Below are 123,829 nucleotides of genomic sequence, written 5' to 3'. Positions count from 1 at the left end.
GAATTGTTTTAAATATAACTGCATAAATATTGTACAATCCTGTACTAATTATAGTTGTCTGGTTCAACAGATTACTACAGAAACTAACTACTGCCTACGTCTTTTAAACTTGGGCAGTAGTAGTATCTGCAGAAACTGCCATGGTTGTTGGGGTTATTATCTAATTTCTTCACGGGAACACGCACAAGCGTCAGTCCCAATTCGACAGTTGCACGAGCAACATTCGACCGAGCTAGACAGTTGTACAAAGCTCTTGCGCATGCACCGGGAGTTCTGTGACCCCACGCTCTCACCACACGGGGTCTCTGGCGCCTCCACCGGGGGTTCCATGACCCCACGTTCTCACCACATAAGGTCCCTGGCGCCACCTCTGGGGGTTCTATGAACCCACGTTCCACTACACAGTAGAGATGGCGTGCAAAATCACTAACGGTGATTTATCACAGTGATCGCCGAATCACGATCACGGTACAAAAGTTACTATGAACTAGTCTTGTCGAACGTTACTTGTCGAATGATCGAACGCGTGTTGTCGGTACGAGAGTTTAAAGTACAAAGGAAGTAAAGTAATAAAAGTTACCGGTGTCGTTTGATTTTATAGCTATCGTCCCTAGTCTACGACGAAACACAATGCTATCACTTCAATGTGGTATTCAAGCGAGATGAATGCAACACAATCTGTTCGTAGAATATTTTTATTGGCTCAGTTCCTGTTTTATACAAAACATCTAACAAACATAGATGCGTACCGCTGACATTTTTAAAACCTCGCCTTACGAAAAGCGACTAAACTATCGACTTCGCGGATTCTAGTCTCGCGGTTCCCAAAGGGCACGCTAAAGTACGATGCGAAATACTGATTTTCTTCTTTTTTTAAATTCTGTTTTGCTTGAACAGTGCTCGAACGTCGTCGCGGCAATCTAATCGCTAGCTAGTCACGGTGGTGGTTGTCGAAAAGTAAGAAAGTGCCACGATAAACGAAACCATAATCCTAATTCAGCTTGTGGACGTGGGGGGCGTTAGTAGCTAGGCCATAGAACCCATATCTATCGCGTGGATGGCTCGTAAACAATAACGCTATATACAAAAGAAAACGTTCACTAACACGTGTCGCTTATTAACCGAGCCATACTTTCCCCAACAATTTTCAATCTGTTTCTCCATTTCTCTCGATTCAGCCGCAAAGAAACAAGATTATCGTTACTCCCTTTTGGTTTTCAGTGCACGGTGTTCGTTCGTTGAACGGAAAACTCGGTGACAACTCGTTAACAGTAGGCGTATGCGTGAATTTGCGTGCATCTGTATATGTTTACATTCGTAGAGATTTCCGTAGAGATCTATTTAGCAAAAGTTCGTTAACCGATAAACATCTAGGTAACATTAAGTAACAACTTATGCTGCAGCAACAACAACGGGATCTTTTCTCTCGTCCCCTGTCCTCGTCTGTATGGCTGCTCCCGTTACGAGCACCAGCCGTTTATAATACTTTACAAACGTGTTGTACACAGTGTTGCGTTCTTCGATGAAGTCTCGGGGACTTTGGGAGATCACGCGCGACTTCCTTTGTTGCGTTTAACGCGCATTTCTTCTGCGTCTTTTTGTTCATTTTTTTTTATCTGTTCGTCTTTGTTTTTCGTTAACCCTTGCACTATCAATGTTCCACTTCCGGTTGCATTTTATCCGACAAATTTCGCATCGTGCTGAACATTCTCGCGCACGCATTTTGATAACCGTACATAACCTCTTGATAGTGCAACGGTTAACGCTCTACTTGGCTAATTGTACATTTCATCCTTACAAAAAACGTGTAGATAAAAAACATTTGTGGTTAACGGATAGCGTTGAACAGGACGGTAGAGAAAAATCGTAAAATAGGCTTCGATAAAAAGATAAAACATGATGTCAAAAACACGGGGGAAATGTAATTTTCGTAGGAGATAATAAACCGATCGAATTTAAAACTGCAAATCCAGTGCGTCGTGCAAAACCATCGAATTATTTCGGTTCGGGTTTTCTGTCCCACGTTTCACAAATTCCAAGGAAGTCGAAAACAATCGATCGTGTAACACCGATGACAACGAATCGTTTTCTCGGAGGTTTTACGGACTACACGATACCCCAAGGTATCGACTAATCTACCAAAATTGTGACCTTTAAGGATGATACGTTAAACTGGTTTTCTATAAGAACGTCGTCTAAAATTTATAGACTCAAATTTACTTTTTGTGCGCCGTTTCATTGTTCCTCCTTCCATTCGGTGTTCTTTGCGTCGCCGTAAGAAAACCGTTCGATCATAGCCAACGTGTTCTTCGGTGCCTTCGTGGGGGTTCTCTCGCGAGCCGTCTGTTGCGCGCGATTCGCGTACGCGAGTGATACTCACTCGAAATATCTCTGTACAAATTCGTAGAAAAGAATTCCGTTCGAACGAAACATTTTTCGTTTCGTCGCTCGTCTATTTATCTCACGATGCTCACGATGTTCATGCTGATCGCACCGTATAGAATTTAATACCCGTGGTTTGGTAGAATTTTGTATCGAACATCATTTATTTCCGGTTTAGTTGTAGATTTAATAGTGGTGCAACTTTAACGACTGAGCTGTTTGGCACTGTCGGTAAACTTTCCACCGTTTGAGCAAGTTTCTCGTTACATCTGACGTTTAAATTCCAATTGAAAATTTTGTTTCGTCCGCAAGTGGATCGGTGAATAGTCTGATAATAAGGAGACTGGTATTCAAGCATGGAGTACCACGTCAGATTTGTGCGGATGTTACAACTTCATGTTTGAAATTAAGAATATATCAAATAGAATATCGTCAAATTTTGGCTACTACAAACTTTTTGTACCGTAGTTTCACCGGATCCTTTTTGCAAAATTAATTGAATTTCGGCGAATGTTTGGAAATAATTTAGAACTAAAGAAGACTATTTCATATTTCGTAGCACGAATTCTCAGTAATAACGGGTGAATGAAGTATAGGTTAGAATGTTAAACAAAGCAAAAAAGACTTACGAAGACGAGTTGATGCGTCAACGTGGGATACTGAATACAGTTCTGATACATGGACGGCCGATAGGAGTCAAGAAATAATCCTAGAAAATTAAGAATTTTTACGAGATAACGGACCCCGGCAGGCAACATGTTAAAAAACTGCCTGTTACATTTCGTACCCATTTCGACTGCAATTTGATCGTCAACAACTGGTTCGTATGATTTCATTTTATGGTCTGCGTCGTTTGTTTTCTCCTGAGATCCAAGAGCTGAGCGACGAAAGAGCAACCATTCGTTCCGTAGCGAGTATCACCGGCGTAGACGAATGTTTCTACGTAGCGTGTGAAACGAAACTGAAACGACAAGCGGCTAATGGTTAAGTCTGCGTAGTTCCATGGCTGCGATGTCATCCACGGATATAAGCTTCTCTATGGGTATGCAGGAGAGCTCGCCGCCGACGCAGGACTGGGGCTGCTGCCATCTGGCCTCCTTTTCCGCCTCCTTGGCCTTCAGTTCCGCTTCCCTCGCTCTTCGTTCCTTGAGCTTCAACGAGAAAATGGCGACGGATCTGGCCCTCTTCATTAGACTCTGCTTCACCCGTGTCTTCTTCGCCTCCCGGTCCTCTTTGTTCGGCTTCTCCTCGTCCTGGCTCGTCTTACTCGAGTCGGATAGGCCACTCGAATCTTTGTCCTTCTCCGAATAATGGGACGACTGCTGCTGTCTGTGATCGTGACTCTCCCGATGATGATGATGATGATGTTGGTGTTGTTGTTTCTCCGCTTTTTCGCGTTCTTTCTCCCTCTCCGGGGAGAAACGGAACTTCTGATTTCTGTGCACCATCGCCGACGGCGGGGCCGATCTGTAGAAGATATTTGCATTTTCTATTCTTCTGATCGTTAACGCTCTAATTTCGACTACCATGACATAGATGACTTAACGCGTTGACTATCACAGTGAAAAGGGCCATAGATGGTCAGGCATATTTTATTTCATAAATCGTCGAGAATATACGCGTTTAGTTAATAGAGGGTGTTGGTCTTGTTTGAAATTATACGGTTATATTAATTTTACTGAAAATTTTGCAACGGTATTTAACATAATCCAGCGTTTTTGCAATGCACTTGTCAGTCATAGTTGGGTAACATGGCAGTCAATGTGGTAATATACAGACCTAAGGAGGTCGCTGTCCGACGACGAAGCGAGATCCTTCGAGACGATGCAGTCGGTGGAACGGTGAAGATGCAGCAGCTCGTCACCACTTCCACTGACTGTACCGGCTTCGCTGATCTCAGAATCGCTGGACTTTCGGCCCGGATGATCGAGACCCAATCTTCGAACCCAGTCCGCGCCCCCATGAGGCCCGATTGTTAAATGATGACTGTAATGGTCCGCGCCGCCTGACGCTTCTGGCTCACCGGGCGGCCACTCTCTTGAACGTCTACCTGTGACCGTAAGACGATAACAATAATTTCCTTTATTCGTTTGATACACGTTACTTGCACCACCGTCGACAGAAAATATTCTCTAATAAAATTACACTTGAGTTCACAGACTTCCGGTCAAAGAATTTAAGGTTAGAAAATTTAATCCAACCGTTTCATATTAGTCTTAGGAAGTTCTGCAGTCAAATATGGCAACGTCGAAGCAGACATAATATGTTAAGCGGTGCGACAGTTTACGAATGTCTGGAAAATTTTGCAAGGAATTTATTGAAAATTCTGCAAGACTTAGGTCAAAAGTACTGTGTCGGTAACCAATGACCGGGGCGGTCCGAACGGAAACTTTACCGACAGCTTAGAGAAACTTAGTTTTTAAGAGAAACTTTTCTTATCGACCGAAACTCATGAACTCGAACGTGTGATGTGAACTAGGATCTCGATGGTATCACAGACCTATATAGGAGTAGACTTCATCCAATGTATTTTTTCAACGTATTTTAGTGTCGCTACCCACCGCAGACTCACCGTTCCAGTACCTTTTAAGTACCTTTTTAAGGTATCGGTACTACAGTTTAGGTGGGTGACCAATTCTCATAAGATGAAAAGTCTATTCTTATACCTCGTCGGTGATGGGATCTTTTGCGAAATTTCATAGCCATCTTTAAAAGGATGAAAAAAATACAAGGACGTAGAGTCGAACCTCGTTCACCGCCGGGAATGGAACACCTAGGTAAATTGTGAAGATCGCGAATGCTGCCCATGTTGTTCTCGGTTAGAAAAGGGGCGACCAGGTCACTGCTGCCCACGCTGCCCGGTGTCTGGGCGGCGGACGACGGTTTCGAGATCCTCGGTACAGAGGTCGCGCTCGGCGTTGGCGGGCTGCTAGGCGTCTGCGTGGTCGACGCCAGATTTGGTATCTCCGGTAGGCTGGGTGAAGTAGCGTCATCGGTTTGCTCGGACAGCAGTTGCTGTTCTTCGCTCTCACCGTCTGCTGGACTCACCACGAATCTCCCTGAGTTCGAGCGAAATTAATAGACGGTAGGAAGGGAGGAACGAGATAGTGGCGATCGGGTTCTGGAGCAGATTTCTTTTGAAGTGGAAAGAATGTTACAGAATAAATGAAAAAAAAAAAGATTATATTAACCCTCGTCTATACCGTTTAGGATAATTAATTTCTACTAAAAGTTATTCATGTTATGATCCCATTATATTGGTCTGACCAATACGTTGGTTGTATCAAGAAACGTTTTAATGAATTATGTACCATTTTAAGGGATGCATCAGGTGGATACAATTTGACAAGGTGAGTCATTTTAGTAGTAGTTCTTATTATCAGTCAGTGGATTAAAAACTACCGCGTCCCGTCTTCTGAGGACTTTGGAAGAAAAATGTGTCCACCAAGTGTGAATACCACTTACCTATTACTGTAGACGGTTGTTGTTCCGGGGACGGGGTCGACGACAAACGTCTGACCGCCTCACGTCTCAGGAACTCGACCTTGGCCATTTCGGTGGCCACCCAGTGGGGTATGTCCGGTATCGCGCAGATTATGATGAATCGTATCGCCAGCATGATATGCTCTAGCGCGACGATCAAGAGGATCGTCTGGGTTGCTGACATCTCCGGGAACATCCGTTGCACCTGTCCGCTCAGTCCGATCAACGCGCAGTTCACCAAAATGGCGACCAGTCCCATTGCTTCCATGGCGTTCTGTGGAATCGAACGAACAGAGTTCCAAGGTAGCCTCGTGAAACAAAGGCGCGTGACGAGGAGGAATTTCATATATTCGATGTGAGTGGAATGTCATATATTCTATCTACAGTGGAAGCATCCGGTCACAATATAGGTACCCTTTCCTTTTTCACTTGGTGTCCTTTTTTATGTCCGACGTTGATTCTATATTTAGAATCGATTCTCCTACTTCGTAAGCACCCGAGCTCCAGCCCCATTTTTCGGGTACTAATCAAAGTTTTACTATATTATTCGGTTACTCACTTGCCAAGTCCCGATGTTGGAGACCCTCCGTCCGAACGGCCGTTGGAGAACGAAGCAAAGCTTGAAGGCATCGCCACGAAGCTCGAGCAGATTGCCCAGCAACGCCGCCATGGCGGCCAACGGGAACGCAGAGGAGAACAGGCATACGTAACCGAGTTGCGCCAGCATTTCCAGATGCTCCGAGAATGCTCCATCGTACTGCGAGATACAGAAAGGATTACTCGTGAATTTCTTCGAATTATTCCGTCGTACAGTAAGTCATCGATGAGTGTTCGAAGGTTCCTCGGCATCTGACAAAGGAGAAGTCCCCCGGTATAACGATGACTTTTTAATGAGGTTTAGCAGAGTGATAGAGCTTGAAATTTTGAAGTCAATGATATATGTTTCAACCGCATATGGTCATTAGTTTATGAAATATTTAATGTTCAGTGCCCAAGGAGCCTTCGGACACTAACCGATGATTTACTGGATTATCGTCAGAAGTATATTCTTCCTTAAAAGAGAATGTTAGAATACAATATATTTATTGTACGAAACAGTATATATTGAGAGTATCGTTGCTGGTTCATTATTTTCGAAAGAGATAGAAAGAGTATGGTTTCGATGATGAATTGTAGAACAGATCCAGTAAGTCTGGGTTACATCAGAAATTGGATAACAAAACGGCAACGGTAAATATTATAAATATTGAGGGGTTATATTCAGCGATACATTGTCTATCATGTGTGTATATATAGTGTATCTAGCGCAGGTGGTGCAAGGGTTACTATGCTCGTCAAACAAAACAAAAGAAGCTAGAGCGCTTAACATGGAATCAGTGTGACAAGCTGTGATTTTCGAATTCAACCCTTTCAGTTACTCGGTCGTGATATCTTTGCTGGTATTATACGGAATTCATAGAATTCAAGGAATCCAAAGGATCCAAACAATCCAAAGGACCCAAAGAACCCAAAGAACCCAAAGAACCCAAGGATCCAAAGTATTCTAAGAACCTATAGAATCCAAAGATTCGTTCACTAGAACGAGTCATGAAAATTTCATATACAGCCTGCAGGTAGTCCACCGTATGCTAAACACTAAGACCATTGACAAAACAGTCAGTGAGTCATTAATTGAAAGGGTTAAGGTAGTTAATGATAGGATGAGCGGTGACATTACCTTTTTGGTGGATATCTGCGCATCGTCGACGGAATCGGTGGAAAACGGGAAAAGAAATCATTAAAATTCTGCAAACAGAACCGATCAGACAACACTGGACAAACATTCAATTGGCTGGTACATGTCCGCGTACAGGGTCCGTTCTCCTCGACGTGCGTGTGTGTCGCTTTGGGAACGGATTCGCGAGGGATCGTGGAGTTACTCGGACGGAACGAAAGAAAAAGAACATATTATATACGCAAGCCATGGGTTATGGAAGGAGACAACGAGGTGAGAGGATGGATGAGAATCGATGGTGTGATAATGTTCGAACGTCACGGCGTTAGTGATCTATATGAAAAATATTCGCCCGGATTTAAATTCAAACCAATTCTATCAATATTTTCTTAAAAGTTCGAAATATTAAAATGTCTTGAAATTTTAGTTAAATTAAATTCTGCATCGGGTTGGCGGGAAACAGTCGATCATTTGAATTTGTTAAAGGGTATTTCTAGCCCCATGTAGTTATTGAAAATATTGAATGTATAGAAATCATTTCCCATCAATTTTAATACGTTCGTTAATTTCTTGTAGAATATTTTCCATTTTCTTTGATTATCAGACTCTGTCCCATATTTTTGGCCGTTAGTGTAATATCGATCTTCCGATGAATCGAAATCGTAATCGAACATCCCACAATTTATTTATAAAATTATTTAAAAAAAATAAAACCAGTTCTGTCCCGATAAACTTTTGCACCCCACCAACCCGGAGTGTCGACGCAGCATAACAGCCCTCTCGATTACTTTCCGTTTTGCCCGACAGATTCGCCAGCGCCGTCCCGTTCGCGGCGTGGATCTCGCGGCGACGTGCGTCAGAAATGAAAGAAAAATTAGCTAAATCTAGACCAAACCTTGAACGTAACGTCACTAAGTAGAGAATTAGTGGGATGCCCTACTCTGTAGAGGGAACTTTCCAGCTCAGCTTGGCTGACGTTTCTCGGTTGCTTCGTTTTCCCGGTCTCGGCGGCACGCTCGCTCTTTTCCTCGGTCTCCTTCCCGGGCTTGTTCTCAGTTTCTTCGCCAGGTGGTGGTCGTGTCGCATCGCTTGGGCTCAGCGCACCGAACAGCTCGAAGCTCAAACGCGCCAGTCGTAACTGTTCGATCACATATGGGACCGCGGACTCCTTCAAGTTGCCGATCACCTGACGGGCGATCAACAGAGCGGCCAATTGCTGAAACGATATAGGAGGAAACACATCGGTACTACGCAAGTCCGGATTAAGGATCCTTGGGGCCCGGGCAGTGGTGCGATTCAGCCGGTTCGGTAGAATCGTTTACTAAAAATTTTGTAATTTCGCCAAACTGGCTGTCAAAATGATATTTGTAATCATATTTACGTGGTTATTTCATCAAATTTCAGAAATTTTCATTATAAATTTGCTGTTTTCATTTTTGCAGTTGACGCTGATGTTGCGAACCGGTTGTTGAGTTATTTGAATCCCACCTCTGGGCCCGAGGTTATCACACCTTCGAGGGCCCCCTTGGTTGAGGGAGAGGAGCAAACACTTTTTTTGTAATAAAATATACAATCAAGTGTCTAAATATATGGAATGCTCGGACTGGGGATCCTCTGCAAGGGGTAATATTTTGCACTAAATATGAATTTACACCGAAAATTAATGCACCACAGTTAATAACTCGAGACTCCCTACTCGTCTGCAAAGTTACAAGAAAATCGGGTTCTGACACCAACTTAACCACTCTTGTCAGTGTCAGTTGCCGTCAGGGAGAATCGGGAAATTAGGAAAAAACGATAGGGTATTATTTGTATCAGTTAAATATGAAATTTACATAATACTTTCCTTTCGTATCGTTTGATCACGTTGTTAAGAACATTTCTTTCACTTAATAGGATACGTTTTCTTTCTACGTTTACTTAACCTATAGACCGCGTGGGAAGATAAGAAAGTGTACCCTGGAAGGCGGCCATCTTGGAATATATGTGTTCGACAGGGATTCAGTTCGTTCACAGTACACTTACTATTAATTATAATTGATATTTGTTTATGCAAATAAGGCCTTGTTCGCATTGTTTTCTCATTAAAAGGCTACTAACCGTAGATCTAGCTACTAAAAAGAAAATAGAGACAGACAGATAAGATTTCTCAAGAATTCAAAATCGACAAACACTCGATCTATCAAGTAGTAAAGTCTAATATCGATAAACGTGTGTGTCTACGGTCGTTCTTGAGGGGCCAACGCAACGTTTTCTCAACGAAATAACAAGTACACAACTAAAAATGACTTTCCTTCCTGTATTTCGTAATCCCAGATAGCACATGACTCCTTGAAAACGCCCATTTTACGGCTATTTTACGCCTGAGGCGCCTTTAAGCCATCTGCAAGGCGTCATGTGCCAATTTGGATCTGATTTTTATTATTTTCAACGATACTTCCATGAGACGAAAAAGACGCCATCTTGTTAGTAATTCGATATTCAACGATAGAAAGAGAAATTCAATACAGACGAATGCAATGTCAAGAAGAACAATTTTTTAGAAGCTCGACATACGTTTTATCGTATCGTGTTGGCTGCCACGTTAGCCCATCGAAGAAGAGTTACCAGAAAGTGAAATACAATAGAAGTACAGGGAAGAAACGGGAAATAAAGGGGCCCTTACCTCTTTCAGTCTCTCTTGATCCTGTAGGTAGAAGGCGATGTAAAATAGCGATAGGAAGGAGTTTACAAACTGAAACTGAAATACATAGTTCTCTTCTGTATACTTTCTATCTGTCGTAGGTGGATTAACACACATAACACTAACGAACGAGCGCGCGTGCAGGACGCGCATAAGCGAGAAACACACGGAAAACACGTTTTACGGACATACGTCGAATCCGACGAAAGCGCAAGCAGAAAGTATTCTCGAGAAAGAGAATAGAATTTCCATGCAGCGACAGAGACAGCCAGAGCAGACACTTTCACTTTCAAAATACTGACACGAAAAAGCGTCTGAGCTCTAATTTTTACTACTAACACATAAGGGTCCACCTCTAAATGTACGATCGAATTCATTATTTTCTAACGTTTCCTGCGACTCTACCGTGAAATACCTTAATGGGGGTATTCCCATTCAGAGCCGGCAATCTTAAGGCGCGTATCCATTTGTTGCGTATCGTCGTGTCGTATCACCGTTGCGTATCATAGTATCGTATCACCATACGATACATTTTCATACGCAACGATGCAGCGCTTGTCCGTCCACAGTGATACAGAACGATGATACGCAACAAGTGGATACGCACCTTAAGAGGATTTATGAAACGAAACATGGTTAGGTTATTATAGGGAGCTTTAAAATTTTGTAAACATGTTTGGTTATGTTTTAAGATAACACAGTATAATGTTTATGGAATTATCTTTATTGTTATTTTAATTAGATAGTTGCAACATAAGCAAGACAAGATAGTTGTCAAGATAATTGCATACAAATTATACTGTGTTATCTTGAAACATAATCAAACATGTACGGACAAATTTTGAAACCTTCTAACGGTCACAAAACTCCGAAAGAAGGCAGACGCGGCAGATCGGTTAGAGGAGGACAGCTGCGAAAACGATAGCTAGCACAACAGAAACACACACACGCACGCACGCACGCACACATACAGACAGACAGACACAGAGACACACAATCTAATCGTGGTAAATGGAGTGTTCTCTTATTACCAGTGCCACTTTGTAGATCAGATGATTCTCGTACTCGGTGTCTAGCCGATAGTTTTCTGCGTCCAACACACAAAAATCACAAATACTATCTACTTGTAAACGTGACTGGTCTCCGATATGTAAGAATACTTAAAACAGAATGTAAAGAGGGGAAGAACGAAATGAGACTTAAACGGAAAATAATAGTCGAAGACGAAGAGAACAGAATGTGGAGAGTGCAGTGGTACGTGTGAGAAGTCTCTGGGATGATTTGTATCCTTTAACCACAACTTGCTGGTGGAAGGGTTAATAAAGGTTAGGATATGGAACAGAAAATCGTTCGCCGTGTCGATCGACACCTGCCAATGTTAATATCGGGGACGAGTAGAGTTCGGGGTAATAGTTATTACTCTCTAGAAGAAAGCTAAGCCGTGAAAAGATTCGAAGATAGAGTAAGTATATGCTAGGCACTTGGAAACTAAATTATACGTGCACAGTGTCTCGGTGATATAATATTATATATAAATATATATAACAACAAGAGTCGATGCGGGGGAGGAGAGAATTGGTAAACGTATGTCCCTCGATTCGCATCGAGAACGATCATCGGGTGTCAAAGACAAAGTAGACAGGGACTACAGGTGAATCAGTGGGACCGTTCCCCTATCCGTCTATACGTACCTATGTCGTTCAACCATACGGCGACCTTAAAGTAAGCCTCGTCCATTAAAGCTATCACCACGGCGAGTAAAACTTTTGGCACGTAGCTCAGCCAGAACCCGTATCCCCCGGATTCCAGTCGAGCGTCCCACCAGTCCTGCGAACATTCGAAAATACAAGTAAAGTCTCGATAACTGCGCGAATGGGTTGCGCAACTCTTTTTTTACTTTTATCACAGTTCCGTATAATAATTCCCATTATAGTGCTATTATACATAATAAAATCTAATTTTTTTTTAACTCTGATGAATAATAAACCCTCTAGAAATATTTGATAGAATTAGGAGTAAAAAAACCTTTTTACAAACGATTACTTATTGTCGTTCGCGTATTTGAAATTTGCTATCGACGGACCTGATTTCGTGTCGGTGAAGTTAATAATTTCCATTGACGAACGTGATGAAAATCACGAGATCCAATCGATCAGCTGTCTTGTTCGTTGCGTATTCTATCGCGGAATTAAATTATCGGGAAATTGAATTAAAGTGTCTATCAGAGTGATACGGATCGATTGACATAATAAAATGATGGAACGTATGCATTGAGTCACAGAATACGCAAACGAATATGTACGCCAACGAACAAACTCAGATTCTGTTGGGGGAAAAAGTAGCATAGGGATAAGGACTAGTATTGTAAGTGTTTGGTTATTCGGACTATTCGAATAATTTATTCGAGGTATTCGAATACTTCAAGTAATTCAAATAGTATTTGAGTAACAGAAACTTTCTGACGTAGATTCAGATTTAAAATATAGTGTGAAAAAATATATAAAAAAAAATTCGAACACACCGAATACTTGAATACTCATACGCGTTGCTCTCGAAGTTATTCCGGAGTGAAACTCGATGTTATTACTTCCGCCGTTGTCGTAATGATAAATCGATCTCGGGGGCCAACTGGCCTCCATTCAACCGACACTGCAATTGCCAAAAAGTTCGACACCTTTTTGCGCGAGATTTCTTCGGTGTCGCTTGTTCTCTGTCGACAATGCAAAAACGTGTGCTTCGGGGTTCTGTGCTAAATTTTAGGGCTTTTTTCGTTGCCGCCGCGACTTACCGGGAAAATCGGGCACCGTGCCCAGACATCAAAATTAGTAGAAATATCCCTGCTGCTTTTTTATTCACGACCAAACGAGTTGAATATTCAACACTACGATTTGATATTCCGACGCTTCAGTTGTCATAAATTACAATCAGACTATTTCTTTAACTGTTTATGGCCCGAATCACGATATCATAATTTTTATTCCAAATACTTGAAAGCTGTTGAAACAAGGAATTCGACCAGCTCAATATTCAATCATTTGCTTATTTTAATAACTTAATTTACTCGTTTTTATATATAATGTTCATTTACTGGTGCAACCACCTCTTAGTTTTCTTTAACCTTAGGCGAGCGCTCGTGAATGTTAAATTATTTTATTCAATATTTTACCATGGAGGTAGCTTTTCATCGAGCAATATGGCGGTCGATACGCGAAACGATAAATCACAACGGTGCGCGAGACATTTATTAAATTACGGGATCAAACTCGACGGTACAGGCTGTAACTAATAGGTCCATAGGGGGGCGTGTCCGTACCTGTATCTGGAAGCTCAGGATCATCACGATGAAAACAAAGAATAAGCACGCCGCGATGATCGGTACGCTGACGAAGTACCGGAATATGTTTCTCTTCCATCTCGGGTAAGTTGGCTCCAGTCGTCCTGTCACAGGTGAGATCTCCAAGGTGCCCTGGTCACGGTGTGAACAACAGACAGAGGATGGAACAAAGGAATAAAGAGAAGAAAATGTGATCGATTCGTTACAGCTTACCGTGAATAAAGGTCTGGGCTCGACAAGTAGGTCATCTCTCTGATCCAAGGTGCCCCACCTGTAGGCCAATTCGGCGCCTCGTCGCTTCCAGGTCTCCAGATAAACGGTGGCCCAGATCACGTTGAAGACGGAAAACAGAACGTAGGCCACGTCTTCCACCGCTTGATTCCTGCCGATGATGCCGACCTGTTGACGAATTTTTTCATACTGTCAGTCCCCGATGTATTTGCCAATTTCTTCGTGATTCCCTTCACAGGATACGCTGAGATATTCGTATCAGACACTGATTACGTACATTTCGGAGCTGAATTTTATTTAGAACTATCCGAAATTTTGCTCAAGCATCGAGATACCGTAAAGTCGCGTTAACTGCGCGCAACTCGGTACCGTCTCGATTGAGCGTGAACAATTAAATTTTGCATGGTTTACAACTGGTAACCACAGACCGTGAATTTGCGAATGATGAATTGAGAAACTTTGCATGAAACATTTTTGAATGTCTACGTACGACAAAGAGGTCTAGCCTAAAAATAAAAAATAATTAGATCCAGTTACCCAATATATGGCACCCACTGCAGCTGGAACGATCAAAGCGGTGGTGTAATGGCCGAGCCACGCGAAATACATTGTAATCTTTACTCCGAAGTATTTACAAATATCGTCCAATGGTTGAGGGCTGAGAAACGCACGGACCCATGTCCGTTGCAGCTTCTCCAACGCAGGCAATTCGTGAAGAGGGAAGACCTGTTATTTAACGGAAGGAAACCAATTCTTCTATTAAGAACGAAAAATTATCTTAATCACGTGAACAAACCGACTTAAGGCCCCTTTCCTCTATAGCGGCCCGAAAAAAGGTGATACAAATTTAGACATTTTTTTAAGAGAAAGCAAAAAAGATATGGCAAACAAACTTCCTAGCTTTTATTTATTATACATTCAAGTAAATAAGAAAATTTTTTGGTTTAATATTCGTACAACGTGGCATATTTAGCCTCACCTACAATGCAGGAATATTGAAACAAAATTTTTCTTTTTATTTACTTCAATGTATAATAAATAAAGGTCATCAAATTTTGTTACCATATCGGTATTGTTTCCTTTTAAAAGAAAATTCCTAATCGCGAAACTGTGTGTATAAATGCGATAAATGGCCTCAAAGATTTGTCTTCTGAAACGAAACCGATTCAGAAGCACTTAAAAATCGCACTGGAGCGTCAAAAAGATCACCGAAAAGATTCAAGATTCACGGCTACCTGGGAAATGATCCCAGAAGAAATGCACTTTGGAATAATTGCTTGTCCTTCCACCATCTTAAGACCGGACAGACTGTGAAGGTCCTGAGGCCCCGCTCTGAGCGTGTGCAGGAGGTGCAGGACCAGGGATTGCCTTTCCTGAGTGGTGAAGAATTGAGCTTCGTCGTCGCTTCCCTCGAAGCAACTCGCCTCGGAACCAACGAACTCTTTCAGACCACCGCCGAATTCCTGACGCAGCGTCTTTGGCAAATGTACCTCCTCGGCGGCCTTTAACGATCTATAGAAATCACACGAAATTCGTATCTTTGTATGTAAATCTTTTATTGTTAATGTCTTTTCTTTTTCACTCGTTTTTTTCTATGTTCGTCGTTTATTCTACATTTGGAATCGACACTGCTACTTTGTAAGCAGCCGGTAGCTTCAGTCCCAATTTTCGGGTATTATTCCAAGTTAATACTGTATATAAACGGTGTACTTACACGCTAAATGGGGCTGTTAAGTAAAATCCGTAACTATCCGACGAGGCGTGGTGTCGGACGTGTACAACTAGGCCCGGGGTTCCAGCCCGTAGGCGACCTAGAAGCCACATCAAAGTCTCGTCGCTCGCTCCACTCGGGAACATCATTACGACGTCGCATTCCTGTAGCACACGGTAACGGGGTCGTTCAATGGGCGTCGTTATTGGTATCGGTACACAATAAAATGGCGGATATCCCTAATGGCAGTGCTCGATGCTGATAGCACCACCATCGTTCAACCCCTAACGATGTTTATGTCGAGTATAATCGTCATGAAAAGATGGCATTTTCGGTTTTTGTTTGACGACGAGTATACTCGTCTACTTAATTTATAATTACAAACTTTTTACTGTCAGGTGGAACGGGGCTTTATTATTGTACAGATTATTACTGAGTTCATTTTATTCGTACAAGGTGGGTATATACAGGGTGAGTAAATAAGATTTATATACTATCTAAAATAACTCGTTACCTATTGATTGTATCAAAAAACGTTTTAATGAATTATGTAGCATTTTGTACGCGTTTTGTTTGTAAACATTTCGTTCTGTACATTGGAACACATTTAATGATATCTACTGATCACGATTCGTGGTTCACTCTGTATACATCGAGTGGGATAAATTCAGGCCACGGTGTTGTTTTTCACAGTCGTCGGCCTGATAAAGGAAAATTATTTCGCCGCGCAACCGTGGAGCCGTAGACACCGACGGGGGACCGGCCGGAATTCTGGCACGACCAGGGAAACATCGTTCCCGTCTGGCCCTCGTCCAAACAGCGGGTACAGACTGCATGGTATTGCCAATCCACGTGCAACGATATCCCGATGGCATGCCTGACCTAGTAGCCGACAACGAAATTCACCGAAAACCGGACCCCACTTTACGAATCAGGATTAAGGAAAGTACCTGTGCACCTGGTCTGTTGCGAACGTTTGTGGCGTGACGTAACAGAGTTCGCGACCTCCATTAGGTTCCTATCAGGATCACATTAACCCTATTTAATATTTTTTGCTCTGATCTCATTTTATAAACAGGATAAATTGTACAGTAAATCCTCGATGAGTGTTCGAAGGCTTCTCAGCACTGAACATTAAATATTAGATAAACTAATGGCTATGTGCGGTTTTAACAAATATCGTTGACTTCAGAATTCCAAGATCTGTCCATGTGCTAAGCTTTATTAAAAAGTCAAGGTTACACCTGGGGATCTCTCATGGTCAGTGCCGGGGAGCCTTGGAACAGTTACCGAGGATTTACTGTAGATACAAAAAAAAAAACAAGCACTCCCTTTTATAAGTGAAATATGTCTGTTTGAATTTCTATGGTTAAGAACATACAGGGTGTACGATTTAAGGGGGCTTAAGCTGCGTCTACACTGCATGTAACATAACACATTATATAGCAATGTTATGACTTCTAAGAAAAACAAGAAATAAGTTGTTATACCTTTAACACGATGTTACATAACATTTTTCGTGTTATATACCCGTCGGATAGAGTAAAGAATTTTAGTCCCGAATCACTCGATTGGTCATTAACTTTTTATATTTAAAATAAATTTCTTTGATCATTTTTGTGGATTTAATCATTTTGGCAAATGAACGGCTCTTACATTTGATATGCATAAAAAAAAAATGTTCCGATTTGTTGAATCTGTTACACGAGGTTCGCCCCTTAGGGGAAAACGAAACGAAGGACAGGTGAAAAACCGGACAGACCGTACTTTAAATGTCGAACGATATCCGTTTTGTACGACACCTGTTGCACATCTTGTGTGTTGCGTTTAATGTCGCGGATAGCCTGGTGTTGTGAACGGAAAATAAACGTGTGTTTTCTGTGGCTGGACGTCAGTTACTCGTGAGTGAAAAGGTCGCGTCACGGGTAGAGTTCTCGATGGCCAACGCAATCGAACGGGAATAAGTCGATCGCCGGAACATTATACAGGCTAACAATTTATAGACACGATATACTATCACGCGATAAATGAAAAATATGGTGAAAACATTGAAGATAATGTACAGGCAATCCCCGTATAATACACGGTTTCGCTTTAACATAATCGAAAAATTGTATAGAATAGTGTGGTTTTTCGTCAGTTATTGGAAATTAACCCTGTTTTTTCGTATGTATACAGGGTGTATCAAAATTAATAGTCGTGGCTTCAGGGGGTGAATCTACACCATTTTTAGTAACAATGTACTATTTCTGAATGGAACTACATATTCTGATTAAAACAAAAACGAACACGATATAATTTGAATTACTGATATTAAGTGCCATAAATGATCAGTAAGTAAATACGATTCAAATTATACCGTGTTTGGTGTGATTTTAATCAGAAAAATCTCACAAATACGTTAGTAAAAATTGTATTAAAAACAAAGCAAAAAAAAATAAAAAAATTTAATTCTTGTAATAGTGTTGAATAATACTGTACAGGTAACCCCTGTACAACAATGAAAGAGCTTGGAATTCGGAAGCCAATGATATTTGTTTTGACCGCATATGGCCATTAGTTCATGAAATATTTGATGTCCAGTGCCGAGTAGCCTTCGAACACACACCGATGATTTAGTGTGGTTCTTAGTTTCGTATATACCACAAACTCGTGTAATATAGACATTTTTAGGAACCCAATCACCGCGTTATACGAGAGTTATAACGTATACAAAACTCAGATATACGGGAAATCTTTTGTACGCAATTCGGTCCAGTAAATATATGATAATAATACTGACTATAAATGTAATAATGTTAAAAAGGCATCCTCAGATCAGTTAGACCGATGGAAAAAAAGAAAGAAACGAAGAATTGATAAGTTTCAATAGATATCGACAATCTGTACCTCCATTTGAAGTCGAGTGTGTACCAAACGTGCACGCGACACGTCGTTTAACGATCTTACGACGGGCGAAGCATATCGTGCACCCCAGATGCATTATGTATTCCACGATTTCGAATAACGTCGTCGGATATCGAAGATGCCGTATTCCACCTATAAATACAACCAAGGCTCGAAACGGAACGAACCGCGATGTATTTCGATTCGCTTTGTATTTTGAATAGATTTTTCGGACTTGACACTTTTCTACCAAATTTCTCTGAGAAAGAAATGTAGCTTTTCTTCACGTGCTTATCATTTCCACAAAATTAAATATTCCCAAAAATCCGTATGTATTTCTTTAGTTTTTCGCGTGTAGAACATAAAAATCTTTAGTTTTCTGCCCCAGATCAAACGGTGTAACCGTGAGGTTGAACACTGTGGAGGACGTCGCTCGAAAAGATGTTTGCGTGCTCGGTTCTAGCGCCGCCATTTTACAAGGAAACAAAAACATACGACTCTTTCCGTCGATAGTTGTACAATAAAATACTTTACAATGAATTTTCCAGTTATTTCATTATCCCCCTCCCCCAAAAAAAAAGTTGCCGAAAAACGACTATAACTGTGACTCGTCCAAAGTGGCCTAACCCCCTTAAGCTCGAACATGAATCTATGAAGGTTAGTCGTTACACATGTCCGGTCGATGCACACAGTTCGCGGGCAAGAGCGACGTGGGAATCGATAGAGAGCGTTGGGGGGAGGGGGGGGGCACTTAATAATAGAAACAAATCGGTAGGTCCTGTGCAAAAAGTGGAACCGCGGTCCCATCTGGCAGCCGCTGATAAAGTCTCCCCACCCCTGCGTAATCGCGTTTCTGCGACTCGACTCGGTCCGTACCATCGGAAGACTAATTAAGGGATAGGCTCTATGTCATAAGACGTATTAATTAGCCCATGCATTATACCCGCGGACAAAGGCGCCCGCCTCCACTTTTCCCGATTCACACGCGCCTACGTCGTACGATCGCATCGTCCTATTGATCTGTGGATATTAATTTTCCCTTTCTCGATGCTCCACTTCTATCTACTTTCACCATCTGATTTTTCACCATCTCTCGATGAAATGGTCCGCCCGGAGACTTGTGTATTACATACTGGACTGCTAACTCGCCAAATTTCGCTTGTACGGAATGTCCTCTAACAGCGTGAACGGTAAAGTCGCGTTAACTGCGCGAAACTCGGGACCGCGTGCGCGCAGTAAGCGTCAGCGGTACTCAATTCAGGAATAGTGGAAGGTTCTAGCTCAGCTTACTATTCTACTGATTTCAATGGGCGAATCCCCTGATCCCTCAACAGTAAAAGTTCGACCTTCCCGCCTTCCGTCGATCCTCCCCCCCCCCCATCCCACACTATTCTTCCGGGTTCTTGTGTTTATTTTCACTTTACGCTCGCGGTTTCTTTATAGATTCCTGCATTTCGATGCACCTTCACGCTCCCGTCCAGTTATGGTTTAACGGTGGTTCTTTACCTCCACAGACAAACAAGGAAAATCAATATTAACGAAGTCAATTTCAATGCGTTCGTACCGGTTCGACGCTATTTGTTCGAAGATCGAAATTACCGCCATCAACGGCGGAAAATCGAAGCTTCGATCTGCCCGTTCGGGGTCAACTACCGTAATTTCGGGACAACGGTCAGCCGCACCCCCCTCTGACACCAATTTCGACCGATGTTGCTCAGTAAACAAGCCACGCTGATTTAATTCTGATTATTATCCGGGAACGCGGCCACATAGAACAAATAAGAATCCCAGTTTCGCGTGGTGCCGACGTCCGTGCGCCGCGAGGTTAGCCGGCTGGCGTCGTATCGATTCACGGTTGCCTAGGAATTTCCGCGGTGGACCGACCATTCGAATGCATGTACCTATATCTGTGACTGTGGAAAAACGCATGTCACAATTTCAAAAAATGTAAGTTTACTGATTAACGGAGCTGTAGAAGTTCAGAGATTTTGTAACCAGTCAAACTTTAAATGACAATAATATGAATAAATATTTAACATCTGAAAATTAGATTTTTTTCAATATCTATATCGTTTTGTAACGTATGGGACTTCAATTTAAAAAAAAAAAAAAAAAAAAAAAAAAAAAAAAAAAATACAGATTTCACCGGTGAATGAACGTTTCTATCAATAGCGCGAAAATCGTTTGAATATGAAACTAGTTTTTCGTGGTTTTTCTACGGTGTACGGTCTCGAGAAAGGGAACACTAAAGGACACTCCGCCCTTTGACTCTCCTCGTCCGTTGACGACCGGTATTGTGCGGTCGTAACGAGCTCTCGACGGTGGGTGATCACCAACTGTGAAGAAGCATCGTCGTCGTGACCTTTTAAGGCTCGCGAGGCAAACGTGAATAAATATCAAGCCCAAAGAGACTTGCGCGTCGGACGATTTAATCGCTGGGAACATTATGCATGCAATAAGAGAGATATCTTGAAGGAGCTGGTTGGATATGGAGCACGCGGGTGGTATAACAGGGTCTTGGGTCAATTACGATCGTAATAACAATCGTATACATTTGTATCGGACGCAATCGTTTTCGAGAAGTTACACGCGGTAATACGGTCGCGAAGAATATCTTACGTACACTGGTTCCGAAATAGGCCACGTTATTGTACCTATTACGTTATATAAATTATATAGTTCCATTATACAGGGTGTCCCAAAAAGATGGAACAATCCACAAGATGCATATTACTCGTGCAAATACAAATCGAAAAGTCCTTTACCGTATTGTAATCTGAAGCTCCATTTCCGAGATATTAGCAGTTGAACGAACCCCAATAGGCTGAACAGGGGGCGTACATGTAGCTCACTAATTGGAGTTCGATTTATTAGTAATATATCGAAAATGGCACTTCAGATTACAAAATGGTAAAGGACTTTTCGATTTGTATTTGGACGAGGAACATGTATGTTGCGGATTGTCCGGTGTTTTTGGGACACCCTGTATATAAGGTGTCGATCTGTAACAGGGCCTAAAGCTCGCAACCAATGTCTTTCCTTAGATCGTGCACAACAAAGGCGAAATGAACGAGAAGTCCACTTCGTGGTTAATTAAAAAGCACGGGCTTACATTTGACATTGACGGTATTGTCTCTACACACCTGAGTTGGAACCTTTTGTATCCATAGGCGGCGGGGGGTCATCAAGTGGCCGGTGCATGGTATCTTCCGTCTAAGAAGACGGGATGCTGCAAAAAGAAAGAAAAAAAGAAAGCTGTGTTATTGTTATTCAAAGCATCCATCCGTGTTGTCGTGTCTCATAAACCGCGTCGTTAACGCCTGCAAATTTTTACAGGGAAGGATATCAATTTTCCCGCCGTGGTGACGGTAGCAGGGAATCTCGACGTCGCTAATAAACCGTTAAATCGGCCCGTTAATAGCTTGCATAATCGATGGACACGCGACGATCTTCTCGTTAACGAGATGCATGTCGCCATGCTAATTCGTCGTAAACACGACCCGACGGGGCTTTGATTCGATTAGCATGAAACGGGCACGAGTCGGTGTTCGGCGGCCATTTTTGGTCACCTCATTAGACGGAGGTAATTTTTCCGGTTTTGCTAATATTCGGCCCTTCAGGATGAAAGGTTTTTTCTATCTACTGTAGTTTTCAAGATATACAGTATACGATAAATCCTCGACGAGTATTCGAAGGCTCCTCGGCACTGAATGTTAAATATTTCATAAACTAATGGCCATATGCTAAACAAATATCATTGACTTCAGAATTCCAAGCTCTATCACTGTGCTGAATCTCATTAAAAAGTTGGCGTTACACCTGGGAACCTCTTGTTAATGCCGAGGAGCCAACACTCATCGAGGATTTACTGTAACAAGAAAGAACACAGTAACCTTTTGGAGACAGTTTCGTTTTTGTCCAGGGTAAGGGACCAAGGCAGGGAGATACACAAAAAGCGTGGCTAAGGTCCTAGTGTATAAAAGTGTGTGTATATATTAATTGATATCCGGTAATTTTGGTGTTCGTTTCATAAATAATCAATGACCTGGAACCCGATAAAGTCACTGGAGCGTCCAGAGGGGCCTCCATTTCGTCTATTGACGGCTCGATCTCGTTTCTGAAATGCTAACACGCCTCATTTTCGGAAGGGTGGCAACAGAACGGGTTGGAGGAGCCTCTTACGTCATAGCGAGGAGTATTCAGAGCAGCCGTGGGGCGGAGAAGCACACCAAGCCTCAACCCCAGAGACTTGTACCACCGATAGATAAACGTCGATTGAGGCCTGGAATTTCGTGACCTTGCCCCCTTTCGCGTGTAACCGTTGCGACCAGTCTGAATTCTCGAGTATTCGACTTATTCACGATCATTCTATCCAACTGACTCCACTTCGTCTTCCATTAATTGTTTCTCAACTCATACTTGGTATATGATATTCAACAGTTATTCGAAGAGTAAATCGTGAATTTTTTATTTCAGTTACTTCACTCGAATAAAATAAGAAATAATTCGACATAAGAGATTATTGAATTGAATTAATCATTAAACTTAGAACATGGAAATTGTTATAGTTTAAAAAAAATATAAATTATTTCATTCGAAATCCAAATAACGAAATGATCTGAAGATACATAAGTCGTTTGTCTGTTCGAATAAACTAACACATGATTATTTCAAAAAACATTTAGCCAGATAAGGTAATATATTATCTTGAAGATTGTTTTTCAAATAGTTAATTTCGATAATGCCCAAGTCTAGTAAATACAACTTATGTAAAAAAATTGAATAACTCTGAATATCTATAAAGTAACAATTAACTCTCGCGTGACGGTTCCAGTGTGGCGTCGTATCAGTGGTCACGCTGTTAAATGAAAATATAACTTCGATACCAGCGACTCTTTGTCAGGTAGAACAAGCCACATTGTATTTTTTTACCAATATTGTGGCTCGACAGTCCACGGTTTTTTTTTTTTTCATCCCATGGTCATCAGTTCTCGTCACGGTTCGTTACGCCCCTCTTAGGGGTCACTGTACTAAAATCGTTTCCCTTTGTTTACGGCTTTCCTCATAAGCCTCCCTCATCTCTCGGGCGTTATAATTAACTTTCACGGTTAAATCTACAACCCTGTGCGACAAGGTCCGTGTTTTCCGGCCTGGCTGCGGTAACAATACAGTTACTTCAACAATAATCTACAAACAACGACTACTATTTTGTACGCGTATACATTTTATCTCCCACGGAAATCTTCATGTCGTCATTAACCATTCTCCTAACAGTGCAAGACTTTATCGTAATATACAAGATCATTTACGAAGTCAGGCGGCCATCTTGAAATGGGTGATTTTGCGCGCGAAAGCCTACCACTATTAGAAAACGAAAGAGTAACAGAAACATAAAAGGTTCCATTTCGAACATTCGTAATCAGTCTGTTGACTTTAAGTGGAAGCCATTTGACACGAAGCATCGACCTGAAACGGGGTTAGGTCAGCCGGAAGTTATGTATATTTCATCGATATCGAATCGTTCGAAAACGTAGACCGTGAGACGATACACAGCCGGTGGTACCATATTTTCTCCCATTACCGAGAAAAAGAAGAACCGCCCTGAAATCTGCAGTATGACCGGAATAAATCCGTCGAATCCCATCGCCCCTCCACGTAATCCTGGAGTATCGGAGTCCAACTTTCGCTCGATATTAATACCGTCTGCCGCAATAGACTCGATATGGTAATAATAATAATAACGCCCCGTGGTACACTAAGATAGGCCCCGCGCATCCGAAACGGGTCACCGGATTCGCGGATTATCCGGGGGCGATATACAGTGTGTCCCATCTAACGAGAAAACCTTAAATATCTCACTTACTTCTGATTGTCCAGAAAAATTATTTTCACATGTTACTATCACAGTGTTTGTCCCTTTCAACTAAATAACAAATATTCGAAAACAAGTGTACAAAGTAGTTCACTCTGTAAATGCCAGTTGTAAAAGTATAGTGACCATTAGCTCGATGTTAATATAGATAAGTAGAATACGGCGGTTGGTATCGAACAAGTGGAACAGAATATTATTGTCAGACACGTAGAAGCAGACTGCACTGGTCACACAAGTGGAATAGGTCGTCCGTGGTCAAACGAGTAGAACACGTGTGTCATATCCAGACAGATCGAATTAGATTGAAACGTTTTTTTTTTATCTGAACTACAAAAAAAAAATTACATACACTCGTCTTTTAGGTGGGAGAACTAAATAACAGGGTGCACCGATATAATTTTAAGATTTCGTATTTTAAGAACCACCCTGATGAACAAACCGGAAACCACCGTTCAATTCGCGGGAGCAACAATTTCCCCGTTAGAAATGACAAACGACCGATTCCTCGATCCCGTTGTCACGATAAGAGGACGATTTACCACAAAATCGTGATAGCCGTAAGCGACAACGCGTGTCACGCGATTTACCCACCAGCGTTTACACCCCCCACCCCCATGGGACTTTACGCCAGGCATCTGGACAGGACGGTTGATTTTCGCGATAAAAGAACGAAATTGCGGAACCTGGACAAAAAATAGGATTTTTTTACCGTTAAAACGTTAACCACTTAGCAAGGTGTCATGGCGGCGATACGTCTTTTCAAAATTTTATCGGCGGAAGTCGAGGTTCCTGCTGGATAAAACGAAGCAAAACCATGATACGAATTTAAATTTGGCGGCCATTATTTTTGGACGCATGTAAGGAGTTCGAAATTCGAAATGTTCGGTCCAGTGAAAAGTAACGTACTGCACTAATACCTAGTAACTTTTGTAACAACTTTTGGTACTGTGCCTAGTAACTTTTGCGATAATTTTCAATTATCGATAAGTTTTTTGAAGTATGTGAGTCCGCCAGGTAATTAAAATCTTGATTTCTGAGATTGTTTCGCGAATATTGTGGCTACTACAATGTTCCTAGACTCTAGACACACTATATGTATGCTCACGTCACTTGTCTCGCTACTTTCACCGCCCTCTTCTCACGTCCACACCCTCCTCTGCCTTTGGAAAACACTCATCCCCTGAAACACTCATCCCCTGAAACACTCATCCCCTGAAACACTCGCGGGCACCCTCGTGCAACTTCTAATGCAAACATTCCTCAGATTCTTCATTCGTAAACGTCTCGATCGCCCCTTCGTATGAAAGAAGCTCAGAACAGTCACGTCCACGAGGAGTACCGCCAGCGATTCGTAAAATGACGCCCAATACCATACAACAGTAAACGAAATCATATTTTTCAGTATTTTTTACTTGAAAAATTGCCTTTTTTTTTAAAAAAAAAATGACATGTTTTCAATTCTGTATTTTTTCATTTCAAAATAGGTTCATGCTATGAAGAAGATATTAAAGAATATACACGGTGTCCCAAAATACGTGTAAGTGTTTGAAAAGGGCGATTCCTGGGGTGATTTGAAACAACTTTTTCCTAAGTAAAAAGGTTCTCCGAAGCTTTGTTAACAAGATATTAACGAAAAACCCCGACCATTCAGAAGATGAGTCTGCTGGCCGTGCATCACTCCAAACAATTTGATTAGTTCTAATGAAAGTTTTTTCCATCTTTTATCGTTTTAACGCTATGGCTCGTTCAAGTCGAGTGGACACCCTCTACATTGAGGCTGGAATGGGATACAGACGAACTCGTGAGAGCAGCCAGACGTGAACGCGATGCCACGATTAATACAGGGTGGTCACACTTTGTCGATGGTACTACCGGCGAAGGGGCGATTACTTCGTGAAGTATTAAGTCGAAAGTGTATGCACAGAGTAGAAATTTTGAGTCGATGTTTAATTAAAAATTCTCTATTACGATCAATTCCTTAGTGTATACTACAGTGACTCACAAATTTGTTCACAAACTTCTGAAATAGCAATTACATGTCAACGCTTAATACGCAATTTCTAAATCAAATTCGCATTTTGGTAAATACATACTCTGGTCAAATAAAAGTGATAGCTTTTCGTGACGAAACTTGTGAATCACTGTATATGCTGTAACTGTTTCTATTTTGATTTTGATTTAATTCTCTCGTACGCAGTGTTAGATTTATACTATTATAATAACTAACTAAATAAATAATTAAATTAGTGGAAATTGATTCAAGTCATTGACATTTCTAGTTTTAAGTACAATTTTTCTCGAAACAATCAAATCTCCAGCAGAGTGTATGATCGAAATTTTGCGGTCCACAATTCACATACGGTTTGCGTCGGTTTATGGTACAAATGGTATTTCAGTTACGTCCCGAGTTCTGAATAGAGGACAACGTCCAGTAAACGGTAACTTCGACGGTTGCCAAAGTGCTAAGTGGATATTCGCCGCTGGATGGCCGGAATGTATACAACATCGTAAAAGGAATGTGTGTACATATAGCTTCGACGTTTTTGCGAGGGTAAGTTTCGCGTGAAGAATGGTCAAAAGTACCCCACTTCACTCTGCAGTCGTAGACGTTTTTTTTCCATGTAATGGCGCACACATAAATTGTTTGGACGTGAATGTGTGCATTTTAAGGACGGCCTAACGGAAGACGATCATATTTCGTTTCAGCCACGTTAACTATTAAGTATGAACTCTGCCACACAGAGTACTGAAAATGAACCGCAATTGCTCTAATTAAAAGGCACTTTGTGCTAACGACAAGATCTTCAGTCTTAAGATTTCAAGGATATAACCGAAATAACTCAAATGAAATTAATTAGTGGCTGTTCAGATTATACAGGGTGTTTGAGAAATTGGCGGATAATATTATAAAAAAGCAAAAAAACATAGTATTGTGTATGAAATTATCGAAGAATATTCATAAGATGCCTAATCATTTCGCGCACTGTGCAATATAACCACGATTTTAGTATAATACCCGGAAGAAACTAGTTTATTAACTGATACATCAAAAATTTTTTTAAATCCCCGGAAATTATGAAGAAAATTGAAGACCTTGGGAACTATTGCAACGATTTTGACCAGACATTGCTATTACCCTTAATATACACTTTAAAATTTAAAAAAAACGCACCAAATCGGATCACTCGTTGATGAGCTACGGAGCCATAGAGGAACACATACACACATACAAACATAGGTGTCAAATGTATTAACACCCCTCCTATTTGCGTCGGGGGAGGGAGGGTCTAAAAATGAACACAAGAAACACCCGTGTATCATTTACAATTTCAGTAATCGTAGAAAAAAATCAGAAATCTGAAATCTATCATATTTTGACGGTTACGTGGAGAGTTTCTAGCGTTAATCCAAGAAACACTGCCGTGTATCTCGGCCACAGAAAGAAAAGGGGGGGGGGGTGATGGCCAATGCACGGGCGCAGCCAAATCACACACACGCACACAAAAGGGACCGATATCCTGGTCGGTCGGTTCAATGTTTATCACTGAAAACCCTTTATGACTTCGTCGATCTACCTCTGTCCGGATTACATAATAAAAGACCCGAGGAAACCCAACGTAACATCCCACCTAGAGAGAGAAAGGTAACAAAAAGACTCGTCGAACCATTCGGTTACGAAATAAACCGCACAGAACTCGTGTCAAAATCTATAACCTGCGAACTCATAAAGCAAATATACTATTTCACTGGAATATACAGGAAATCATCGATCAATGTCCAGGGAACATTAAAATATTTCACAAACTATTGGCCATACGCGGTTGAAACAAATATCATTGGCTTCAGAATATCCAAGCTAAATCTCATGTAAACTGTTACCATTACACCTGGGGACCTCTCCTCGAAGAGCCTTCGAACACTCATCGATGATTTACAGGACATCTTTCGATCGCCAAAAGCACCAAATGAAAATTGCCTATTGGCCAGTCTAACACACATTCCCATTTCCTTCGCGACCGACAGGGACCACATTCACGTCACACAATTACTAAATTCATTTGTCACGCACGCAATAGGATCGTCGTTGAACGTAAAAGTCACTCGAAATTCATATCCCACTACAAGAAAAATTTCGCAAGTCGATAACATGCGATTCCGTCAGTTAACCCCAAAATACACTGATACATTCACGTAGCACTTGGTATATTAAACAAAGCAGACACTAGGCACAATGTCGCTTGAAGTACCCCAACTTTAGTTTGTGTCATTTTTCTGGACGGTGATACTACGTATGGGAGCGATATTTTATGCGATCGAATGGAAACTGACAATTTCGTGACACCTTTCTGTGATATATGTATGGGTTCTTCACGATGAACGGGTTAATGGCAGAATATGTAGTCTGTTCGATGTGTGTATAGTGTATGCTATGTGGGGCGGTGAAAGGGGAAGGGGAGGGACGAGCTGCAGACTCACCCTTGTCGAAGGTTTCTTTGGCCGCGTGTATGACCTTCCTCCGTCTGAGACCGTCGCCCGCGAGTACGTTCGTCATCGTGCTCGGTACGGTGCCCGTCGTCGTCGTCGTCGTCGTCGTCGTTTTATCGTCATCCTCGTCACCACTGTTCGTCGCGCACTCGCCAGACGTGGTCGATGCACGGTGCCCGAGGAGATTGATCGGGGACCCCTCGCCGCCTGGCATCGTGTCCCGTGTCGCAGGACCGTCTCCGCGTCCTTAACCGAGAACCCTTGCGCCTGAACTGAACTCCGCTCCCTCTATGCTACTCGTCCGCGTTCGCCCTTCCCTCTCCCCTTGCCAGCCAACCCCAACGACTACTGGTCAGGTTAGGGTCTGCAGGCATCGTGGCGCCACCGTCGCAAATCGTAATCAATTTTTAGGCGGTTCTCTCGATATTCAATGCGTGTTTCTGTTTTTTTTCTTTTTTCATTTCATTTCATTTTGTTTTTATCGTTGAATTTGGAATTTCGATACTGGGGATCTGTTTGTCGCCGTGATTACGGTTGTTAATGACGGTAACTATTTTAGTTTAGCGACAATATTTGGCATCATTCTTGACGATACTTCTTTACGATGACGTCCAAACGGTAGGGAAACTGTGTTTACCGTGACTACTAATTCGTTGTTTATCGTGAGCGAAGAGATTGTTTATGAAGGAAAATATTGAAGGATTTGGAATAGTCTTAACCCTTTCGTTCCCGAATTATTTGAATTACGAAACAAATATTTTTCATTACAAAACACCAAAAAGATGCAGTGAGAGGATTAACCGTATGAAAATTTTGGATGATGGTAGCATGATTATATTATGAATATTAATGTTACAGTTTAGTTATGTATTATTAGGAGGGTTATTAATATTCAACGGAGATTGTATAGGACCAGCTTGATGTTAAATTGGATGTTAAGCTTGTGATTACCGTGATACAATCAATATTAATGCGATATTGTAATATTAATCGGTTCAGTTGTACGGATCGATCTCGGATCGAATTGCAATCGCATAACGTACACTCCTGCGAGTAAATATTAGAACACTTAGAAAGTTTAAAATAAATGGTATTTAGGGGGTGTTAGAAGGTCGACGAGTGACAGGATGTTAAAAAAAAGTTTACAATTTGTAAAATTTTTCGAGGTCACTTTAGACCTGGTGATTTTTCTTATAAGTTTCGAATACAAAATAAAGTAAAGTAAAGGTAAACTCATTTAACAATTCTATGATTATATTTCTCTTTCATTACATTAACATACTGTCATCGACAATACACCTACTGTGACACTTACGAATGGTAGTGTACCAACAGAAGAGGTGTACGTAGAAAAAGTGTTGCAAGTGTGTCCCAAAATGAAACCGAGAACAAAAAATCATGCTGAACTAACTCATGTTGATGCATGAAATAAACGCGAAAAATAAGAAATTCCAGGAATTTTCCCTGCATTTATACGGATTCTAGCGACATTGGAACTAAACCCAGAACTTCTTGGTTTAGTTTGCAAGGTCGCCATCAGATGGCGCCACTTAGAAAGTTTTAGGATTAGTTCCAATTTCCGCTACCACTACTTTTGTTGGCGACACGAATTCTAACAAATTAATCGAAGATTTACTTGTATATGACTTCGTCCGTTTTAATTAATGAAATTTCTGTCCGGATGGCCCATTTCAGTTGCTCTAAAGTGTTTATTTTAATGCGAAAGATACGATCTTTCGAATAACCTAAAAAAAAACCGAGAAAACATATTTCAGTAGAAAAATCCGATAATTCGAAAGCACTGGTACTGTAACAGAATCGTGATCACAAGTAATCCGGGACCAGGAGCAGTGAACGAATAAGAAAATCAGGTCTCTCTAACTGCGCAGCATCTGACTAATCGCGGTTTAACGTTCGGGAGGTGAAAGGACCAACAAAAGGGGAGTTGCTTTCTTCTTTATTTTTATTAAAATATACTTAAACGCTTAACTTACACGTATACCAGCCGGCGGCGGGGATGGTATGTAATTAAGTTAAATAGACTTAGCCCTCTGTGTATCGTTTAAAGCGACGCTGCCAGGACACGATTCGCGCGCGCGTTGGCTCGCGAGCCTCCTCCGGTTTCAGACCGAACGGGTGTGCTAGAAGTGTGTTCGCCCCCCTCTTTGTGTTTTTCCGTGAACAAATAAAAGAAAAGAAAAGCAACCGTCTCGCGACACATACGATCGATTTCAAGCAGGTCGAGCAGGGGGGTGCTTGACTTTTCCTTATCGAACCAGTCTACGCGTTGACTGGGGGGGGGGGAGGTGCTTTACCTGGATTACTTTTAACCCTCGCGACCCGTACGACCCCCTTAAGGGGGCAGGTTAAAAAATATTCCTGGTAACAAATTACACGAGAAACAACCCAGCTTTAGGTACACTTTTCTCCAATGTGCATACACACAGGGTGTCCCACTCAACTTGAGTACCTTCAATATCTAACTCCTTTTTGAAGATACAAAAAAAACGTGAGGGGAAATTATTATTTTGTTAGGAGCAAATATTACAATAAAAAAAATTTTTTCAAAGTTAAATTTAAAGGTCATCGATGTTTTTTTTAAACAGGACTACATATTTTTATCAAGACCTATTCAATGACCTTTAATAGTGTGATCTTCATGTAACCTTTGGTACGAAATATTGACAAACGCATGAGAGTAGAATTAAATAATAAAGTAACTACGATAGAGGGCTTAGTGCAATAATGAATCCAACTTGATGGACGTCACTATGAGCATTCATAAAAATTAAGTTTCTGCAAATCAAAAACAAGTGAGATACTAAAGGTGCTCACGTTAGGCGGGACACCCTGTATACCAGGTAACCAAGAAAGTTCGTGCTGTTTTAATCAGTTAGAGATACATGGTACACAATGTGGATCAAACAATACTTCAGAAAAAAATAGTCACCTTTGGCTTCTATTACCTGTTTCCCAACGATTTTACAACCTTTCTGTTCTGGGCAGTAAGCGGAGTCTGTTAGACAATAGTGGAGTCTCAAATCGGATCAAAATGATCTCCTAAAGAGAAGCTATCCCGGGACCAAAATTTACACGAACCTTCAGCACCCTTTCACAACACCCGTAAAATCCAGCGGCGCCAATGGAAGATCAGCTCATACACATACGGTCAATCTTAACCTAATCGAACTTGCGTCTCTCCGACCTGGTGAATAAATAATAGAGAAGAATGTTCGGTTTGCGAAGTATCGCGATCAGCCCCGTCGGATCCACATTTCCATTTTTACTTCAGGATCGAAGGACGTAACGATTAACGAGGTGTGGTTCGCCTTCTTTGCGACGCTCATCCCCCTCATCTGAAGCGATCCTCTTGGCTGGGCCTGGTCATCACGCAACGGCCTCTGTAGCAAATTTCTGTCATGTGGGAGACCTTGGTGGTGGTGGAGGTCCGTAGGACCTTTCCAAGGATCGATTCCGTCGAATTCACAGTCGTTGTGGTCGTCGGTGTGGTGGTTGGTGGATCCGTGGCCGGTGGCTCGGTCGACGAACCGGTCGTGGTCTCCTGGGTGGTTGTAACCCGTTCCAAGATGGTCACTGTCTCTGGATCGATATTCCTCGTCGTGGTCTCGATCATCACTTCCTTACCGTCTTCCGGCAGGAAAACTGACTGGGTGGTCGTTTCCACTTCAGGAACCTTGGTCGTGTCCTTTTCCTCTCCCAAATCCATCTCTGTAGGCGTCTGCAGAGTCGTCGTTAGGTCCTCTAGCCTATCAGTACTCGTGGTCTCCTCCTCGGCGCTCTTCATGGTGTCGAAGATCGCCTTGACGTAATCGGACAACGTCTTCACACTGTTCTCACCCTCGTGCTTGCTCACCAAACCTGGAATATCCGTGGTGGATTTGGGGCTGCTGGTCTTTTGGTCCGGGCTCCAGGCGGACGCTTGGGCACGATCGTAGGAGTTTAGATACCTGACCTCGCTCCACATCGTCCTATGATTCTTCGGATGATCTTGATCCTCTTCGATCACTTTCGTGGTTTCTGTTTCCTCTTCAACGGGTCTTAATTTTGTTCTATCGACCTCGTCGCTACGACTGGTCTCCCAGTCGTCGTCGTCGTCGTTCAGCTTGTTCACGTCGTTGTCCTTGATCGCGTACTTCTCGGTGAGAAATCCTAGATCCAACGCGGTTCGAGCGACTTTTTCGTCCCAGTCCTGGTGCTTTGTTGCCTCCCAGCGATCATCCACTGGTTTTTCCTCGTTGTCAGTCATCTTGGACACGGACTGTCCTTGTTCCTTGGTTTTATCCCCGGTGTTCATTGATCCTAAATACTCTGGGATCGTTGTCGGTTCTGGTTTGTCCGTGGTCGGTGTCGTCATGGTCATTAGATTCTCGGTGGTTGTTTCTGGTTCCTCGGGCACGACCGTGGTCGTTGCAGCTGGGGTCGTTGGGGTCCAGACGGTTTCTGGTGCTTCGGTGGTTGTCGATCTTACAGACGATTCCTTTTCCTTTAGGATTTCTGTCAGAAAGTCTTGTAACACTGACTTCTCCGAGAGGATCGGTTGTGGTGTCGAGAGCGTGGACTCCCGGAGGGGATTGTATTTGTATTGCTCGCGGATCAAACTGTTCAGAGCGGCGGAATTGTAGTGCTGGGACTCGGCGGTGACGAAGTCGTCCACCGCTGGTCTGACTCGTACACGGACCCTTCTCCTTCTGGCGCCCTGGAACGAATCGGTCGGTGTCTGACTGTTGTGGATTCTGATAGGTTGATCGACATCTTGTATCGGAATCGAGAGTTAGGGGTTTCATTTAGTCCGTTTGGGGAACTTGGATTGGAGTAACACGGGGGTAGAAGATTGCATCTTGGAATCAGACTAATACAAGTTTCGTAGATTCAACCATGAATTGGAGTAATAGAGGTTTCTTGAAGTTTTGACACTTGAGTAAGGCTAATAGAGGTCTTGTAGATTTAATCCTTAAATTAGACTAATGCGGAAGTTTAGTTAATTTTCATTACAACATTATACAGAACATACAAAGTAATTAAATTTTCGTTTCAACAGATTTCTGGTGTCTACCATAATTCCCAAGATACACGGGAAAATAGGAAAAGACACAATAACCTTCAAGAGGTGGTTTCACCCCACAGAACCGAATATCAGCAAAAACGAAAGATTTCCCGTTGCTTCTATCGAGGTACCCCACGAACCCACAGAGTTTTAAAAACATCGGAATACCTTTTTTTCCCTTTGCAAGTGACACTACACACTGCTCACCTTCCTAACAGCAGGAGGATCAGAGCTAGTCTTCTGGCCTCTGTCGAGATCGATACCGTGCAGTCGTTCGCCAGCGTCTTCCACCCTATCCATCAACCAGGATTCCCTGTCGTTACGGGTCGTTTCCGTCGGCCGACTCCCGTTTCTATCCCGTGTCGTCGTTATCGTCGGCGCGCTGGTGACAGCATTGGTCCCGTTCATTTTTTCCGTATGATCCGGCGCGTTCGTTTTCCTGCCGAACATCGTGGTGCCCATCAGCATCGACTCGTCATCCTCGATCCTTTTGTCGTCGGATGAAACGACCAGCGTGACGGACGACACTTCCGGCGCGGCTGTGATTATCTCGGGATCGTTCGTGTCCACGGACGATGGTTCGCGATACCACTCGCGTGTCTTCGTCTTCTCCAGCCGATTCACCGCGAAACTCGGCTGAAACGAGGTCCCCGTCAGTTTCGTGGACCACTGACTCTCCGCCCCATAAATGTCCACCGCGGTCGGATTGGACTCGTCCGATACGGGTCTGCTTTGACCGGTCTCGCTGTATTTTCGCGGCGAACTGCTAGCCAATTGCGTCTGATCGTACTCCTCCCGTTGGACTGGCTGATCCGGGTAGTTGCCGAAGTTCAGGACGAATTCCGAGGGATACTGGAATACGAACAATATTCAAATTTGGTGGATTTTGCCGTCAGCGCACAAGGGTGTCCATGAAGTGGCAGTCTGTTATTCAAAAGTGTTTTTTTGTAGTTTTTTCCGGGGACATTTCAGCCGGTGTGATTCGACGCAGCGTTAACTTCGATTAATTTTCATATGGCCAATCTTAACGTCTCCATTCTTTTGAAAATTTCTAGATAAAGAAAACAAGTAGGACTATGCTCTCATTTTATTTCAAATTTTCAAATAGTGCCCCACTATTGTAAAATTGCATTTCTTTAAAGCAATTGCAAAATCAATGGTTAAAAAAACGTTGACGCTACATTTCAAACAGCTGTAAAATCAACAATTTAAAAAATGTTCAAAAATCCTTCGAGATACATTTATATATTACTAAAGACCACAGCATATCCAAATCTGAACAAAATCCGGAATGTCACTCCAAAAAGTGTCTGCTTTCGCGTGGAATGACCCTTTGGCGGATACTTTCTACGATAGAAGCTACGAACCCTTTTTTTGGATATCACCCTGTATATCTTGTCCACACAATTGTTACAAAGTGACCACTCACGTTCTCGCTGGACGTTTCGTAGAACGGTTGACCGTTCGGGTTACGTCCGTGGTTGAATTGGGACGTTCCGTCGTAGTTGTCCTCGTAGAGACCCGCTTGGTGGTGCTCGGTGGTCGTTGTCCCTGCCTGCGATCGAATGCGCGGGTAATTTTCATCTAACGGTAGCTCATTGTGCGACTCTAGTATAGATTCCGTGGTGGTGGTAGTGGTGGTCGACACGCGTTTCTTTCCTGGTCGTCGGACTCGAGTTCTGATCCGTGTTGTTTGCTTCGTCTCGTCGGGTCGTGATTTGGGCCTGACCGTGTAGATCGAGTCGTCAGACGGCGCCACTGTCGCGATAGGTCTTTCCGTGGTGGTCGTCGCCTCTATGGTCGGTGTTGTTGTCGTTGTCAACGGTGGCAACGTTGGCAGCGTCGTTGGCCTTCCTGGCAAACGACGATTCGGAGCAGATTGATACTTGTGACGTGTTTTTAGCAGCTGCGTCTGCGGTGGACTCGACTCCACAGCGGTCTCGTCGTTGGGCAACAGGGACTGGTGTGCCACCTGTCGGACGATCGGTCAACTAATGAGCTGCATAGAGTTGTCGGGGTACTTGTATTTCTTTAAATTGAACACTGTAACTGCTGGATACGGGATTGATAAAACATTCAGTGAAACTGACAGAGAAAAAACAAAATTCTGAGAAGTTTCTTTAGGATACCTGAAATTACTACGTTACATGGCAACTAGCGGTACCATTTTCAATGGTGCTTCAAAGATATTTTACTTTGAAGTGGAAGTCTGGGTCAATTTGACCCAGCGTGACAACGGCGGATTAAGTCGAGAAAGGGAGCAAAGTCGTGACGGCGTTAAAGAGCAGAAAACGCGATTGGGTCGTAGTAGAATTAATGATCGAATATCTCGAAATGCGTGATACCTTCTAGGAACACCCCGCTAATGATACACAACCTGAAATTTGTTGCATAAAAGGCTGACGAATTGTAACAGCATTTATACTTCGTTTTTATCTGAACTCGTCTTTGTCCTAGCATAAGATGCTGATTCTGTTCCGAAATACCTTGAACAAACTTCGGACATCATCATCAGATCATCACCCACCTCTGAAATTTGGGGTCGGAACGTGATAGGCGCCTGGAACTTGTTGTCCATCGGTTGCACCGGCCGGAAGTTCGGGGGCCTTATGAATCCGTAGTCGACGTCCTCCTCCGGTGGCGGTGCTGTCGTCGTGGTTGTGGTCGGTGGCGGCGCCACCGTCGTCGTGGTGATCTGTCGTTGCTGCTGAGGCGCGTGGTACTTTATGTACTCGTTCCCGTCGGTCTGTACCTGCGTACCGTGGTTCTGTGCACGAGTTCTGGACCTGGTTCGTTGCCGACCCGGGGACGTACGAGTCGTGTCTTGACTGACGACGTTGAAACGTACGTACTCATCCTGCGTGCCGCGATTTCGCGTCTGGACCGTGGGCTCGTGGTGTTGTCGCGTACCGACACGCCCACGGACCCGTTGACGTATGACCACAGGCGTTGTGCTCGCCGTGGTTGTCGTGGACTGTGTTGTGATCTGAAACGAAATCTTTTTTTCCAGTATTCCGTCGAACGAAAATCGAGACGGTCATAATTAATACGCAATCGACAGGGTCGGATTAAGACCTTTAGTTTATGAAACATTTAATGTTCAGTGCCGAGGAGCCTTCGGACAATGATGGATGATTTACTGTATTTCGGATTCAGACGTCGACAGACGTCACTTACTTCGATCGGTGGTGGTTCTGTGGACGAGACAGGCAGGACGTAGTCTTCCTGCTTGTTCTCGGGCAACGGTACGAATATAGGCTGTTGTTCGTTCGGATCGCCACCGCCCAGGACACTTTGCTGGATCTTCTCGCTCTCCAGTCGATGAAGATTGTCCTGCCCGGTTAGACTGTACTCTGGTTGGGTCTGCGGCACTGTCACGTCGTAGATCGACGGATAACGTTGCTCGTCCGTGATCTTGTATCGGGGATCCGGTGTGGTGGCCAGCTCGAGGTCACTGTTCTCCGCTTTGCCGTCTAGCTGATAGTCTTTCGGTCTCTGGAGGATCGCTTGGTCGTGGATTTCGTCGTTCTGCGCCTGATAATTGAACCCGTTCACAGGTGTCCTTTCGAGACCGGTGTGCTCGACGGGTCGATCATAACTGTCACGGTACTGGTCGGATAGCGTTTGCGGGTAGTTCTGGCTTCTGGTGTAATCCTCGGCTACCAGAGACGATCCATGACCGCTGACGGTCGAGTCGCGAAGCGGCGGGTAGTTCTCGGTGGTGCTGATCGTTGTCGACGGATAATTCTCAGGTGAGAAGTCATTTAGGTTCGACGACATGTCCAACTGACGGATACTTGTGTCTGGACCCGTTGATTGCAAGTAACCGTTATCTGAGGATGGGGAACCGGAATCGGAGTAGGTCTGCTGCGTTTGAGAGTTCTGGTTTTGTTCCAGGACCTGTTAATGAAAAAAGTGAGTTTGTTTTATTTTACTTGTGGGATGATACTGAGATTTCACGTGAAAGTTCAAGTTGATAGACATCACTTTGAGCATTTGTTAAAATATATGTTCTGCAAATTAAAAGGAAATAAGGTACTAAAGGTGCTCACGTTAGTTAGGAACACCCTGTATATACGTAGAATCTTGTGGCTAAGTACCTCGGATTGTTGACTCGTTTTATCCCGATTCCTGTATTTCTGTGTTCTAGTGACCGGTCTCCTGTGCTCGGAATTGTATTTCAACGTTGTTTCTGGGATCTTGGATTTGGTAGGTTCGTACGAAGACTCCTGATACACCTCTGTAGTAGTGCTGAATCTCGACCTGGATCTGTTGTATGGTCTTCGGTTCCTGTCGACGGTCACTTTTGTGGACGGGGCTTGTGTGGTTGTCCTTGGTTTCGTGGACGAGACTTTGCTCCTGAAATCATCGAAATATCTCTTCCAGTACAATTTTCGTTTCTTCGTAGCATGAACGTATGATCCAAAAACGGTTGGGAATCAGCTCTACAATAATTCCCTAATGACCCAGTTCCTGATCTATTTAGTACATACAATAAATCTTCCATGAGTGTTCGAAGGCTTCTTGGCACTGAACATTAAATATTTCAATGGCTGAAACAAATATCATTGGCTTCAGAATTCCAAGCTCTATCACCGTGCTAAACGTTACACTTGGGGACTTCTTGTTGTCAGAGCAAAGGAGCCGGCGGACACTCATCGAGGATTTCCCGTAATCACCTGACACCTACCTCGGTCGTCCACGTGGCCTATACGTCGTCGTAGGTGTACGCTGCGTGCTTGTGGTCGTGACGGTGGTACCAGGAGTGGTCGTAGTTGTGCTGGCCTGCAGTTTCCCCTCGTTCTTTTCCACCAAAGAATTCACCAATCCAGGCAAATGAGGCGAAATCACTGGCAATTCAGCGGGCAGACTATACTGGGTCGGGCCAATAGGAGCCCTGACATCGTTAATATCCCCAGCGCCGATTTCCCCTTCGAAACTATTCGCCAAACCAGTCACAGAACTGTCCTGATTATATTGCCCTCCGGTATTATACCTCTGAACCTCTCTTTGCTGATCCAGTTCTTGGTTGATCAGCGCCAACTGGGCGGCCAGCTCTTGTTCCTTGGTGGTCGGGTCCTGAGGGCCTATTGGACCATCCTTGAAGCTGGGCGTGGTCGAATAGGAGACTTCGTCCGCGTGGCTAGCCGTGTTGTCCATTCTGGGGGCCTCTGTGGACCTGGTACTCTCCTCGTAGTACTTGTGCTTCCTCGTGGCAGGTCGCTGGTCCTCATAGTAAGAGGTGCTGATCACAGAGGCCGGTTTGCTGTCGCCGTAGTACTGCCTGAATCGGAACCTGGACCCGGAATATCCTGATGTCGGAGTGGTGTACGATTGCTCGTATTTCGGAGTGCTGGACACATCCTGCGTGTAGCCTGCAGTGGTCCGAGGTTCGTAGAAAGGCGTTGTCGAGTCTAACCCACCATCCAGCCCGTCGCTGTACGAGTTCGGCTCGATCAGCGGAGTCGGACTGGGGTTCTGATCATCCCCATTCTTAGGATCCGTGTTGTCCAAGGTATTCACCACGACAGAGCCTATGTGGGGCGCTGGGAACGGGATCTTCGAGTATCCTGGTGGGGGATCGAAGCTGAGAGGCGCTACGAAGAACGGTAACTTGTCCACTTTCCTCTCCACTCGATTGTGATCAATGGAGGACAGATACGGTAGGTCAAATTTCGCGTAACCAGATGGAGGGTCCAGACTGGTCGGACCAACGAACACTTGAGGTGTATCGGGGCCAACGGTGTCCAGCACCGCGATCGTCTTCGCGTCCTTCAGAAGCTTCAGAACGTCCGACACCCTTGCGTTGGTAGCTCTGGTGTTCGTGTTGCCCATGTATACAGACAGGGGAGGTTGATTGGGGGACGGAGCGGTGGTTGTGGTCTCACGGTAATTCTGTTGCTCCTGCTGATACTGATTTCGGGGGCGATGTCTTCCACGAGTCTTGCTCTTGGCAGGTCTGGACGTCTCGGGCAGGTGTTGACGATGGAAGTCCTGTTGGTCCCTGATCAACGGGAGAGCCTGTACCTCACGATGATCCGACAATCCCTGATTGGCCGTTCTGGCCTCTTCTTCTCGCTGTTGTTTCAAAGCTTCTTGGATCTCCAGCTCCTTCTGCCTCTCCAGAGCAGCCAGCCTCTCGGCTTCCCTCTGTCTGGCCGCCTCGTCCGCTTTTCGTTTCTCCTCCTTTGCCCGGATCTCCGCTAATCGTCTCCGTTCCAGCTCCTCCAGTCGCTGTTTCTCTCTAGCTTCCCGTATCCTCTCCAGCTCCCGCTGCTTGGCCATCTCCTCCAGCTTCTCTAGCTCCTTGCGTTTCTTCTCCGCCTCCCGTTGACGCTGCAGCTCCTGCTCTCTCTGAACGGCCTCCTGCTGCAGACGTGCTTTCCGCTCCAACGCTCTTTGCTCCTCGTTCAATCGGGCGATCTCCTTCATCCTCTCCTCGTTCAGAAACTGCGTCTTCTCCTCCCGTTCCATCTGGATCTGCTGCAATATCTGACGGGCGAACGCGTCCTGCTCGCCCCCGATCGAGCCTGTATCGACCGGTTGGTTCTCACGGTGATGATGATGGTGCTGGTGTTGCTGCGCCTGTTGCTGGTGATGCCTGCCCGGATATTGCTTTCTACCGCGACCCCTCTTTTGGCCACGTTGTGCAAGAGTTTCCGCTGGAACGTAGACCAGCTGTACCTGGAAGGAACGACGGGAATTGTTTTGCGTGTTAAACCGTGGATATTTTCAGCCTCTCGATGTATGGGTTGTCGCAGAGAGACAGATGCCTTAACAATAGAAGGTCAGGAGATCTTCTGGTGACTGTGACAATCTTGTATCGTTAATTTCAAAATGAAAGTTACGAAACTTCGTTGAAGATATCATGTTTGTGTCTGAGTTATTGCTTTAACGTAAGTTCTGAACCCCAAAATGAATCTTCAAGATTTTATTTTTTCTTTATAAAATATATACTTAAATCTACTGCGGAACACGGAATAATTATATTATCGGGATTTCGAAAATTATGTGAACACAGTGAGGAACACTTTGAAAAAGAAAAAAATGATTCACGGATTAAAAGTCTACCTCCTCGTCCTCGTCCTGTCCGTTTTCGAATTGCGATACCAACGACCCTTGGCTCGTCTCTTTTAAATGTTTCGCCCCTGGTCGTTGATTGTCCTGAATCCCGTCGACGTGTTGTCCACCGTCGCCGACGTTTTGTCCCTGTTGCAACAGCTGGATATTCTTATAATTCTGATTGGACAGATTTGCGAATTCCTGCGGAACGTTCACGTTCTCCGGTTTCGCTGGGTGCTGGGCCCGTACACGCTGAGCCGGAAGGAAGCTTTGCGCGGGAAACACAGGCGGCAGCGCCTCCGTGGCGGGCAACGGAGGCACGAGGTATTCCGGCGCCAGGTCCGTCTGATGACCCAGTCCGCCCTGTTGCAGCCGTTTGTCCTCCTCGACGTTACTGAACCCGCTGGGCACGAACGCCTGAGACTGAGAGAACGAGTGTTTACCTTGCGTTAACAAAATTTCGAGAAAAGTGTTTTAAAATTTTCTTTTTATGGAAAAAAAAGTTTTTCAAATATATTGCAATCATTCCACAAAAATTAAGTTACGTGTCTTATTAGTCAGTGAAATATATACAACTTATAAAGTGCCTAAATTATTTAAGATTTTTTGAAGAAAAATGAAAACAAAAAATGTATCCAACAAACAGGTTCTTCTACCTGAAGAAGTTGCTGCTGTGTTCTCAGTTGCTGTTGCAGAAGCAGCAGTTTCTGTATATTCTCTTGGGTCTTCTGCAGCTGCAGAAGCTGATCCTGGTATTGTTGTTGAAGCGCGGGCGGCAGGGACAATTGCGGGATCTGTGGTAGCGGCGCTGTGCTGCTTGCAAGCAACCCCGTCGTGCCCTGATCGTTATTCCGTTCCGTTTGGGCTTGCGGCGCCCTTGGGTTCGCCAATGGTATCCATTCGCTGTTCGAGATCTGTCGCGACCATCGTTCCGTCTGGACCCCGTTGAATTCGACCGACAGGATCAAACAGATTGGTATCACCAATGTGGACGACAGACACTTCCGCACAATCTGGAATCGAAACAAGGGATATTATTAAGAATCGCTATAATTAATATCAAAACGGAGTGTCACGAAATTCTGCATTGAAATCGGGGCGACAACGAAGTAACAATCTAGACGATTTCTATTTTAAAACGAGTTCTGGGCCCGATAACCGTTTCATGTCTTCTGTTCACCGTGTAATCGTGACTGCGAACCGACCGATAATGCATTTAATAGAAGATTGAAAGGCGTATTCAGGACGACGATTTCACGGTTGGGCGGGAAACGAGGTGGAAAAAAATCATTTACGTCGAATACCGCAATCGTGGCGTCCCGGCTACTATTGAAATACACGAAAGAAATCGAAATATTCGTTCGAGTACTTAGCCACGATTCAGTTGGCACGGTTATTAAATAAAAGCCTGGTGTGGTTTTTGTTCGGGACATCGAAACCGCGACAGGGATCCGACGATCGAGGAAGAAAATTTCACGGTGCTGGTTTTTATTTATATAAACACCAACTTTCGTAATTTTCAGGGGGTGGGAGGTGGAGGATATAAAAGGAATTTTCTAATCGAAACGAACAGATGATTGCAAATTAACCCTAGGATGCATGACGTGGATATTTTATACTCACTTAAATATTTATTCTTAAATTTCTTTCTTGATCACTTAGATCACTTTTTTCGGTGATTTTGTTATGGAAAAAGTATGATAAATTAAAGATATAAAGAGGACTGTGGTTCGACACTCGTACTAATTCAGAATATTCTTGAATTTTTCATTTCAGATGAGACACCTTTTTTCGAGATGTTAGTTTCATGGTCAAGACAAAAACTTAATGCAAAATGTAATAAAATTATTTTTGTAATTTCTTTATGGTATTTATAAGTAGTTCAAGACAGAGAGAATGGTCTCTCTCGAATTGTAAATCGCGTGTGACGCACGAGGTACGTGTACTGCCCCGTTTTATCCAGTGGTTTTCGCGTTCACCAGAAGGACGACTACATTTACCGTTCGCTGACTGTGTTAGCCAAGCCTCTGGATCGGTATACGAAACGCGAGAGCCACATAGTCAACGGCTGGAAACTTCGAAAATGTAGACACGTTTCTTGGATAATTACTAGGCGCGTTTATAGTCACGGTAGAAATTTGGATCAGAACTCGGCAACTTCGTCTAATGAAGCGTCTGTTACTTAATACATAATAATTAAACTACTACTATGTAATATATAATAATTTACACCTTATAGATTATGGAGTTACGTTTCTGGAAGTCTGTCACTTTATTTCGATCGATTCCCCATCGAAAGTACTCTTGGACAAATTGAACGTTCGAGGAATTCAAGATGGCGGCGCCCACCCTTAAAAAACTTTTTTTTCGTTCCCCAGTAATTATAGGGTTGCTTCCGGGTACAGTTAACATTCCTGTCATCTCTCAGGCCTTTCGTTCAATAGAAAAGAAATTGATGAAATTGATGAAATTGATGAAATTAATCGTCCCTGTAAGTGCAAATAACTTCGTGCAACCGGGCAGTTCTCAACGAATGATCATCGTAGGCGCGGTAACGAAAAGAAATTATCATCGTTATTACTGGTTATTGCGTGTCGTTCCTCGTGCAAGTGCCGGCGGGTATCTGGAGTGCAACGGAAGCTAACGAACTGCGAACCCACTGAAACCGCGTATGATTTCTAATAAATACCAGGACTCTGTATGGAGGTGATCGCCTGACGGTTCTTTCACTTCGAGCCACTCAGCGAACGGGAAATCGTATGGAAAATGAACGCGAGTCCAGTCGAGTGCCTTAAGTGAACTTGAATTCATACGGATTTTCTATTCACGAGAAGGAAAATAAACGGAAGTGGATAAATTGCGAGAAATCATCGTTATTCTTCATTGACCGTTCAAGATTATGCAGTTCCAAATTCATTCCATCGAGAGGAATACATTCGGCCGCCATCTTGGTGCTCCGCCATTTTTTTTTTATCTTCCGTAACCTCACTTTTTTTTTCAATCCGAGTGGAAGAAGTAGGTTAACAGAGGCCGTGGAATTCGAATGGAAAAATTGATGCTACAATGAATATTCTTTTGAATGTACGATGTAACGCTGAGAATTACATATACAGGGTGTTCCATTTTTAAATCAACCGACTTGAATATCTCTGAAACTATTGACGGTATTAAAAAATGTCTGCCACGTAACCAGGTCTGTAACGGGTCGCCAGTGACCCAGTCGTATAAACCACGATATTCAAACGACTGACCGAATTCAACGAATCAACCGTTCCGATGCGTAAAATTACATTCGTTTCTACGTAATTGGGGCTGTTCCGTATACACGTGAAAAATTCTGATTCGTGATAATTTCGACCGTTACTCTACCGTGAAACCCAAGTAAAATCATTTACCCGCCTGATTATTTAATTACCCGCTTGGTTTACATTTTAACATCAATTACCGACTTGGTTAATAGAAATACACTATAAATCGTTCCGCGAAGGAGAAATTGCTGGTAATTAAAAAAAAAAATTTACGGAATAGAAACTACTAATAGTGATCATCCTCTATTACATTATCGTTCGTTGTTGTTCGTACAATCAACCAATATTTAACCATCCATTTCTATGCAATCTGTCGTGTAATTAACTATTAAAATTCCATTGTGATTACCAAAGAACAGTAATATTAACTTCTCGGTAAACCAATACCTTTCGAAACAGCAGAACCGTAGTGGTAATTCGCTTTCGACGACTTCCTTTTTCACTTCGCGGTGACCAACTTCAATATGAATCTCCGCCGGTGAAGATATTATCATCGTTCGACTATACAGGGTGTTCACGCTATTGCTAGCTGCGCGTTTCTCTCGCAAATGGTAAGTATTAGAGAAAAATGAAAGAGGAAAAAGTTTCGCAGCTTTCTATGACCAACATAATAACGTTTATCAATGCTTTATGTTTGCAATATTGTTCGACAAACAAAGATGAAAATTCATCCACCGCCAAAACGAACCGTCGTACTACTGACATCGTTTCCGATTACGAGTGCGCGTCGGTGCACGCGATTTTCATTGCGGAAGATCGCGTGCGCGCCGGACATCGGGCGGTTCTTTTCTGCTTTCTTCGTTATTCCCCGACGGCGTCACTTTAGAAACGAGACTACCGACTGTGAAACCGACCTAGGGCACTTTTGAAATGATATTGTTTGAAATATTATTTCGAACAACATGTTATTTTATTTTCTAATCATTCGAAATAATTCTTAGAAATAATTTCGAGATTGTTCGTTGAAATTATATCAGGTAACTAGGTCTGAGTTTGATTTATTGGCATTTACCTGAAGAGTAACACCTCTCTTCTACGGTCATTTTTACTATCACGTGAAGACGTACCTTAAAGGTGTTTGTTCCAAAGAAACAATTCGAATATAGATATTTTTCTCCATGTCACAATCACTAACGAGTCCCAATTCCACGAAAAATTCTTCAAGTGGATCGATCTATAACAAGGGACAAGGACATAAGTAGCTACATAACCTACAAAAGTCTCCCTAAAATGCTAAAGATGGTAATCCACCTTGATGCGCTCTATAGATCCCATACCCAAGTCACGTTGCTAAATTTCCACACCAACCTCCGTAACGACACATACCAGAATTATTTCTCAAGTATCTCCACTTCTTTACCAATCAGAATGCCAGCTTCCATATAGTATCTGAACCAAAAGCTACCATCCAGGCCAGAAGACACTAACAAGAGACGAATCCCTTAGCATTATATATAGATTATATATCATTTTGGGCGATGCATCGGATAGACACAATTTATTTTCATTATATCTTATTTTTTTTAGATATCAAGATGACCTTGAAATGTTTAAAAGCCTATGCATCTTTTTTTTAATACCATCGTTCCATAGGTCGTTGAATTCCTTCCTTTATTGGCAACAACGTGGTATTAAAAAAAATATGCATTGACCTTGAAAAAACTCAAGGTCACCTTGATATCCCAAATCAAATTGTATCCATGTGAAGCATTCCTTAAAATGCTACATAATTCATTAAAACGTTTTCTGATACAATCAACAAACAACTATCATTTCAGATAGTAGTCCTTATTGACTTACCCTGTATATATCAGTCTCATAATTTTGAAATAACGATTTAAAAGTCTGGTTGTCTCAAAGGGTTAAAATCGAAGTCCAGCCAGTCGAGATTCTACTCCCCTTCTTGCCACATCGAATTTCTAGATAGCAGGTGACCAAATTCGTCCGCGACTGGTCTCGAACCGCATCTGTTCCCCTCGTTCAGTTTGCACCAAGCAATCTTTCCCACCGTTCTGACCTGATCTTCACCAGTTCCACGAAGAACCGTTGCAAACAATCTCGTATCTATCCTCTGTCCAACGTAAGAACCGCGTCCAGAATCGGCCGCGCCTTCTCGAAGAAGCTGTTTGCTTCTTCCACCAAGGAGAGAAAGGTGCCTTCTCGACCTCCTTTGCCGGGCCTGTCCACCTCCAACTGTGATCCGCTCGCGGGTACCGACGCGTACGTCTCGATAATTGCACTAACGACGAGATCGGGCGTGGATGCTCCGCGGAACGAGACGGCGGATACAGAGTCCGAGAACATCAATCGGCTAAACATTTCTCGGTGAAAGTTACACACGGATCCACGTCACTCTGGGAATGGATCTAGGGAAAGGATCGATGGAACACGCCCTGGGGATGAAAATACGTTTTTTTTTTTTTTTTTCGGAAACATGATTGGACACATTATTTTGAATAAAATAAACAATAATTATTTGAAGTAGTGAATTATTTTAAACAATTCCTCAAATACTGTGTCAGCATTGTTAATTCTCTTATGTCAATTATTTGTCATTTTATCTAAACGCGGTATATTCGCAGCCACGGTTTTCTTCGGTGAAAGGGAGAGTTTTATTCCTCACGATGGAGATCGAGGGGGTGTTCAGATTTCTCGTGTGTATGTACGTTTCGGCTCGAAAGCGTGGCAGCACCCGTCCACGGGAGAAATGGGCGGCGTCCTGGTCGAGCTATGTAGATCGTGAAGCTCATTGGAAACTCGTTAGAAATTAATACCTGACGCACGAGAGGATCTCGAGCAGCAATGGCTCGAGTAGGTTTTTTTTTTCTTCTTCTGCTCCCTTCCCTGCCTGAAACCGCGACTAGACTGACCCCGTTTACAAACCATGTTACGCGGAACCGATAGGACCATTTCGGGGAGCCCATTGTCTGCTTGTCATTTTCTCTTCTACGTAGATACTGTATCCATTCGAAACACGTTTGTCGATGGTGATAATTCGGGTTTGGACCGATCACTTTCTATTCCGGTGGAATTTGAACCAGTTTTTACCTAGACGGAGCATAATTAACCGTGTTCTATAATTAAATGGAAATAGGCTCGTAATATTATTATTACGCGATTCCTTATTCACTGTTTGTTTGTTTTGTATATTGTAAACCCATATTACGTATGTTTCGGTACATCAAAAATTTGACCCAACATTATTGGTAACTTGCTAGAAAAGTGAGGTTAGAATTCCTTTTTTTTAGAAGTGCAACCCGAAAGAAAGTGATTCGTCGTTTGAAAGTAAGTAGAGAAGAATGTGGAATGAAACTTTTTCCACCTCTTTTTAAAGCCTTTCGAATTTTCTTTCATGTTCCAAATATGACGAGTGATGATTCCTAATTTGCAATGGAACATATTGACCAAACTGTTCACAAAACTTCAGAAACCTCTATCGTTGTATTATGTTCGAAATAATCTAAAATAACTTTCAGAGGAATCTCGAGTTCACGATGACCGATCAACGATATCAACGTCCACTATTGCTTTTCCAGTCTCCCTATAAATAATCGATAATGTCCAACTAAATACATTTTAATCTGACCAATTAGAGTGGACTTTTGTATAAAACCACGGATTGTGCACCCTAAACGGAACAAGAAACGAAAGTTCGCCAGAGAGAGAAAGAGACTGGGCAACATTCGCAGATGTAGAGCGTGAAACCTCGAAGGCCGGCAATGTGGCATTTTCGTGTACCGTTTCCTCGATCGTGTTACAGCACGACAACCATTCGATACCGTGTCGTTTCGTGTTATCACGCCTCCGTTCATTCGAAGGGAGCCCAAAGCATCCATACACCACCCGCCATTTTCCCTCCATATACACGCCTCTACCTTCGATTTCTTTGATTCTTCCATACTGATTCAACGTTAACATATCACGCAACCACGAAACAATCGAAAAAATATAGAGCTCCATCAAGGTCTATTGCGATCTATCGATCTCCGTATGACATTAAACATGCGCCTGGAACGATTTTTATAGGTTAACCATTTGCTGCCCGAACTCGATGATAGCGCGTGTGTATGTAGTTTCGCGGTGTTCAGAATTGTTTTTCGAAAACAATTCCTTCCGATCATATTGCACTGAAAAATTTTATTCCACTTTCAAGTTACAAAATAAAAGATTCGAAGAAAAATTCTCCGAGTTAACTTGCTTCGGAAACTTTCCTTTCTTCTCCCTCCGATCTGAAACTACCATTTTGTCTCGCGCTAACTCCTCGAATTCTTCGGCCTCGTTAAGGGAAGCCATTCCGCCTGCGGAAGCGGCGCGTCTCTTCTCTATTCTTACGTCCTACCCACCCTCCTCCTTCACCCTCTTTTCCTTTTTCGTTTCGCCGTTCATTCAGATTCAAACAGAGATCTGGCTTTCGGCGATGTTCGGACAGAAGCTCCCGAGTAAGTAGCGGCTCCGTCGTGAAAAAGCTTCCACGAAAGATTCGCTCGAGAATGGCCGAGGGCGATCGCGCGGGAACCTGACGCTTGTGTACTTATACTCTTCGAGTGCGCTCGCTCCTTCGTACAGGATGTAAAGAAAAAAAAGAATTTATTTATTTAGTTATTTAACGGGTATAAACCCAGTATACATATATAACATTTAATGAAAATAAGATTAGAAATAGTTACATCAATATATTATAGAGTATGGAATTAGTCGCGATAGGAAATTTTTAATAAAATTCTTAGTACTGTGGTGTGGTTTCTGAGGGTTAATCGCTAATTTTCTATATAGAAACAGTGAACGAAATTCACTGAAAATTCTAATAAACAAATAGAAGAAAAGAATTGTGTAGAAAAAAAAGGATACCTCTACAACAGACGCTAAAAAGTAGAAAGTAGACTATATGTACTATTAAACCAAACAGACGATTTGAGGCACGATATCGGCGATCTATCGGAACGCGACCGTTCTCTATCGCTCGGAAGAATTTGCAGAAAACGAGAACGCGGTTACACGGTAATTAGAATTCTAGAGAAAGTTCATTTTCGAGCCTGAAAATTACAAGCTTGAACTGTTGCGGCGTCTCCGAGGCGCTCCTCGTTAACGATCACGTAAACCCGTTCATGTGTGCATAATCGCATGAAATTTTCATCTTTAAGGTCGTCCTCCGTCGATCGTATTTTTTTCTAGGTCGTCGAATTCGCCTTGACTCGAGGAGACTAGGCGAAGATACCCGAAAAATTGGAAAATCGCTGAATGTGGGATGAACCGTTTGAAAATTGCGACAAGAACGAAAATTTCAATTTCGAATTATCAATTTTTTAACCAACTCAATATAACCTTTGGACATTAAGAAACAAGGAATTGAGGAGAAAAAATTTGTTTGTGTAATTTAAAACCTGATTTTTCAACGATTTGTGCGTATACTTTTTGAGACACCTATTCGTCGATTAAAACATGTAATATTTTAATCCAACATTTTTTTTTCCATTTATACCATGCATATATAATAATTCCCATTGTATTACGTATAATAATACAATAATGTTATTGAATATAACAAAACATAATTGTTCGTACCTAACCCTCTTGCAACATTTGAAAAAAATTCTAATTTCCCAAGTTTCTATTGTATTTATTCTCCGAGTACTATACTTTACAAGTAAATGAAAACATCCTGATTATTCATGATTCCCGTATGTTTGTCTGGTTGTATGATCATTGTCGTCATTGTTACCCCACGTGGTAATTATTGTACACGTAACATTTGAATACTAATTAATCACGGACTTTCACGATGATCAAGGATTCATAATTCCACGCAGTACCTAATCAGGTCTGGGTATCGTTCGCATAGGCAGCGTTTTATCGGGAGAAATACAATCCGAACGATCGAACTTCCTTTCTCAGATATACAAATATATACATTTATACTCTTCGAACGAACCCGATTCCCGTGTCCTCCTCGGGAGCCCCCTACGATGTATCTGTTCGTTCCACTTACAACGCGTTCTCCGCCGAGACTGAGACTTTCTTCTCGTGGCCCCCATATCTCTCTCTAGTAACTTTCGCCTTCGTGCGTTTCTGATCCCCTCCGATCGCCGAGTGTAACCGGGATGCTAGACGTTTCCTGTTTCAGCCACCTCGAGAAGGTTCAGCCTCGTTTTATCGAATTTAATTTCTATTCGTTATCATTAATCTTTACTTCGATAATAACAATTACTATTAAATAATTGTGAATTTAAATAAATATTAAATCCAACAAAATACAGTATATTAACTTATTAATGCACCTAATGTAACCCAGTCAGCACAAGACGCCTTGAAGACGGCTTAAAAGCGCCTTAAGTCAATGAAATAATCTACGGTCGATAAAAGTAAAATGGAAATACAGTTACATACCGATTCGATAGCAACGGTTGTTACATCTTTTCGCCGTGCAACGTAATCCACGTAACCTGAACAGAATTGGATCGGAATATTGCGTCAAACCGGCCGACCATTTACGCGTCTCCGTGCCGTAATGAACGCTTTCCACGCGAACAAGTACGCGGATATTGTAATAAGAATCCAGCGTTTGCGCAATTTACGGTGAATTTCATCGGCGAACATTCAACAGAGGCGTAACTAGAGAACCGTAAATAGGGGATTCCTGCGGGCCGGGGCGGGTTCGACTTATCGCGGCCGCAAATCTTCATTGTCTATTAAAGTCGGCCTCGTGGCTACGAAACGATAGATCCAATCTATCCCTGTCGGGACGTACATTTCCACCTTTCCCATCTCCCTTTCCCTGTCCGCGGATCTCTGGAGGAACCGTAAATTATTATACCCCCACAGGTGTGTGTGTGCTTGATATCAAAATTTAATTATCAGGCCATTCCACGCGAAATCGGACACTTTTTGGAGCAACATTTCGGATTTCGTTGACACTTTAAAATGTTGTAGGCTTTAGTGATGTGTAAACGTATCTCGAAGGATTTTTCGAAATATTGAAAAGTGTTGATTTTGCAATTGTTTTAATGAAATGTAATGTTATTTCAATAATCAACTTCAATAGATTGTTGCACTAATCCCTCTATCGCAGTTATTTTATCATTTAAATCTACTCTCAAATATTACAATCATTTGGATTGATCTTGATCTCAATTATTACACCACGCTAATAAAAATATGTAGTCGCATTTAGAAAAAATATCGATGACCTTGAAATTTCGAAAAATATGACCTTCAGAACAAAGTTTTGCTTATCATAATATCTGCTCCTTCTAACTAAATAATACTTCCCCCTCAAATTTTTTTGTATCTTCAAAAGCAAATGGGATATTAAAGGTATAAAGTATATTGGCTTCTTCCACGTAATCGGTGCCCTAAAACGAAGTTTATTATAGCGCATCGAAATGACGGTCGCTGGGGACCGACAATCTATACAGACTCCTCTCGATTATTGTCCCGAAATTTGGTCCACACCAGGACAATAATCTTATAAGGAGAAATACTTTAGACCGTCGTAAATTCGATTTTTGCCCAAAGGCCGAGCCTCGACAACAAAGAATGCCTTTGACAGGTTCCACGCCCCCCCCCCCTCCGCCACCTCCAGTGGAGGGAGTAATGCCAGGACAATAATCGTGTAGAACGAGCAAGACGATAATCGATAGGAGACTGTAAACAGAATTGTCGGTCACTGGTGAAAATATGTTAAGAAAAAAATTATGAAAATCTCACCGAATCGTTTAACATAAATAACTATTCGCACTAACAGAAAGCGCTACTGTACTATGAGAACAATGCAAGAGAACCCTTGTTCTTTGCCACTTATAGTGTCGATAGCCTCGTAATAACAGCTTCTATGAATACAAATTGCAGCGTTCGCGAAGAAAAACGTTAACTTTCACAATTTTTTCATTCAATCCTCATGGAAGTGTCTATCGAACGTCCAAGAAATTCCCCGAGCTGCGACGTGTCAAATGAATTCGTATATACGGAAATAGGAAATAAGGAGATCTCAACGGTCGAGGAAGTGTTTTCCATCGACTTTATTACGATGGGCACACCATGGTGTATGTATTGTATTTCCTCCCTGCGTTTCTTTTTCATATTTCCTGCACGGGGGGTAATTAACACGCGATTTTCATCAGCGGAGCCACCAAACCGAGACTCTGTGTCCTTTGAGGATAACGTCACAAGGGAGGCCATTTCTCAGCCATGGGCCAATTAGCGAGGAATAAAGAAGTACTTCCTGTTTCGTTTTTTTTTTCTTTCCAGGTGTCCACTGGACGGAGAATATTATAGACAGAGGTGATCGAGAAGCAGAAAGTGAGGACAGAGTGTTTTATAATTTGGTTTTTCATAGTTTTCGGGTTTTGTTTTCTTTGGAGACATCGAAGCCGTCAGGGGGACCATTTTCGTTCAATTTGTTTCGTCGTTAGACGAAAATCTTACCATTTTTTCATGACGAGTATACTCGTCATTAAACGAAAAAAATTCCATCTTTTCATGAGTATGAGTATACTCGAGATTAGATGAAAAAGTGCCATTTTTTCATGACGAGTATACTCGACATAAACATCGAAATGGTTTAAAAGTGAAGAATATGCAAATGTGTTCCGGTTCCTCGACGAGAGGAACGTTCAAACGAGGGAAAAAACGCGGAAATTCGATGTTGCGATCCAGATCCTCTTTCTTTTTCGGTTAGACAAGAAAAAAAGAGAAAGAAGCGACGCGACTCAGGAGAGAAATACGGTCGGCGACCTCTTCGGTTGCGACATAAGGAGCGAACCTGTTCACACACTGACCCCCATTTCCTTCCAGCCAGGCGGCACGGTGCAACGGCTTCGATTTTACTTATTGCTCGATCCCGAGGGCTTCTTTAAACCTGGTTCTTGTTTTTTTATAAATAGAATATTTAAGATTAATCATATATTTCTGAATTCTCCCAAAGTTCTTAATTTTTTCATTCTTTTCGTTTCTCGAAGTTCCAGGACCGTTACCAAAATTCATGGTAAACATTGACAAAAGTCTCTGGTCGCAGAAAACAGGCCACCATTATTTTCCTCCATTAGCGCAGGTAAGGTCCGGCAATACAGGAAGAAACGCTAACTTTCCACCGTTCGGTTGCTTTATTCCGCCCGCGCGTGGGCGTAAGTCGGCGCACGATCTACTAATAAAGTAATAGAAAGCGTATAACCGGAATCGAATGACAATATCCGGGAAATAAATTCCTGACCGTTCGTGGAAAATTGTCTTTCGAAATACATATGTAAACCTCGACAGTTTGTCGAACTATCATGTACAATTTTTCTTCGATTGTTCAGAATGGTGTCATTGACTTATTCTATTAAAAACAATCGATCCTTAAGAAAATTATAATGGAGTGTCAATTTGAAACCTATTCCTAACACTTTAATCATCCAATTCTCGTAAATTCATAATATATATGTATGTTTTCGACTTTGTTGAAAGTAAATAAAAATTCGATACACACATACACTATTAACGAAAAATGTTGAATTCATCACAGAAAGTGAAATAATAATATTTCTTCTATGTCAGTATTAACTCTTGGAATATGGCGTACTCGAAGCCTGAACTTTTACCACGGATAGACACTCGGCCTTAATGATGACTAACTACAGACGAAGTTTCCCACGTTATCGTATACAAGTAACAATTTATACAATATTATTTAATCCAATATCAAGCATTGCATAACACACGTGTCCGTAACACTCGAGTGGTCAACGACTCTTGATCTGTTAACCAGTAAAGTCGAATTATGTATTTCGTCGTTTGAAAATACTCCTTTACTATGCAAGACGACTTAACTCGTTATTTGGAAATGCTTCTTTAGCAAGCGAGACGAGTTAACTCGTCATATATAAAAATCCTTTTCCAGTAGGCAAGACGAGTTAATTCGACATTTGGAAATGTTTCTTCATACAGATGTTGAATAATAAATATGTTGTATAAATACAGTGTTTACAAACATAGTTAACCCTCCACAATACGAACACCATCCGTAATTGGGTCCCTAACCCTATCAAAACCAAAAAAAAAATTCTACATCTATCCATTCATCCAAAACACACAAACTCATCGCTCACCATAGTGCAGAGTGATCCAAGGTACCAGGCTCGCGTCACAAAAGGTCCTCCTCCTCGATCACCGTCCAAAGAATAGAAGAAAAAAAAAACGATGACCAACCAGGAGAAGAGAAATCGAAATTTCACGTCGACTTGCGTTAATGTTCTCGGTTGCACTCTTTCACATCGCACCACGAACTATCCCATAGCACTCGAAAGTCTCTGAACGTGTGTGTGAACCGAGGGGGATGCGCGCCACTTTACGATCACCCGATATAGATCCCCGTTTTGTCGCGCACAGGCACAGGATCGCGGACAGTTTGAACGGGCTCACCTGGAATGGACAGTCTATATAGATATCCCCACCAGGCGACAAAAGGGGACCGTAGAGCGTGAAGAAGGAGCACCGGCGAACCGTGATCCAGGAGAAAGCCCACCGTCCGATTGGCCCCCTCTCCGCGGGGGGGGGGACCAACATGGCGTGGTACGCTACGAGACAATTCCAGGTGTATACATGTGTATCTTTTTGTACGTACGTTCAAAAGGATACTCAATTGATGATGTCCGTATTATGGAGGTTTAATTATATTTCTATGAATTAAAAACACTATTTATATGACATCCCAAATAATGTTTCTTTAATGAAGTTTTGTTCCGCTTTTACTTGAAGGAAGTAAAAGGTTTTTAATTTAAATTATTCATTATGTTTCGTATTTTATTATCGCATCTGACCGCATCTATCGGATCGAAAAGAATGGACGCTTGACGCTCGGCGTTCGGCGGCTCGAATAAACACGCTGCCAAGAGTTATCGATACTTTCATATAATTATCAAACAAGTGTCGAAACATTTATATATGTAAATATCACAGAAATATTGATGCTTTTTGATACCTACATCTTTGGTACGTATTAATACCAGATCGAAATTTGTAGAATGGTATCGGTAGTATCGAAACAGTATCAGTCCCATCACTACTCGTAATCGTAAAGTCATCTTTGACACGGCCGGTTTGATGAACTCGGAGCACGTTTCGCGTACAAGACACGGTGACCGTCACGTTTCCGTGCACAATGGCCATTTAATTGAAGGGGTGGGGGGGGGCAGCGCAACGTAATGCATCGATCCAACGTTACGATATCGAATGGAAATCGTCGCTGGACGATTCCTCGTAACACAATTCAGGAAAACGATGTTCAGGCCCCGAACCCGTCAATTTAACGATTCCGCCGCTACGTCGGGACGGAAACAGATGATCGTGGGTGTCCCGGTGAAAGTGTCCACAGACTGTCTCATTATGTTAATTAAATCGAGAATCGCGAGGTGACGTTAGCCACTTCTGACACTTCGGAGTCATTTTGAATAAAAACCTGTCGAAGAAAGCAGTTTACCGAAGTTACTTTCTCTAACATCCGCGGAATGAAGAATTTCTGATTTGAAGGTGAAAAAGAAATACATACGTTGTGCAGTGGGCGCAGGAAGTATTTGCAGAAATCGAAGAAGTCGATTTCTGTTGATCCTAGACCGTCATCTTTAGCTTTTTTATAAAAAAGATTATCTTTTCATAACGTATTCATATTGTATTGAATATGGAACAGGGATTGGACAGTCATTTTTTGATGAATGCGACACAAACAACAGCGTTTCAATGAAATGAAAGTTTCGTGTTTACTTTTAAAAAGGATCTTCGACGGAAAGAATAATTGACTACACATTTCGTGTAATTGGTCTGTAAAAGTAATAAAAAGGATCTATTATTAGTTTAAGTTTCAGACACCACTTCCAGTTGTAAGTTTCACGCGTAGTTAGAAATTAATAAAATCGTTACTCTGGTTTTCATTAACGGCACGTAATCGCATGCGGTCTTTAATGGTTTTCTTTTCTGCTCTAGAAGTTTAAAGATACGTTTCTATGTTTGGAATCCAATAAGCCGGACATCTCGGTGAATTTTCATCTGGACTACGTGGAATTGTCGGTCCACAGCTCTTGGTATCGCTTCTCCAGGACGTAAAAGTTTTTAAAACAACAATTTAGGTTTCTCTAAATAATAAATTTTAGGTTTCTCTTATTAGCGGTTGGACGTATGAAACTCGAGCGATGCGCGTTTTTCTCACATGCAAAAATGAAAACCCACTCTGTAGAAATGAACAGAACCAAAATGTATATCGATGTTCACCCTTTTGGCAATATCCCCACTGGGCTCCCCGAGACTCAGGCATCGGGCAAAAAACGAATTTACGTGGGTCTGAAGCATTTCTCCCTCTAAGATTATTGTCCTGGCGCAGACAAGAGTTCGGGACAATAATCGAGAGGGGTCTGTATACAAATAATTTTCCCCCTGTGTTAACCCTCGAATAGTAAGGTGGGTTTTAAGGTCGTACTTGGTAAAGTGGGGTCAGATCCGACCCGAGCTCTTTTTCGCTATTTTCAGCCAGATAAAAAAAGTTATTATCTTGAACTTGTATTTTTGTTAATTTATACTTATAATAAGAAATAACAATTGAGTTACATAACATATAATAATGTAAATATTGAACGTTAACTGAATAATAAAAAATATTTAAAAACTTGAATAATAAAAATAATAAAAACTTGAGTGAAGACAGCACAAGAGGAACTACAAATGTACTACCTTACCACCAAGGGGTTAACAACACCAGAAAATACCTGTCACTATAATTGTCAATACCATTACCATTTACTTCCATCAGTCCTAAACCGCTATAATAGACCAATATTGTACATAAATACAAAGATCATCATAGAATAGGGTCTGTAAACGCTACTCTCTCTCGACGAAATTGACGGGAATCTACAATCAATGTAATAATAGAAAGGATGGATTAGAATTGGGTCTAATGGCACAGTACTGGTCCCGGTGATATTCTACCGTTACATAATCCCATCGATTAATAGTCACGGAGGTACGACGCGGTAGTCCCATGCGGAGACTCTCTGATTCCGGCTGTCGTCGGTGCAGAAGGTGTCGCGAGACAGTTTTTTCCTTCCTGGGCCGGCTGGTAATCGCGGCGCGCGCGCGCGCGCGCGGAACCGCGACGGAGTCCACGAAGTGACTGACCCCAACCGATTCCTATCCAGAAGTTGCGTAAGACCGAGAGGCACCGTATACACACAACCGTCGACTGCCTGCCTCTCACTTCGACCGCTTCGAGCACACTAGGCGGACTTCGTGCTCTGAATATGATCTGAAAATTCGTTCGCGGATCGAGGGGGTCTGCCACGGAAAGAATTTCAATTTTCTGTGCGTATAGTATAACACCGTTCTCGACGTGACGATGATGTAAAATCGATCGTTTTTATTTTCGAACACCCGGTAGACATATAAGAAAGAATGTAAAAGGTGACAATACCAATCTAGATAACTACGCGTTGATGAAATCTTTGTAGAGGTCACGATTGACCCAGCCATCGGAAGAAGCGAATATCGTTTCACAATTGACCGATTAGTTGAATGAAGCAAATATTTTCCACATATGTCTACTTCCCATATAGCTCATAAGGTCTTGAAGACACCCAATTTTACGGCTATTTTATGTATGTGAGATGTCTTGTCTTTTGCAGCTACTATTACGATTCAGTATTTGTCTGAATGAAGGAAAATTGAAATATTCTTATCTCTGAATCGATTACACGTTCGATCGTTTCGTCGGAGATGCACGAATGTTGCGTTCCCTGTCTGCGTCGTGTCGGTTCGGGACAGTGCAGTTCGGGGCGGTACGGTTCGTCGTTGCGAAAGACAAGCCGCGTCGAGTGATGCACAATGAAGAGGATACCGTTGGAGGGAGGGGGGCGGTGGAGAATTATTCGAAATTCAATGCCCGGATACACGGCATGCTGATGATTACACGGCCCATGGACCCATCCACTCCCACGTGTATACTCGAGGCCGTATGGCTGTTAGCCACACGTTCGATATTATCCCCGAAAAGACTTCGCTGAATAACAACGCCGGGGAGATAAACACATCGTCCTCTCCCCTCATTGTTTTCTGCGTTTTGTAATCTGTAACACCTCTTGTCTGCCGCCGTATAATATATACCAGTTCGTGGAACTAATTGAATAAACAGAGACTGGTCGTCGTTTTTTTTTTTTTGTGGGGTCGAATTGTTCATGGAACATTTACATAATATTTGTAATTTATGGCGACTTCTTTTAACCCTTCAACGCCCAGTGTGACGTATACACGTCACATCTATAAAAAATCATATTTCCACCGGTAAAGGACGGAAAGCTTATTTTTGGGCTTCGGAGGATCGCCTATTTTTTCGTAATGTAACACGTATAGAAGTGGCAAAATCGGCCGATGCAACGGGCAGGGGAACAAGAACGAACGTATAGGGGCGCGCAGGTACAAAATCCGATTTTTCCGCGTCGTCGGGCTAGTGAAAGGGAAATATATATCCACCTACCAGTCCGACAGGCCTAGATACAGGAGATCTGACTATCCTGCACACCTCGTTTACATTCAGCCAACTTCTTGGCTACGATTTCGAGGCAATGTCCGTCTCACGAGATTTCCGTCTTGCAGAACCGAGTCGAGCGGGACCAAAAACATGGATATATTACAAACTGTACGAAAAAAAAAATAAGGGCCCAGATAATTTATTACAAAATCAAATACTGCAAAATTAGCCTACCAGTCCCAGTCACCCCTACTATGTGAACACATGAATCGTCGAACAAACTCACGAAACATAATCCAGTAAATCCTCGATGAGTGTTCGAGGTTCCTCGGCATAGTCAAGGACAGGTCCCCAAATGTAACACTGACTTCCTAATGAGGATAATCATAGCGATAGAGCTTGGAATTCTGAAGCCAGTAATATTTGTTTCAGTCGCATATGATCATTAGTTTACGAAATATTTAATGTTTAGTGCCTAGGAGTCTTCGGACAATGATCGAGGATTTACTGAACATAGATACGACGCCGAGTTTACTCTATTCGACAAACAAGAACGTAGAAAGTGCTGTGTATCGTTTACCAGCGACAATCGCTTTATACGACACATTCTAACCGCCTCGAGTGTTAAACGGGGATGCTTTTAAGGTAGAAAGTACATCGTTCCTATTCTTTTTTGCTGCACCTGTATGAGTAATGGGCCAACTAAAGCCAGCAACGTGGATGCGATTCACTTCACGGGTGATAAAACGAAACGGAAAATTTCTCTTACTTTCACCCCTCGATCTTTGTATTGTTCCAGAATAACGCGAAAGGTTCAGCCCCGATCGAACGAACGATCAGGTTTAACGATTAGAACGGAATCGGCGCAACAACGGTGTCCTTGTGAAACTGGACCACCACCGTTCCCCCATTTTCTTCTCTACGTTACAGACAAATTCGCTACGATCGGTGTTTTGCTTACCACGCGACGATAAATTATTATCCCTTTCAATTCACAGAACAGCGACGACAAGCCCCGTTTTCATGAACGAAAATCCAACGATACACAGGGTGAGGCAAAAAAAAATGACCACTAAAGCAGGCGCACCTGCATATATCTCGGTTGTTATTGGTGATAGAAAAAGATATAAAATTTTTGTTTTAATATCACGTTATTGTCAATAGAAGCACGATTTTAATGATATATAGCATGATGGTATTTAAAAAAAAGATGCATTGACCTTGAAGAAACTCAAGGTCACCTTGATATCTTAAAACGTTTTTTGATACAACTAATAGGTAATAAGTTACTTTAGATAGTACAGCTAGCCTCTGTTTAGCTTCTGTTTACTCTATTTTGATTGGTTCCACAGTCAATCTCTTTATTTATTTCTTTTTTTTCACTTCTGACGATCCTTTGTAGCAGTTCGCTCGAGAGTCGAGATTCAACGGGGTCCCAGAAAACGGGTTGATTACCGTCACGTGGGGCTAAACTGATCGCGTAGACAATGGATTTTCATCCGAGTGACAACATCGTCTTCGTGTCAGGACCGTGGCGCAGGTGAAAGCGTTTTATAGCCGTGAAGCGAAATGCATTCCCCTATACGACCGCCGTTTCTGTGTAATTATCTTAATAATCCACCGTCGTATCATGGGTGTTTCCAATGTCCTGAGAACACACCTTTCCCCGGCCACACCGACTAGATACGGCTTCACTGTATTACCTTTGACGTTCGACAGCGTCCACTCACGCGCGTGCGCAAACTTCTCCGCTACGTGGAAAGTATTTGTAAAATAGCACTTGTTATAACTTTGCTCAGTTCTTTATTTGACCAATCGAAGAATTTCGTCGTACTTGGTTGGTGGTACTTGTAGACTTTAAGGGAGAAACCACCCTTTTTATCCGAAACCGTCCCTTCAACTTATTCGCTTGTAAATCGTGAACTACAAAAGATATCGAAAAAACGTTCATATAAATTTTATATCGTTCCTCGTTTCCCATATATCAAAAGGAAACTAATTTTTTTGATAATGTTTTTCTATCAATATATGGAGAACTGAAAACAATACAAAATTGATCTAAACGTTCCTTTTAGATCTTTTGTAGCTTATGAGTGACAAGCGAATAAGTAAAAGGGACATTTCGAACAGACCGGATAGGTACATTGCAATGTGCACTGGGTCTGAAGAGGTTAGCTAAACCACGGGCACCGTCCCGTGGGAAACTTCGCCGAGGCAAGAAGTCGAACACACCGTGAGCTACGATAAAGGTCAGCCCGCGTAATAACGCTGAACTTCCAACGTCCGCGTGTGGAATCGATCCACCACAGTACGCTGGCGCCTTTTTTTGTCAGTGTATCGCGGGTGGCCGCACGTGGCGTTTAGCTGAAGCCCGTACTGCCGATTTTTCTGCAACTTCGCTCAATTATTTATGGGACCAATCTAAGAATTTTCCCGTACATGGTTGGTGCTACTATCACAGTTTAAGGAAGAAACCACCCTTTTGTATCTGAAACGTTTCCTTCACTTATTCGCTTGTAACACGTGACCTACAAAAGATATCGAGAAAACCTTTAGACAAATTTTATATCGTTTTGAATTGCCCATAGATTGGTAGGAGAAAATTTTCAAAAAAAATTATTTTCAAAGACAAATTTTTTAAAAAAATTATGTTATTGATAGTTTCTTGCTATCGATATGTGAACAACTGAAAAGGATATAAAATTTGTCTAAACGTTTTTTTGGTATCTTTTACAGTTCACGAGTTACAAGCGAATAAGTACAACAGACACATCAGACAATAATCGTGTAGGTACGATAATTTTAACGTTCGTTCTGAACGTGTTTTATTTTCATTGGGACCTTTAGTACATATTATAGTGTAAATTTTATTCTACTCGTCTGCTGAATAGGAAAATATTTTCTTGCCTCCCTGTTGTCCCAAATAAAAGTATTCCACAGAGAAAATTGTTTCCTCTAAAGAAGAAAAGTCCGGTCTGAAGAGGACAATCTTGACCGTTTCCGCTTGCTGATCCTACGATTTCATTTCAATTTCTACGGGGGCCCAATAGCTACGAACGATGATAAACGCGCGATACATGGAACGCCGAGGGACAGTGAAAGCTGTCCAGAAAGCCGCCCGCTGGTACAGCTAGAGAGAACGGCGGATATACCTATATATGTATCTTTAAATATACGTACAAATATTCAGTAGCTGGCCTTCTATGTAAAACAGACGCAAAGATACATAACATTTGGAAGTGGATTGAACCGAGAGTTCGTAGACATCTGTGACCTACTTTGCTCTTGAATACAGCGATGCTCGAAGGAAAGTTTAAAATAAATTTTGTTCTTATTAAATTCATACTTGTTATTAGTAGACTGTGGATGTGTATGCAAATATAAATTTGTAAATTCCTCTCATACTTTTGATCAATTTAAGCAATTTAATTTGAATGATTAATATTTTAAACTACTGCAAAATACTTAAATGGAAAAAAACAAACAAAAAATTTTGTCCTCATCGTCTCCCGGAAGATACCAGCAAACACATTGAAGACTATGTTTGCATACTCTAATATTAATTTTCAGTTTTACAAACTCTGTAAAAAAACTTTAATCACCCAATTTTTTATAAAAACAAATTTCTTCTGTAGCTTAATAAGAAATGATTAACCTATGACTATCAACTACAGTTCCATAAGGCTCGTATTAAAAAGAAATTTTTGTGGCGTTTCCTTTTCAATAATTTAATCGTTGACTTTTCAATTTTTTGGCAATAGAAAGTTGAAGCTTTTCAGAATGCTCTGTTAAACTTTCAACTAAATTTATAATTACTAAAAATTTCGTGAAAGCCACCTTAAAGGGTTAAGAGATTCCATAAACGTATAAACGCAAACGGTCTGATTATTATACCATAAATACTATGGAAATGATTGTCCCACCGATAAGATCTGTTACTCACCGTGCAATTTCGAAATCCTTATCCGACGACACGCAATACTCAATCGTAACACGTACGAAGCGTTATGTTCGGTGTAATGGGGTTTAATACCAGACACGCGTACAGAACGTTAAATGCCATCCAACGACAGAAAAGATTTTTCATTTCGAATTCTCTTCACGTCCACCAAGGATCCTACCAGACAACTGTTTCGTAACAATGAGAAATCGTTTTGTTCGGTACACTTCGATGGTTCCGTCTTTGAGATGGAAATGAGGAAGAATCATCGGTTCTGGTGCAAACTTATTAAAATTAGCTTTCCAAACCCCTTTCAAAAAGTAATTCTAATTGGCTGATATTTGTCCTTGATATGGTTTGGAAGGTCATTACAAGTGAAATAACGTTTTCTTCTGTACGCGAAAAAAATGTTTTTCACATATTTTAGAATTTTTGTTAACAGTAATTAATAAATATTTGGCACATGATAATTAAATTTTTTTATGTTTTTTATATTTGAAAAATTGAGAAAATGTAATTAATTAAATTAAAATGAAAAAATACATATTTTACCAGCGAATGAGCGATATTAATTGAAAAAAATCTATGTTTAATCATTTGCTTATTTTAATAACTTAATTTACTCGTTTTTATATATAATGTTCATTCACCGGTAGATGTTCCCAACTGTTTCGCGGAAAAAAATAGCTGATTAGAATTATTTTTCATTCAAGGTCTAATTCGACTGAGCTAGGACACTATAAAAGTCTCTTGGACTTTTCCACGGATAGTGCCGTGAAAATTCTGGTTACTTTCTATCACGTGCCGGGTCGTTATTGCACGCGATAAACCGTTTGCGTGCCGTGCACACCTCGATATAATTGTATAAGACGGTTTTTAAAAAGTGGAAGAAAGTTCTGGTATTTCGAAACTATCTCGTGTGTTACACGCCGTGGGGAAATGTCTCGAAAGTGGATCAATATCTCACCGTGTTGGATAGAAGAGCATTTGACAGTGTCGATGGATAATGTGTGGAAACCGAGGGATACGTGAAGTACCTGACATGTCAGTGTCTGTTAGGTACCTGATCTGGTTTACCTGTTGAAGATACCCGATGTGCTCAGTATGTTCGAAATACTTGAAGTACTCGATTTATTCATTAATTCGAGGTACCTGAAGTACCCGATTTGTTCGGTATATTCGAAGTACCTAAAGTACCCAATGTGGTCTACCTTGTGGAGTGTGCCAAATGTGTTCAAGGTACCTGAACCATCCAATGTGTTCAATACGATCAACATGCCTGAAATGTCCGGCATAATCCATGTATTTAAAGTATCTGACAAACCCTACGAACCCGACGTACCCGACGTACCCGAAGTACTGAGTGAATTAATAACTAAACACTGCAGATCAATCACAGTCTTCATTTCTATCCAAGCTAATAAATGAACACATTAACTAGTACGGTACATGCCTACAATACCCTTGTATTGTATTATCAATATATTTAGGGTACCAAAAATGGCTGGCTATTCAAGGTGCCTAAAATACACGCCCGACCCACTCGACACATCTGTTCGGTATATTCAATGCCTGAATGCAAATGGTAATTCTCAATGACGTTCCTGTCGTTTAATTAATCAACGAGCTTTCTCTATTTTTTCCATACTCCAGTCAATACACTGACGACACCGGTAAATCTCACCGCCGTACACGCGTTTTCTCTAATCTTAAATCCTACTTGCTCACCAATGTCCGAAATATCCGCCTGTTTCATGACGGAATCAATCATATCTGAATTTATTGCGATCAATTAGTCGGTTGCCCCCGGTCGCTCGTTCGTTAAACCACTTATCGGTCATACTCGAAGGATCACGGGCGCCGCGCACTCCGTGAAGGATGCTCATCGAGCTCGTGAAAGATTTACCCTGACCCACTTCCGGTCAAGTTCATTGCTCATCCACGGCACGTCGGCCTTAGCGCGTGCCGTCTCCCCCCGTTCATCGCGGTTCTCTTTCTCTCTGTGTACTCCAGAGATCACACCTGCATGTACAGGGTGTCCCAAGAAGATGGGAAAATTTTATATGGATGTTCCTCGTAAAAATATGAATCGAAAAGTCCTTTACCGTTTTGTAATCTGACGCACCGATTCCGAGATATCAGCAGTTAAACGAACTCCAATCAGCTGAGCGATGGACCACACGTACGCAGGACCGCTCCTAGCGGGGGTGCAAGAGGTGCCCCTTGGAGGACCAAACCCAGGGGCGGCTGCAGACCGTTTATTATATGTAAGATTTTTCACTAATTACGATAATAATGTAAACTTTCTTTATGATTATTAAAATTTTAGACAAAACAAAATTCAATCGAATTAATTTTATATATAATCTTTCTAACACTACTGGTATACAAGAATGAACTGTCTTTGTATACAGCTCACAATACTATATGATATTTAGACATGTCCACATGGTATGTAGAATTAAATAAACTGCGATTCCCACTGTTACTGTTAATATTTATACAGTAAAAGGAACGGGAAGGGACCAGGCAAGTTACGATCGAAATTACATAAAACACGTATACTTTCGTGAATGTACGTATTCATAAATTCAAAGTTACGATGTAGTTCGGATTATAATATACTTTGACGAAGCCAATTATGTTGCTAATTCGAACGACTCCCGTTTCAATTAAGCAAACATAATTATTTATTATTAGTTTTTGTAATTATTAATATCAACGATAAACTGAACAATCATGATTATCACGAAGATTAATTGAATCACGGGGCCAAAAAAAAGGACAAGTAGCATTCTCATCGAGGTGTTATAACGGCCGCGCGTTGGAAACACGCCATAATTAGTCTAATTACACGCGGCTGTTCGTTCTCGCGTTTCAATTTACGGAAATTATCCCAGGTGGGACTTAAATTTGCGGTAATCTTCATTCAACAACAATCACAGTGACGCCAGTCACGCTAGCTGACGAGCATAATCCCACGGGGACAATAATGTAATTGCACGGGGGGAGTTTCTATGTATCCTAGTGCACTGGCATTAATATCCCTATTACCTAGTAAATATTCCGCGACCGTTTAGTGTGCGTGACATAAGCCTCTTGACACAGTGTCAGTTTTATGATGTCGGTGTTATGATTATTCTGTTTGTATAAACAAAATATTGGGACATTCCACGCAAAATCGGACACTTTTTGGAGCACCATGATATGTTGTAGTCTTTAGCGATATATAAATGTTTATTGAAAGACCAAACTTTCTTTATACTGTGGTGAATTTTTATTTCTTTGGGCCAATGAAACGTAGATTGTTTAACTGAATTTATTTTGAAAAATGGAATTAGAACAATTTAGAACTCGAGTAACGAATTGAAGAGTACTCGCAGAAAACACTATAACTTTGCGAAAAATCAAAATTTCCAGAAGGAAAAAAGTAACCTGACCGTAAATTATTTACGAAAATTGATTTGTTTGTAAATGTGACCAAGAATAAAATAGTCCAAATGCGTGGAAAAAATTTCGATTTTGTAGAACATTTTTCGATTAAAAAAGAAAAGAAAAAATCTTCAATTTTGGCGCTTACGAGTGTTTTCTACACGAAATCTTCGATTGTTACGAGACGACAGAGGTCAAAGGGTTCACTTTGCAGTGAACTGATCGGTACAGAACCGTTTTCGGGCGTGGTTGATCGTCCGAGACGTCGCGAAACAATTTAGAAAATCGTGATTACGAGGTCGGATGACATCGTGGAAAGGAATGGGCACCGATTTGTCGCGACTGGTCGCACGATCCGGATCCCGACATGGAATCTCGTACAAACTGGACCGACTGGCTTTTCGAGCTGCCATTCGTTTACTTTCCAGCGTCGCGACCGAATGAAAATTATGTATCTCAGACCGGACTGGGTCACGTCCAGAAAAAAGAGAAAAAAGAAAAAAAAATCACCTGCTCCAGGTTTTGGTGTCCAAACACGAAATATTTCTTACTGCTGTGAAAGTTTCCTTTCGGTGGCCGAATCGACTCGTTCTGTCGAAGAAACGAAAAAATATAATTCGACAAAGTTTGAAGTATTAAAATATATATAAAAAGAAATAACGTACACGAATCACTGCACAGATAGCACATGACGCCCAAAGACGGCTTAAAGTCGCCTTAATTTTATCGTTAGTTTCCAGTAATTTATTCATTTGCGAAAATTTACCAAAGATTAGTGTATTCTTCAGATTATTTTAATTGATCCGTTTCAGCGACACGACCGGCTCCAATGCTTTCTCGATGAGACCCAAATCCCGAGAAGCCGATCTCTCGACCTCGACTTTCACCCTCGCGCAAGGTCTAGGACACGCTCAGCTGAGGCGGATCTTCGATTCTGTGAATGAAAAATTCCTCTGCGACATCGGAGGAACTCGTGTTGCACGATCGTTAAATGGAATCGAAAAGAAAAAAAAAAAGGGAACGCCCAGAAAAAAGTGACGTGAATGAAAATTGAAGATTAAGCTGTAGTTCCTTCGAATATGTACTTTCGTGACTGTACACCTTCTAGAACCACCGAACAGTACTAAACCCGAAAGATCGATTCGATATCTATAAAAGACGAAAGGTCAGGCACAGTAGTTCTGTCTTGAGATTTTCTGCTTTCGAGAATGGTCTAGTTTCTCGATGGAAAATCCTCGAACATTATTGGAAACCGTCGATTATTATTAGACCGACGTCAGAGTTGCAGTAAAGCTGCGTCTACACTATGAAGGAAAATAGCATTACATAACAAATTGTTACATAAAGTTGGTACAAAGCATATTTTCATAACTTGTTACAAGATTATACCTTGTGGACGAGTATATAACAAGTTTGTATAACATTTCGCATCTAATTATTTAATAATGACGTCACACTTGATGGATAACATATAACTTGTTATATAATACGAAAAATGTTAAATATAACATTTTTCTTTCTATTTTTCTAACAAGTTTTATAACTTCGCTGTATAACGTGTTATGCTATATAGTGCAGACGCAGCTTAAGAAGTTCGAAACAAAGGAAATTGCGTTACCGTGCCCGCCACGCGTGCGTCATACGTGCCCTGAAAAGATTGTTGGGAAGGTGGAGAAAAATGAAAAAAAAAAAAAAAAACAGATATGTGAGTCAGCATCCCGTGAGTCCTGAACTCCGGTATTGGTTTCACTTTCACCGATTCAGCACAGGCAACATTCTTCGGCGTCGACCCGCTGCTAGAGGTGTTCCTCTCGCCGTGGCCTGCCTCCTCCTTTACGTCGATTCCAGAGAGCCAGGTTTTAGGTATCGAGGTCACTGAAAGGATGTGAACGGACGCCTGACGTTGCGAATGAATCTTAGACGTAAAATACGAAAAAAATATATTAAAAAAAAACCAAATTAGTTAAGATAGCTCCTGCAAATTTTTAATAATTATAAATTTAGTTGAAAACTTAACAGAATCTATATATATTTAATGTTTATAACATATATCAGAATTTCTGGTGGAAGATGGATGTTCTACGGGCTTTGGACAGTAAAGGGGCGGCCATCTTGGAAGGAATCACCGAACCCCCGGTACACCGTTTGGATATTAAAAGCTTTCTTTATTAATTAATTTCATCCTTTCTTTGTTTTTATATTATTAATATAATAACGATTCGTATCACCCTTTTGTCGTAAGTACAATTTTTCGTCGGTGAATTGCCGACCAAGTCTCGGAGCTCGATCTAAAGAAAAATCAAATAACATTCAATAGTCGTGATCGTTCGGCGGTTTTCCTTTCCTTTTCCGCTTCGTGCAATATAATATAATCCGCCGATCGGATCGCGATTGGCGTTCGTTTTCGATCTATCTAAATCCTTAAGTTTAAACCGTTTCGTTCCCCCGTAACGGATCAGGAAGTAAACAGACGTGTGCGGAGCGCGTTGGCCCATCGATCAGTCGACTCTGGATCAGTCATCCTTCGATCATCGAAATTCCGATCTTTTCACTTCGAAAGGAAATTATTTCCTTCGATTCTCAGGTATTCGATGATTCTACAGAAGCTTCTTATTTATTTATTATTTATTTACAAAGGACCTGAAGCTTTGTGGAGAAGAGTCGTTAGAGATTTCTCGACAGAAAAGAAATCGAATAAAAAGGTCAAAAAATAGATGGTTCAAACTTTATTTTTCTTTTCATTTAAACAAATTTTGATGAATATTCACGGAAATTGTAGAACATTGAATTTCGACAATTTTTCACTAGTGCACAAGTGAGGCAATACAGTAAATCATAGATGTATGTTCGAAGGCTACTTGCACTGACAAGGAAAGGTTCCCAGCTTTGACTTTTTAAGAAGGTTTAGCACAGTGATAGAGCTTGGAATTCTGAAGCCAATGATATTTGTTTCAGCCGTGTATGACCATTACTTTATGAAATATTTAATGTTCAGTGCCGTGGAGTCTCCAGACAATGATCGATGATTTACTGTACGATTTGCCACTAGCGTATATTCCGCATTATAGGGGGTCCTACTTGTATATAACACACTTGCAGTGGGTCGAAGAATATACTGATCCAGACGACCGACTGGTAACAACCCGGAAAAATAGATGTGTCGTAATCTCCGTAGAAATCGAACTCGTCCTCTATCTGCTTATCACCGAAATTCCCAATTTCGTACTTCTGCTCTCGCTTTCGACTTAACGACTAAAATAGTTTCAATGGAACGATTCATATAACACGAAGAAACTGGAGCATGCAAACTCGAAGGTGCGTGTGTGTATATGAGGTTAATGCATTGTCTGTGTGTGTGTGTCCATTTGTCGTATTCTGCGTTCGCGTGCCCCCCGAAAGTAAACGTTCGACGACTAAACCTGGCGCGACTATATATATACAGGGTGAGTCAATAAGAACTATTATATAAAATAACTCGTTATCTATTGATTGTATCAGCAAACGTTTTAATGAATTACGTAGCATTTTAAGGAATGCATCGGATGGATACAATTTCATTCTTTCATCTTCTTCTTTTTTTAGATATCAAGGTGACCTTGAGTTGTTTCATGGTCAATACAACTTTTTTTAATGTCATGTTGTCATCAATAAAAGAAGGAATTCCACGACCTACAGTATGATGGTATTAAAAAAAGATGAACTAACCTTGAAAAAATTCAAGTTCACCGTGATATTTCAAAGAATGCTATATAATTCATTGAAAACGTTTTTTGCTACGAGTAATGGGTAATGAGTTATTTTAGATAGTAGTTCTTATTGACTCACCCTGTATGTAGTTAGGACTAGTGGACCCAAGAGGAAAGTAAACTGTCCGAATTTTTCCGGAGATATGAACATGTTAATGGGGAAGTACAAAACTGGGAAGAGTAGAAAAACGACAAGGTAAAAAAGTTGGAACCATTCTCGCCGGAACGTACGTCGGTCGCTCGACCAATCACGTCGGTACTTGTAATACTGATACGATCCCGTGGAGACGGTACATAAGTTACAGTTGTCGCGTGACTACTATCGTTGATTCATGTTGGAAATGAGACTCATGTTTCGCCGAGCTTGCAGTTGACTTTAACGGAGAACAATTGAATACACGTATTATTCGTAATATATGTTGACTATCGATCAATAAGGAGGCATGGTAAATGAATCAGATTTAAGTATCGCGGTGGAAGTGCTCGTAATGCTGACGAAACGTCGAGACTATTTCCCACAAGGTCGAAAAATTTATATGCTCGTAAATCTCGACGGGCTTACGACTGTGAAAGTCTTGAAGGTCCGTTCTATAAATCGAACAACCGACGCACTTACGCGAATGAACTTAGTTAAATACGTGAAGAAAGAGAACTGTGTGGGTACGACTATCAATTGTTTCGGTCGATAGTAGAAGAATGCGAATCGAACTATAAATTCATTAATTCTCGAATGTAACGATATTACAAGGGATATTAAAAAAAAACACATTACACACCGTTCCAACCTTAAAAACTTACAGTCGGTTGACGAAAATGGAGTTGACTCGATGAACCTGAAAACAGGACTAGAAGGCGTATATCAAGACGACCGAATAAAGCATCGGACATCGTACCCACACGATTTTCAGCGAAGAAAGGAATGCTGTCTCTCTGGAATGACTGTACAAAAATTCTATCGACTGGCCAGCTGCTCGACTTAAAATTCACGAATCCTCGCTCGAAACTTAATAATTGACATCGTGTCACGCGCACATCTGCTCGAGCGTTCAACAAATAAATTCCGTTGTATATATTATAATAAAGAAATTCCGTTTGATTCGCGATCGTCGAACTTTAAATCGCCACGCTGAAACCTGTACAGGGCCTCGCATCTAACAGAGAAGAAATCGATTCGAAGTATCACAAGTTTCTCACTTACTAAGAAAGTTCGTTGACTAGATGACAAAAAGAATCTGCCCCTCTTTCCCCCCTCTCTCTCGTCTCACTGCTCACGCCCGATTGTTTCACAGTGTATTCATCAGTATATCAAGTGACTCGTAAATTCGCATCAAACACCCTTTGGTCGAATCGAAAAAAAGTATCCGCAGTATTTTCTGTTGAAAATTTCGACTTCGAATTTTAAGAAATTTCGCAAACTGTGATGAACTAAAAACTTTTTCTAAGTCTTCTAGAAATCAGAAACGGTAAATTGTAATGAAAAATAAGTAATTCGAGTATCCACCATTATTTTCAATTCTCCAAGAAATGTGTGTCAAGGTCCTTGAAAGAAATTTTCAGTTTTGCGCACAATATAAAATTCCTAACAATTACAGTTCTTTCTTTGGTAACGATTTCAAAAAATTGTAAATCTACAAGAAAGTCAAGAAAATTACGATTAACCTTGTGAACAGCGGTGCCTGGGTCGAAAAAAAAAGAAAACAGTGGGTCCAAACAGACCCAGGTATTGCTCTGCATTTCCGAGAGGTTAAAGGATCAATGGTTGAAGCGTATTTACGCATCACCCGGTATATTGGCTCGCGTATTAGGCCCGGAATTGGCGACGAAAAAAATGTTCGCGACCGTATTTGACCCCTGAAGCACTACACGGTAGAGATGAACTGATCCACGTAAATACAAGTTACGAATAAAAGTGTCGATACTTTCTTTCGATACAAGTTATGAGTAAAAATATCGATACCTTGACGGTATCGGTTTATCCCTAACTACACGCGGAAGACTTCCGATGGGGGATGTGCACGCGTAAAATTATGGTAAGAGCACTTTTATGTAAGTTCTTACGATTTCGTTGCACGCACGTACGCGCAATAACGTCCCATTTCACGATTCGTCGACTTCACAGACGACCAGTTCCCATTATCTAACCAACAGACGTAAACACCGTGTAGCAAGTAAAATTGGTGTACGATGAAGAGTAATCATTTTTTAGAATTCTATTTGATATTAATTTTTTCTTCGTTTAACACGTTAAGCGTCACTGTAAAAAAAAAACAATTACGTTGCTTTTGGCCATTCTGTAGAAAAGAAAAAGCTGAATCTACATGAAGGACACACACAGCATCCAAACTTATACAGAAGCCCATTAAGGTAGAATTGTATTCATTTTGATACAAATGGTACTGTAACGCGTGGTTAAAACCAGAATTGGGCAGAATTTTATTTCAAGTGATACATAGTGCAAAGCAACAGTATCTAAGACGTCAGTATCCAGAAAATATTATCTTATTATAAAAAATGGAATTTCCACGTTTAGTCAAGAAATACTTTTTTTTTTGGATCTTATGAAAATTGATTTCTTTTCGAAACTTTTTATCTAGATAATGAATTTGCCCGTCTCTGGTTCAAACAATGGAAAAAAGACCATCTGAAAAACGAAAAATTGAGTACACGTTTTGCGTTAGGTGAAAACTTCAGAGGGTCAAATATGTAGTGTATGTATACTTCGCACAGATGAAATCCGTCTGCTCCAAAAGTTTCGATGATGACAGGAATGATGGAGATAGCGTCTGGACGCCATTTTTAATTTTTTCGAAGATCTAAAGGTCGAGTTAATACTTTCAAGAGAGAACGATAAAAACACAGTAAGTAAGCTACGGTAAAAAGTCCAAGATTTACTTCGAGGAATACGACAGTTTATCCGTACTTTCGATTTAACAAAACTTTTGGAACAGCCTCTGTACAGGCTGTCGCAATTTCAATCCGCGAGCCTGTTATACAGTTCGAAAATACGTTGAATTATCGAGAACGAGAGAATGAAATTGATTCTTTGATAACTATTTCGAACAACTACACAGATCTGCAACAGTCATGGAATCGTTTGTTAACAAGTAATACAAGTCTCTTTTAAAGCCGCCACACGATGGATTCTTATTACAAAATTCGAAAAGATTCACGCCTTGTTCTTTGCAATCCTCGAAAAAATTGTTTTAACTATATATATATATACTATTACTTCAAAAGAAATATACAGGGTGTTCCGTTTAAAACTGGCCACCGATATATCTACTGTATCTGTGATCATACATAAAAAAAAATTAAAATTTTGATTTGTACACACTGTTATAAACTTTATATACTTGCTAAGTGGACAATCTTAAGTGGACAGTATTACATTGGTGATCTATTTAGGGATATACACAACCTGTGCTTTTCATCAGTTGTATTTCTATGAACTCCGTCCATAGTCAACTAAAATGCCTGAAGTAAGAAAATAAGTGTAAGGGTTGCAAGGCCATTGTGGCAAATCCAGTAAAATAACAACAGGTAACGTCCTCTCCAATTCAATCAGTCACTAACGTTCTACCGTTAACATCCGTCACTACCTTACCGGCAATAGATGACCTAAGAGATCCAATAAAAATGGAACACGGTCAATCACACAATACTTATCGACAAATTGGAAAATTTTGGCATTTCTGCCAATTTACTTAACTGGATCTATAGTTATATCACTGGACGAGCACAACACATAAAATTTCTTAACAACCGAAACGCATAATAATGTTGGCTATAACATACAACAGGAAAAATTATGTGCATACACATAAAAGAACATGGGTGACCTTGAAAAAATCATTAAAAAAAACGACACTTATAAAAAACTTTTGCCGTCATCCGTTTCGTCTGTTAAAACCATTTAAATTACATACAAAATATTTCTCGTACGATCACAGATAGAGAAGATATTTAGGTGGGTTTAAGCGAAACACCCTGTATACCGGGTGTCGCGTAAAAAATGGTACACAAGCGACTTCAAAAGTTCGATTGAAACGTTTTGTTCAATTCCCAAAAGCAATCTCCTCCGAATCAACATATTTCTCGGAATATATATATATATATATATGTACATTCGTCGACAATAATAGGGAATAATCTGTACAAATATTCGAACGACGCCGCAAAACCGTGGACACGCGAGAATGAGAAGATCGACGGCGAGGGATTCGGAAGAAAAGAAAAAAAAGTAGGCGGCGTTCGAAGTTCTCGAGTTTTCGAAAAGCGAAGAAAACAGATCGACGATGTCTCCCCTTCCTCCCAACCTCTCCGGCTTTCTCAGCGGCCGGCACGAACCGTAAAATCGCGGTTAGGAATATAATTTATTCCGCGCGTTGATCCACCTCCCCGAGCATATGCGTGCGAGTATCCTTCATAACATTCAATTTTTTAACACTTTGATGTCGGTTGACTTGACTATACGTCTTTTCGAAAAAAAATATTTTCTCAAAAAATGTCGACAGACATCGAAATAAGGTAAAACGTGGAAAACAATTTCTATTTTGTATTATAAGTTAAGAAAACTTATTTTCTCTTATTAAGTAGTATATTAAATACATAGCAACCTTTTTTTAATCATGCCACAACTCAACGCCTCCAAGATCTCGATACTCCCCTAGCATAGTAGACAAAGTTCTTAAAAAGTTTTAACATTAATAGCTGCTTGGAATAAAAAAAAAGGCACACAGGTAAAAGTGTTATCGTGAAAATAATCAAATTGCCCCTCGGAGGGGCGTACACGCCCCACATTGGCAAACAGTAATACAAAAAATTGATGAAAAAAGTGCAAATAAAAAGTATTCCTTCTGATTCCGTGCGATGTTTGGAGGAAAAGGTTCCAAAGAGTTGTCGCGAGCCCATGACCAACCGGGAGTGGTAATAAAATATCCACTGGGGAAGTAACGTGGTGTTTTGTACGGGAACAACGGGGATTGCGCAATCGCGTAGGAAGACAAAAGAACAACCACGAGCGAAAGAAAACAAAAACATGGCGACGACGTAACGACTGGGACGATGAAAGTTCTCGGATGGTTATTCAATCAGGCTATCCGAGCCAGAACCATCGTCGCCGGAACAACAATGACTATTATTTCTTATAAAAATAGTAATGCTGCCCGATGATCGAGGAAACTTTTACTTTCTTCGAATGATCGTTTTTCCCTCTTTCTTCCGGCTGTCCGAATTTCCGTACGTTTCCGAAAAATAAAGAGATCCTACCGAGTGACCCTCAAAATAAATGTCGTAATGTAAATTTAGGGTCACCCTGTATAAATATTTCTAGTAAGTTTGTCTAACGAGTTCGGTATAGTTTGCTTCTCTGAGAGGTCTGATATGTTTCTTGTTATTCGGAAAACGACTTTGCGTTGCAGATCGGTTGGATCCGGACTATAATAAACAGACGGTACATTGAAATTATTGACAGCTATTTCATTCAACGTTTCTGAAGTTAAAAGTCTTTTTTGTCGCACACTGACGACAACGCTGTCTTAATAATTTGGTCGACCGAACACTGTTACCAGTAATTTCAATGCGATTTAATCTTAATCACTTATACGTCACACGCAAAGGACCATTCGCCTTTGATCCATGCTCGAGGAGATCATCTGACGCGCGTCTGTGTGCGTTGGAACGAAGAATTCGATAATATTAAACACTATTAAAGAGAATAAACGTCGAGACAATCCGTAATATCCCAACAGTAAGACTACAAATTTCACGTTTCAGGACCGACGAATGAATTTATCCCGCCTCGATTTCTCGTTGATCCATATCTCCCCAAGATCTTAAGATTGAAAACGAACGCGCTAATTTATTCCTCCGACCAGATTTTAGTTTCCAGAGTCAACATTTCTTCAGTTCATCACCCCAGAAATTACGGAGACAGCCTCGAGCTTAAACCAATATGTTAGAATTTTCAAAGTAATATGGCGGAGTTTTTAAAGCAACAAAAAAATGTATAAATAAATATTTGTTTAACGATCAAAACGATTATCTGTTGTTCGAGATCTTAAGATCCAAGAGAGAATAATAGCGGAGTTTTCGTTCGTCGCTTCTGAAGAACGAACAGCTCACGCTGAGCGAACCCACGTCGACGCTGTGTGCAAGACAACGCCATCTGTCTTTTACAATTGTGTTTGCTTTTCTCCCTTCACGCCACCCCATTCGCTGGTAACACGATTTGTTTTCAGCGGGTATTATCTAGTACACCGATGGACGAAACGGATCGGCGAGAATAATCCCAGCCGGGACTTATTCTCGCGCATTAAATACTCTATATGTTCACCCCTTCCCCCGACGACACTGTCAGCGGCTAACGCGCGCTGCCTATCGAAAAAAAAAAATGAAACGCGCATTCCTCGCACGTTTTCTTTTTTTTTCCTTTGATATGCTCGAAACGCGATGCTCCCGTTCCGACAGGATACTTTCAAGAGCTTTTTTTATCTAACTGCTGGCTGGTGATGGTCTTAATGACACAGTTATCGATAGCTTTATGATATTAACATCAACATACATTATCGATGTATCAGTAAAATATCAATATTATTAATCGTATCAGCAGCATTAGTAGTCCCGATAGTCACGATGGTATCGCTAATATTAATTTCATTCATGAAAATGTAATCAAACATACCATTCAGTGAAGTGATTCATCTAATAAAAACTACAATTGTATATCAGAATGAATAAAAAGATAAGATATAAATATAAGAGTTTTTTGCTGTTCACATTCTACTGATATATCGATAACTGAGTTCTTTTAAACAACTTTATCGATAAGATATCGGTAACTGATAAACCCATTTCTACGGCTGATTGGTCCAGAGGGAGGTCAAGCACACGTTCCCTGAACAAGCGAATTCTGAGCCATTTATTTACCTTTCTTGCTCGACTGACCTAAGTTTGTTCTCCTTTAACGGAAAACATTCTTTCACTTTCGAAATTCAATATCGCAGGAAATAAATATACAAAGTATCCGGAGACCTACTGGAAAAAAAAAAGTTGCATTATTCATCTGGCTGTTAAAATAAATTGAAAACTTAATTAAAATTCATTATATTAAACTTGTTTCACACTGGATCCACAGTGTGATTATAACCTTTTGTCACAGATCATTTGTCGAGCGATACTTTTTTTATTCTTTTTCTCGTACGATGTAAACGTAATTAAAGAAATAGTATATATTATTCGTTGATACACCAACAGACTTTTTCCAGAAAAGCCTATAACCATGTGTGTCATAATCGAGAGCAATGACATTTTCGAAAAGATAATAATAGTCTTGAGAATAAATATTTTCACAAAACTGACTTCCCTCTTGACTGTCCTATCCGCACATCAAGACTCATCACCGCGGCGATTCCACGCAGCTACGTTCGACACGTTTCTCTACCACAACTGTTACCAGAAAAAGACTATCTAGATTGAAAAACACCGTATTAAATTCTCGATGTACTTCCTCTGACCTATCGAACGGAATACCAGTAACAATGTGCGTGGTATGCCTCTGAGAAATCGTCAACAATATTACTTTCAGCAATGTTCGTGAAACAATAAACGGAACCCCATCAAAAGTATCACTCAGGCGGCTTTGAACCATCGGTATATAGTGACAGTCATTCAGTTACAGCCCACCTTAAGCAACGTTCGAACTTGATTATCATTAACTCTGTAGGTAATGCAAAAACTTCTATACTTTACACTAACCTCGGAAGTCCTTTAGATATTAGTAGATTGTTGCACACGAAGTTACGGATAGATTAATAAATTAAAAATTCTCGGTCGAAACAATGTCAAATTCAGTTTGTACACCAATATCTTAATGAAAAAGACAAATTCATATCGCTATATGTGACACAAAACTGAATATGAACTAAGTTTCACGACAAATCAAAAAAGCACAAAATCCAGATAGTTCAGAGTTCAGTAGTGACTGGAATACATGACATGACTTCACATCACAGAGTGCAACGATCATTTCGTGTGCAACAGCCTTAATGTCAAGAGCTTGACCGGTTTCATAGAAACCGCCCTGTAACAGTCGTTCCGAGAACATACCACGCGGGGGATGTTTCGTTTATCTCGGTCGAGGTGATTGGGAAACTACGGTTTTCTTTTTCAGGCATTCTCCCCTAGCTAGGAATCTCTACTAGTGGGAAACGAAGTGTTTCTCTCAGTCTATGTCGATCACATCTGGAGCCTCGGTCGATTCCTTACGGCCGCGCATCTTCCGGCGCAACAGAACCGTTCTCAGGATGCTCGGTGATCGTAGACCCGCGACTTCCGGCCGCGGGGCATGCTGCTACGCAGCCTTTTGTCTCTTTCTTTGCTCCCGTCGCGTCAGACTCGAGGCCCCTGGACTGCCCGATGTGCCGGCTTTCTCGCAGTCGGCTGTCGGTAAGGGTTTTAACTCCCTGTAGGAGAAAAGACAATTTCTTTACACTCGATGGACGTAGACACGTGCAGGAAGATACCACCTAAACATCAACATCGAGAGGAGGATAGGTGCAGGATAGACGTAAGATGCGCGAGGTAGATTCGTGTCACATGATCGAGGAGATTATGATTATACTGACCAAAGCATTAGTATTTTAGGGACTAATTGTGAAAAATTATTGCGGTGTACAAATCACTTTCACACACTCCGATGTTAGATCTCAAAAATTGATCTAGGATGCAAAGGAACTAAATTATGTCGAACCAAGGGGGCACAGAGACTTGGACTAGTCCGATTCATACCCCAAAACTTTGAATCAGTACCAAACTAAGACATACAATACCGATTTGGAAAAAAAAATTGTACTTAGAGAACGGAATGGGACTAATTGTAAGTGAAGACCCTGAGAATAAGGTTTGGGTACTCCTTAGACCCAAGGATTCACAGTTGAGGATTCTGGGCAGACTGAATCGAACTTAAGGACTCTGACCAGATTGAATGGAACCTAAGACTTCCCAGACTCAGAACTGAAAGCCATCCAGGGCATGGTACCCGGGCCCTAGATTCCACAGACCCAGAGATCCAAGGCAGAGACCCCCTGAACCCAAGTTTAAAAAACACCCCAGGTAAATGTTGCATGTAACTAAATCACTGTGACACAAACTTCAATAAAACGTTACCTCTATCCTACCCTTTATAACAACATATTAACATTTAAAAACAGAGAACAAACAAGTAGTGTGTTAGATTCATTGGAAGATTGGACTTATCATACCAACATCGAGATTTCATTTTAAAGATAACATCAACCAACAGGAAAGTATGTGCTGTAACGGATGTGTTTCTATAATCAGTATGTTCTCCACGTGTCAGAAGTAAGGACATTCAGACAAGAAATCAAAAGCTTGTTTCTCTTTCTGAAGGCCATCATCAAGGTCACCGTGGAGAATCTCCCTTACAATCATTCTTACCCGGACTCTAACAGGTGTTCGGATAGTGTCTTCTCAAAATTTCTCTTTACTGACCTCCAAATCACTGGATCAAATAAAATTCGGCAAATGAATACAGTTGAAAAAGCATGAGTCACAGAAGAAACGACAGAGACTCTTTTATATTTAAACGTTTCATAATAATTGTAATTTCAGTAAACGATCAGTGTGCACCGTTTTAAAAGAAGAAAAAATAGAAGAGCGTAAGAGTCTCAGCAAACATTGGATAAAATCTGTGCTCAATCGTGTACCTGTAATTAAGTAGCTCCTCGTCGTCGGGCACTCTGGATATCAGATCGAGAACCTCGTTGTTCGGAACCGAGTGAGGCCGGATGATCTTTCTGAAGAATTTATTCACGCCCCACGCCAAGATCAGATATCTGACCGGTATGAAATACAGTACAGCGGCCCCAAGGATCACCAGCACTATGGCCACGTAACTCAGATAGGGGACGGTGAAATTGAAGAGATTCTTCACCCTCTCGCAAAGGCTGGCTATGTAACCGATCGAATTCTGAACGGTCTGGGTCACCTCCTGAATCGCCTGCAGTCGTTCCTTCAGACTTTTCTTTTCTTCCTAAAATACAGACATCCACGCAACGGATCTTTATTGTGTGGGCATAGAACAGTAAATGGAAGTTATTATTTTACATAAACATAGGAGTAGAATTACTGATTACAGAAATAGTTTCTTTAAAATATTTAAAGTTATACGCTAACATGACAGAGTATATAATTTCTTTGGTATACCTTGTAGGTCTAATAGAATGTCTTCAGTGTATACACTGTGTTGGATCTTTAAGATGTACCAAAGAAATTATCTACTTTCAAGTTAGACGTCTGTCAGCAACTTTTTTTATATGATTATTAAGTGTTTTAAGGGTACTCACTTTGTCTTTGTCGTCGTCGTCGTCGTCATCGTCCCCTGGAGTGGTCGGACCATCGTCACCGTCGTCGTGGAAATGGGAACCGGAGTTGTGAGAAAGAGGCGTGCCGGTGATCACCGCGACCTGTCCGGAAATCCATTGATTCAGTCCACCCCGATCGCCGTTAAGCTGGACGAAGTAGCAAACAAGGTGGACATGCAGCGATGCAGGCAAAGGTCGTCAAGCAGTTTTACTTATAAGGGGGGCGGGTCACTTGAATGGAAGACCGAATACCGTCCGAATTTTCGGGATCACATGCACAATCATACAGGGTGTCCCACCTACTTCGATACATTTTTGTAGACGGCAAATGATTTTTTTTTTACTTAATATAGAAATAATAATAGACAATAATGGATTTTTGGTAGTCAAGGTCACATGAAGATTATACTATGTACTATAGGTCACTGGATCGGTCTTAAACTTAAGTATTACACAACGATGATCAAAATATGTTCCCATTTAAAAAAAACATCGATGACCTTGAAATTTTGAAAAATATGACCTACAAAAAATTAGTTGCACAGTACTTGCCCCTCCTAACCAAATAATGTTTTCCTCTCACATTTTTTGCTATCTTCACAAACAGGTGAGATATGAAAAGGTGGGGCACCCTGTATAATAAATTTCACCGCATGAAAATCCTGAAACGTTCGTAGAAATGCTATTACCGATCTGCAACAAAATTCCAAGCAAAGTAGTACAGATCCCAAACTTTTGGACAGTTCCGTGCACATTATGTACATGTACTTCTAGATTAAATGGTCTATAGGGTTGTGTTATCTAAGCAACGTGGGGCTATAAGCATTATAGTAAATGTAGAAAATATTTGGGAATTATATCTATTGTAAATTCATGCTATTTATATACCTCTGCTAATTTTCCAACTTTATCGATCTTAAGGGGGGATACTAATTTCTCCTAGCTAGCATTAGTTACAGGTGTAATAGATAGGGCTTTTCTACCTTGTCGACAAATGTACATAAGTTTCCTTTCTGGAAGCTGAACACTACATACAGGTAAGTGTGTACTCGAATTGTTAGGAAGTTAAATGTTGGAATTGTTATTGGAAAGAATTTACATTTGTTACAGGCACTTGGAATTAGATAAGATTAATGAAAAAAAAGAGAGTATAAAGTTAGTAGAGTTAAAGTATTCAAAGGGTTTCAATAACTCGAGTAACCATTTTGTGGAAAGCTACTAAAGACACTGATGCTCTATTCTCCTGGAAATTTAATTGGATAAGAGCCACCTCTAGTGTACATAAGAACGAACTTAGTCATTAACTGTAAACAGGAAACCGTTTGAGGTAACTAAAGAAGTTTTATTGAACCGTGTGTACATGTAACTTCTTTGATATCTTCAAGTAACTTATTAATCGGAGCATCTTTCATCCAAAGTACACTTAATACTTGAATTTTTAAACCTATAATTCAAAGCTATAGAAAAATGGATTACGTATAATTAGTGTGTTCTACTTTTATTCTAACATACGATATAACAATCTTCTGCATCAGTAAGTTTACAAGACGGTTAATAATCGATAAAATGGCTTCCAGAGGAACTAGTGAAACACTCTGTATAAAATTATCGTAAGTAAAATATGGTGTACGAATAAAAAGTTCGTTCAGTGTGTTAATAAATATTTAAAGAATAACAAAATTTGAAAATTTCATCCTGTCCACTTACCAAATAATATTTTAGAAGAATAAGTAGCGCCGCGCCAGGGATCATATATGGTTCAAAGTAGTAACAGCCAAAAATGAAGAGAACGAACGCGAAGATGCTTCTCATTTTACTTTCCCACTCCCAGCAGCTCCTGAGTGCATCATCAAACACAAAATATGTATTCTATTCGCGTCACTTTCAGTCGGGACAGAATATAAGGGTCTATTAACTTGTCTGGCAATCAGTTTCAATGGACCATTAAACAGTCTGGCTACATTAGAAATATGCACAGCGTTACCAAATTGAGGGATTTCGAGGGAAAATGGCAGACTATACTGTCATGGTAGTGAGGGAAACTAAAGTAATGACGGCACAACTGTAGCGTTGCAATTGATAACGACATTTGTCTGGGCTTGGAGTCCGCCTGGTGATAGGTTATATTATGGTTTTCATTACTTCACTTTCTCCCACTACCAAGATAGTACCATCCGCAATTTTCTCGAGTTGAGGAATTTTGCTGGCCACGATAGATATAAATAGTAAACTACATACTGTATGTATTTCCCAATGTCGATGAAGATGATGATGATCGCTTTCAGCCTAAGCACATTCCGTAAAAACACCTGTCTCTTGAACTTGATCTCCGGCTCCATGTATTTCTTCTCCCTGGGATTCAACGTTCGGACACAGGCCCTGATGAAATTCCAGACAACGGTCAGCTCCAACAGGATCTGCGGCGAATTTCCCTTGGCTCGACCTCTAAGCTTCTTGTCCTTCAACGCGTACCACCTTTTCTCGCCGTTTCTGATTCTCAACAACGGTATGGCGACTTTCCCGAGAAACTCTACTTTGTGGTCCCTGTCCTCGTCGTACACTGTCACTTCTAGCACAGCATTAATGTCCTTTACGTTGCTGAAAAACACGCGGTTACAATTGCCTTGAGTGACGATATGTGGATATTTGACACTAAATTCCTAAGAGATAGACAACATATATTCGGTACTAGATATCTAATCCTAAATTCCATATTCAAGGGAGAATTTTTTAATCGGTTCATTACACCGAATTCCAAATACTAATAATTCTTATCCCAGATTATTACAAGGTGGGGCTACGATCACTTACAAGGTGAATATCTTCTGCCAGTTTGGCGCAAGAGTCTTGTACTCCGTTTGAGTCTGTAACCTGGAGTTAACCAGCTCGAGGACGCAGAAGGGATCGCTTTTCCCTCCCAAATCGGCCGCTGCGAGGCCTTGAGCCTTGAATACCTGTACAATAATAAAAATTCCCTCAACCCTTCAATCTATCAATATTTCCCTATAACGACCATGAAATCCATTTATAATCCCTCTGAGAATAAGTGTATACCTTAAACATCAACCCATTAAGAGAATTTCAATGGAAATACCTTCACAGTCAAGTGACCAACATCTCGTATCCTCTGCAACGTGTTCACCATTGAATATCTTTGGTATAATTGCTCCCGTTCGCGAGGCGTGTCCTCGTGAGCGGCCAGATCGCTGATGGTCTCGCTGGCCGTGGTGCCGCTGATGGTTAACAGCAGAAATATGTTCCCAGACCCATCCTCCAGGTCACGCCACAGACGATGCGTGGTCTCACGTTCGAGGATCGCCAAATTGATCACCGTTCGTCCCATCATATCGTCCTGATGGCTCTTGTCCCGATCCCAAACTGTCACCTCCAACTCCTGGCCTAGGTACGGGTCTTCGTACAAATGAAGATCGAACTGCTCCAGCCATACCGGATTCAGGGTCTTGTGCACCACTTTCGACTTGTACTTCTCTGTTCCCAGTCTGAAACCAAATGGGCAGGTGGCACGTCAACAGAGTCGAAGCTTGTTCTATAGCACCAATCCAAGGTCTTTTCACGGAAACACTAAAAGGTAAGGTAATAAGTAGGCCTCTGTAGCATCAGCTGAGAGATGAAGGTAAAATATGTGACTTCGTAGAGAAATTCGTTGATCTTGAGGATTCGAAAATATTGACCTTCAGAATTGACAACTATTCACCTTGAGGAGTGAGAAATATCGATCTTCAGAACTGAGAAATATCGACCTCAAAAATACTGACTTTAAAAAAAAAACTGTTTATATAACTCATATCGTAAACTGATTACTGTACTTTTAGTAGTAAGAAAATTATTCAGGTGTTCTGTCTTACGATGGACCACCTATCGGAGCTTTTACAGTATCGATTACCGTGTCGAACAATGAAGACACTGAAACGGGTAAATGTCAAACTTCCATGACATGTCAAACGGTACATGTATATCGGACAGGTTACTGAATCGATGGATGGTTTTCACAGTACAGTTCGAACAAAGGGGTGAATTCACAGTTGATTAAAACGTCGGAAATAAGTCTACCGATTAATAATTCCGTACCGAAACTTGACATAGGGATCCGAGAGACCGTCTATATCCATCGGCAGCAGATTCTTTGCCTCTACGAGTACAATCGTCACCACGGAGCTCCATATCTGTGACTTCAATCGTCTATTTACGTCCGCCAATCGGTTGGTCCTCTGGAAATACTGCAATACAAAAATAAGACACGTTACATTTGGACGGAAATGTCCTCACCCCGTTAGAAAAGGAACGGGCATCGATTCCACAAGACACGTGAAAATCATTGTCGAAGGTTACACTTAAGCCAGTTTCCACTCGAGACTAGACTCTGAATTTTAATCGTGATGAAGTAAATTGTAGCTATTTGATGGTAACGTCTCCACATGGGAAAAACACTTGAGAATTACTCTTAGGGCGATTTCCACTTGAGGAATAGATTTTTAATTTTAGTTGTGAAAAAGCAAGTTGTATCTATCTGAAAGTAACGCTACGTCTCCACATGGGAGTAATTCTCGGGATTAACTTCCAACCTTAGACGTATCTCACCCGACACAGTGTGTTCCTTCGCAATCTATTCTACCAAAACAATTCGAATCTCTACCCTATGAATATCCTCCATTTTCTCTTTAACATTGTCCCTCAGCTTGTCGAACAGATCCGGATGCCTGGCGTCCTTCACCTCCACAAAGCCCTCCGGCCTCGTCATATTTGTATCCTCGCGGGTCGTCGAGAACTCCGATTTCTTCAATCTCGCGATCAAATGGGCAGCATCGAACACCGGCTTCGGCGAGACGGCTCTCCGTATTTTCTTCGGATTCTCCACTCTGCACTCTATTTTGGGCTCCTCGTGCTCGTTGGCGGCAGCCGTGAACTTGATCTCGAAATCGGGCGGCTCGATCCTCGACCGTTCGTTCGCCGATCCCGTGGTGGTCTCTGTAGCGGCGTTGTTTCGTCGATCATCGATCGCCATTTTCTCACCAAACGAATGTATGCGACGATCGACGATCCAGTTCTCGATCGACGACAGCCACGGATGCTTCTCGACATTTTCCTCCAGGATCTTCTCCACGTGACCTTCCAAGATCCTCTCCACAGAGCCGATTTTCTTCCCGAAAGATGACTTCAACGACTCTATCGTCCGTTTCTCTTTCACTATTGGCTTCTCTATCGACAGACCTTCGATCCTCGACCCACAAGACCCTCCAGGATCTCTTGTCCGAAGGCTCTCTAGTGAACTCCATTTTCTGGACGACGGATCCAACTCCTTCGAACGATCGATCGTCCTCTTCGCCTGACATTTCCCATCATTTTCCGAACCCACGAGGCAATTACTCTCGAAACTGTGCGAGAAACATTTCGAGACGTCCTCCACTTTCTCGCTATCATTCTGCGAACATGCCGTTTTTCCTTCATCTATCTTCATCGAGGCGTCTCGATCATCGCCCACAGTGTTTGTTATTTTCGATCTACCAGGTGTCGATTCGCTTTCAGTCGACCGAATCCCGTCTAGACGGTTATTTTCATCGTCACTTTTCCCATCGAAACCATATCGACGATCCTCCGACGAATCAAATCGCGCGTGCCATATCGCCTTACGCAAGATGGCGTCCGTCTCCTCTTCTGAACGGCCATTATCATTCGATTTCTGCGTGAACCTGTCTCGATGAGTCTCCCAGAATCTCGTCCATTTGTTCTCCACACTTTCCTCCCTGATCACTTTAAACGATCTCGATGATCTAGACGAGTGATCCTCCCCGTGGATCGAAGCCTCCCCCGCGATTATGTCACTCACCTTGTCGCGTTTCTTAAATAAACGTCTGGCTGGTCTGAGGACCACCAACTCTGGATCGATCTCACCCTCGATCTCCGTAGATCCATCGTTCACACGATCTTCCGATTCGTCTTCAGTTTCTGGTCGATCGGTATTCGATACAATCGGTACGTTATCCACGATTTTCGTGTAGACCCCGCTCGACTCTTTGAAATCGGTCCCTTTCGGGTCCGTTTGCGAATTACTCATTTTCGTATCGATTCGAACGACGATCGTGGAATACAATCGACTGTTGCTCGTTTCATGCTCGACCCATCGAGCTGCAAAAACATATGTCCACCTCCTCCTCACGGTTATTGCTGTCTTACGTAAATAAGAAGTTGTTTTCCCTCCGGAACAAACACACGAACTCGCTTGTCTAGCTCTAATTGGTCTTCACGTCACTCTTCGCGAAACGATCTATTCGCGTTACACGCTGAACACAATGGGCGGTTCGACGTCGATACTTTTACAGCGGGTAATTTGTCTCTTGAAACGTGTCTTGGTTTTATCGATGTTTCCAAATACAAACTTTCGAGTTCTCGTGAATTCTAGAGTCTTCAGTTTCTGCACATTCCTACAGTGAACGATCAAATCGCTTTCTTGGGTAAACCTTTTTTTTCTGGAAGATTTTTCACTGTAAATTTATGTCGATCCAAAGTACGTATCAAATAACATGCACAAATATCAATTTTGAGTTTAGGAATCTATTCATTGAAAAGTTATTAAGCAAAAAAGACTCGGAAATTTTCTCAAGTTAAATCAGTCTAATGCTTTGAAAACAAAAACACAAAACAACACGGGAAATAGTATTTATTATACAAGCACAGATCTATGATTCGAGTCTAACAAACTCAAACCACTGTGTTTACAAATTTAAACGTGAAAGGTGAACTCTACTCGTATCCCTCCCACAACCAATCATATGCAACAATCACCGTAACTGTCACAACAATGGTTAGAAAATATATAAAAATTTCGCAACCTTTTTTTCAAAACTCACAATTGGTATAGTTAAACTCTATACAACAACTAGTTTCCATAAATGTAAATTTCAACAAAAAAAGAAAAAAGGATTCCCAGAGGAAAAGTTCACATCCCTTCTTTACTACGCGCACAACACACGATTGGTCCTTTTAATTGAAAAATATGAATTGTATTAGTTAAAATGATAAATATAAATTGTATTAGTTGAATTAATCCCTACTGATTTAATTGAAACAAACATTTCAATTAAGAGTATTTCGTATTTCCCGCCAGAATGAATTTTCACTGAATTTAAACCTTTCACTTTCCCTCGCTGGGTGTTTAACCTCTTCCGCCTCGTTATTTAATACCACACGTCCAACCAATTCACAATATTAAAACAGGCGGTAAATTCATGAAACGTATTTTCAACGCGTCACAACACAGTTGGTGGGATCGATCGATCCACGTCGAGAGAAAGAAAGAAAAAAAAAACGAGTGTCACGTTGCCGGGAAATAGCGTGCGAGCAATATGTACACACCCGCGATTATACGCGTTGCAAGAGAACCCAGAAGCCGGAAAAAAACCAACAATCCAGCCCAGATACATACAACACACGCGAAGGAACCTTTCGAATCAGCCGCCGACATTCAAGCCGGTCTTTTGTTGGCGTCGATCCAGACCACGAGAAAAAGAAAGATTGAATATCCGTCCGCGGCCCTGCACAAATTAACTGGCCACTTAACGGCCATGAGTCATCGCAGACCGTGGTCGAATGTCACGGATCGACTAGTTTACACTTTGAACGTAGTTCCATAACTTCCTCGATCGCATCATGGTTAGCTTTATGTTTAATAAAAATTTTAAACACATTTCGTGATGTTAATCACTCTAGCAAATGAACAGTTAAATTTCTTCGTTCATTTTGTTTACTCGATTTCAGGAATTTTTACGCCGTTTCACGGCCTTTTCGTCCACTTGCAAAATCCCCTCCTTTGACCCCATATTAACACACAATTAAAAGATGATAATCAAATTTCGTAATCGCTATTTCCTTATCGCTAAACACACTGCTCGGAATAATTGACGAACAGTCAACACACGGAAGTTACGACCAAAAATTGTTCATAATTTCTAGGATAGAAAGTACGTGCCAAATAATGAAAACAAATGTTTAATAAACATGCATCGAAAAATTAATATTTTCAAAGTTATAAACAATTTTTTTTCTCGGTCAAATCGAGTAACTCACTTCGGAAGCTATCAGTTACCGTACGAAACAATGAAGAGAATTCTAAAAAAAAAAAAAGAAACAAAGATTGTAGAAAATATTCACATATTACTGCCTCCTTTCTTTCTTAACGTGCACTGTGTCCGTCAGCAACACTAGAGTTCCTTCCACCGGGTCACCGGCGACCCGTCCACGAACATAACCTCACCGACTTTTAGACGCAACGGCGAACTGATTTTTTCTAGGTAAGAATTACCACAAGCCTTCAGTTTTCACGATAAACACTTCCAGAACCACCGTTTCATAATACATCCAATAACATACTGTGTTTGTTAGATTGTCGAACTTTTCACCGGTAACCACATGTTGTAAACGACACAAAACGATCACAGTTATCAGTCAAAATTCACTCGACCTTCAACTGCCACGATTCGTAATCCAATGATAAGAATATTATTCTTTCGAAAATACGGGATATCACATTATAACCTTAATATTAGGAAGAGCTATTTACACCGTTTACGGAAACTACGTGTTCGAGGCGATCCAGGAACCAGCGTTGAACGTTGACTGTTTTCGCGCGCAGTTACGCCAACGGAATTCGCGTGAAACAGGCGAGGCACAGAGCACAGCCGGCAATTAGTGCGCGTCACCGACAAAAACGCAGGAAAAAACAACCACAGACGGTCACCACCACACAAAGAACCGCGCTTTCTCAGCGATCGTCTGTGACTGGCACACGATTTAACGAGCGGCGGTCTAGTCTCTCGGTTCCCCTCTCCACTGACCACATACGAGCAGATGTAAATATTACGATATCGCGTGTATACGTGCGTCTCTGTTATGTCGCGGTGGCGGACGGCATCTAGGCCAAACACTGAGACGCCGGAAACCGTGCCACGTTTTTGCCTGTTTTCTTGCCAGTTTCGTCACTGACAATTAATCGACATACATTACGTAGTAGGGATGTCGAGTCACTTCGAAGAATCGATTGTCGAATTGAATTATGAAAATCGATTCTACTAAAAAATCGAAACCAAAGAATCGATTTAAAAATCGTAAAAAAATCTATGCATATACACAGATTTATATACATATAAATAAAAAACAATTATTGTACTTTTATTTGTTAATGTTTTAAAAAAGATTTTTGTACGATTTTTTAATCGATTCTTGCCGAGTATAACGGTGGAAGCAATAGATAATTGCTTCGAGTTCGAATGAAAACGTTTGACGTTGAACAAACTATCAACTTCCACTAACAAAAAAATTCAACATTTCTGTCTGGAACATTCGATGGAAGATTACATCGAGCATGACCGTTGTTGCTTCCTTGGTCGAGGATAGGGAGCGGCAGTTTCAACACCTTTTATCTAATATTGATCATGACATTAACATGACACACGGAGAAACCCCTGGTGGAGGCGGCAATCGCAGACCGAGTTCATTCATCGTGTTTGCAAACCAGATCGAAGCGATGACGGGGGATCCGCACGGATTACGGAGTCATGCTTCTATGTTATGTAATGTCGTAATGGGGCTTACGTGATCATCTCTGACAAACTGAATTCACTTGGTATAAACTGTCGACGACGTGTTACCCTTTTAAATCAGGCGAATCCATAACACGCGTGCCATTATCAATACAGTAAAGACTCGATAAGAGTTGGATGAGAAGTTCCTTGTGAGAGTTTCTACTACCTGGTGAAAGTTTCGAAGCGGACTCGAGTTTCAAACTCTCATGGAGTCTTAACTTATATACACTTGCAATTTAAAAATTGATTATTTTGGAAACGAAGTATCGTCTGTGGTTTCGTTGGTTATTTCAATATCGATACGATTATAACGAGGTTTTCCCGAGGCGTGTTTATAGGGAGGGAACACTGTTAAGAACTGCAAAACTGCATCAGATACAACTAGAAACGAACTTATCGGGGCCAAGGACAAGGAATCCTGTGTTTTTAGGTAGAAACAATATCAACAAATTTGCATGCATATCGTGGACGAGTACATAGGGGTACAGTCGTATCTTTCTGGTTCGTAGTGAGTCGCCAGGAGAATTTTAATGCGGTATTGCCCGTGTCTACTGTCTCGAGGGGACGCTACTTTTGAAGGATTGATGGGCCTTCCGTTTAATTTTCGAAATTTTTTGGCTGTTCATCACGAAATGTTAAGAAAATAAAATTAAACGACAGAGTTGACAAAACCGAATTGAAAATCACATTTCAACTTGACATCCTGTTCACGATGGCGGTTCAAACGGCTACGAAGCAAGGCATTAATTTGCTCTTTGATTCATCGTCGGGAGTCGCGGTCGTTTCCATGTAACGAAATATCGAAAAACGATGAGTTCCCCCACAGACCTCGAGTGTCAAGAATCGGGGACGTATTCGAAAGTAAATTGGATGGTATGTAATATCTTACCATCGAATTGAAGTTTGATTCGTTCTTCGGTATTTCATTCAATATTTCAATTAAATTCGGGAGACGTGTTGCTGATCGACATTCGTTTGAACCCTTTCGTTGTTTATGTCGAACATATACTCGTCAGGAAAAAATGGCACTTTTTACCATATGTTTATAACTAGTATTTACAAAATTATTTATCCCTGATGCCATTATTACCACTCAATTTCTGAGTAAATTTCACCCTAAAAAACATGCTACATCGGTTCAATTTTCTTTTTTATTCTCTTCAAGTTCTTAATCATCGCAAATTCAAAATCCCAATTCGCACTATAGCGTGATGTTTGCATATGCTGAATGATGGAATGTGATTTCCGAGGCCTAATATCTAAAAAAAAGAAGGGGGGGGAACTATGAAATTCAATACCTGTTCTTTCTCCTGCTGGTTCCTCGGCCATAGGGTCGCCGTCAGATAGATCTCGCCGAGATCTTGCTTCGGCCTGGCCGGATCCTTCAGTTCCAGCACGACATCCTGTGGCTGGCCAAGATCCAGCTGCGTCAGATCCAACTGGGCGGCGCCCATGAAATCATCCTGAAGGCCCCAATCGTAGTCGAAGACCTGACGAAAACGACGAAACTCGATTTCCCGATCAGAAAGACAAAGCAACAAGAAACAGTGAGAACATCCGGTGGGGAAAATATCTTTTCAGTCAAGACACTCCAGACCTAATGATTCATTAAGACGAAAAAGCTCTAGGGGTAAAAAGAAGACTTCGACAAATCAATCGAATTCGAGGGGCTTTTCGAGGATTAACCTTGTTAAATAAATTATTCCAGGTTACTGAACAAGCGTTACCGTACGCTTACTTCGGACGGCGAACGAATACAGGTGCTCGAGATTTACCTTGATTGTGAGCAACTGAAAAGGGTCTTCGATGGGCAAGGTCACGCTCTCGTCCCAAACTGGATTCAGGTCGCGGTGAACGGTCCGCGACTTGTGCAGCAATCGACCAGAGCATTTCACTTTCACGTAAGGATCGCTGGCGCCTGGAACCAACGGAATTCGTGATTTGAGCAATTACAGACGACCCCGTGATCTATCGATATACATTGAATAACGTCCACTATATCCCTCGTCCAATAATGTTTCCTTCAACACCAATACGCCTGGGTTATGAATCTTCTATCGAATCACTTCATAAATACCAACGGAAATGCAGTTCGCCAAACGGGAACGAGCAACCTATAAATCGATTCGCGCGATCCCAAAGGTGGGACCGAATAGAGAATAAAAGGAAAAGAAGAGAATCGATATCGTGCAATGGGTTGAGTGGATTCATTCGAAAGCAGAGAATGATAGAATGGAGGGTGGGTAAAATATTCGCTCACCGCATCTATCCATGGCAACGAGGTTCGTCCCTCTTCTGATGTGCAAACGAAGCTGAAAAAAAGCATGCTGCCGCAACGCCAATTCCCTCCTACGGGAGACTTCCTCATGAAGGAACGCGTTATCATCCTGGCCGATCGATCCACGTGCCTCGTCGTTCGATGCCTGGAAGCTCAAGGATCCTTTCGAGTGAGCCTCGCTGCATTTACCAGGACTGTCCTCCAGTCTCGTCACGACGGTCTGCCGTCCGCCCCGCGCCAACGGTGACTCTGCGAATGGAACAAATCGTGTGTGTCGCTCTAGGAAATATATACCGTTCCTGACAGGGATATATTTATCAATAGGGGTACGTTGAAGCAATACAGATTCCTTCTCCTTTGGCTTCTCTATTAGAACTGTAGGTATTCGGATATTCGAACTATTCGAATAATTTATTTTTCTTCGAATACGAAAAATTCGAATACTTTAAACAGTTCGAATACTTTGAATACTTTGAATATTGGAAATATTCCTAACAGTTCCATTGCAGTGTTAATGATTTTATAATTACCAAAATCTTGAAGATTTCACGATAATCTTTACACTATTATAGATTGTATATTATACTGTATTATGTTGTATTGCCTAGATTGTGAACTATTATGAACTATTGTAAAGTATTTTGAATAATTTTGAACCACTATTGTTAACTACTGTGAATCATTATGAACAACTTCTTAAGTCTATTCAACCTAAAGATGACGGATTTCACATTGCAGATTTTACAATCACCGAGATCACGAAGATCCCACGTTTACTTTTAATCTATTACACATTTTATATTACAACATATTATGTTGCATTATCTAAAGGATCTGCATATGGAAATACAACGAGTCAGTTATTCCGTTCTGTCGTAAGTTTTTAATGAAGAAAGTTTTCAGGGTTTGTTCAACATTCTCTTCACACGTTCCTATAGATAGAACACACGCGAGGAGGAAGTTTGACTGTGTAACTTTGAAGCATCCTGTAGGAACTGTCCGCCTTTCCCGAGGGTAGAGTAACAAGTTTCAAAGTTAACGTCCATGAAACTTCGTTATCGACGACCTCGAGTAGAATATTAAGAAACATTTTGTCTTTTTTTTCTCTTTTCACGTACGATCGATTTTACAGTTAATCGATCGCGACTAATTGCAGCTTAATTACCACACGAGGAAAAACGGAGCCCATTAAGGAAAACTGAAGGTATACGATCGTTAACGACGATCTATGCATACTTCGTCGATAGTGATCTTGGCGTGGCCACCAGTTCCAACTACGTAGTAATAATTTTTATGTTCGTATAAAGGATCGTTCTCTGTAATTAATTTTTTACATTTCACGTAAAGTTATTTTTGCAATGCAAAAATATTTGAAACATTCTGGTTTTGAAGATTTGACTCCTAGGTCACAGGTTTAAAAAATGTTTAAAAATATATTTATTTACGGGTAATACGGTTTTATCATTCAAAAAGCCAATATTCTGTAAGTGGTAGCGATTCCTAAAAGGGTATAAATTTCTATAATATCGAAATCTATGAGTTTCTATAATATCGAAATTTCGAAAAAAATGTTTTTTCTTTCGGTCCATATAAGAATCACCAGGTCTAGTTAATAAAAACTGGGATAAGTATGTACCTGGATGATTGAGGCAATGCCTGGCCGGGCTCTGAGTGGCTGAGGAGCTCTTGCTGTGCTCCGACGAGTAATCCGCGGCGTAATCGGATTCGGCCCCTCCCGTTCCCTTGCAGGACGCGTCCTGGCCGTGCGTGGTACCGGCATCCTTCGATTTCTTTCGCTCCTTGCTACGGCTACGGGACCAACGGCTCTTCAAAGTGGCGAAAAATGTGTGCGTACGTTGCGCCACCGACGCGGCGTGACGATGATGCCGATGATGATGTACGACCCCGGAGTCGGGCTGTTCACCGTGTCGCGACGGCGAACTGTTGTCGTTGTTCCGGAGCTCCGTGGCGCTTTTCGAGAGCTGACGGCTCCCGTTCAGGTTCAGTCTGGATCTCTCCTCCGCACGGCTGTTGTCTGGAAATATTACATCCAGTTACGATCGATCATCGTTTTTGGGGTATATAGTTATAGGGTATGGAATAGTAGACTAGGTAGGATATTAGGGTATGGTATGGTGGATTGTGGTCCAAAGAGTATGGGTATGGTGGATTAAGTATTATTAAGTATTATATTGTCACCCAAAGTCCTTTGGAACCTTCCGAACTTCCTGTAATCTGTGGATACCTAAAGCGGTCATAACCTTCCAAGACATTCAGATTCGTCCTGATAGACTCTAATCGGATCCGATGAGATCCAATGGACGGTAATTAGATCGAGCCAATTCTCCAGGTTCCAACAAGATCTGATACCATCTATACGGTACGGTTTGACAGTCTGATTACGAACGACAGAATCTAATAACGTCCGTGTCCGTCCGATACGATCTGATTAAATCCTAAATCGGCCTAGCACGGTCAGCCAGACGTTGGATATTGGTCTACTATTTCCTAAAGGGGCAGGTCCCGATGGGAGCTAACCTAAGTCTCGTATCATTCGACGAAGGCTAATCAGGTCGATTCGGTCCGCTATTGTCCTAGGTGACAATGAAGATTAACAATTGTAAATCTAATTGATAAATCATAGAATCACTGGTGTTTAATAATGCTACGCAGAATAGGAGCAAGGTATTCTTAGATTACAAGGGCTTCGACCTCACATGGAGGAAAGTAACCAGGAACGTCTGACCCTATATATTCGCTACGTATATACATGTATAATATCGTAAGCATGCCGATCGATTTCTATGAGCGCGAGAAAGCCACCCTGAGCCTTTAATCCCTCCAATGAGGCCATTAGAATCTCGTTCACAAAGGAACGTAATTACCAGGCTGCCGGTCGCCTCCACGGAGTCTGTTGTGTCACAGAAAAACAATCGAACATTGTATCCCTTGATTTATTTTTACAAGTTTGCTGGAACAATTGACACGTGAATTGCAACAACAAAATTCAAGTTGGATTTGTTACGAGAATAAATAAAATACCGACAATTCACTATAGTTACGATACGAATGTCAATACACAATTTTAGATTCTGGAGTATCTTTCCAATCGTCTTTGTTGCGTCGAACATGAGGGAGGTCGGTGGGAACAAATAACGAATACCGTTAAGATAGGATAATATTTGAATTATTTCGAAAGAAAAAACAGTGGACCAGGTATTGGTACACCTGGTAATTGGTATTGATCACGGATAATCGAGAAAAGCGAGAGCGGGAACAATGGGTTTTCATGGAAGTAGGACGTTGAACGGAGTTATTCCGTACACGTTACGTAACTGGGAACCCCATTCTATGTATTTAGGAAATTGCTGTGTAAATGTAGGTCTTATTTCCTCCATCGATCCGACACATTTGCGGCGTTTACCATGGGGACCATTAGGAGTGGCAGAAGCGGTGCTTACAATCGTGCTTGAATTTTAAACGACAGTTATCATGTGGAAGATGCAAGATTTAATCAGTACTCTCTCTCTATTATTGCGTTCTGTCAATCTTCCTACAAGTTATAGTATATCTTCCTACCATTTAGATTTCCATAACGCGACATCGAGCTACGTGTTATGTTCCCCTCCAACCATCGTACATCGATACCCTTTTAACACGTCGACTGTCACAGTGAAAAAGGCTGTATATAGTCAGACAAACTTTACTCCGTTTTGTAAGATCCTTTGCATATTCTGGTGTTTCTTGATACCTTGATATCTTGATATTTGGAATATTTTCGAATACTTAGGATATTTTGCATACTTCGAATATTTCGGATACTCTGTATATTGTTAATACTTTGAATGACTTAGATGTTTGTACTTTGGATATTTTTTAATATTCTTGGTGGTGGTGTTCCTCAAGTAATAAACGATAAAAAAAAATTTTTTTCTGGAGAAACCCTATATAATTAGGGTGGAATGTAGGAGATAATTATAACACACGACGAAATATCCGGAAAGGACAGAACTGACCTTAGTGCGTCTAACGTCATTAGATTTCGGCCAGATTCTCCGGAAACAACCTTAATATGTACATCGATCCACGAGGGAAACCAACGTGACATGCAATCTGACCATTAAAGGATATTGCTCTAATCGAATTCATACATGCGATGGAAAACGGTGTATCTCGTGGAATAGCCATCTCACAATGGAGCAATTTTTTTATATAAAAAGAAACGTGACAACGACACAACTTACTTCAACCATAAAAATTGCCATAATTTAGAGGCAGAAAAACATCAATTATACCGACATTCCATTTACAGCAAATAAACACTAGCAGTGAGACGCAGTTGTACAAAACACTTGTGTATACACTTAACATAATCGTGAACATCATACATACAGGGTGAGTCATTAAGAATTCTATCTAAAATAACTCATTACCTAATGGCTGTATAAAATAACGTTTCAATGAAATATGTAGCACTTTAAGGGACGCATCGAATGGATACAATTTGTCTTTTTTTTTTTTAGATATCTGGGTGACCTTGAGTTTTTTCAAGGTACAATGCTTCCTTTCTTTAATATCATCATGTTATTTTAGACAGTAATTCTTATTGACTCATTCTATATGTACTACAAACATCCCTAAAAATTAATATCCCACTTTACGTCCGAAGCTACAAAATTAGTGTCTATAGCAACGTTACAGGTTCACACGATTGAAAAGAGAATACTAACATTTTTTGTGTTGTATTTCTCGAAAATTTTGTAGGTTTCGATCGACTCAAGAGCTCTTTGGAGATGCCTGTCACCCAAGCCATTAAGGGATCCACAGCCTGAGCAAATCAATTAGAGTTCCAGAGGACCACCGTAAACAGGTTAATGTCACGTTCTTAGTGCCAGAGGAGGGGAACCAATGGGGAAAGTACACCAAAAGTAGTCGGAGAACCCCAACATCAACCGTAATCCCGTGCTCGTTCTGATGAGTTACGTTTAATCTCGGCTCGGAGGGCGCTTCGACGAGCACGAATTCTGATCCAGTCGTGTCGGTTCGAGCACGACCAGAACTGAACTTTCTCGTTTCCATCGATCTTCTTAAGGGCGTATTCTCATTCGGAGGGTTGAAGAAATCGATTTTTTTTTATTGTATTTTCTTAAAATATAACACCTTGAATATGTGTTCCCAAACCATTTTTTATTTCAAATTGACTGCCACGATATCTCAATAATGAATTAGTCAATCTACATGTACTTTGACATACATATAAAACAGACGTCTCTTTATCTTGTGAACTACTATAGTTTCTTTATTGCCTGAAGAAATTGCAAATTTAATGTTTTTCTAAAATGTGTGGGACCATAGAAATTGGAACTGATTGTTTTTAAAATTCGAAAAAACAAAATTGCTCTTGGATCCATTAATTCACCGAATGGTAATTAATCTTAGGAGATCGTTAATTTGATAAGGAAAACCTTTATCGGGGCAGTTAAATCTTTTGGCGGGATTTAATTCTTAACAAAATTAAGCCTCGAAAATAGATACTAATCTTGGGACATGTGTCTCTAAATAGTGAAACAATCGAGAGAACCACGTGAACGTCTGTTGGATCGGGTACAAACAACGACCGCAATAATAAATCAGATTTAACGTTTTACGTAATCCTCGGGTGAAACCAGATTTAACACCAATCATCGTCAATACAGCCTCGTTAAGCTTCGTTGACCGTACGGTGTTGAATCCTGATTTTACCCGACACATTGTTACAACATATGACACGGAATCGAGAGAGGAGGAGGTCTATAGGTGTGCTTCCCGATTAACTTATGGCCTGACAGAAGTATATGTATACAGGGTGTGCAGCTAACTAAATTATTTAACTCTAAAATTAAGTGAATTCTAATACTAACAGGTTTGAAGGATACCAAAATCTTCAAGATATTCGAGACCTTCAAACCCATCAAGATCTTTAAGGTTTCCAAGACTTTTAAGATTACAAACACTTTTTCTAAATTTTCGAGGCATTCTAGACTTTCAGACTTTTAAGACTCTTACAACATTCAATACTTTCAAACTTTCGAGACTGTCGAGATATGCGATACCTCCAAGACTTTGAATACTTTGAAGACTTTTAAGACATTGAATACTTTGGAAACATTCAAGGCTTTCAATACTTCAATACTTTCAAGGCATTCAAGACATTCAGTACTTTGATGACTTGCACGAGTTTCAAGACATCCACTAAAAAATCTACCCAGACACCGCTGTCTACGCTCTTGCTCATCTTATCCACCGAACACGCGGATTGTTTTTCGATGCTGCAGCTCGCGGGCCTTTAATCTCTTCTTGAAGTGCGCCAGTCTGCCGCATGCCGGTAGCATGATTTCTCGTCGGTACCGAGGTGTGGGCGGGGGGCAGGATGGGATCGGGTAGGGGCGTTAGGGATTAACGAGCCCTAAGGAGCGTCGATCAGCATCGGCCGCATATTCCAAATTCCCCGTGGGTTCCAACCCGCCGGGGCTGAGAATCCGTCGTGGGCCAGTAATCCTTCCGTCAACGGTTCACCGGCTGGCCCCCATAACTGTCTGGTCGCGTCTTTTCGCGATTCGGGAACGGCCAAGCGCGAACAGAGGAAGCTGCCATGATCATAGATGAAACAATCGTGAGAATGCGTGACGATCAACATCATTTCTTTGTTTTTTTTTTCTTCTTTTTTCTTGCTTAGTACAGAGTGATTCAAGAAAGATGAGTAGATCAATTGTGCAGGTTTACCAAGCAATCTTGAGGCTGGTGGGAAGAGCCGGGAGCCATGCAGGAGGAATTAAGAGGTAAGGGGAGGAGCTAAGAGCAAAGGGGGTGAGTCAGGAGCAAAGGAGGAGGGGTTAAGAGCAAAGGGGGAGGAACCTTCGTCCTCGAAGGCGGTTTCAAGGAGATTCTCGACCGACAACCGATCATATAGCACTGACCAAATATTGATAAACTGTACGTTATAAGAAAAAGAATCACGAAAAGGAATAGCATATGAATTAAATTAACGTTTAATGAATACAAAATAAGTTCAAGGTTTCGTGAAACAAAAACTTGCTTCGAAATAAGTTCAGTTTCAACGAACTGTTAGGACACAATTCATACGATATAAATAATGAATGTCGAGAAATATTTTCGAATAAAATCATCCATGGATTGAATAAAAAAGAATCTCAAAAGTTGAAGAATTTTATAAAATGAAAGATTAGATAGTTTTAAAAATAAGTTAATCAAATATTCGCTTGTAAATTGCTCGATCGAGTTGGGTGAATCACTCTGTACCTAATTCAGGCAATTTGTGCACTCGTGTAAATACCGAATAATATGTCTAATGTTGATTATGTTGTTGTCTGAAACATGTGTGATGAATCGATTATGTTGTTGATCGTGAACATGTGACGAGTGTAAAGAGTGACAACGGTATGTAACAATGAAGAGTCAGCAAAGAGCATACGTAAAGACAGTGATTACACTTCAAATGTTATCGATTGGTAGACGTGACTATAATACGTCAACAGAGTATAAACCTAGCAAATTACAGATCTTACATTGTGTGTGTGTATGTGTTAACAGAGTCGTTTGCAATGTCACTGAAGTTTGTATTCCTATTATATTCTAAGACATAATAGTGCACAATACAGAACACACATAAAAATCGCTTATTGCTACAGACACAAAATATCACAAACATCGAGAAATGAACTACCAACAAACAAATATCACACTGTCACAAAAGCTTCGACTTGTAAAATTGTAAAATTATTCGAAAATGTTCTTTACACACTGTTTCAATTTTCAAAAACCATAATACATAATATTATCTGTCTGCTTTCATTTAAAATCACTACTGTTTTCGCCACCAACTACGAACCACAATTGAAATCTTTAGAAAATCAGACGGATCCTAAGCGAAATGGAACCTCGACACAACAGAACCAACACGACTGCGAAATGTCAGACATAAACCAGAGACAAAACCCACTAAATAAAGCGATCAGATTCGGCCAAAACAGGCCCCATAAATCACGTCACGTGCCTTCAGAAATTCTGCCAGCGAGAAAATGGTCCGACGAACTTGCACCCGCGTTTACGAGATGCACGCAAATAACGTTAGCGTGATCTTCTCCCCGGGAAACATACGGTAGTTCCTCCACGTTCCTTCGATAGTGAAGCACACCAACTCGTCTTCGACCGCTTCGAGGCGAAAACTATTTTATAAGCGAACTGTGGGATACTCGAATACAGAAATACATAAAACTACCAAGATTTTTTACTCCCCTGGAGAAAAGAAGAACACCGAAAAATTGACAGGGATCGTTTTTGTTACGAGCAATTAAAGTGCCACGCACATCAGTGAAAAACAAGGTTTTTAACCATCCGTTGTCACACTGGGTCAAATTGAATCAAAATTTAACTTCGAAGTAAAATATCTAAAATATAAGAAAAAAATAAATAATTAGATATTCATTAATTAATATTTTATTGACTTTATGATTAATATATTTATTTTAATTAAAAGTTCATTAAATCTATCTCCTATCAAACAACTTTAAAAGTTTACTAGGACCGGATTAGCACGTCTGTTCATTGCATTCCGATTCTACTTACTACTATGGTGAATACACGTATTTCAAATTAATTTTCGAAACTCTTGTAGGTACGTAATTTCGCCGAGAGACGATTCTATCGGAGCAAAAACACGTGAGGTGCAAATTAATATGGTCGCGTGAACGCCGAAGCAGATCCGAACGAAATTCGTGTCACGCGACTCTTTTCATCTGACTTTCTCTTACGAAATATACCGACTCGTGTGACTAGATTTATTTTCCTTTTAATTGCTCGATTTACTAGGCCTAGAAACAAATATAATCAGAAAGAATGATTCTTTCATATGTTAGAATTAATTATTCGAAAAATTAATCTGAAGAAACCTATTTTTGGTACTGAAATTTATAATTTTGGTACTGAAATTCGTAATTTTCAGAGTCGGAAACATAAAAAAAAAGGTAAGAAAAATTAATCCAAACTCTTGGCAATCCTAGGCCCACCCCCAAGAGTAAAGCCCTTATTATAGGGTTTCGAGTTTTGTTTGATTTTAATCTTCGGATATTAAGTATCGAATATTGTAAATTACCATAAAAAAACGTCAACAGTCTATCAATTAATTTTCGAACGTCGCAGAAAGAAATTGTCGAGAGCAATAATTGAATAATCTATAAATGAATAAGATCCAGATTTTTCTTTATTCGACTGTGGGTCGGAAACACTTCCGGAAGCGTTTGTTCTGGTCCCATTCAGCTGCCTGTCTTTGACCCCGTTACGACGACCAGCCACTTTATGTATATGTTTTCGGTCTGCTTGAAGTATTCTAACTGGCTACCAGCACTCGACGCTTACATTATACTACCGGTATTGTAATAGTACACTACAGGTCAAAAGTATGGAATTAACACTCGCATAAAGATCTTGTATTTTGTATACAGGGTGTCCCAAGACAGTTGTAAGTTCTTGAAATAGGTGATTCCTGGGGTGATTTGGAACAACGTTTTCCTTATGAAGAATGTTATCCAAGACTTTGTTAATGAGATATTAACGACTGTAAAATGCTCCTTCGACCTTCTCTCACTTACGGAACAGTCGGAAGTTTTAGGACTCGCGAATCGATACGCGATGGGCTCCAGCCACTTTTACGACCGGGACACGCATACTTAAGTACGTTCCGTCGTAACTAGACCGTGCAGATTTTCGTGGAAAATTTCGATGAAGTAACATCGAGAAACGGAAAAATTCTACGGGAAACAGAAATTTTTCGCTGGAGTAACTTTAAAAAAAAAAAACAGAAATTAAATGGAAACACGTTTTACACGTTTTCATTTGCTGGAATTAAAAAAAAAATCTAAATTTACAGGATACCAAAGTTCCGTTGTTAGTGGAAATCAAATAAAAAGAAAACAAAGACTGACACACTTAAAGGGTCCTCATAATCCACTCGATAAATTGTTTCCTTCTGACTTTCACCCGTTATTCGACATCTTTCTTCGAGTGATAAACCATTGACAAACAATTTCTGTCCTTGACCGCAGGTCGGCCGCTATCACGTCGTAGAATCGCCGTTTCGCTCATTCGCTTCGGGCCGATCCGCATGGAACCACACGCACTTCGCGCGACCCCACGTATTCACAATCGAATCGCCGGTTCCACCGACGCGTAACGATCCGGACAGACAAAAAGAACAATCGTGTTGTATTGTATTAGTTCCTCCTGTCGCATATATCCCATCCGATCGATTATTTTTCTCCTACGCTCAATTTGTTAAAGCCTCTTACCCCCATTAGTCGGAACCACGAATAGGCGAATTAAGTAAATAGAACGAAGTACATCTATATTCATTCAGGAATGTCAAATAAACCGATACGTGCACATAAGCGTTGGTATGCCTGTTTTTCTTCGAAGATAATATGGTTCGTCAGAATGCACTCTATTTCGCGTAATTTTTCGTATTTCATATTAATATTATTGAATCATGTCGTTCCTGTGGTGGGGTCACCAGCAACCCATCGATTATTAAATACCGCCTTATATGCATATGTATATACGGGTCGTGACTCATCTTTATGGATTAGATTGCTTTGATTAGGTTAACTTTGTCAAAACCGGCGCCAGAGTCAATCGTAACCCATAGTCTTTTAAGAGAAGTACAATGATTATTTGGCAAAAGTTGTGTCTAGACAAAGATATGATAAATATGTGTATGTTACAAAAACGAAGTGAATAAAAAGGTTTTTCTCATACGAAAATGGATCCCCTGAAGGTATATTCAGTTTCTTTTATTCTACCAGTCTATTCAACGTGGAAATGGGAAAAAAAATATCACTTGTCCCAATTGCATGAATATTTCTGTGCGGATATGCATTCGGTGTAATATAAACGACACCTTGTGGTCGCTTCTCCCATCGATCTCTACGAAGCACAAAAGTTCATTTTAAAGCTACGAACTAATTAAACCGCTCCAGTTATCTCACTGTTTGCCGTATTAAATTCTCCGGTACACATTTCGGACGCCGTGTGTTTAATGCCTCGCGCAGACTGTTCGGCGATCTGCATAAATCTATCACACGGACAGATTGCAATCACGAAATCCAAAGAATCTGTTTTTTGCTGTTGGATAAATATTTCCCCCGAAATACGACGATTCCATAAATTCCAACATCGATGGATAAATTTCTGACATCGAATCGAATCCCTGTTCTAACCTAAAACAAATATATTTCTAATTAATAAGATTATTTCCACCGACTAAACGTTCTTTGCTTTGCATGTTGATTTATTTATTCACCGGACGAAATCTATCGGTATAATTGCAGTGAGAATATCGAAATGTAAAATGGATTACTCTTGAATAATGCACCGAAACCGATGATGCCACACGTCTGGAACTATGGGTAGAAAATCTCGATTTCGCGAAGTCGAAAATTGCACGGGTGACGATGGTTCGATTGAATCTCGGTGAAGTCCAGGAATCGATCGAGAAACTCGGCGAAATTCGGTCGAGACTTAGGCGGTCGGGTGTGTTGCGCGGGGAATCTTATTAAGCCTACCCCCCCCTCTCATTTTATTTGATAAAAGGAACTGCGAGACGTTTCTTCACGGAAGCTGAATCGACGGAAAGGAGATTAACATAACGGACGTAAATAATTGATAACGGCAAGGACGACTGTGTCGAGAGTACATAAAGCACCACAAATGCCAATGGGAAAGAAAACACTGTAATTGCCACTATTCACTTTCATCGATACAGTTCTAAATACGAGACAATTAACTGATATTTCGCAAACATTTCAATACTTGGATTTTGTGAAAATAAATGTCTCATGTCAATGCTCGTCAATAAAGGGATCATAGTAACTTCCGTTGAATACGATGTCCCTAGAAGTAACAAGCCACACAATAGACAACGCGTGTTTATGAATCTTTACAATTTTTATAAACCTATTTGGGAAATGTGAAATTACATGAAAGTTGCTACCCCGATGAATACAATCGATGTTAAATCCATGAAAGTAAAATCTTAGGTTTTATTAAATCGACAAGAAAATGCCTGCGTGATACCATGTGGTCATGTGTGCTTAAATGTTTAAAAAAAAGCTGCAATCTAATTTTTGCGACCGTCCTTAAAGAAAGCACACCATAGGCACCTCAGTCCATAACCACGTACACACCTAATTTACATAAACTAACCGTTAAGAGAAGCAATTAACTTTTTTCCTTAGTCCCTAAACTGAACACTTGAACGAGTAACACAGCTAGGTAACAGTGAACACCCTTTCTGTGTCCTTCCATTGAGTAAACCCTCGATATCCCGCGAACCAACTGTTTCAAATCAGAGGATCACAATTTCAACGTTCCGTTACTCTCGAAGCCCACGGATACCAGCAATATCGCAATGACGTGTTATTTAATAAATTCAAGAATCCACGGAATTCCGAACCATTGACGACATTAACCTTTTGGAATACAGTCCACTGATCTCTCCGGCGTTTCCACAGAGCGGACTCTACGAATTTCCACACATCTGACCTTTCCCTGTCGTCCCTATCTAACCTTTTCGGATTCACCCTAACCTATAAATCGAACGGTGTTTCGTGTGGGGCTTGGTGTCCCTCCGACCCCCCTCCCCCCGTGTCACAAAAACTTCACCGTCTACGTTGCTGCATGCATTAAGATACTGTATAATATCTGAACACTTTACCTCGAGGATCGACGGGCACTCCGAGAATTCGTCGTGACGAACACGACGACGGATAATTCGTGTCAATCCGGACGGGCTTGTACGAGAGAACACGCGTGAAATCACGGCGAGATCGAGGGTCACGAATGTGTGAAAATGTGCATGAAGCACACGGAACGTCCGCCCCCGGCGTGCTTGACGGTTTCGTGTCCGAGAGGCCACTGACAGAACTCGCCGCGATGCCCCCCTCCTCATCTTGCCACACGGTTACTCCTACTCTCGGCGCGGTCACGTGGTGGAGGGGCGAGGGGTGGGGATATGAGAGGAGGACGGAGAATAGGGCAGTACACGGTGGTGGAAGTGAGAGGGGGTGTGGCTCTATCGACCCAAGCGGTAGTGGCGGCTGTCCTATGTGTGAACGGTAGTGGAGGATACATCGCGGGGTAGCGATGGGTCCAAGAAAAACGAGGGGGCTTATTGTGCACCCTCGTGCACGGATGGAAACTAGTTATAATCATACCCCACAACCGACGACGCGCCTTTTTTTTAATGTTCCATTATTCTGATTACTCGAGGATGTAAATGTTGTTATGGGTTCTCAACCGGTTGCAATACCCAGAGACTGGTGGATGATCGGTGACACGGTAGATCGTTGGACGAGTCCTGCGAGCGTGGTCGAATTGGGGATGAAGTTATGTCCAGCGTAAATGTCCAAATACATTACACGGTGTCCCTAATACTGCCATCTTATTTATTTTATTTAATAAAAACGTACCGTACGAAAAATTGTATTATTAAATTGGAACTCTAATTTACGTAATGACACAGGAATACATGTACATGGTATTTTCAAAATTAATGTTGGAAAATGAAAGTGCTTTATAAATATTCAACACCTCACCAGATAATCTCGTCTTATACAGAAAAATATATACGACCCAGCGGTAAATATTCCACTACAGTGGACGCCTACTTTATCACTTTAGTAACAATATTTGAAACGTTTCTCAACGATCGGCAGTGCGAGCCTTCTTTAAATGACATCCAAACATTAGAAAAACATTAGAAATTGTTGTATACGATTTATGTCTAGGCGTTATCCCCACCACTGAAGGGTGGGGGGCGTGGAACCTGTCAAGCGCACACTTTGATGCCCCTCCGCTTTTATTGCCGAGTTAAAAGACGAATTTACGAGGGTCTGAAGCATTTCTCCTTATAAGATTATTGTCCCGGCGCCATCCCGAGTTCGGGACAATAATCGAGAGGAGTCTGTACTATGACTAATAGTGCCGTTATTTACCGTAAGCAAACACGTTGTGTACAAAAAATATTTTTACAAATGTGTTAAATAGTCTTAAAATGACTATGGTTTATTGACTGTATGAGAAAAAAATGTTTGCTCAAAAAATCATTTAGATAATCAACAAGTGTGTTTGTTAAAAGATCCATCGATCCATACAAACACCGCCTGGTATCAACAAGTTGATAGACACGTACAAGTGGATTGCGTTCCCTTAAAGCCCTGCGTTGTATGCCAACCGGTTCGGTGGATCGATGCCATCACTATGCACATGCACGTATCCGCTGTTGCGACGTCCACGAACGACAAAACGGCGCCAACATTTCACCCCCCGAGGGGTGAATAACGTCTTTCAAAATTTTCACGGTTCCTGGCGTAGTAGAGGGGAGGGGGTGTCGTGGTGTGACGGTGTCAGGAGGCCGTCTAGCCTAAAGAAAAAGCCGGGGAGAACGCGAACAATCACGAACGGGGGATGGTATACAAGAGGGTGTATGGTGGGGAGGGTCCTCGAAAGCCCCGGCCCACCTTTATGCACCGAAATCTTGTGTATTTTAAGGTCAATTTCTCTGTCGACAGGTCGAGTACTTGAAATTCGTACAGTTTGCACATTCATCTATTCCGTTGCACACCGAACACCAATGCCCCTCGAGTGGTGGGTATTTGAAAAGTTATTTAAAAAAAAAGAAAGTTTGTATATTTTCTTTCTTTCCTTGAAACATTGAACATGTGCCATGTGATATAGATAAAAATGCAAAAAGAAATATTTTCTTCGTAATTGTTAATTTGGAAATGAAAGGGTTAATCAGGCGAGTGTCACCCTATGAAAACAATAAACTTCAATTGTACATGATTCCATAGAATATATTTGGGAACTAAGGTTCAAGACGCAATATTTATAACATTATTTAGTTTTTCTAGATTTCACGTCCTGGAATCAAACAGTTCGATTTTCAACCTCGTAACGCGTCAGTGTTGTTCAAACCACCCGGGTGTGTAAACAGGATTATTTTTCATAACGCACGATATCAGATCCGGTTACAGCGGAAAATTCTGGACGTGAATTTCTGTTAATTAACGACGGTACATTAACTTAATTAATAGTTGTAACGAACCGCACCCCTGTCCACCATTCGCACGCAATTCCTACCGTTTCGGTTGATACAACCATTTTTTTTTTATACGCGACCAACAGTATTAAAAGAAACGCCACGAAACGAATGTTTTACTCGTTAATCCAGTTCACGAAAACAAAATACCGATGATTACCAAGAAAAAAGAAAAAAGAAAATTTTATTCAAGGTAATTGAAAGGTTCAGGTCTGCACAGAATTGGGCAGAATTTTATTTAAATAATACATACGTTGGGTAAAAAATGTATTTGAGTGTTTTTATGAGATTAGAAGGACTAGTATACTAAATGATGCGTAAAAAATATTTTGAAAATGTTGCAATTGGTCGAAATCATGAAGGAAAGAGTAAAAGTCGAATTTTTCAACTTTTTTATCTGACTGTAATGAAAATTTTTAAAATATATATTTTATATATTATTAAGCAAGGAAAGAGTCTCCGAGGCTCTTCTGTACGATTGAAGGTTAAATATTCGGTGTTCGGACGGAGGAATTAGTTAATTGAGGAATGTTTAACTCCGAAGGGTTTAGCAATCGACCGTGGAAAGCCCTTTCTATTCGCTCCACGGTCTGGAGCTCCTCTTTATGTTTGATGATATCTACTGCCCGCTTAAAATCGTCTTATTCTCCTTACTCCGTTTCCCAGGTCCCCCTACTTCAAACACTGGGGCTGAAGAGGAGCGTCGCGGTGGTGGGGGGGGGGCTAAAATAATACATACACTCCGACCGTTTTTTATTTCGCGTAACCTCCATGTCTGAAAAGGCTCTTTTATCAAAAGATGTCTGCGTTTCGAAATCATTCTTTTTTTTTAACCCGTTCTCGACCCGACGAAACAGCGTAGCGAGGTTATGTTCAAAGCCCGAAATTCAATCGTCGACTGCCAGGCTCATGAATTTTTATGCAGAGATCAGAAGTAAAACTGTGAGTATTCGGATATTCGAACTATTCGAATAATTTATTCGAAGAATTTGAATATTACTGTATATCTAAAAATTGTTCAACAATTCGTGATTACAATCTCTAATGGTAATTCTCTGTGGAGAAATAAGTCGGACGTATGGAACAATATTTGTTCAGCTCCATTTTCTCGAAATGGCCCCGTTATTATTACACAAATCAAGGTCAATTTTACACACCGTCGATTTATCTTTCCAGAAGCATCGCGTTTATAATGAAAACATATTTCTTCGCGTACCTGTTTACTGCCATTTGTAAGCTCAATTCCGTTTGTTCCCAGTGCTAACCAAGATGGTGGTCGTCGAGTTGAGAATCGGACACACCTGGCGACTCACGATGTTCGTTTTTTCTTTCTCCCGACGTTCTGAAAAGAAAACACGTGTTTGTATAACAAAACTTCTGTTGTGAGAGTTTAAATATCGCAATTTCTCGCGGAAATAATTTTAGTAAACATTTTCATAACATCGACACACTATGATATACTTTACATATGTACGGTATAATTTACATATTTAGGCGACGTTAAAGTCGGAATTAACAATTATAATTTATTCCAGATATAAATCTTGGTATACTTAGATTACGATGCATACGACTTAAATCCTGATTTAAGGTTAATAATTTAATAATTCAGTAAGGTTAATAATTTTATAATTCTATGTTTAATAGTTCTGTTAATAAAATAGGTACTCTATTTAATAAACACAGATTCCATAGTGAATATCATGGAAAAAAACCCACGAATTAACATCTTGGTATATCAATGAAAAAAAAAACTATAAACGCAATTTATTTAAATAGTTCCCAAAAATCTATTTTTCTCCGAGACTATGTAGAGCCTGTTTTTTCACGATGCACAAAATGGCTGACCACGGTTCGAGCATTAAGTTTGACTCTCGATCGATCCATAAAAATTTCACGAGATATTCGTAACTTCCTGCGGCCTTTACGAAAAAAATTAAAACAAAATCGAACTAATTATTTCTGTTCCCAAAATTTATCCAACCGGAAGACCGTGTGAGTACCTGAATTACCGACAAAGATAAAAGCACACCGTGAGTCAGCGCACTCTACAACTTAAGATCACGTACTAAAAAACCGCCCCGATTCGAAAGTCGAGCTGAAAATCGTTATTAGCAACCCTTCGTCGTGGTCCCTAGAGAAAAAAGAAACGAAGCACACAACAATGTGTCGTGCCTAAGAAATTACGATGTAACAACGACCAATTGGCGTGACATCCGAGGCAACGCGATACGATACGATTAAAACGTTCAATTATACAATTTATACCACATAACGATGGCCCATAACAACAACACGCGTGGCCGAAATCGTTTAATAATTTGATAAATTATTCAGATTTTTTTTAGAGTTTTTAAATTGTTTCCAACCAGAATCGTCAACCGAAAAATTGGTGCAAAATTCTGGAACGCTCTAAGAAAAAAACTTCACTTTTTTTTGGCAAAAATTTTTGAGAAGAAACACTACCTTGAAAATTCGAGATCACAAACCGCGCTTTTCCTAAAAATGGCGTCGCGGGACAGGGGTCCGCCATTTTCGATACAATAACGAAAGGAAATTATAAATTTTCTTTTAATATTCCAACGATTTATATATATTTTTACTTTCGATGTTATTCTTCTTTGCTTCTTTTTTACAAAATTTACAAAAATCAACAGATTCGAGGAAAATGCGTAGATCGACGGGTATTAGCGGCAAAGGAGCAGTAATAATTGTCTACCATACAGAATTATGCCTGTACAGAATGATTCTAATTACTGGACCAGTCTTTAGAACGTTACAAAACATGGCGTAAAATATATCAAGAAGACTGGAGTGTCAAGGGACACGTGGTGACACCGATTGTTGAACTTTTAAAACTTTGCACATTTAATATGGATTATCATTGATCTTTGATCTCCATGACTTTTACTTCCTGCATTGACTTTTCCCTAATGGATTAACAACTCCTAATCGACTTGAAACATCGACTATTTACTTATTAATTTTACGTAAAATGCAATCAACCATAAATTGTTGTCAAGTTAAAATTTATATTTATTTCAATTTGTTCTGCACATACATACACACTGTAAATGCATAAAATCCACAAGTGTATTGTGTCAGGCGTACCAATTAATAGTTCGCTATTTTGCTTCTCAATACACACCGATCTGCGCAATTCAAATTCGAAACATCCTCGCGCCCTTTTTCTATATACCAAATGGAACGAATATCGTTAAGATACTTCTCCTAATTATTCGAATTGAAAGTAAATATTGAATTTTACAAAAAAAAATAACGAATTATTTATTGGTAGACTGTGGATTTTATGCATTCACAACACATACAAAATAGGTACGTATGTACGTATCTCAATAAACCTTTCTTTTACAATTTAACTCGAATAAATTCTCTAATAAGTGGACAAAGTATGTCCTCGTTATCTGCTTCGGTGTTCTCAAAGATTTCAATTTGCATAAACATCCGCAGTCTACACACGGGTACACACCACTTAACGGTGACGTACGCTCAATTTTCCGAGTAACTTTGAGTTTATCGTGCCTTAAGATAAAGACAGCAACGATCTTTTAATTACAATACAAATATATATATATATATGTATATACATATATACTTCATGTATTTCATCGAACTTCGATTCCTTCAAGTGTCCATGTATTCGTCCCAAGCATACATATACTACATGTATATACACACACATACACACATGTACAAATATAATATATAATATATACATTATATTCATATTTTTTTTACAGACGTATAAATACAATGCGCGTTCCACGCAAAACGTAACAGAAACGGGTGAGGCCGTGATTTCTTGGGTACAGTAAATGCTCAATAAGTGTTCGAAGGCTCCTCGTCACTGAACGTCAATATTTAATAAACTAATGGCCACACGCGGCTGAAACAGATACCATTGGCTTCAGAATTCCAAACTTTATTCTCCTTGTCCAGAGTCTTCGAACACTAATCGAGGATTTACTGTAACACCCAGGATTCCCCACGAAACAATCACTCTCTCGCCATTCCGTTAGGCGCACACAATATTTATCATGTACATTGCATAGTCAGCATACACGGTATGCAGAAATCAGTTTTTAACCGATGGGAATATAAAACTCATTGGCGATCTATTATTAAATAATTAAATGATAGCCTGCCGTAGCGAGAAGATTATCGTCCGGGATAATCGAGTTTGACTTATTAATAGCGCGTTACTACAGATCGATTGCGTTCGCGCACCGCCATATCCGCAGTACCACGAATGATATATTTAAAAAAAAAAAAATAAAGAAAAAACAGAGATTTCTTTTCACAGTGTATCACCGACTTTTTCCTCCTTCCCCACTGGATAACATCGAGATCAATAAAACTACAGTTGTATCGCCCCTATTTAATACTTTTCACTGGTATGCACGTATTATATTGTTCCGTCTGAAAATAATACGATGGCCAACCGAAGGGTGGGTCAGATTAAACCCGAGCGTCAAGTAACAACAAGTGGATTCATAGCAACTAATAAACGTATTTACACTATTCGACAGATTGTAACTTTTTTCAACAATTTGCAAACTGTTTTTCCCAACACATCCGGATTTTGGAAAAAATCAATTTTAAAGAATACGGCCAATTTTGAATCAAATTTGTCCACTCCCGTCCACCATTAACATATACGCACTGTCATTTACAAGTATCAGGACTTAAATTTGCCTTGGTATCCGGCACGACATGGCGCGATAAAAAGACGTAGATTCCATGAAAAAATAAAAAAATGACTTTGAAATCTATAAATGCATGATCTTGACCTGACTGTATTGTCGACCGTAAACTACGAATTTTTCTTTTAACCGTGTTCCTTGTGTCACTGAAAGTATCGAACACAATTCGGATGGTCGGGTTATCTGGAACTTGTTGTATATGCGTAAAATCATGTAATGTATTTATCGTATTTATTACCTCGTATTGGTTAAATATTGGCTATTACTATTCGATATTTCATAGGGACAATTATTATTCCATGCCTACAAGTATTGTGCAATCGTTTTTTTTTAGGTTAATATCACGTTCGGTAAGTGTCCTGATACTCGTAAACAGCACTTGCAGACTCGAACGGCGTCCCCTCCCTCCCAAACCGCGATAAAATCACTTAAACGGAACTCGAACGACGCGGGGGGTCCGTAGCATGCACTAAACGCATTAACTCTTGTATTCTCGTTGCACTTTTCCAGACCCAATATTGCTTACCCTCTCTGGATTAAGTTCGTAACGAGGGTTTTTTCACTGTCCCCTTCGTCACTGCTTCACGAAAAAAAAACGGAGAAAAATAATCAAATATTGAGGTTATCCAGCATGTAAGGGCCGATTTTTTGTTTTGTCAGACATTTAATATCATTGGATCGAGTCGTAGACTGTGGATGTCGTGCTCTTATGTCGTGTATACATAACAAGCAATAAAATAATAATAATATTAGCTATGGTTCAATTGAATTCAAAAAGTAGACTAAAAACTAAGAGAAAACATGTGACTTCGATTCTTGGTGTCGTAAAATCGTTTAAAAGAATCTGAGTCTAATTAGTTCTACAATTCGATGAACATCCACAGTCTAGTTACAAACAGGCAAAATTCTCTAGACATGTCGCAAGACTTACAGATAATGTGACTGTCAATTTTTCTATACTACCGTTGCAAACAGTTTTTCGATAAACATTATTTTACAACAACCTCTGAGAACAAATATTTAATTAGATATCGAACGGTCTGAAATATTTAACAGCGCGTAATGAGAAAATAAATGGAACCACCACGTACTTCCCTAAGGTCGTTCGAGTTTCGAACCGCTTTTTTTATCGTAATGCGATCGGCGAAACGAATTGCACGTAAGCCGTCCCAGGGATCGATAGTCGGGAATATTTACATGTCCAGTTCGCAAAAATATTTCCTTCTGTCGTTCTGTTAACGCTTAATCAGACCACGTGCGAACACTCGACGCATAAATCGCTTTTGTTATAAAACATTCGTAATACATTATGTACGGCAGGCTTCGTTCGTCCAACCTCCAAATTGTAAAGCACTAACCTTGGCATTGTCACATTCTTCCTGCTTTCTGGCATGCATTTTCATATCAAAACTCACTTCACAAACTGCCAGGGTTCGATTCACGCAACAATTTAACTACCACGGATAATTTTCTGTATAATTCAATCAACCGACATTGCACAAATAAAGCCGGAAGGTCAATCCATCCACCGTACGAGCCCGAACAAATACAAACGATTTTTCCGTCGACTTATCGACATTCGATATATTACGTTCGAACGTGTTTGTTCACATCCAGAGCATCGTCCACGCATCCCCGTTCACTGATGCTCGTTCTGTGATCAATTTTCAAGTGTAGCTTCATTCTGAACCACAAACAATCGTGAACAAATAAGCATCGGTTTGATTTATCAGCAAGAGATGCGTGGATCGCGTTTGACTGCGTTCGAGATGGTCCGTTCACGCTCGGTCGCCTTCGGTAATGTTCATTCGTGCTCGGTCGTTCTCGTCCGCTAAGCGTAAACACAGCTTAAAAACAAAACACCTAGAATAAGACGATACGTCTCGTGAACCGTGCGCAACATGTTAAGAAAACGTACAAACAATTTCTGATTTATGCTATTAAGACGACAGGTGTATTATTAAAAGTATTCCTATTCCTATAAGAATCCTAGGAAATAATGGTTAGAACGATTGGGAATCTCAGTGGACTCGTGTAGGATGCGTGAACGGCCGTTTAAGCGTGAACTTCGGTATTCGTTTTCGCAATCATTGGTATAATCGAGTCGCTTAAAAATAACACGAAGGGCTGGTACTTAAATCACACGCACACCGCATATCGCGTGTGCCTCCACCATCAAAATCGATACGACCACATGCAGCTTCGCGTAGCAAGTGTACATACAGGCGATTGCAATTCGCAATTCTCTTGAGCCATAACCGCTAAAACAAAAGATAGACGATAGAACGAACCCTGCCGGCCTGTTCGCGCAATACAAAAAAAAAACATGCGTGTATACAGGGGCGTGCAAGTTATTAGACTCGAAAGGTTGTGAAAAAGAAAAAAATAATAAGCACTCGATCTTATAAGAGGCATTTTATTAACGGTGTGTGCATTAATGGTATATGCATTCGTCTATTTTTAACGAACAAATTGATTTAATTTAAAACGCTTTTAGGTGAAGACTGTGCGTGATACTATGTACATTAGGCGGTTAACATATGTAGGGGAAAATTTTATGAATTTGTCGATTGATTCATCGAAGAGAAATAAAAATATATTGTAAGATTAAACAATATGAAAATAAATAATAGAATGATAATTATGATACGAGATGATTGCACATGGGATATTATGAATTGGTATACGATAATGGGTTTCTTTTTTACTATAATTTCTTGACATTTCAGCGAATGAAACTGGCAAACACGTGAAAAGATTACATCGAGCCTAATAACTTGCACACCTCTGTATTTTCATCTATACAAGTGTGATTCGTAATACGCCCCCGACACTTCGCATAAAATTTATCTACATAATTACAATTACGCTCGATAAAATAAGCAAACGCTGAAACACGATTCAATCGATTAATCACATTTACGTTACACTTAGACCGTGGATGCTTATGCAATATTCTGTTCTATTGCAAATACATCTGTAAAAAAAAAAAGAAGAAACGGATAGTTAAACAAGAGATTCGTGACTTTTATTTAGGAGTTTTGGAAGAAATACGAAGTAAAATATATATGTATATACGTGTTACAAAAATTTCATTAACCCACGAGGTCCAGTGGCCGGGTCACTGGCGACCCATCGATGAACACAATCGCCGAATTGTTTCATGCAAACTGAAAAAAAAACCGTGTATCGTCCTTACATCTATGTGTGAGATCTTGTCACGGGTCACGATTGACCCAGCCACCGTCCATCCCCCCCGTGGGATTAACTTGTACGGCATAAAATCCACAGTCTAACGATAAAGCAAAAAAAAAACGGTCGCAGCCATAGGTCTAAAAAACACGGAAATGCGTTTTAATTCAGATCACGCGTATTCACTTTGAACACCATTTTTTTTCTGGGCCACACTTTCCGATAAATATTGTACGTATATGAACAAAACGATTAGCGTCTGTCATCTAAAAATGTGATCCATCGATTTATTTCTTTATCCACTTCGATTATTAAACATTCGTCCCCTTTAATTCTTTATGGCGTAAGAATACTTTGAATTAAAATAACGCATCCTGTTACGCATCGACATCTTTCGTGGTGAACCTCGGAACCACCGATCCCTTGCGATCCATTGTGGACGATCGACAATTCTCCTATTTCTCGAAAATCAGTATCATACGAGAAGAAAAACAAAGAAAATAAACGATCGAAATGTGGATCACAAAGGGTAGAGATGTACGGAGTTCCACGGTATATTGCACACGAGTTTTTCTATGTACAGTAAATCGATGAGTGTTCGAATGCTCCTCGTGCACTGAGTGTTCAGATGTCATCCCCGCCACTGGGGAGGGGAGTTCCCGTGGAACTAGTCAAACTCTTAATGGTGGGGATGATGTTTGAACACTCTCAGTGCCAAGGAGCCTTCGAACACTCATCGATGATTTACTATCAATATTATGTTACACATTGATGAGTACGTTAAGCCTTTACCGTCGATGATTCAATCTGTACAAATACGTAAGGTACCGCCCAGAAGCATCAGGACACCTAGTCGGTATCGCAAATCACAATATGATCTTTCGTAAAAATTGTATTAATCAATCATTATGACTGCTTTGGTAATTCTCTAGTGTTAATATCCCATAAACAATTTTGGTAATTCCTTGTTAACGTTCACCACATATTCGATAAGTGTCCTGATACTTATAAGGGGGTGTGTATGTGATTCACTTGCACTCGCCTCTCTGCCTCTCTTCGCCACACAAATAAATCGATAAACGCAACCACCGCATTCTTCGATATTCGCGCGCTGACTTGCCCTCTATTGTCGAGTTTTAACACGTTGACTACCAGCATCGACGCTCGCGAAATTAATAAGTTTCTCGGGATTCATTGATTTACATATTTTTATCATCGTGGGGTAATAGTTGAATTCACGACCAATTCAATGACCTATAGTAGTGTGACCTTCGTTTGACCTTGAGTATGAAAAATCCACAAATTCATGAAAGTAGATTTAAATAATAAAGCAACTACGATATTGAGCTTCGTGTAGAAATGGATTTGTTAAAATAACTTTTTTGAAAATAAAAAGTGAGATTATACTTAAGGTGCTCGTGTTAGGTGCGACACACTGTATGTATCGATTCTGTAATTTTTATTATATCCTAACACAGTAATGAGTCACTGTACCGTGAAACATGAACTCTGATCCCATACTTTTGGTCGATAGTGTAAACATACAGGGCGTTTCATAACATGTGGGATCCCATTCAGAGATGAATAGAGGATACAAAAACAATGAAGGATTTCAGATACTTTGACCCGATCCACCGAGTAATGGCCACTTATAAATGAAAAGCTTGTCGATATATTCAAAATTTTAAACGATTTTCGAGTATCGTGTACAGGTCTGCGGTCAGTCAAATCACACACGTATCGGTTCACAGTTTTATCGTTAAAAATCATCAGCATGAAAATGACCCACAACTCTAGAATAGGATTAAACAAGGTTTTACATTTTTACAGATTTCTTTTCCCATTGCTTTTGCATCCACCGTTCAACATTGCCACACATATCGAATACATTGTATACAAGCGGATTTGGGACATTTTGTACAAAATTACATAACGCTTCGCAAGATTCGAATATTGCACCCTTGTTAGATTCAAATATTCCACCCTTTTTTAATCTTCCTATTAACGTTCTCGAATCTCCACATATGTTTCAGCCGGATTTCTTTTTATTTAGCCTCTCAGAACACGAGTGAAATGGGTGGTCAATGTGTTAATCGATACATTTAATATATCAATTAAACCGTGGCCTTGATAACTCTCAATTTTTGTTAATATTAAACTCTAAATTTTTTAACATATTTTAGAAAATTATAATATTTCTAAACGGAAAAGAAAAATAGGAAAATACGATCGTTCCTGGTCCATATTAGTCACATCGGTACGACAAGAGCGGGACGAAGAACGAAAAAAAACGCAATTCCATCGGATCACTTGCAGACGGATCGACAGAATCGATAAACGTGAAAAGAAAAAAAACGAGATCTATAATCGGATTCAGTAGCCGCGTGGATCGATGATCTATAAAAAGTCGATAAATATCGACCAAAAACTAAAATAATCTCCTTTTTCGTTTTTTTTTTTTGCAAATTTATATCGTTTATGCTTTACAATCAACATTGATTCCAAATCGCGTCATTTTCGATCGTCATTAAACTCGATGATTTACATGCATTTTGAGATATTTTCATTATTATTTAATAATCGTATAGTTCGCGCGTCGGAAGTTATTTGAAACTGGAGGCGATACTTTTTTAACTAAGAGAGAAAAAACCAAACAATTTTTAAAAACAATCTCCGATTGAATATCGTTGTCTATATATGAAAATCACTAAAACGAAAGAACTACGGATCCACTGAAATCGTATGGTCAAATCATCGAAGAACAGTTAGTCGTTTTCGATTCGTCCATGTCGCATATAGGAGAAATACAAAACAAACGGGTTCGAAAAACCGATATAGATAGAAAAAAAAAAAGAAAATTATACAGCGTAGATCGAGTCGGGATGATCACGGTCTGCCGATCGAGTGCTGGCAAGGTCCTCTGGTAGATCGCAATATTTTATTAAACAATCAATTGATTTCCAAGCATCGATCTAGCTACACTAAATATCATGTGCGCGTATCATTACCGATATCTACGCAATCGACAAACAATTCGTTCGCTTGGCCGTCAATGTTCGCGAAAAAAAACAATCAAATCCCGCTCGAAACAAAATGGACGCCGCCCAGAAATCATTTAAACAATTATTGACGGATCGTCGTTAAAATCGGCTAGGCTACACGAGCCTCGATGGTATTAAATCGGAAATGCAAGAAAGAAAATAATCCTCGATTCACGATTCTTCTATTCCTCGGATACATTTAAAAAAAATAAGACGACAACAGGGAAAGAAAGTGGCAATAAAAGATGCACACGATGTCTTCCGGGATATCCTAGAAAGAAAAGAAACATTTCGAGTCTCGATCGAATGCGCAACAATGCAGTATATGTAAATGCTATATACATAATGTCATTTTACACCTCCTGTTCGCGCGGACACAGAAAAAAGAAAACAATTATTCGCGGGTGTACAAAACGAGGAAACGATCGAACGATACGGCCGAGCGAGGCGAATCATTAGGCGACGTAGCGACCAGTCCGCCATGTTTGTTCTTCCTCACGCTCGTGCTTCCTCCCTCGCAACGGAACACGGGAGCCGACAAAAAAAGAAAAGGAAAAAATACAAATGGCCACACACACCCACACATACATATATATAGTCTATTAACTCTTCGTCGCCCGACAAGGCGTTTCTTCTTTTTTTGTTTCGCGCGAAATAATATTATTTCCCGTTCCCATGGGCGAGAAAACGAACATACGTATATAAAAACAGGGGAAATGTACGAACTGGACCAGAACATAAACATTGCATTTTTATTAATACAGTTTTTTCTTTCTTGAAGGTTCATTGACACGCCTGTTTATAATCCACGAACTGGGGTAGGGGGGAGGGGATGGGGGACACGATCGTTTTCGCGAAAACAGGCAATCGGCGTTCGTATATGCAAAGAGAGGCAAGTTGCGTACATAGAAACGAGCGACCCGTGGAGACGAGTCTTCTGACAAACCTTGTCCCCGCCATCTTTGCTTTTCCATTCTACGAACCCCCTCCCCCCGCCCCATTCTTTTTCTACACGTGTTATATACCTTCATCCAGGGGTGGGGGGGAGGGGACACGATGGGAGTTAGCAACGGTCAAGGACGAACGGATCCACGGGTCGCGGGCCCCATCCGATGATAAATATATATATATTTTCTCGCTTGTGTGTGTATAGTAGGTACTCCGTGTAGAGAAACGCATTTACAGAACAGAAGTTTCATTTTGCCGTTACAATACGATTCTAGGTGGATAAATACGGACGATTTTCCATTACCGAAGCGACACGGCCCGCGACCCCGAACGGGGGATCGGCTCTCTATCTCGAGAATCGTTCCACGGGGAGCCGCTTCGATAATACAATATCTAGATCATTAACGAAAAAAAAAAAAAAAAAATATTATTAACGGGTGTGTACACATGGGAAATTGGAGTCTCTTCCTCTTCCGTGTTCTGTGTGATATACGCGTGTACATCCTCCTCCTTTTTTTCTTCTTTACATCTATATATTTATATAGTTTATGTATATATGTATATAGGCGAATCAATCGCACAGAAAGCGAGGGGTGGGGGGAGTATCTTCCCGTACGCCGAAGACACGAAGGTGTCTTCGATGGAAGATCTCGGGGCCACGGTCCCAGGGGGGCGGGGCATGGGGGGGAATCTGGCTTCCTCCGAAGGGTTAAAGAGACGGGGTGGCTCGCGGGACCAAAACTTTTTGATTGTCCCGAGTTTTATTTTCGACGGTTCGCAAAACCAACGGGTGTATGTACACAAATATCAAAAAACGGTCGCGTTAAAAGCGGGTGCAGATCTCGTCTTTCTTTTCTATTGTTTTTAATTTTTGACACAGATTCACACGTGGGCTCTGCTCTACCAATTGTTGCCCCGTCCCCGACCCCTGAACCCGTTGCCACGGAACTGGCCGCTACCGCCACCGCCACCACGTTTCATGCCCCTCGGTACGAAGGTGCCGATCGCGGGGCCACGAGGGCCTCTGTCCATCCACGGGGCCCCCCTTGGCCCGCCCCTGAAGCCTCGTCCACGCGGCGGACCGCCCCTCCACGGTGGGAACGGAACAGGTCCGGCGAGACGGGGCCGGAAATTAGGTCCTAAAGGGCCGTCGAACTCGTAGATACCAGACCCCGGATGCGTATCCAAAACGGTCGCCGCCTGGGGAATGGGTCCGTTCACGCTGGAATCGGACACGTTCGGTGTCTGCGGCCCATTCAAGAGTAGCCTCTTTTTACTGGAGTTCAGATCGTTCGGATCGTCGAAACCACCGTTCGTCGATGGTCTCTTAAGATCGTTGCTCGACTCGTTCACCAGATCTTCCAGTTGCTCCATGTGCTGCTGTTGCTGCTCGGCGAAGCTGATCATCTCCAGAGCAACGGTCTCCGGGGACTCGCCGATCTCGCAGATCTTCTCCGATATCACGGGCTCGGACTCGACGTGCTCCTCGTACTCGGATATAGGCACGTAATGACTGTGCTGGGAGTCTTTGGAGTCCGCGGCAACGGGCACAACGGTCACTTGTTGTTGGTCCTCGGGCTCCGAGGACGGGCCATCAGGCTCGTGCTCGTGAACGTGACTGGATCCGCCGGAGTATGTCGATTGATCGTGATCCCGTGAGTTGGGGGTACCGTGCGACGATCTACGATCCGGGGGATGTGACTGGGGACTCTCCTCCTGTTCCTGGTCCGGCTGGTGGTCCGTGTTCGATGGATTGTCCTTGTCGTCCGGGATACCTATCGGCATACCCTCCTCGTCGAGAATCACCACCGTGTCCGGCGGTTGGAGCAACAGAGGTCGACAGTTCGGCAGAATTTCCGGCGACGATCTCTGGTGCTGGTCCTGAGATCGTTTACGATTATTCTGAATGTTCCTTGGTTTGTTGTGATCGTCGGAGTATCGGTCCCGTCGATTCCTTGAGAAACCACGACCGCCGCCCCGTCCTCTGTCCTTTCGATGGAACGGCATGTCACGGTGCGGATGATCAGGCTGCGAATACCTGCCGCGCATCTGTGATTCGCCGAGAAACTCCTGATTCGATCTCATGTTGTGATTCTCGCGGTACTCGAAGTCCTGGGGTGGAAAGTCCGGTTGGCCACGCATCTGATGGAAATCCTGCGGGCCGAAGTCCTGTTGGTTCTGCAGAAAACTCGGTGGCGGCCGATTCTGATGGAAACCCGACTGCGACGGATGGAAGTCGGACGACGGATTGTGACGGAACTCCCCTTGGTCCTGATGAAACGATCCCTGATTCGGATGAAACTGAGGCGGCGGGGGCGGAGGCGGAGGTGGTCCGGAATGCATCATGTGCACGTCCTGCATCATTGAACCGTGCGGCCCCGGCATTTGCCCCGACGGAAGCGGGATCATACGCATGTCCATGTCCATGTGCTGTGACGGCGGTGGATTACCAACTCTCATGTCCCTGTCCTGCGACCGGACGTCTACCAATACCCTCCCCTTTGGTTTACTGTCGGTCTCGTCGTCCGACATCTCCATGTCAACACTTTCAACGATATCACCGGGTTGCATGTGTCGCCTGATTTTGCATCGTGAAGATTGTAGTTTTAAGAAATGATTTTTTTTTTGTTTATTTGATTTTTTTTTTACGCAACTGGTATAACAGTTAAATAGCGAGTCGCGAGATTCTTACCGGTAATCCTGATCGCCCGTGGACCACAAGCTACTACTATTGGGTATCGTGCTCATAGAATTGTCGTTCACGTTATGATTGGCCGGGCTGCCCGTCAAACTGATCAAGTTACGGTGATCGACATCCGCTGCTTTCATCAATCGATACGGTAATTGATTCTCCACTGTCATCGGAATTGGTATCACCCTAGAAAAGCAAAAGAACAACAGATTTAATAATGCACACGTGAGATGAATTCTGTTCACGGGGATCAAACGGGGATCGATCCTGATTCTTCACCTATGATCTACGTCCCCGGTGGTGCTTAGAAGAGAGTCTTGTGGTGGAGGATCATCGTACTCCATCTGACAGGGTTTATCCACGTGGTCTCGTTAGATGGATCCCACCTATCAGACTCTCCGTCCATCCAGGCTTTCGATTTCTCATCACACTCACCGGGCCAGGTAGGATTCATGCTATTCTTTCCTGAAGTTATAGCGAAACCCGCTATGTTACAAAGGATTAATTATTCTACAATCGAAAAAACTTCTCTGATTTCTGTTTTATGTTAGGACTTCATTACCCTTTTCCTCCCATTTGGCTGGTTCCTTGATCGTTTCGTTCGGTGGTGTCCACGTGGGAAACTTGGGTGGCAACTTGTTGTAACAGTTCTCGTCGTCGAGAAAAATCGGCGGCGGTAACGGCGGGGGTGGTAATGGATTGACTGTATTGTTATTAGTAGGAGCGTCGAAGAGCCCGGTAATGTTACTCTGACTGTTCTGACTGGAATATGGAGATGGGGTATGCGACTCGCCGGACATATTCCGAACGGGCAATGGCGTACTGTGGGATATCTGGCAATTGTTCACACCCATCATTCTTGAGATCACAGGGGTTACAGAATGCTGTCCTAATACGGGTGAATGTCTGTAATTGGAACGCTGCGGAGACCCTACTTGGGAGTCGGGAATATCTAATCCCAGACCTGGGATTCCACCAGGGTCTTGTGTTCCGTCAGAAGAAGGAAGAACAGTTTTTAAGAAGCTAGAAATATTAAAGTCTGCGCTAGTACTTTCATTCTTGGAGGGCCTCATGCTGATTACTTCTATTGGTTTAGCCTGAAGAAAATATACATGATGTTTATAATCTTTTAGTAAGTAATAGATATTTTATCTCGATTAGACGTACCTCTAAAGAATCGTTATACTGTTGTGACATTCCAGTAGGCGTCGATGACCTCTCGTTAAATATATTCCTCTGCAAAAGCAATAAATATGTAGTGGTCATAATGCAACACGGTAAAATCGATAAACTTTTTTTCCCGCACATTTCTTACCATATTACCAAAATCCATATTTCCTCCTATAAAGGACGAAAAGTTATTGGTAAAGTCACCAGAATCGTTGCCCTGACCCATTTCAGGAGCTGGAACAGGCACAGGATCATAATCATGCGAGTATGATCCGTACATAGATGGTGGAGCTACATCGATCATTCCCAATTGATGCTGAGGTTGGTTTTCATCTCCAGGAAGGTCTATATCGCTATCAGGACTTGGAGATGGAGCATTGATGTCCGGTGATGGAATTGGAGACACTAATGTTGGTAAAAGTTCGTCCAATTTTTTCTTTAAATTTTTCACACGACTTCCGAAATTCCTGTATGCCTGTTTACAAAGTGTTGTACATTAAAGAATATCGATAAATCTAAAAACACCGGTATTCACTGTTTTTCACACTTACATTAGTAACTATTTTAACTTCACCCCTCTGAGTCTCATAAAACTGATCTGCTTGTTCTAATAACTCAAGAACTTGTGTCCTTTCCCTAATTTCTGCTTCCAATGCACGAACATAATTTTCAACATTTACCACCGCTGAATCCACTTCTTTCTCTGCATCCTCAACCCTCCTTCTATCTTTAAGAGAAGCGCACAATTCTTCTGCATTTTCAACATCTACATTACTTTCCCTCAAGTCTCGTAATCTAGCATCTGTTGCTTGTTCCAATGTAGCACATGATCTCAT

General features: G+C 41.2%; 4 protein-coding genes across 4 annotated transcripts in view; all 4 read right to left on the bottom strand.

Moving 5' to 3' along the window:
• Positions 1-3,307: 3,307 nt before the first annotated feature.
• LOC107192574 (anoctamin-8) lies at positions 3,308-28,995 on the bottom strand. The gene is made up of 17 exons (XM_015581869.1): positions 28,773-28,995; positions 21,568-21,653; positions 15,542-15,702; positions 15,063-15,339; positions 14,365-14,553; positions 13,810-13,995; positions 13,576-13,728; positions 11,954-12,089; positions 11,294-11,349; positions 10,245-10,319; positions 8,475-8,795; positions 7,583-7,597; positions 6,425-6,622; positions 5,848-6,139; positions 5,130-5,441; positions 4,162-4,432; positions 3,308-3,849 (listed from the first exon to the last, which is right to left on the bottom strand). The coding sequence occupies exons 1-17, from the start codon at positions 28,993-28,995 to the stop codon at positions 3,360-3,362; spliced, it is 3,441 nt and encodes a 1,146-aa protein (XP_015437355.1). The 3' UTR covers positions 3,308-3,359.
• Positions 28,996-32,133: 3,138 nt separating this feature from the next.
• Positions 32,134-64,412, bottom strand: LOC107191824. The gene is made up of 12 exons (XM_015580951.1): positions 64,370-64,412; positions 63,993-64,058; positions 63,853-63,920; positions 41,565-41,921; positions 40,918-41,331; positions 38,537-40,530; positions 37,932-38,205; positions 37,015-37,731; positions 36,374-36,832; positions 35,276-35,818; positions 34,054-34,698; positions 32,134-33,498 (listed from the first exon to the last, which is right to left on the bottom strand). Exons 1-12 carry the CDS (start codon positions 64,410-64,412, stop codon positions 32,134-32,136), a joined length of 6,945 nt encoding a protein of 2,314 aa, XP_015436437.1.
• Positions 64,413-78,052: 13,640 nt separating this feature from the next.
• LOC107191817 (multiple C2 and transmembrane domain-containing protein 1) lies at positions 78,053-94,348 on the bottom strand. Its single transcript, XM_015580939.1, has 14 exons — positions 94,321-94,348; positions 93,712-94,110; positions 92,058-92,324; positions 91,573-91,715; positions 91,096-91,287; positions 84,291-84,439; positions 83,296-83,701; positions 83,013-83,155; positions 82,440-82,799; positions 81,909-82,038; positions 80,184-80,348; positions 79,545-79,870; positions 79,276-79,339; positions 78,053-78,281 (listed from the first exon to the last, which is right to left on the bottom strand). The coding sequence occupies exons 1-13, from the start codon at positions 94,346-94,348 to the stop codon at positions 79,309-79,311; spliced, it is 2,739 nt and encodes a 912-aa protein (XP_015436425.1). The 3' UTR covers positions 78,053-78,281; positions 79,276-79,308.
• Positions 94,349-119,660: 25,312 nt separating this feature from the next.
• LOC107192679 (regulation of nuclear pre-mRNA domain-containing protein 2) overlaps positions 119,661-123,829 on the bottom strand; it is a 4,991-nt gene continuing 822 nt past the window's right edge. The window contains 8 exon segments of the mRNA XM_015582002.1: positions 119,661-121,709; positions 121,824-122,009; positions 122,103-122,162; positions 122,165-122,288; positions 122,386-122,920; positions 122,991-123,059; positions 123,139-123,468; positions 123,545-123,829. The exon segment at positions 123,545-123,829 is cut by the window's right edge and continues 308 nt beyond it. Of these exon segments, the coding sequence (XP_015437488.1) occupies positions 120,032-121,709; positions 121,824-122,009; positions 122,103-122,162; positions 122,165-122,288; positions 122,386-122,920; positions 122,991-123,059; positions 123,139-123,468; positions 123,545-123,829 (3,267 nt within the window). The 3' untranslated portion in view covers positions 119,661-120,031.

This window comes from Dufourea novaeangliae, unplaced genomic scaffold, assembly GCF_001272555.1.
Source record: "Dufourea novaeangliae isolate 0120121106 unplaced genomic scaffold, ASM127255v1 scaffold7, whole genome shotgun sequence".
NCBI lineage: Eukaryota > Metazoa > Arthropoda > Insecta > Hymenoptera > Halictidae > Dufourea > Dufourea novaeangliae.
The sequence above is the reverse complement of the archived record's forward strand: the minus strand, read 5'-3'. Positions and strand labels throughout refer to the sequence as shown.

Excerpts from the sequence above, each read along its gene's own strand:
- LOC107192574 (XM_015581869.1), bottom strand. The coding sequence starts at position 28,995 with ATGCCAGGCGGCGAGGGGTCCCCGATCAATCTCCTCGGGCACCGTGCA. Across the intron at positions 12,090-13,575 it reads TCCTGAGCTTCCAGATACAG|GACTGGTGGGACGCTCGACT; the intron begins GTACGGACACGC and ends GAATGTTCGCAG. Across the intron at positions 4,433-5,129 it reads CATTCCCGGCGGTGAACGAG|GTAGACGTTCAAGAGAGTGG; the intron begins GTTCGACTCTAC and ends TTACGGTCACAG.
- LOC107191817 (XM_015580939.1), bottom strand. The coding sequence starts at position 94,348 with ATGTCTTGGAAGGTTATGACCGCTTTAG. Across the intron at positions 91,716-92,057 it reads CGTTGCCATGGATAGATGCG|GCGCCAGCGATCCTTACGTG; the intron begins GTGAGCGAATAT and ends CGTTGGTTCCAG. Across the intron at positions 91,288-91,572 it reads TTCAGTTGCTCACAATCAAG|GTCTTCGACTACGATTGGGG; the intron begins GTAAATCTCGAG and ends CGTTTTCGTCAG.
- LOC107191824 (XM_015580951.1), bottom strand. The coding sequence starts at position 64,412 with ATGATTGATTCCGTCATGAAACAGGCGGATATTTCGGACATTG. Across the intron at positions 40,531-40,917 it reads GACAGGACGAGGACGAGGAG|GTACAGCTGGTCTACGTTCC; the intron begins GTAGACTTTTAA and ends CGTTCCTTCCAG. Across the intron at positions 36,833-37,014 it reads CACCGATCGAAGTAAGTGAC|ATCACAACACAGTCCACGAC; the intron begins GTCTGTCGACGT and ends ATTTCGTTTCAG.